The 116,205-nt window shown below is 39.3% G+C and overlaps 1 protein-coding gene and 1 pseudogene across 4 annotated transcripts; one reads left to right on the top strand and one right to left on the bottom strand.

Moving 5' to 3' along the window:
• The first annotated feature begins 639 nt into the window (after positions 1-639).
• On the top strand, positions 640-9,345 carry LOC122747117 (annotated as a pseudogene).
• A 2,643-nt stretch (positions 9,346-11,988) lies between these two features.
• Positions 11,989-69,398, bottom strand: FXR1 (FMR1 autosomal homolog 1). 4 transcript variants are annotated; one of them, XM_043990975.1, is made up of 18 exons: positions 69,263-69,398; positions 46,596-46,648; positions 45,245-45,338; positions 42,376-42,447; positions 39,150-39,298; positions 38,793-38,886; positions 37,266-37,382; positions 36,554-36,724; positions 35,080-35,158; positions 30,986-31,095; positions 28,483-28,569; positions 27,322-27,379; positions 27,172-27,234; positions 21,235-21,438; positions 19,530-19,730; positions 18,785-18,865; positions 14,331-14,422; positions 11,989-13,015 (listed from the first exon to the last, which is right to left on the bottom strand). In XM_043990975.1, the coding sequence occupies exons 1-18, from the start codon at positions 69,311-69,313 to the stop codon at positions 12,839-12,841; spliced, it is 1,953 nt and encodes a 650-aa protein (XP_043846910.1). In that variant the 5' UTR covers positions 69,314-69,398; the 3' UTR covers positions 11,989-12,838. The 4 variants fall into 4 exon arrangements, with proteins under 4 accessions (XP_043846910.1, XP_043846908.1, XP_043846911.1 ...); XM_043990973.1 differs by having other exon boundaries at positions 27,172-27,379; XM_043990976.1 differs by lacking the exon at positions 18,785-18,865 and having other exon boundaries at positions 69,263-69,397.
• Positions 69,399-116,205: the final 46,807 nt, after the last annotated feature.

The raw sequence follows: 116,205 nt of genomic DNA, 5'->3' as shown, positions 1-116,205 counted from the left end.
AGCAAAACCTTAACACACACAAACACACACACAAATTTCTGAAATAAGCAAAATAACAAAGAATGATTGTAACTCATACATTGAAACCTTACACTTTAGCAGTGATTTTTATTTCTTGTCTGTGTTTTAACTTCAATAAATTAGTGCAAACATCAATTAGTTTTTATCTTTTGCTACTATTTTGTTTTATTGATTTACGGATGAGTAAACTAGCATGGAGAAGTTAAATGATTTATATCAGAATAGTATTTCCTCATCAATTTACACCATCAAATACAAATGGTATTTACATCCATCAATCATGGTTGAACACGAGAAAGGTACAACCAGCTTGAATAGAGAGAGCTAATTGTTAAATTTTCAGTGTGAGCATTTACACCTTGGAAATCAGAAAACGCTATGAATCAGGGCTTAATTTATTGTTTTGTTGATTTTCAAGAGAAGAAAGTAATTGAAAAATGTTAATAACTCAGATTCAACTTAAAAGTGTGTTGTACTTTTTTTCCCCAGAGAGTCAATTGTTCAACACTGACTAGCACCCTATTGGATTTACATAAGCTTTGTATAGAAAGGGGTTTTTTGTTTGCTTGTTTTGTCCCCCTGGACACAACCAAAGTCCGGCTGCAGATTCAAGGAGAGATGGGGGTGGGGGGGTGGAATCTGAGCTTCCTCTGCAGGGTGTCATGGGCACCATTCACCATTCTGACCATGGTGAAGACTGAAGGCCCTGGCAGCCTGTCCAATGGGCCGGTGGCTGGCTTGCAGCGCCAGATGCGTTTTGCCTCTGTCTGCATTGGCCTCTATGACTCTGTCGAGCAGTTCTACCTACACCAAGTGATCTGAGCATGCGGGCATTGGGAGCCGCCTCCTGGCAGGCTGTACCACAGGGGCACTGGCAGTGGCCATAGCCCAACCCACAGATGTGGTGAAGGTATGTTTCCAGGCCCAGGCTCGTGCAGGTGGCAGCCAGAGATATCAGGGCACACTGGATGCCTATAAGACTATGACCAGAGAGGAGGGGCTTCAGGGCCTATGGAAAGGAACTTTACCCAATGTTGCCCTCAATGTTATCGTTAACTGTGCTGAGCTGGTGATATAAGATCTCATCAAAGATGCCCTTCTGAAGGCCCACCTCATGACTGATGACCTTCCATGCCACTTCACATCAGCCTTTGGGGCTGGCTTCTGTACCACCATCATTGCCTCCCCTGTTGACATGGTCAAGATAAGATACATGAACTCTGCTGCCGGCCAGTATGCCAGTGCCGGCCACTGTGCCCCCACCAAGGTTAGTTGTAATTTCTGTCCTTGCAAGACTTTCCCATCAATATCCTTTCATAAAAACTAAAAAATGACCAAACAAACAAAAAACTGCATAGTCTCTTTGTCAATGCCACACTGTTCCCTCTTGCAAAAGTGCAAATTCATTATTTTCTTGATGCTGCCCTATTGGGAAACATAGAAAGCCGTTGATCAAAAGAATCACCAAGGAAAAGTTTGTGACGCATGTAAGAGGCTACAGGTGATTAACAAGGTTGACTTGCTTCAGAGAACTGATAGAAAAAACATCAAGGATGTGAGCCTTTATTAACAGAGCCAGGACTAAAAAGTATGGTCCATATATCCCTTTCTGCTATACTAAAGCTGCCTAATTTATAGAAGTCAAAAACAGCAAATGAATGAGTGAAAAAAGCATTTGTAAAATTCTTACAATGTGTCAGGCCCTGTGCTAAGCACCGAGGATACAAGGAAAGGAAAAAAACAAAACAACAAAAAAACACAACCAAAACAACGGTTTCTACTCTCAAGGGGCTCACATTCTTTTGGGAGAGACCACAAGCAAACTATAGATGGGATCAACTGGGAATCATCTCAGAGGGAAGGGAATAAGATTAAGGAGGACTGGGAAAGACCTCTTGTAGAAGGTGGGTCTTCAGCTAAGACTTGAAGGAAACCAGCAAGTAAAGGTGAGGAAGGAGAGATTTCTGGGCACTTAGGGGGATGTCCAATTGCCATGGAAGTGGGCAGGGGGAAAGCCAATGAAAATGCACAGATTGAGTGTTTTGTTTGAGAAACAGTCAGGAAGTTGGTATCACTGAATTTCAGAGTTGGAAAAAAGTGAGGTGTAAGAAGACTGGAAAGGTAGGAAGGGGTCAGGTTGTGAAGAGCTTTGAATGCCAAACAGAGCATTTTGTATTGGATTCTAGAAGTGATGGTGAGCCATTTTTAATGACTAAGAGCTGATAATAGATCTGTACCTTAGGAATACTGGCTCACGGGGGGTGTGGGGGGGCAGCTAGGTAGTACAGTGGATAAAGCACTGGCCTTGGATTCAGGAGGACCTGAGTTCAAATCCGGCCTCAGACACTTGACACTTACTAGCTGTGTGACGTTAGGCAAGTCACTTAACCCCCATTACCCCACCAAAAAAAAAAAAAGTCAAGATTATATCGGAATAGGGGGCAGCTAGGTGGCACAGTAGATAGAGCACTGGCCTTGGATTCAGGAGGACCTGAGTTCAAATCCAGCCTCAGGCACTTGACACTTACTAGCTACGTGACCCTGGGCAAGTCACTTAACCCTCATTGCCCTGCAAAAAAATATTATATAGGAATACCGGCCCACCATGTTGATCATTCAGTTAGCACATCAAGGCGATGCAGAGCCCCAAGGCCATCTTTCTAAACTTTGGCTACCTGTTTGTGGAGAATGTGTCAACCAAACTGGATCTGCACCCACTCTGTGACATGCTCTGAAACTTCCTTTTGGACACAAAGAGCATTGTATCAGCTGTCTTCTGTTACTTATCTCTTAGTCACAAAGGCAGAGGGCAAACTCTGCCCAGAACAAAACCATGATCTTCCAAGTCCAACCTGCCGCATTTGGAAAATAAAGCATGGCATTGTAGGTAGGCTGTCAAACCACTCCAGCTGCTACTTGGAAACCAGCTCTGAGGGACACCTTTGTGAGCCTTAGCATTCTAATTGCTTGACAGAGGTCAGCGCTGGCCTTGACAAGTATCAGGTTCAGTGAAGTCAGCGAACTCCTGGCTGGGCCTCGGGTCCGTTCACCTTTTGTTGCTGCCAACAGTTCAGCAAGCCACAGTGTACTCCTGTCTGTACAACTGATACCAGTTACCTCCAATGCTCTGGTGTACATTTTCTAAAGAAATATAGCAGGACCTCCGTGCCTCTATATAGGCCCTGATGCTTTGAAAAAGGGAATCAGCCCCTCAAAAGAAAGGGCACAATGAAGTCCCAAATCCTTCTCCTTCAAGGACCTGTGATTCCTGGGTGTGGGTAGTTCCTCTCTATTTATGAAGGCATCATGAATGGACTTCTACTCACCTCTCTTTGCACTTCCACATTGTACATTGCATGCCTACATCCTCTGATGTTGGCTTCTTTGCTGGTCCTCCATCTGCTAACTCTAGGCATCTTTAATGGCTGTCTCCCGTGCCTAGAATTCTTTCTCCCTCTTCCTCTCATGCTTCTGGCTTCTCTGTTGTCATTCAGGCATTCAGTTATGGCTGACTCCTGACCCCATGGACCAAATAGCACACCGATGCTGTCCATGGGGGTTTCTTGGCAAGGTTGCTGGAGTGGTCTGCCATCTCCTTCTCCAGTGGATTAAGGCAAACAGAGGTTAAATGACTTGCCGAAGCTCGCATAGTTAGATGTTTACCCCAAGAATATGAAGACTTCCCCTGGTTGAATGGGCAAAGAGAACAATGTGTTCCAATACCACCTTGGCGTCTTTGATGTCTGAACAAGTCACAACACCTATTTCAGTCACTTCCATGGCAGTTGGACATCCCCCTAAGGGACATGTACTGTTTGTGATATTCCAGTGGCTCCTTATTGCCTCTAGAACACAAACTCTTCTATTTGACATGTCTAGGTCTTCACAAACTGGCTCCAGACTTTAATTCCAGATTTACTGAACATAACTCCACTTCACACATTCTGTGGTTCAGCCAAACTGGCCTCTTTGCTGTCCCTCATGAACAACATTCCATTTGTCATCTGGGTGCCCCCCAGACTGGTGGATTGGCTTAGAATCCCTAGCTTCAAGAATCGCTCCCTCAATGGGCCACCGCCAACAAGATCTTTTCTGATTCCTGCTGGTTGTTACAGACCTCCCCTCCCATGTTCCTTTGTATTTATTGGGTATGAATTTTGCATTCCGCATCTACAGGCATGTTATTTCTCCCAGTAGAGTGTGAGCATCTTGAGGGGAGGGCTTTTTTGTTAGGTTTTGTCTTTGCATCTTCAGCACTTAGCACAGTGCTTGGTGTTTAATGCAACATCAATGAATGCTAAATGCTAGAAAAGAGACAATGATGAGCGCCTCCCCTTAAGTAACTTCTGGAGACAATTTAGCTCCTCACCTTAGTGTTTTTCCTTCTTTAAATGTTCCTAGAGCACTTTGGCTCATTTCTTTGAACCCATTCACTTCACATCCCTGCTATGATAACTCCAAGGTCAGGGATGGTTGCGACTGTTTCCATTCTTCCTTTTCAGACCTCCAGAACCTTAGCGTGGATGTGTGATCCATGTGCTCCGGCCCCATAGGAGAGGTGCAGAAGACAGAGAGGTCTTGGTTTCCTGGTTGGAGTGGGTACTTGATTGATCCAAAGAAAAATTCCAGTAATTTCCTAGCATCAAATCTGAAATCCTCTTTGGCTTTCAAAGCTCTCTGTAAACTGGCCTCATTCTTCATTTTCAGTCTTTTTTTTTTTTTTCCATTTTACGCCCCTATATGGATTTCCCTGATCCAGGCATCAGATCCTGGCCTCATTGTTATTCCTCAAGCTTGACAAACTTCCAAATCCATGCATTTTCAATGGTGGCTCCCCATGCCTGCAATGCTATTAATCTCTCTCCTGGTTTTCATAGCTTCCTTCAAAACTTAGCTTAAATTGGGACAGCTAGGTGGCACAGTAGATAGAGCACCAGCCCTGGATTCAGGAGGACCTGAGTTCAAATCCAGCCTCAGTCACTTGACGCTTACTAGCTGTGTGACCCTGGGCAAGTCACTTAACCCCAATTGCCTCACAAAAAAAAAAATTGGAAAAAAAAAGACTTAGCTTAACAGGTCTTTTTTTTTCCCCCTGAGGATAATAAGAATAATGATATTGATAATAACAGCAGCATTTATAGCATGCATTAGAGTTTGCAAAGTGCTTTGCAAGTATCTCACTTTTTCCTCATAACGACTCTGGCACCCATCTAGTTCATAGGAAATGCTGAATAAATGCTTGGGGAGCTATCGTCAGCATTAGAGGAGGTGACAGGGTCAGCACAGTTAAGATGAATTATTGTCACAATTACTTCAAAGTTGAAAGGGACCTGGTGTGATCTGGTCAAACCAGCTCCTGACCAGGAACTTCCAGTGTTTAGCCCAGTGCCTGGTATGGGCAGCATGGAATATTAGTTGACTTGACAAGCGGACATTCAGACTTCATTGAAAGACCTCCGGATGGCTATGGTAATAATCACAGAAGTACTTTCCAAAGTCATCTTGTCCAACCACCCCAGCAAAGGAATACGCTCCCAGAAGAACCATGAGAAGGCCTCATCCCGTTTGGGGCCCCGCTCTCACTGCTAGGTTTTCCTTCCAAAGAACCCAAGTTTCCCTTCCTGTGCCTCCCCATACCTGCCTTCCACGGCTCCTAGTCCTGCCCCCTGGAGCCAAGCAGAAAATAACTGAATGGCTCTTCCACATGAGAGCCCTTCAAAAGCCTAAAGTCAAGGATTCAGGAGGATTCAGGAGGACCTGAGTTCAAATCTGACCTCAGACACTTGACACTTACTAGCTGTGTGACCCTGGGCAAGTCACTTAACCCTCATTGCACTGCCCCGCCCCCCCCCCAAATAAACTTTAAAAAAAGTCTGTACAGTTACCTTGTGCTTACCTGAGTCGTCTGTTTTCTAGATGAGACATGCCGGGTCCTTCAAAAGATGATTTCACAAGGTTTCCACATTTCTTAAGGGGCCTCCCTAAACTATGCCTGGGTGTGCCCTGAGCAATCTCACAGACATGCTTTGAGGATTTGAGGTGCAGTAACTAAAGTGAGGAAAAAAGGTGGGAGCAGAGCAGTATTACAGAGGTAAAATCTCTAGGGTGTGAGAACCATTTTGGTGGGAGGGGGGCAAGGTTCCACACCTGAGTGAGAATGGTAGTGTCAGCCAAGCAGGTTGGGGTGGGGAGATCAGAGTGAAAAGCTGGTTTCCAGGGAGGACATTTTATCTGGGACACATTAAGGGCAGCTAGGTGGTGCAGTGGATAAAGCACTGGCCCTGGATTCAGGAGGACCTGAGTTCAAATCCAGCCTCAGACATTTGACACTGTGTGACCTTGGGCAAGTCACTTAACCATCGTTGCCCCGTTTAAATTAAAAAAAGAGAGAGAGAGAAGATATGGGATACATTAAGTTTCAGGTTCCAGTAGACCATCCAGGGGAGAATGGGGAGTTGGCAGTGCAAGCCTGGTTCTCAAGAAAGTGGGTGAATCTAATGATGGCTTTGTTGGCCATAAGCATGGAAATGAAAGTTGGTTACAGTGAAGCAGGGAAAGAATTAGATGAACTGAAATGAACTGAGCAAAGGCCAAGACAATAACATACACAATAATTATAAACAATGCAAAAGAAAAGAATAATCACCACACAACAATGTGAGCATTGCAAAGTCACCAAGAACAAGCTTGGCCTCCAATGAAGGGATGGGAAAAAATGCTTCCCCCTTGCTCCTTTGAAGAGGCTGGGGGGAGATCCAGAAGTATGGAACACTTCATATGTTGTCCAGTTTTTTGATGTGCTGGTTCTGCTGTCCCCCCCCCCCGCCCCCTCCACTTTAAAAAGAAATTCCATTGTATGAAAGGATAGCTGGAATTATGAGAATGGATGAGACTTCTGGAGGGCATTGGTGAGGTATAGGGAATATCTAGTTTGAGAGAGTATATGAAAAAATGACAGACCATCTCTTCCAGAAACAGAGAGAATTTCTGAGCAAATTTCAGGGATGGCAAGTGCTATGGACAGGATTCAAAATGAAAAATAGTTGGACTTGTCAATCAACTCCCTGGTGACTTACCAAAACCAATATCAGTAGCACTGAGTGGAGAAGCCATGAGAATACAAGGGGTATAATGGATGAGGAAGTAGAGCCCAACTTGGAAGATGTTTATGAATGATCAACATAGAGAAACGTGGCATGACATGACTTATGACTTCACCAGGAAGGAAGGAAGCAGAAGCAGGAAAACTATGGAAAATGACCACATGGTAAAGAATAGCAGCAGCAAACTAAGAGAAACTGAATGTGGCAGAAAAAATGACCAGGCCTAGTCCCCAAGAGACATGAGAAGGCACATCCCTTCTTCACAAGAACGGGGGGACTATGGGTGTGCAACACTGCATCTCAACCTTTTCTAATTCCTTATTACAAAGGGATGGTTCTTGGGAAGGGGAAGACAGTAGTATTATACTGGGAAATGTTAATGGCCATAAAAAACCCTAGTTTTAAAAAAGTTTGGCAGTGAATCAGATGATTCCAGATTGCAAATCAATTTATAAATGCCATTTACTAAGCGCTTACCTGTAACTGTACTAACATCTGGGTGAAAAGGATGTTATTTTCTATTGATGTATTATTTCAGATTTATCCTGTATATAATTTGCTTTGCCTATTTGTTTGCATGTTGTCTTTTCCATTAGATTGTAGGGCAAGGACTTTTTCCTTTCAGTCTCCAGAGCAGTTAGCAGTGCTTGGCACAAAGTAGCACTTAATGCTTACCAACTGACAGACTGATCGGTTTTTTAGGACATGAGAAATCTAAGCATGGTTCTAGGTGAAAAAAATCAGGATTGAGACAAACTGCAGAAGGGTGTGAGGATGTAAATGAACTCAGATGTTAGAGGGGTTGGTCTTCATAGAAACCTTTTCTGGAGACAAGGAAATGTGAAGGCAGCTTTTGAGATGGAGAGTTCACTTCATAACTTATTAAGTGAGGTCGTTGACTCACTGTCTAAGGGCTTAGGAGGTCAAGAATGGGACACAGGGCTGCAACTTGGGTGGGGGAAGAAGAGTAAAATAAACAGAACTCCGCAACAGCTGATCCAATAAGCACTCTATTCCCCAAAGCAATGCCCATCAACCAGGAGTGGGAGTGGTATTGGAGAATACATTGGGAGTTGCACAGGGAAGGGTACAACCCCAAAGTGAAAGACAACAGATAAAAGCAAACATCACCAAAATAAAACTAAAGCTGATCTTGCTGATCAAGGGTTCTCTAACTGGAATGGGTTTGGAAAGCCATTAAAGTGCATCTCCGAGTTTCAAGTCTAGAGCTAAGATCGTTGAAGGCACCTAATCTAAAAGACTGATGTTTCAATGAGGAGACTGAAGGCCTGGAGAGGTTGTGGAATCTGCAATAGGTACCAAGTAGCAGAACCAGGATTTGAATCCAAATTCTTCAAAACCCATTTAGCAAATTTTACAGAAGTGAATGGGAGAAATGGAAAATATTTACTCTCAAGAGAATTTTTGAGGTTGTTCATAGCTTCCAGGGAAGCAGCATGTAAACAAGTCCTCTGAATCAAGCCTCACCTTGACTAGCTTGACGTGAGGCCTAGGGGGAAGCCTCCTATTTTCAATGCCTCATGCGACTGAGTGAGGACTGATGTATATTTATGGAAGAATCTTCAGACAAATGAAATAATAGTACCTCAGAACAAAATAAAACAAAGAATTCAAAGTTACAAGTAAGACAGGCTTCTCTTCTCCCACTGCCAAGCCCTTCCCAGTCCTTAATTTTAGGGATTTCTCTCTGGATTAATCTCCAATTTAGCCTATATTGTTAAAATGTAGTTGTTTGCATTTTATTCCTTTCATTTAACAATGGGTTTTTTGAGTGGGGTTTATTTTTTGCCTTCTTTTTTTTGTATCCCCAGACACTTAGGACTACAATCAGTAACTGAAGTGAATTCCTCAGTGATCTCACAAACAGCATCAAGAGATATTTCATGTGGACCCTGTAGAGGTCCCACCATCTGTTTTTGTGTTATTCTGAGAAGCAGTGGTTGCCACAAGGATCATGGTGTATGTCCCATGCACATTTTTCTGATATAGGATTCCCAGGACCCAACCAAAACTACGTGTGGTTGATTTGCAGAATGATAGGTGGCATTTGATGTTGGACATGAAGGAGACCATTCAGTTACTAGCCAATACCTAATACTAACTGAATTTTTATTCTATTTCAGAACTGAAAAGCTGGGTAAAGAACTCTTATGGAGTGGTAGCCAACCCAGCTTCTCCCCACACCCCATACTGCTTTTAAACGACCACTCTCCCCAAAATACAAAACCAAGGAAATGCAGTCCTCTTTTGCACCATAACAATTTTCATAAGTTTGACTTTCGAGGTTCAGTATTTTAACTCTGATTTCACTGAGTGCTACTGAGGCTTGTCACGCTTTGCTCAGACTGCCACCTGTAGCTGAAGGATCTTTTATGTCTTATGTTCCACTGTCCTAGTTAGGTAATTTTTCAAGAGTTAATAGATTTAAAAGCTTCCCTACAATTTCCTTAATCTGATTTTTCACATTAGATACTTAAAAACCCTCCCAATTCTTCTAGGCTTTATACCCACAAGTTCATAGGATTCATGGCTAGAAGTAAGCCTGGGGATTTTCTAATCCCTTATTTTAGGCCAAGGGGAGGTTTAACCTGGGGTAACACTTCAACAGGATGTTACCTTTGTAATCCGATGTATTTCATATTCTGCATTTAAAAGCACTCTTTGAAAGGATTCATAGGCTTCATCAGACTGACAGGAATATCCCATGACAAAAAAAAAAAGTGGGAGAGGGGCTAAGAACATGTTGAGGCATAGAAGGTGAAGTTCCCTATTTGTGATCAGATTCCAGATGCAGCAGGCTTTGCCTGTAAACCATGAAGAACTAAGGGTGATGATTCACTAATGGCTTCTTTTCAGGTAACTACCCCTACCCATTTTATAGCTCACTTTTAACTTGTGGGGTTGGGGGTGTAAAGGTGGGAGGGTGGCAATAAAAATTAAAAAGTGAAATAAATGAACTTGGCCAAAATTTTGGTGGGAAAACTTAAAGACTGAGATCAAGTATTTGAGGTTTTCCTTTTATCCATAATAGTGAAGAACCTTCTCTCCCTACTCCCCACCCAACCAAGATCAAGCATAGTCTTTGTAATCAGTATTGGATGGCAATAACCCAACTTACTCATCAACTGTTTTTGTTAAGAAAATCTCAACCATTAATTTTTTTTTTTTTTTGCAGGGCAATGAGGGTTAAGTGACTTGCCCTGGGTCACACAGCTAGTAAGTGTCAAGTGTCAGTGTTCAGATTTCCTCCTGCGCAACCTAGCTGCCCCCTCAACCATTTTTTTTGTTTGTTTGTTTGTTTGGGTTTTTTTTGTGGGGCAATGGGGGTTAAGTGACTTGCCCAGGGTCACACAGCTAGTAAGTATCAAGTGTCCCAGGCTTCCCTCAACCATTTTTAATTAGGGTTTTTTTTTTTGAACCAAGTTTGTAGTTTTGGCTTTACATAAGTAATTGAAGTTTTAAAAGCCCAGTTTTAAGCAGTCATAAGGCATTAAAAAAAACACTTCATATTTTCAAAGCATGATCAAAAAGGTGCAAACCACATACCAGAGGCTACATGTTACATGCCAGGAAAAAAGACTAGAGAAAGTGACTTGACCAGTCTAACCACAGTAAGTAGTAAAGCCAGAGGTCAAGCCCTAGTTTGACTGCCAGGGTTGTTTGCACCTTTGCAGCTACGTTATGTGGGCAACCCTTAAATACACAAGGGTTGGCCATGAACCTGGGAAACTGCCTCAATAAAACTCTAACAAATTCCAAGACAAAAAGGAAGACCCATTTCACAAGTGCATTTTCTGACAAGGTTTTAGAAAGGTAATCAAAGTGGCTTAAGGAGTAGAAAAATTTTTATGTCTTTTAGACTAATTTAATCTAAAAGTAAGATATTTGGAAATTGAAAAATTAGTCACAAGTTTTTTTCGTAATAGAAAAATATGGGCCAGTTAAGTACAAAGTTCAGTAAGGTCTCAAAGATGCTCAGAAGTCTGATTAACTTACTCTAAGAAAATTTCTAACTTAAGAGATAGTAATTCAAACATTCATATGAAGAAATCACTGCAAAGGCATTCAAATGTCTACTGGGCAAGCTGCTTATCTTCCTAATATAGGGTGGTGAAGAAAAAAAAAAAAACGATGATTAAGCTATTGATTTGCAGATGGGTCATCTCCCAATCAACTGCTACCTCAAAAATAACTGCTTCACCTGTTACACATCAAATACAACTTTATGCTTCGAGATATATTTCATATACTTCCTAAAAAACGAAATTTCTTTATCCCAATATGAAACTTTTTGGGGGGGAGGGGGGCAGAGGGCGGGAAGAAGGACCACAGGAAGTGACCCAAATCAGGACCAGCCTAACACAAATGAACAATTTTCCAATTTAACCTAAAGGAAATGAAAATAAGGTTTCTTCCATTAGGTCTGCAAAATGAATTTGCTGGATTGCAATGCTACTTTAAAAATAATTTCACCAATGTAAATTATTTTCTGGGACTGGAAGGGAACAGTGCGAGGGAGGAGACAGTCACAATTGCAATAGAAATAGAGTGTCCTTATGGATTTTTCATACTCAAACCTTCAAATTTGCTCGTTAGAACAAAATTTTCAACTCAACTTTTCATGGTACAAATTATATAGGTGTCTTCAGGGCATTTAAAGATACATTTAAAAATTCAACTGGAAATCTAAATTTGTAATTCGCATCCATAATTGTATAAAAGGCATTATATTTTATATCGAATTTAGAAATTAGTTTTTTATGATTAGCAAATGGGAAACTTCTCTAGGCCTATCAGTATCTTTTGATTTTTGAACAACTGGGGTAGAAAGTAAAAGTTAAAATCCAGCAAATGGAAGATCAAAGTTTATTTTTTACTACCTGCATACAAAAACATATTGCACATCAAACAACCAAAACAAAAATAAAAATACTCTACTAAGGACTAACATATGTAGTTTTATACAGAATAAACCTTCTGGAAATTGATCTTTTCAGTAGTTCAGGTTATGTCTGAATGGACATGACTAATTCAGTTTAGTGTTTTAACTAAAGCTATGTTTGATTTTTAAATACTGTACAGTTTAATAAATAAACCAAACAAAGCCTCAATGTAGAACAGTCACTGCCAATATCACCCAGTGTCCCTGCAGTTTGAGAAGTTAACAAATGTATTCCAGTGGTCTGCAGCTTTTCCTCTACATACAGCATTTAAAAAACATGTATTAAAACAGACCAGTTTCCAGACTAAACTAATGGAGAAATTACAATTCAGTGCAAAATATTTTAGACTGCATTTCGTTCTAGTTTTCCTCAGGTGAAGAAGTGGTTGCATATTATTAAAAATGTAACAAAAGCAGCTAATGCTTTCATAAAGAATATTACGTTAGGGATCCCCCCTCCCCCCATCTCTGCCATATTTCGAAAACAAAATAACATTTCCTATAGCCAGCAATTCTTTTTAATGTTACATATACTATCTCAAGGCACATCTGATGATATATTTATAACACAGTAGGTGTCAAAGAATGTTTTAACATATGATTTCTTCAGGATCCCTCCCCTTTCTGTATTCCAAATGGAGGAACTGAAAGTGCGGTGTCAAGACTGGCGATCCATATCCTATCTTTGGCAAGCTGTACGAGCACTATTGTAAAATGTAATGTAAAAGAACTGTAAACTAGCAACTTCAGTTTATGACACGCCGTTGAGCACAGCAGCTTCCTCGGGAGAATTCTCCTCTTCTTTCAAGACGCCCGACTTCTCTTCCTCAGGGCCATGCTGCAGTTTGGATGCTTCATCGCCAGATGCACTCGTGGGACCGTTGACCGCCTTCTCTGAAGGCGCATGCTCTTCAATCACGTCTTTTGCCTGCCAAAGGGAGACAACTTTTTCAACTTTGTTATAATTGTAATCTAGGGCTGAGGAGGAAAAAAGCTACATGAAAACACCCTAGTCACTAGGAAAAGCATGAAGAGCTTTTCTTTCCTGTCCCCACCTAGCATCAAGCTTAATGATGAAAACCAAGAAACCAAGAACACCTCTTGGCTGTCCAAACAAGGTGCTGTTCCTCAAGTGCTTGTGATTTACATCACTTTCTCACAGCCTGTGTAACCTAGGTAGACACTGGGACCACCTCATCACTCAGGAGGCCAGCATGGAAGAACCCCTCTCTGCCCAGCTCAGGCCCAGAGGGGCCTGACCACCAGGGCAGACACACTTGCTCAAAGCCTCAATGGTCCAATGAAACTTCAGTGCCACACGGGTGTGAAGGCATTTTAATCTTTCACAAGATTGGAAATTAAGTGTCCATAACTCATATCCACAGAACATTCTTCAAGACCCCAATTCTCTATGATTAAGAAGAGTTATATCACAATGTATATGGTAAGGAACTCACTGTTAAAAGGAATCACCTTTTGTTAAGTGCATAATCTTCCTCTCTTTCATCTGTTTTGTAAATCCAAACTCTGTTCAAATTTGCTTAATGCAGGGTACACATGTATTTAAGATCTGAAACCTAAGATTTCAAGATTCCTAAGATTCATTATTTAAGAAGGAGTTGCATGGAAATAATTTGAAGCATAGATTATTCAAGCTGGAAGGGAATTTAGAGATGACCTAAGTCCAATGCCCTCACAAATGTGGAAACTGAGGCCCAAAGAGATCAAGTCACTTGTCCTAAGTAAGACCATTAATTAGTGATGCATGAATTGAGCCATGAAGCTCATGCTCCTGAATAGGATCGTTCAGTGCTCTCCTACTCCACTACACTGCCTCCTCTCCTCTTTGAGCTTATTTCCCAAATTAAGGGTGGGATGCTTTATTCCTAAGCTTTTTTTTGGGGGGGTAACTGAGAGTGCTATATTAAATCAGCCTTAAAGTCGATGACAAACACAGTGCTTCAATATAATTTATTGTACTTTTTCTAATCTACACCTAATAAATGATTAGTTACCTGGCATCAAGCACATTAGCAAAGAATCCTCTCCTAAGGGAAAGGAAGTTATATATGCTTGAAATTATTAATGTAAGCTTCACGAGGGCACAAATTTTATCACATTTGGATTTTCTCAGTGCGCAGCACATAATAGGTGCACAGCAATGCTTATCATTTGTAGGTAGCACACAATGGGAATTACAGAGGAAAGGGGGTGGGTGGGGCCACAGATTTAATTCTGCTTACCATTTCTTTCTTGTTTTTAGTCAAAGTTTCCCTTGGCAAGTTTCTTTGTCTGCTCTGAGACTCAGCTCTGGATATATAATCTGCAACTGTGACTGTTAGAGATGAGAGAAAAAAATTACAGGTACTGAAACAGAACAGAACATTCCAAAATGTTCTGGATTTAAAGGGCAGTCCCACTCCCGAAGGAGGACTAATAATAGGTTTCCCATTTCTCTACAGTTAAATATAACGGATCATATCATGCCAACATTAATGGAGTGTGAAATTGTTATCTATATTATCTCGTAGCTGGTGAGTGGAAGAGAATGTGGGCAAGTCATTCTTTGCCAAGCACTCAGCCATGGTGGTTTTGCTGCTGCTGACGGACTGAGGACTGTGGCACAAAACCCTATCTGTACAACCTCAGATCCACAGTGAAAGAAAAATAGTTGACATAAGCATGTGAAAGCAGTAGAAATTGTCAACCTCTCTTTGGACTTCCCCCACTAATTTCAACTGTTGAGCAGAATACAAAAATTAATAAACTAATAATTCACCTCCTACACCCTACAGCAAAATCAAAAGAACAAATTTCTATGAATACTAATTGATGAATTTAAAAAATCAGACATTTTTAAAAGCTGAAAACCTCCATTCAACTTTAAGGAATAAATTACATAGTTAAATCCTGCACAATGTTTTGCAAATTTACACTTGTCAAAAAATAATGATGCAGGAACAATATTCTCGTAAGTGGAGATATTTAATCAGAAAACGCAAACTGTCACAGATATGCAAGTTTTTAAAAAATGGCTTTTTAAAAAGCACAAATGAAACAACATTTGCATGTATATATTACCATTTAATACCAACATATTGCATCCAAATCAGGAAATAGAGGAACACCAATGAAAAGCATCATGGGGAATTATGAAACTACCAAGCAGTTGCAGAGCAACATGCTCATAAACAGGCCAACACTGGGCAAAGGACACATCCTTGATGAGAAAGGAAGGTACAAAAGGGAATCCTGGAGTCACTCTTCTGACCCTGACACTTGTAGCTGGCTTGGGGGTGATGGGACTAAGTGACCTCACGTGGAGCAAACCTGAAACTCTGAAGACCATGAAGGTCACCTTGGTTATGTGGACAGAGGGTAGCCTAGAATTACCAAGATGCTCTGATATAACAAAAATAACTGAGGTAACTCCATAGGCAAATATTTACTATCTTTGACTGTTGACATCAAGGCATAACACTAATCCCAAAGGGGATTGTGCATATGCTGTGTGTATAGGAAACATGAAAAGTATGTATTTATTTTGTTTTATTTTTTTGTTTTGGGTTTTTTTTTTTTTGCAGGGCAATGAGGGTTAAGTGATTTATCCAGGGTCACACAGCTAGTAAGTGTCAAGTGTCTGAGGCCAAATTTGAACTCAGGTCCTCTTGAATCCAAGGCCAGTGTTCGATCCACTGCACCAGCTAACTGCCCCAAAAGTATGTATTTATGATAGCTGTATAAATCTGGGGGGGGGGGGTGGGAGGGTGAAGGGGGGAGCCTCAATTATATATGAAAAATGAAAACTAAAGCTGCACAAAATTTATAAAGGTATAATCCTTTTGAAAGCTATTAAATGTGGGGGCATGTGTCAAATAATCTCAGGTTAATAGACATCTGTCCTGAGGGGGATGATCTATTTGGGGTGGGGTGTTGGGGATGTCTAGAAGTATGAATTCATCACTGTAGGGAATGCCTAGGGCAAAATCTACCTCCACTTCTGTAACTGATTGGCAATTTGTACCCTCTCTAATTTAAACTCAAGGAAGAGATTAGGTGGCATCTCCAGTTACAGAGTTATGTGTTAGAAGTAAAAACTCCAAGTCTTCTGATCTATCAGCTGCCCCTATAAACTATGCCACAATGCCTATCTTTACAACACTAATTGAAAAAATGTTTCCCAATTTCAAGGAAAATTTCCCCAAATAGTTCATTTTCCCCAAGGGTTCATTGTGACTGCTTCAATGCAATTTACAAATTTTAATTGGCTAATTTCAAGTATTTTAAAAATTACTTATATTGGTGTTTTGTCATTTGTTCCAAGTTCTTAAATAGGAATTACAAATTAAAAGGTCCAGGACTTGGACTTTAGACCCCACAGCCTTTTTGCTCACAAATACTTTCAAAATAAAAATTTCTATTTTGAAAGCACCCTGGGCTTTTTCACTGCAAATGTGCTCACCTCAGTACAACTGAAAAGGAGACTTAGGGCTGTGTGTGTCCATTCATGAGAACATGAGAGAGTGCATGCACTTACACACGCATCTCTACAATTGCAGCATCCATTTTTTAATGGTTCTCAGCATTATTTTAACCATGCTTCTGGGTCAAACTAGTAGGTTTAGGAATTTTCATAGTGGCTTCATTCTTAGGCATAAATAAGGAACAGCTGCTCTGACATTACTAGGTTGAACAGGAAATTTTTAGAATATTTTCCCCTCCAAAGGGCAAACGTGACTGATGTTAGATCAGTTAGATAAAAAGCCAGGCGCTTTTCTATTAACCATTCAAGACAGGGAAGAAGCAAGTGCTAAGAAGCTAAGTATACTGTACTGAGTCTTCTCAAAAACAGCTAAAGAAGCTTAAATAGTTATTTGTATTTTCTTCCAATAATCTGTTTGGTCGAGACAATTTGGAAAGGCCTTTGGGATAAGACCTATTCCTTATTCAACCTTTTCCCTAATTTAAAATCCATGCTGAAGGCTGATGAGATAGGGAATTGTGAGTGAGGTGGGGGAAAATGGTTCCATTTTACTGTAAATGAGGGATGCAAACTGCAATGTCATTCTTATTTTATTTTTTAAATGGACTTGTGATTTGGTGAGTTAAAGAAGATGAAGACAGGGAATTCTTTGAAACTTCAGACTCCTAAGACTGCCTAAGTCACTGACAGATGATGAGAACAGCCTAGGGTCACACAGCCAATACATCTGTCCAGGATGACAGACTGATTCAATCTACTATCCCAAGCTGGCTCTTGCAAAACATTTCTCGAATACTTTGAAATAATAAAATGTCTGTTAGAAAGGTCAATGCCAATGGATGTGTACTGATTTACTGAACTTGAACTAGCAGGGATGTTGCATTCTGTGAGTGGAGTTCAGGTCCCCCAGCTCCCCTCCTTTCATTTTTCCTCCATTCCCAGGAGGAGTCTGTGAGTGAGCTGGGGCCCAGAGGATGAATGAGGGCAGGCCCTGCCTGGACCAAAGGGCAGGGCAGATAACAAAGCACGGAGACCAATGAGCATAGACTGAAAGTAAATGGGGGTGGGGTGGAAATGTGCTTTTAATTGTCTTTCCAAATTTGGGAACAGCTATAGAAGAATGGAGGAACTTGGAATACCCTGTGACTGTTAAAAAGGATTTGCTGTAGGAGTGTAGTGTCCAATGCCCTGTAATCTACCAAAACCCAACTGTATCACAAAATTAAAGGGATCAAAAAGACTATATTCCACATAAAACTGGTGATTTCGTGAACAGTATTAGGTCCTTTTGCGGACGTTTCAACTAGTTTTAAAAGCTTGACTCCTTTTGCCATAAATTTTTTTATGTCCACAATATTTAGAATACTAAGGGTACTGGCATCTTCAGATTTTATTTGGAGAGAACCACGAAAGGTTGTGTTATGAAAAACATTCAAAAATTGCTCAATTTAAAAGGGTTTATTTCTGGCTTACACAATTTCTTCACTGGAACCATACATGTGATTTCTCTGAACATAAGAAATAGAAATGTGCTCAAAACAACAGACAGAGCAAATAATTTCCTTTAAAGTACAAATCATGATCATTTCTTTTAAACTAAGTTAGCAGTCTTTAAATAAGGTTAAGTTATTATTATTTTTAAAAAGGTTAGTAAGTATAAAGGAAGGGAATCACACACACCATAATAACAGAACATGCATTTGCCTTGTTAGAAAAAAGGGACACTTCATATTTGGTTAAAAAAAATCATCATAATGGCCCATAAAAATGAGGTGTTGGATCCAGGTCCAATAAACAGGCACCACCATGCAAGCTGCTCACACGTCAGTCCATCTCAATCACAATCTAGAACACACTCCTGGGTACCAGAGCAGACTTCCTTCCATCTCAAATGTGAAGAGTCTGACAATTATGCCAAAATTGGAGGGAAAGGGAGATGGAGTGGGGAGGGTGAGATATTCTTCTTATAAAATTTATTTGTATAGGGCTGGGACACGGAGGAGAACAAGACAAAATATTAGTTCAATTAGACAGGTTATTAAACACTTATTGTGTCTTATTAGTTGAGTCAACAATGTATGCAATGCAAATCTTCAATGTATATGCACACATGTGTGCACAGTTAAGTAGAAAATAGATATTTTTTTAAAAGCAGACATGACATTTTTTCATGCTTGTGACCTGATGTTATCAACAGGTCCACACTCAAGTTACCTGGCTGTCTATCTTCTGCCTGACCCCTGAAGCGACGCCTGCGGCTACGATTGCGTCGCTGGGGTTTTTTTTCACTATCATCTGCAATTGCAAAGTTTACCATGAACTATTCTGACAATAAAAAGTCTTTCCTTCAAAGATTTAAGGGGGAAAGAGAAATTGTTTAAACAAACACCAATGATAAACAATAGACAGTACTTTTATAAATACACTGCTATATCAAACATTCTACAGAGATAAGAGGAATATAATCTACAGATTATGGGATGTACAACATTTAAGAATCACATACATTCCTCAGACTTTTGAGGTTAAGGCCATGTCATCCAGGGGATTACGGGCAAGGACAAGCACACCTGCAAATATGGAGATTGATACACCTCCTCAGGTGAAGCATTGACAGAAATATACGAACTAAAGTTCCCATTCCGAGGTTTTGTTCTCTGACTTGGGGTGGTGTCTGGGGAAGGTATCCTATCAGGGCAATGAAGGCAGGGGTGTCTCATATTACTTTAGTACTTCCAGCCCTGATCAGAGCTCAAGTCATCCCACCCACACTGACAAAGCCATGGTATTTTGGCTACAAAACAGGCTTTAAAGGTTGAGAACTAGTCACACAGGTCTTCCTTACGTCAGACACAAGTTACCAATACTGCTTAGAATGAGTTCTCAACTGAAATTCACCCTGTAAATCCCACTTAAAACTTCACAGATGAATGATATATGTACCTAAGTGTTTACATACCTAGACCATTTTCATTAACAGAAGCAGTGTCTGACTCTGTCATTCCGTCCATGAGGACAGCATCATCATCAGTCCTCCGTCTACGAGACCGCCGGCGGCGGTTAGTGCTGTGGTGGGACTCACTGGCATCAGTGTCTGCAGTCTGGTCAGACTCTGTGTTGTCAAGCAGGCTGTAAGGATTGCTGTCCGGATCTTTAAGCACTACATTTGTTTGAAGAAAAAAAGGATGCCCCAGTTAGGACTTTTATTTGCTATGTCACTAATTTCACCAAAGATTAAGTATTTGATAATAAAAAGATGAAAAAAGTTTACACAAAGGTGCTTTTTAATACAAAATTCTAAGGTTTATAACCTGAAACATCTAAATATTAATTCCATCCTTTCTCTAAAGTTCACTTAATACACCACTGTGTTACTGAAAGAACTTTTTCTATAGCTGATTACAGGCTAATGGCTGCACTGGTTTTTGTTTTTGTTGGTTTTTTTTTTTGGGGGGGGGGGCCACAGGGCAATGAGGGTTAAGTGACTTGCCCAGGGTCACACAGCTAGTAAGTGTCAAGTGTCTGAGTCTGCATTTGAACTCAGGTCCTCCTGAATCCAGCACCACTGATTTATCCACTGCGCCACCTAGCTGCCCCAGCTGCACTGGTTTTTAATGGTCTACTTTTGAGTAGTCATCAACAACTAACTGTACTTCCATGCAATAGCCACAGTGATGTCACTCTAAACAGAAATAATGGCAACAACTCCACACAAAAACAGAAAGAAGGCTAAAGCTTTAATAAATTCACTAGTGATTAGATAACCCAGGAAAAGTTTACTGCTGTTGTAATTGTTAAACTACAACAATCATTGTAACTGTGACCAGTGAAGAAAACACTGATAAGTAATTGAACTATCCTCTCTATGGCCCTTTTACGTTTTCAAAGCAACTTTCCTACAATTAAGGATTGCTGTGCAACCCTATAAAATTGCTACTCTATTGTTACCACTCCCATTTCGGGGATGAGAAAAGGCAGAAGCTCGGGAGTTAAGTGACTGGGTCATTCAGCTTTAAGGCTGAGATTCAAATCTAGGTCCTTCCTAATAGAGAATTCATGTGATGCTGTCTCTTGGGATCACCACAATCATATACCCCAGCAAACTAAAGATAAATAATCCAAGGTTCCAACAATAACCACCACCAGATTAATTTTCTTATAGTAACTGGGAGCATACCAATATAATACTGAGTAGCCAAAGGATACCTCTAAAGCCATTCATAGAAGGTAACAGGGACTAGGGGCTCAAGTATTAACTGCTCTCAATGGTCCTGAATTATCATCTTTTTAATAAACTGTGAATTGGTATCTATGTCCTTGTGATAAAAGCACACAATATAATGAAAAATTTAAAACAGAGGCCTATTGGCCTCCATTCAAACCAGACACATAAGAGTATGTTCTGATTCATGTATGCAATATGTAAATCATTAAACCATAACTTCACTTTTCTGGTTCACATACTTCCAACATAAAAAAAGCTGAAGTGTCACTTATACTACTTAATCAAGCTGGTACATGTACTATTCTGCTAAGTAGGTGATCTGTGGGCATCCCTTGCCCTGTGTAGCTCTCACTTTGTCCACTTACAGCTTTTAAACAGCAAATAAAAAGTGTCAGGCTTGCGTAGCAAGAGAAATGATCATAACAAAACAGTGTATTACCGGAGCTAATTGATGACTTTCCACCACGGGGCCCTCCACGCCCCCGACCCCCTGAAACACTTCGGCCTCTCCCTCCAGGGCGTCTCCGGCTGTCCCGCTGGTGTCTGCTCTCTCGGTCATCTTCTCCGGCCAGTGACCAATCACTCAGCTCGTCTTTACGCTCGGACTCTGTTTCGGAGGGATTAGATAGTTCGGAGTTTGTGCCTGAAGTAAAAAAAGAACATAAACTAATTTAATTGGATCAAACCAACACATCACTATTTGCTTAGATGTCAATAGCTATCACTAAGCAAATTATAATGAAGTTAACTGCCCAACCTTCTGAAAAAGCACTAAATTCTGCCTAATTAGGAAGCCACCATCAGCATGCATTTTTTGAAACTTACATTTTGGGGGTGGCAAGTATGAAAGCAACAGTCATGATGTACACAAAGAGCCACATGACCAGAACATAAGATTTGAGAATTTTATTGATAGATCTGGATCTTCATGAAGATGTTATGTACTGGAAACTAAATAATAATCATTTAAGTTTTATATATAAAAACTCTGGAAATATTAAGCTGAAATTATGGCAATTGATGGCTATCTTCTATGAGTTTGTAACAATGAGAATTGACTTGTGATCTGAAATCATGCACACACAGTACCAAAGTATAGTACAACTGAATGGAACTATAGAAACCTGGTAGGTCAAAATTCAATTTGCTGTCAAAGGCTATTTAGAGTCTTTTATAAAAATGACATTTAGGATTTCTGTCAGATTTTAATGTTTTCTACATGATGTCCTCATTTTCTATGCCCATGGCTTTCCCCAAAGTTCTCACCCTTACAAAGAATACCCTGTCCTCCTTTGTATTCAAATCTTACCCATTCTTTATAGTTCACACCTAGTTGCACTTGCCCCCAGCCCACCACTGTCCACCAGTCCTAAAGTATATACTATATACAATAGGAAAGTTAGCATATAAATATGTACTACTCCCTCTGACAATTTGGGTTTATTTTTTGCGCTAGAAATCCTGTCCCCTAAAATAGACCACAGGCTCCATGAGGATATGAATATCTCTGCATCTTCAAAACTGCTTATGCTCTAAACTACAAAGTGCCAGATAAACTATTTAAAATGGGCCACAGTACACAAAAGGTTAATGAGTCTCTATGAGCTGTGTATATTTTCCAGGCATTTTCTTAGAATAACCCTAAGCCTCTCCAGCCACACAAGAATGGACAACTTGTAAATAATGAAGTTGCTTAGCAACTACTCTCAATTATGTATCCATTATTTAAAGGTTTAACCATTCTAATAGCTTCAGTAAAGATCCAAGAAAATCTCCTTCCCTACCTCATCTTTGTTAAGAGAATTCGTAATACTAACTGCCACCCCCCCACCCCAGAAGCTGTTCGGTGTTTTGAGTAGTGCACAACTACAACTCAGTAGTGACACACAAAGAGAAGGTGACAAGTTCTAAGCACACTAAAAGAAAAACCAGGTGATTATACTCAACTAAGATGAATAGTTTTACCTCTCTGGGAATGAGTGGTATGGACCTCAAAGTCGCAAAATATTCTTGATTCCCAACTGTGAAGTAAACAGCTATATAACCTGAGAACTTTTACCATCAGGCTATGTGGTTGGCAGAGGTAACAGAACATTATTACCATACAGTATATAAAGGTAGCTTTGAATGCATTTTAATCAAGCCATTTTTCTCTGCTGCATCCACTGCTTTTAGTTAAGATCAACAACATGAGGGGAATCTACCCAGTTCTGAAAGGAGTTCAGAAAAAAGTCTTCCAACCAAGAGTGATGTTTGTAGTGGAATGTAAGGGATATATATATACATCCCCACAACTGTGGGGATCACAGCAGAGGGAATCACCCTCAGAAAAGCCTTTAAGTCACAGGGGGGACAAAGGAAAAGCAGGCCACAGAAGAGGCAACAGTGGTAATTTTCAAAAGGCTGTTTGTGGAAAACATAAAACTATAGTGGGAGGTAGAGACTGGGTACACAAGGACTTAGGCCTAGGACTAGAGGACAGTGTACTAGTTGGGAGGAAGCCAAAACAAACTTAAACGTTCATTCAGCCAGTTAAGCTAACTGCAAAGCCCTATCGTTTTAACTACACTTAAAATTCTCATCATAGGTTTGATCCTCATCATTGTGTCTCTATTGCCACTTCAAATTCCTCCTCTCATTTTAAAAAATTCCCAAATAGGAAGATTGTGCCTCCAAATTTAAAACAGGCTAACAACTTTTGTTTTCAGATATTTTAAAGCCTTTTCTCAGGTAGGATAAGCAGAGTATTGATGTTTGCATCAATTAACTCTAAAATTAGACAAATGCTATGAAATTATAATGACCAAAATTTGATATTGTGACAAGTGTGGGGGAGGGAAAAACCTTGGAGGAGAGTATGAAGACATAAGGACATATATATAGTCAAATCTGATCAATGTCTTAGCTGTCTGAACTTGCTTTTATAAAAATCTTTGGCACAAAGCATAGTCTGAGGAGGGGAGGAGTTGCAAGAAGGCCTATTATATAAATGAACCAAAACATTTTTCAAATATTCTAATTTCTGTTAAAATTATGATTTCAAAATTCAAAGGAAGGAGTGCAGCCACAAGAAACAACAAAATGTGAGTAACACGTAATTTTGCTTTCACATTATTAATCCAAAAACACTCTACCACAATAATGATCAGAAAAACAGTAGTATTTTTTTGAAGTTTTAAAAGTTGTTTTTAGTGTGTGTGTATTTATATGTATATATATATTTATTTATTTAACAAGGTTTACCTGCCCATATTTTAAAATTCTGGTAGAGGAGGAGGGAAAGAGAACCAGAAAATACAAGTTTTTAAAAAACCCTTCCCTAAGAGTAACGGTTGTAGAAATGTATGCTTTATAATAGGCACACTCGCAAATAGATTTTATAGACTAAATTCAATGCAAAAGTAACAACCGGCCATGATGGAGTTATGAATTGTTCCAGAAGTGATTCAGATGTAAGAGTGCCACCTACTGAATAATCCCCAAAACTTTCTAGTTGTAGTCATTTCCCCAAATTACATGCTTTTGTTAATACTGGCAAAATCTTTCTCTGTATCGCAGCATTTTTATTCTTTAATAGATGATGGCCAACATATACATATGAATAAAGAGTGTGTGAGAGAAAGAGACAGATATTTTTTAATAATGGAGAGGCACTAGAGGTTGGGGGAGAAAATTAGCATGGTTTCATGCCTAAGGTAGCTCCTCTAAAGGCTACTGAGAAGCTGAATAGGTAAAGGTGGAATGGAGTGCACTCAAGGCCCATGGGGAGATGGAGAAGGACAGAAGCATCTGGGCATTAACATGGATGGAGAAGGGTTGGCTCCCTGTATACAAGGAGGGGCAAAAGCAAGATTATTTGATCGGGACGTAGATAGTGGGTATAAATGATAGTGAGGAACAACCCCCCTGGAAAGGCAAGTAGGAATCAGTTGGGAGTAATATTTATTAGCCACCCAACAAATAAAGAGGCCCCTCAACTGTGCCCAAGGATCCCTGCAGGTTGCCTGTTGACTTTACTTTTTTGGGGGGGAGGGGGGGGGAGAAGAATGAGGGTTAAGTGACTTGCTCACAGTCACACAGTGAGTGTCAAGTGTCTGAGGCTGTATTTGAACTCAGGTCCTCCTGAATCCAGGGCGGGTGCTTGATCCACTCTGTCACATAGCTGCCCCCAACTTAACTCTGATTTTGTACAAGATTTCCAAATTACATTTTGATTTGACTAAGACCTGTGTGGACTCTGCACTAGGGAGTGTTGTGGTCAGCTGGGCAAGGAGGGGAGATACTTGAGGCTGAGGCTCAACCAGATGAGGTTCCAATTTCGGTGATCTATGTACAAGACTGGGGTTCACTTTGAAATTGTTTAGATTTCAGTAATAAAATGGGCAAGAAAACTGGGGGAAAAAAACACCCTTAAATCATAATATAACCATGCCTTCTATTTTTCAATTTATGCCTCAGGTTTAAAACAGATAGTAGACAAAACGTTTCACCAAATAGCAACATATGACAAGGACACTGGCTGGACCCAAAATACAATAAAACAGTCCAAGGAAATTAACTCATTAGTGTTAATACATCTTTTATCACAAAATAATAAATGTTCAGTAATTATTGTTTATGTAATGGCATGGTTCCTGATTTGTCAAATAATGTAACTGGGGGGGGGCCACATGAGGCAGGGAGAAGAGAGGATCAAGTCATTTGTGACAACAGATTTTGCGTCATAATTGAACAGATGGTCAATAAAAGTACTGAAAAGAGGAACAATGCCTGCATATTTTTTTTGTGCAAGAGTATTAAAATACTTTTCTTTATTATCCCATGTCTCTTAGTAGAAAAAAGGATCTAGAGGACAAATTTCTGTTTGAATTTAGTCTTTGGAAACAGTCTCTCTATAGATAGTTCCTTTAATTTTCTTTTTTCAGAAAACAGCTACAAAAATTGGTGTTCTTAAAAAAAAAAATCAGTGTTCTTTTTGCCAAAGTGAACAGGAAAATCAAAAGCTAATTCAGTGCACCAATACAGTAATCAAAGATGCCTAAGCTTTATTAATCCTATTTCCTTAAGGAGAGTTTCCTTTACATGGCTTTATTTTTAATTGTCATAATTAACTATTTTGCATTATTTATTCCTATAACCACCTCAAATCCACCTGAAATGTGTGCTACAAATCTTAATTTCTAAAACAAATAAAAGATAAGTGAGCTAAATTACCTTTAAAACCTAAATTTTAACAATAAAAACTCAGTAAAAACCTGCCTCCTAGGGGGCAGCTAGGTGGCACAGTACATAAAGGACCTGAGTTCAAATCTGAACTCAGACACTTAACACTTACTGGTTGTGTGACCCTGGGCAAGTCATGTAACCCTCACTGTCCTGCCAAAAAACCAACCAACCAAACAACCAACCAACCAAACAAAAGAAAACCAAAAAACAAACCCTGCCTTTTAGGTAACACTTTCAAGTATCTTGTACAAAGGAGAACTTGATGATAAACAGAAGAAACTTTCTGGCTCCTAAACAGAAAAGGCATGGAGAGGATCTGTATCTAGTGCTTAGTTAGCTAGACATGCACAACAAGAGAGCACTGACTGGAAAAGCCTTTCAGCCCATAATCCATAAATGTAGATGAGGTAACATAACAAAGTAGAAAGAAAAGGGAGGGGATGAGTGACATCAGTAGTGATCATAAAGGGCAGAACCAGAAATCACCACCCAAACCCCCAAAACTCTACTGCTTGGAATCCCCATAAGCTCCAGGCACAAGAGATCTTTGTGTGAGGGTCAGAGATCTTACAGGCTTCAGCTGACCACAGTTCCAACAGTAATAGATAAGGTAAGCCCATACAGTAATATACTTCAGCCTAAACAATGTCTACACAAGCAATTAATCCACAGAGCAGATGGCTATCTCATAGAAATCCTGATATTTGCACTATTCATTTCTTCCAACAGCCTTTTGCTTATTATTATCATCAGTTATTGATTCAAGTTAGTTGTTCATATTCATTCTACATTTAAAAAATTTTTTAATTTTATTTATTTATTTTTTTTTAGTGAGGCAATTGGGATTAAGTGACTTGCCCCGAGTCACACAGCTAGTTTAAGTGTTAAGTGTCTGAGGCCGGATTTGAACTCAGGTACTCCTGACTCCAGGGCTGGTGCTCTAGCCACTGCGCCACCTAGCTGCCCTTATTCATTCTACTTTTAAGATCAAATGGCAAATAACTGAATATGAAAATTTAGGCTTAAAGAAGGGAATATTAGGATTTCCTGCCAAATATTCAAAATTTAAGTTTCACAAAATATGCAACATGTACATCTATCCCAAAAAACAAGACTGCATTACATCAATAAATATAATCGTGATTTTTACCATAACCAGACGTATAATTGGGGCCGCGACGACCTCTGCCTCTTCCACTATAAGACCTAGAACCTTGTACAGAAGAAACGGTACTCTCATCAGTGGCATAGCCTTTCTCTTTTTCAGGCCCTCTGGTGGAAGAGGGTCTGAAACCCATACCGATCTGCCGGAGCTGCTCGTCAATTTGAAGTCTCTCCATTCGTAGCTGCTCTACTTCCTGTAATAAAAAGATGGAGCCTTATAAGTCACCTTTCAGAGCCTGCACATTTATTCTATTCTGAACCATCCTAAGAGAACAATATATTCAGCCATCAAAAAACACTCAATCTTATCCATGCTATAATGGATTGGATCAGCTACTAAGGACTGTTATTTAATGAAAAAATAATACCGATACTTCTAAAAACTACTGACATTCAAACTCCCGTTATCAAGAATGGACTTCTAATAAAACATCTCAGAATATCTTTACAGCACTTTTGAACATAGTGATTAGATTAAATGATTTACGTGTAATGAGACTATTTAAAAGTCAGACTAAAAACCTTAAGTCATATTTAAATCTTTTAAAAAATAGATATTCTACTACTAAGTTCCTCAGGTTATGTGTTAATAACCAAGCTGACCTGAACAAAGATATAAGGAATTTAACAGAAATTTTCAAGCAATGTCACCTTGAGTAATAGAGGTGGGAGAGCTTTTCTCTGAGGAGAGCACAAAAGCATCTAGTCTCAGAAGCATCTGTATCTATGTATTTTGTACACTAAAGATAGACATTATTTTTAATGCTTTCTGTTGTATAGAGAAAAGGAGCACAGGATGTGCTGATAGCTAATACAAAGATTAGAATATAGAAACTAAGATTGTTCTTTTCCCTTGTTCTCTCAGTTTAGCAGGACTAACTTCTCCTTTAAGCAGGAAAGCAAATTTAGACTGAAGGCACAAGGATTCCAAAACTTCCAAGTGCCCCAGAGCTACTCTATACAAAGTGCCTGATAGCAAAATAAGGGTTCAAAAGCCTTGAAATAAACATCCTATAAAAGTATGGAGTCAAAAAACCAAGATTAGGAATAAGAGCAGGTAAATGTTCAAGAGAAAAGTACTGAATTACATGAGATTATTTGTGTTCTTTATATCATACTTTTTACATATCAACTCTAAAAACATCCCATCATATACAATTACTGTCAAGAGAGTTGGTGATTTCTCAAATAAAATTCTTAATTAGGAGCTGAATTTCTATTTAACATGAAATAGAGAACATTCAACCTGTCACATTCTCAGCAAAATAAAATCTAGATTTCTATTTAGAATACCTACCTTTAGGTAAGCAATATGATATTCAAGAAGAACTTGCACATTTCCAATGCTTTCTTTAGTGCCAACAAATACAAATGGAACCATTCCCTGGAAAGAGAGGGGATGAAGGAAGTGCGTGGAAAGGCAAAAAGAATCTTCATTATAAAAATTCTAAAGTGAAGCTGGACATAGTATTAGTCAAATAAAATTTGAAACATATTCACCTGTTTTCATGTAATTGATGACAACAAATATAAACAAAGTATTGTAAAGAATCTAAAGCACATAAAATGCTTAGTTCCTCCTTGAGCTTCTTAAAACAGTATTTTAGTGTCCAAAGAGTAAGAACACGAGTTGTTTTCCCCGCTTAAAGTACAACTCTTGCCGTCCCATTTGATTCAATTCTCAGAAGTTTTAATGCCATCTATTATAATGAATGGAACTTAAAAGTTGAAAAACTCTTCCCTATTTCTCCAACAGCAACAATTCATGCAAACAACAAGCATCTCTCCCCTGGCCTCCATGAAAAGTGATCAACCCATTTGGCTGTAATGAGTTAGAGTCCTCCACTCTGGACCAGCTCAAAATGACACTGTCATTCTGTATACAATGAGTGCAGTAAAGATATTTCCTACCTTTCTCCAATTAAAAAACCTAGAAGGACCCAATAATGCAAATTTAGACCACTAGATATACAGATGCTCCAGGGAGGTGGAAGAGAGAAATAAAAGAATAAATTAGTTCAGCATATTGGTAGATGCCTCTGCCCGCCCATTTGTTGAATGGATGGGGTAAAGAAACTGCCACTTTGTTACTGAACCTTTTGATCTAACTGATCTAATTTAAAAGGTAAAAGGTAACCTGCAGTATCCTCCAATAATGGCAGAATTACAAAATATTATGGATGTTTTAATAGCCACCTTTTAAAAATGTCATCTTTAGTTTATAACAATCTGAGAACTAAAATAGTTGCCTAAATCCTATAAAGGCTCAAATAACATTCATCTAAAGAGAATTATAGAGGTAATGATTGAGCAATTTAACTCACCAGTAGCCAATCACTATTTATACAACAATATGATAGGTACTGCACTTCGTGCTTTTATATTTAAAAAAGGGCAAATACACTCACTGTCTGCAGGGAGCTTATAATCTAGTTGAGGAGATAAGACATGATCAGGTAAAACACAAGATGTAAATAATAATTCAATCCAGTTACATGAGCAGTGTCATTAGGTATATCACTGTTTAACTGGAGAACAACAGAAAAGACAACAGCTGTAGGAGTCAGGAGAGGAAGGTTCACTAAACAGAGTAGGACTGTGCAGGCACTTGGGACACATGGTGGGAGAGCCAGGAGGAAGCTGGAGACATGTGAGGTTAGTGTGCTTGTGAAGTGGAAAGTACACAATACAAGTGGAGCTATGTCTGTTTGACTTAACTCCAGTTTGAGGGGAAGTCAGACAGAAGTTGGAGTCAGGAGGGACTTGATGATCAGGCTAAGGAGCCTGTACTTTATCCAATGAGAGAGTCCAGAGTGGACAGGAGGAAGAATAAACTGGATGAAGGAAAAGCAGCAAGGATGTCACTGGGTTCCTGAAAGGTTCACTCCCAAAGCAGAGTCAATGTAAGTTTGGTGACTGGTGTAAAGGGGGTCTGAAGGAGAAAGAGCAGTCAATGATAGAATCATATATTTTAGTCAGTCACTAAAAGACTGGCATCAACAGACAACTGGGGGAAGCAGGGAGGTGTTTGGGGAATAAAGCTGTGTTTAAAATGTTAGGAATATACTGATAGCAGAAGCAATTGGAAATATAGGATAGATGTCTGGGGATAAATGAAAACTTAGGACAATAAACTATGTAGAAAAGAGAGATGAAGCCACAGGAGTACGGGAGGTCTCCAAGGGAAAGTATAGGAGAAAAACAGAAAACTGATGACAACATTAGGGAATATTTATGTATATTATTGAAGGAAGAAAAAAAAGGTAGTGAAAAGCAAAAAAACACCATGCAAAAGCAAATTTCAAAGTAAAACAGGGCAGAAAAATATTCCCAAGTGAGATTCAGAGAGGCAAGTAAATGCCTTTGGCTCAAGGTCAAAAAGTTCATCTAACAGCAGAAAAACAGGACTATGCTGAGCTATCTGTTACTTTACCAATAAAGCATTTTTATTGACAGGTTCACAAAATCTAAGATCTCTCTTACGACATTTTAAGAAAATAAAAAATTCACGTCAATAGACAGACTTAGATCTCCAAACCTAAAACACCAAATTATACAGCCCACCACTCTTATTACATAGGCAATCCCTAAAATATTCTAACATCTCCTCAAGTTTCATCACTGTTCAATTTAAGCAATACCTTGAAGGCTTTATTATAGAGACCAAGAATAGGATATTTATTGAAAAACAACATATGTAACCAGCTAGAATGGAAAATTTTTTAAATTATACACCAAAACATTAATTAGGAGAAACACATGAAAGTTACAAAAAAGGAAAGGCTTAAAAATTAACTTACATCTTCTCTTGGTAGTTTATTTTCATTGTCTCCTTCAATTCTCACCCTAACTACTCCAGATTTGTCCACAATCTCTTGAATCACCTTGCCATTTTTCCCAATAACTTTTCCTTTAATGAGAAAACAAGGACAACACTTATTAAAATGTCACTTTTGTAAGTTTATCAGCAACACGAACAAATTATTTATTACTAGTTCTAAGTTCATGAGCCAAACTAACCCTTGCTTCCTTGCCAATTCACCAGCAGTCAGAAGATTAATGAACAAGAGGCAATCCAAAGATTCCTCCTCTTTGGAAAGGACAGAGCCTCTGAAATACTGTTATCACATGGAAGTCAGTTGTGAGGCCCCATGGACAATCTTTAAAAGTCATGTCTACACCAGACCTCTGTTTTTATTTAAAAAATAAATTCCTGTGGACTTAACATTTTCAGAAAGCTTAAACATTATACTTGGAAGATGAGCAAATGACCACAATTATCCAACTAACAATCTGAAGGATGTATATTCATTTTATTTTGAAGATACCTGTGATTTCATCAATTGTAGAACTCTAGGTAGGTGTGGATACAATGCTACATCAGTCAACAGACCTCCTGGAATTGAGAACTTAAATGGCTTTGCGCATATATCTAGCATGTGAAAGGTAGAACTTGAAACCATGTCCCCCTGACACCAGGGTATAGCCCTCTAATTATTCCAAGTTATGACACAGATGTATTTAAAATGACATTATATAGACATTTCTATTCCCAAGGTATTGGGAAGCCTCCCGTGCCATTAAAGGAATCTGGCTTTTCAAAGATTATACAACTGGAAAGGTAGTTTGGGAAGTATTACAAAAATGGAATCTTCAGAAAAGAGTGTGTCTGCTGTCCATGGATGGAGATGAACAAGGCGGCTGACCCTGTCAGAAGAAGCACCCACACCAATGTCCATGGCTATCCCTCTGAACATCCAAGTGTTCTATTTCCACAATTCTTATACATTACACCATGGAAGCAGCTTTCTACTTAATGTAGTACAGATAATTCAAAAGCCTAATTAATCTTCTAATTCTTTTTCCTTATTCATACATTGGCTGGTGTTGGAATAAACATGTACAAAAATATAATGAATCCATTTCTGTGATTTTTCACATTTTTTATTTATAGTTCAGTTATTTGTTGGAATACCCACTGTGAACAGGGCACTATTCACTATGGGGGAAATATGAAAAGAGTATAGCTCTCTGTCTTAAAGTAACTCAAAATCGAGTTTGCTAACTAAAAATATTCCTATGAAAAAAGATCACTTATAGAACCTCACTGTGGCAGCTTTACAGTATTCAAAGCACTTTCCTCACAACAACCCTGTGAGGTAGGTTGGGCAATGATCACCATTCTGTTCTTCAAAGATGATAAAAAGTCACAAAGGTACTAGGTGAAAGAAATGGAACTCAAGCCAGAACTCTTGTCACAAAGTCCAGAAAGCTCTCTACTGCACTATCCTCCAGGAAATCAAATTCAGATTTAGGAATTGTTTAGTAGATACTTGAAAAGTGTATTACAATGCAAATTCCATGAAACACTCTATTTTCCCATTGATTTACATTCACAACTCATATTCATTCCCTCAGAAGTATCCAGTATTAACCTAGACCGGCATTGCTTTTTGGTAAAGAAGTTGTAAAACCCACATCCTTTGCTACAGCATGCAGGGAAGGTTGGACGCAACACAAAAGGGTAATTAATAAATAGGGCAGTGGCAGCAGTAAGCCAGCCTGCAGCCAAGCAGTGAAAAGTTCCCTCTTCTAGCTTTATTCCCACCAATAGTCAGATAAGGCAACCTGAACCCAAGAGTTAGCAGCAGAAGTGGCAGCAGGGGAGCAGCCAGGCATTGAATCAAGAAGGAGAAATGCTGAAAGGAGGCAGCTCCTCTCAGTCCTAAGGAGCATCCCCAATAGGACATTAGCAGGTTAATCCAATGGTAGCTGTTTGGTCTTTGCCAATTCCATGGAGTCCTACCAGAGATTCCATCCTTAGCTCCAAGACGCAGGCCATTTATTGAGGAGAAAGCAAGCCCCTCTTTTGCAGTCTCCCAGTCCCATCTTCTCCCCAAACCTTAAGGTCTCTGACCCTCCCTCCTTCCCATGTGAGCTAGAGCAGCAGTAGGTGAACTCAAATCACCATTCTTGGGGCCAGTGGCAGGAACCTACCTGCAAGTTTTAATCAGCCCCACCACAGACTGAATGTGTACCTTAATTGATCATTTCCATAGGTATAAATTCCACAGAGCAGACTGACAAAGTGAAGCATACCTGCAGTACAAATTGAGCATAAGTGCTTGGGAGGACACAGAGTGGAGAGGTGAACTGGATGTGGGGAAATTGAGCTTGTCAGGGGAAATATACAACCTAGAAGGTTTGAGCTATGACTTCCCAAACATGGCCTTATTTTCCTGGTATAGTAATGGCCAAGAATGTAAAAGATCCACTTCTCATCCCATTCCCCTGTCTCTTTCTTATATGCCAAGAATATTCTGAACTTAAAGAAAAATGGGCAAGGGCAGTGCTACATGCATGCCATAAAAAAGTCGCTTCTACAAGCTTGGGGGAGCCTCAAAGTTGCATTGCCCAGAGGGGGGTTGACTACTGTTCTCCTGTCCTGCCCAGGATTATTCGAACACCAAGCAATCAAAGACAAAGGTGAGAAGGGGGGGGGGGGGAGGAGAGAGAAAGAGAGAGAGAGAGAGAGAGAGAGAGAGAGAGAGAAGCACTTAAAGAAGCTGTTGAATCAACCTAAGTAAGAGATTCCCAGGCACTTTTCAACCCTAGTCAGAGAGACCAATGAAGGGCAATACAGAATTTGAAAACAGCAAAAACTCACTATAAGGTTACTGAGGCTGAGATGTTTAAATAAATGACAATTAATTCAAGTACTACAGAAATGAGGCCCTAAATCAAAAGCAGCCTGTCAAACAAGCCAGTAGGGGAATAAAAGAGGGAATTCGAAGATGTAAATGTCAATGCAGAAATAATATAGTATTTATATAGCACTGGGTACATTATATAAGAATTTTGCTATAATGGCGTCACAGAATCACGGCTTTCAAACTGGAGAGACCTCAGGTCATGCAGTACAGCCCCTTCTCTTTGCTAGTAAGAAAATGGAACTCCAGAAGTGAAAAATTTTGCTCAAAGTCACATGGTAAAGCCAGGATCTGAAGTCAGCTTATCTGACTCCAAATTCAATGCCCTTTCTACTGCTGCTTTCAGGATTTAGGCAACGGTTCTCTACAGTAAGAAACATAGTTCATCCTTTAGATTCCAATTTAAATTTAGAAGGGCTGCTTTAAATCCAATAAAAAACATTGCATTCAATCAGTCATTTCTATTTCAAACAAGTAAGCAGAAATGGGAGACCATCATGAAGAGAAAAGAAATTGGAACAAAGGAGGGTTGTGCCCAGGAGGAAGTTAGTGTTCCCACAATTCTAATCCTCTTTCTTGACTTCTAAGCCAAAATCATAACCCAAAGGTTCCTCAAAGAAATCAGGGCTGCTCAAATGGTTTCTAACAGGAGCTAGAACAGCCAAGACCCCCCCCCCCCAATATCACACCCACACCATAACTCATCCCTCTGGAACTTCAATTTCTAAGTCTTCTCAGTTTCTCCCCATCTAAGTTAAACAAGGGAACAAACATTTTCACACACAACAAATATGAAAATCTACAATTCTTAGGGCCACATGAATAACATGAGCCCTGAAGGGGTGAGGTGAGTACAGGAGGTAGGAAGTAGTTCATATCCAAAAACTGCCTTCTGCAGTGTTTCATACACAAAACAGAAAACAAAACTGAGTATTTTACTTTTTTTTTTTTTCCACACGAGTAGATAACAAAAATTAGGGACAAAGTAGCAAGATGCAAAATCCAATTATGTAGATATTAAAATTCTCACTACAGATTTAAAGACCATTATGGTTATAATCTGCAAAAGTTTAAGCAGCCTACATATGGGGGAAAAAGTATCATCAAATATAATTCAACATTAAGTCACTATATAATCTATTTAAGTGCTTTCTAATAAATTAAGATTTAGCAGGGTTACATACCAACTAGATTTCTAGGAACCTGAATAAAGTCCTCCACAAATTCCAAGAAACCTCTAGCTTTTTTTACAGCATCAGCACTCTAGAGAAGGGAAAAAACAAAAACAAATTATTAGAGTTATCCAGGTACACTTGAAACACCATGGGAGAAAAAAAAGCTATATTCTAAGTGGCCCAATGACACTCCCCTAAAAGTTCATCTGTCTAAGCACTACAAATGCAATGGGTTGATGATTAAGTACTAAATGATATCTAAGATAACAGAAGACAAAACATGTACCCCAGTCACTGTTACAGGGCTCTGAGAATCAAAGCATTTTAAAGCTAGACATGACATCATCATCTAATCCAAGACCCTAATTTAACACATGAGGTTAAGACAAAGACTTATGTCAAGACAACTAGTACAAAGTGGACTTTGAACCCAGGACTAAAGATCTCATCTAAATCTTTCTTCCAACAATAGTACAAGAAATGGTTTTAAATTTCCATCTATATTGTCCAAATTAGTTTTCAAAGGCAGAGCAGAAATACTTTTTAACCTTTAAGAAACTTTAAGAAAAAGAATTTTTTTTAATGAGCTGATTTTCTAAATTATTTAAGCAGTAAGGGAAATCTAAAGTTTTAGCACAGTTGAGAAGAAAGCTATGACACCTCTTTATCAGAGGGAAGTCAATGATTTTTTTTTAAAGATCAATTAGCTAGCTATATCACTTAAAGGACCCCCCCCCCAACTTCAATAATGGGGGAAAAAAGATCAATTAGTTTATCACTTAAAGGACCTTTTTTTTTTTAATTGACAACATCAACCATTAGGATTTGGAAGAATGGATATAAAATTATAGCTTTTAATTAACATACACTCTCTGGTATACACTTAGAGAATATAAATAAAATAAAGCTAAGTTATAAAAGTTTACCTATCACTTGTGCTTTTCATTGAGACTACAGAATCAGTACTAAGAAGAAACAATTTTGGAGCATGTCACCAAACACAGACAAGCAAGGTATACATTTCTAGCAGGTGAAGTAAAAATTATATATAGTAAAAGCTGCATTTCCAAGTTACTTAAATATAAAGTCCCTCTCCCCAAAATCCTGATGCTTAAAAATTATATCCTATGGGGGGCAGCTAGGGGGCACAGTGGATAAAGCACTGGCCCTGGATTCAGGACAACCTGAGTTCAAATCAGGTCTCAGACACTTGACACTTACTAGTTGTGTGACCCTGGGCAAGTCACTTAACCCCAACTGCCTCCCCCGCCCCCCCCCCACACACACACTAAAAGGTTATGTTTACCTTTTTTATATCCCCTGGAGTTGTGTAAAAATTCCTTAGGCAAAAAGGGGCTGCAAGTGGTTCAGAAGCCCTGATTTAGTCAACACAGTCTAAGCAAAAAGGATTTTTAAAATGCTATGGTAAATTTAATATAATACTTTAAAATGTAACCATTATGGAAAAGCCATCCAATGTTACCTCTCCGTAGATCCTAAATGTTCCAGTATCTTCATCCAATTCAATTGCTGTGACTCCTGGAACCTTTCTAGCCTGCTGGATATTACTACCATGGGTTCCTATTGCAAGACCCATTAAGTCTTCTCTCACAATAAACTCTTCATGAAATGCTGCTGCCAATTGTTTTGTACACTAGGAAGACAGAGGAAATTATTTACTGTACAGCATCATGGAAAAAAGTCAAACAATTAGAATCAGTAATTCCCAAGGTCATCCTATAATTAACAAAAGGGGCATATTCTCCTAGTCTGTGGTATACAGTCCCCCCAAAATCAAATAAGTTGTGTTAGAAGGTTTGATTATCTTAACTGAAATTCAGAACAGATTTTGCCATAGAAACCATATTACAAACAGCATTTGTTAGCAAATTTTAAAAGTGTTTAGCCCGGGAACAAGTGGAGGAAAACCCTGGTCCTATACATCCTTCCTTCATAAACTTAGCATAGCCATCCTGCAAATAAGGCATAGTGACAGAAAACATTAGTTATGTTGTAGTTTCACTAATTCTGTTAAACATTTCCCAGGTTAACATCTTAAGCTGATTGGGAGCTTCTTAGGCAGAATTTCTACAATTTATGCTCTAGGCTCACTACTCAGACAAGTAGTACCCAAAGTCAAGCAAATAATGATTTCATCATACTGAAATAACTGGACTTTAAATAAACCTACTTACTTCTAAATGTTTGGTGGCTTCTTCATTTCTTGACATAAGCATGAGTTTGGTACGAATACTTCGCAAATGCATGTCACTTAAAATATTGACCCTCTTCACAGTTGCTTCACTGGCAGACTACAAAATAAAAATATCCAGGTGGAAAATGTTATGTTTGTAAGAAAATTCACATCATAACTGAGTATAATCAAAAACAAGGCATTCATCTACTTTTTAATTAAGCCTTTACTCTGTGACAATTACTTAGATGTTAGGTATACAAAAAGAAAAAAAAGCTAGCTCAGACCTAGTCATTCACTGTCTCTCAGAAGAGACAATGTACATGAAGAAATATGTAGAAAATACAGAGCTCTGTGAGCCTACCATCAGGGGAATAGAATATAAAATGTGATATATTATGTAACATATAACAGAAAACATTTTTTTTCCCTACTCTTTCTGTAGGTTAGAGAAGGAAAAGGGAAGATGATACTAGGGGAAAATTAGAAAATATAAAATTTTATTTCTTAAGTATAATGTCAATGTCAAAAATTGGAAAAAGGCCAGGGGCAATCAGGTGGATCAGTAGGACTTATGGGAAGTCTAAGAGTCCTTAAGAATGAAAAGGCCTGGCAGGTTAGATAACAACATGTGTATCACTTCAGGCAGTGACCCCATTGATGGAATCCTGCAAAAGCTGCAGAAGCATATAAAAGTATGTTCACCCTTAAGTTATAAGACATCATTATTATCAAGGTTTAAGTTTATCTAGGATTCAATATGTTTTATACACTCAACTGGGTGGAGTAATCTATCTAACCCCGCAGGAAAATAGGAGGGGAAGGGGATAAAGAGGAAGGGGTGAAAGAAGATAGATAATAGAGTAAATATCATGGGGAAGGGAATAGGATGGAGGGAAACAGTTGACTATATTAACTGTGAAAAAGGAAAAAAAAAAACTTTACAAAAAATATTTATAGCAACTCTTTGTGGTGGCTAAGAATTGGAAATCGAAGGAATAACCATCAAATCGGGACTGATTGAACAAGCTGTGGTATGATTGTAATGGAATATTATTGTGCTATAAGAAATGACAAACAGGATGATTTCAGAAAAACCTGGAAAGACTGAACTGATGTATAGTGAAGTGAGCAGAACCAGGAGAACTTTGTGCACAGTGACAGCATTATGAGCAATTGTGAATGACAACTACTCCCGGCAATACAATGATCCAAAATAATCCCAAAGGACTAATGATGAGCATACTATCCACCTCCAGAGAAAGAACTGATAATGAAGCATGCTATTTTGCATTTTCTTTTTCTTTTACCTCAGTCTTTTTAAATATGACTAATATGGTAATGTTTTACATAATTGCACATGTATAACCTGTATCTGATTGCTGGGAGGGGGGAGGGTAAAGAGGGAGCAAGGGAATGAGAGAGGAAAAGAATTTGGAACTCAAAACTTTAAAGAAATAGATTCAGTATGTTTTACAATATTTATGTTGGAAACATTTGTTCTTTTTAAAATGTAGTAACATCTTACCAGTATCATTAACTGCGTGGTTTCAGCATGGTAAAAAATCCGGCATGCTCCCACTGCTTTTTTAAAATCTTTATGTGCATTTTCATTAGCACACCTAGAAAGAAATTAATTGATATGTAGGTTTTTATTAATGGGTAATACTGCAAAGACAGTAAGGAAACATCAATGAATAGGGAAACCATAATGAAAATTATTCCAAGCATTATATTATATTCCTCACCCAATAATTCTGCTTCACAGAAACCTTTTCTCCCTACAGGATTTTAATGGGCATTTAGAGAGAGGAGACTTATATTGCAGGAAGAGATAGTCATTTTAAATATTTAAAATGATTGAATAGTAAACAGAATTACTCACGCCTCCCTTAAATCCTCAGGAACATCTACTGTGCATTTAAAGAAGGTATTTTTTTTGACAGTTTTATTTTGATTGACAGGTCGAAGTCGTTCAAAGGTGACGATTTCATTGTAAGTGGCATCACAAGCAGCATATTCAATGACATAAAACTGGAAGAAAATAAGAGACTAAAATACTCTCATCTGAAAAGGTACAAACATCGAGTACAAAAGCCCCACTAACACCATTCAACTTTTTTATTTGTCCATGTATGACCTAGGTATAGCTCAATTGCTTTTCCTAAGATTAAAGTACCTGCATTTGTATGCCTTAGTGGATTTTCTTATGCTCTTTTTAATCCCTAGAGTCTCAAAACTTGTGGTATTTCAAATTTACTAATGATATATTCTATCTAACTGTATCACATTAGGTGTGGGTGCTGCTAATGCTGCCATATTATATTAATAATAATCTTGTGTTTAAGAGCAATAAACATAGCAATAGCCATTTATGTGTGATGTATGCTAGGATGTCAGACAATTTCCTTGTAACATTTGTGTCTTTATCCCTTTTTCAGGCCCAGGGATGGGTCACGAGGGACCATGGTCATAACAGCAGGTGGCAGAGAGAACTTAACCTAATAGTTTTCATTCTAATTCCAGTGCTCTCTCCACTATTTTGTAATACAATGAACAGTTTTATTTCTATGAAGTTCGAGTGCATTGTACAGTTGAAGAGAAATCCTACTTGCAACTTTTCTTAAATATCTGTCTTTACATATCATATTTTTTAAAAATTGCCCTCCAAATTGGCATATTTAGACATTTGGAACTAATAGGTTAATTCTTAAGATTCTTTTATTTTTAAGCCAAAAAATTATGTCACCATCTAATTCCAGAGGTGACCCAAAAAAGTTTACAAAAAGGAAAAATTTAACTTGAATATAAATGAGAACACTCTGCCAGTCTGGAGAATCAAGTAAGTAACTGAGATAGATACAAGGCCAGAGAACTTTCCTCTCCCCACTCCCCTACAAAAGGCACTGTGTATTTTATTAGAAATGAACAAAATAAACGCTTAGCTAATGGTATGCAATATAGATCTTACAAAAAAACCTGAGACTTAAGAGAAATTAATAACTTGCCCATGGTCACAAAATTTCAAGGGGTCAGAAACAGAATCCTGAAGTTAGTATTCTTCTAACTTCAAAGCAGGAATCTTCCCACACCTCTGCAACATGATGCTAATCATAAAAGGTTTTCACCTTTAATGTATGGGTTTTACAAATTATGAGCTTGCTAAGTATTTATAGAATCAGAAACCTCAAATTTAAGATGATTTAGAGCCTCACATGTTACAAACCAGACCTTTTGGACAAGAAGCCCAATTTTTATTTGATACAATCAAAGAACACCACTAAATTATGTAAGAAATTTCTATGATCCAGGAAAGGAAAAAAAGGTGAGGACTGTGTCCCACCCAAATAGGATGAACAGGATGCTGCTGCCATGCTACATAAATGACACCCACTTTCCCTAATAGCTAGCATTTAGGTAGTACCTACTGTGTGCCTAGCATGGTGCTAAGTGCTTTACTAAAATGACTTCATTTGATCCTCACCAATGCCACTCTGGGAGGTAGATACCACCATGACTCCCCATTTTACATTTGAGAAACCCAAGGCAGACAGATTTCAAGTGACTTGCTCAGGGTCACACAGCTATGTAAGTGGCTGAGGTCAGATTTTAACTCAAAGTCTTCTCGATTTCCAGCCCATCTATCTATCCACACCAAGATGCAAAATTCTGCCAAGTCCATTTAAATCAAAGAGCAACCTGGGGATTGTGATTTTAACATCCTAATAACTGCACTGCATGAAAATTGGTTTCCTTTTTAAGCATGTGCCGCTCTGTGATGATGGGGGTGGGGGCCGCTTAGGATCAATGACCTAATATCCCATGGCAAGCCCAGGATCCTGTGATGTGGTAGCGGCTTCCTTTCTAGCCTGTGCATGCTTGCACAATACACACCAGGAGCCTGTGTGCAGGAACAATCGTCTCCCATTATTGGCAAGGCCTGTAGAGGAGGCAAATCCTTCCCCAATCTACTGCCTATGTTACCCCCATCATTCAGGAAACGATTCACTGATGTCTTATTGCCAAGCTCACCTCCTTTCTTCCCCTGCTCTTAGCTATAGCTAAGAGACCTGCTTTCACCCTTGTAAGCCAGCTACGCCCAATGTGGCTGCTTCAAGATGAACAAAGGTTTCCATGGAGCACAGACAGGTGGGCTGAGCAGGAAAGGAGACCCTGCTGAGTAATAGAGGAGACTGCCCTGTGTAGTGAGGTAGGAGGAACAAAGGTTTGCCTCTCTCCAACCCGGAAAGAAAATTCCTATTCTACTGTCTCAGCTCAACTCTCAAAGAGTAGGCAGCTTTTAACAAGTTTGGCTATGGGACAATACCAGTAACCCATGAAGTCCCTACCAAACCAAAGTAGGAATGTGGTAGGAAGACTGAGGGCAAAGTGGACAAGGGTGGCAGGAGACTGGCTGTTATTGATTCTGAAGGCCACCGTAACACTGGAACTGGTGGTAGAAGATCAACCAATTCAGCAGGGATGAGAGGGATGAGAGGGATGAGAGGGATGAGCACTTTTGCTGTGCCTCTGGCTGATGCAGCAGCCTTTCGGTCAGTTACATCACACTTCTAACAATTGCCCCATTTCATACAGTAAGAACTCCTGCCAAGGATGCTTCTACCTATCCTACATGTGGTCTTACCTTCAGCTCCTGGTTCTACTGTGGGGATACAGGGACGTTTCCATAGTGAGGCTAACACTGATCACACACTACTAGCAGCAGTGCTCACAACTATTCAAGAATTCTCCTGGAGAAACACTCATTTCTATACGTGACACCAAGGGGTGATCTGTGAACACCCCAATGAAACCGTCTTTCTAAAGGTACTTGGTTCTAGGTATACTGTTCCTCACCAACCACAGATTTCAACCATCTGAATGAATTGCCACTGCTTCCCACAAGCAAGCCATTCTATACAAAACAGGATTTCTTAGGCACAGGATTTTGAAATCAAGAAAGATATATAAAGGGTGCTATTGCTGTTATTTTCAGCAATAATCCTTTTCCTAAACAATCACTCAGAAGAGGTTGTTCTTAATTATTTCCTCATTTCCATTCACTAGATGGTGGGGAAAAAAATGCACCCTACTAGGTGTTAATAACTTACTTCTCCTTTCATCATCCGGACTTTTGCAAGCCACCATCCACATGGTTCTTGGTCATTTGCTCTTGAATAAACCTGAAAGGACATAGTTATAAAATTTAAACACTCATATCACATCACAGATTATCCAAATTACCATCCTGAAATGACAGGTTGCTTAGGAGATGTGATTGATTCCATTAGGACAATTAGGAGAATCCAATTTTGTTGTTGTTGAATTCTGCTTCAAGGAAATGTTTCCTAGAAATTTAAGGTTTTATTATTAGAATTAAAATTGCATTCAACAAACAGGGAAAAGGCCCTTGCTTATACTCTAAATACCTGGGTTTGAGCATATGAATAATTACTCTTCAAAGTCTTACCCGACAAGCTTCCACTCAATCTAAGACAACCATCTTATTTCAGTTTTGTCAGTTATGTTCTCGTTGTCGAGTCCTTTCAGACTCTTCAGGAGCCTATATGGAGGTTTTCTTGGCAAAGATACTGGAGTGATCTCATTGTACAGATGAGGAAACTGAGGCAAACAGGGTTAAGTGACTTGTTTAGGATCACACAGCTAAGTGTCTGAGGCCAGATTAGGTCTATCTTCCCGATTCCAGACCTGGCATTTTATCCACTGTGCCACTTAGCTGCCCATTACTACGAATCAGTTGTTTTCAAAGGTTGATGAATCTTTCATAAAAATTCACTCCAGGCCACGAATATAACATTTAGCTTCTCTGACAGGAATATAAATTAAACTGATAAGTGCATTCATGGATATTAAAAAAACCAAACAAGATAACTACTATAAAATGATAAGACTCTTCAGAATACTGTGGCTTTTCTGGTGATGAGGATGGGGGTGAGAAAGAAACCTAGTAAGCTCCTTGGTATAGGATATTTGAGCAGTGTGGATCAGTACCCAAAGCAGCTTTTTTCTTTTTGACCACAGTACCTCTGAGTGTGTTCAGACGAAAAGTTGTCTTATTTATAGAGAATGTAAGCAATAACTAAAGCAATAACTGCAACCAAATCTACAACTTCTCTATTTTAAAAAATCATTTGAAAGAAAATAATTTTCCTTTGCAACATTATAAGCCTACAAAATTTACTTTTTCTTTCCTAAATTGTAAAGTGATCTAGAGGCTCTAAAGTTATTTTATCTTTTAAAAAAACAAATCTTCAGCTTCAAGTCTTAGACCATGTTTCACAATCACTGTCTAAAATAGCAAAATCCATTAAAATATTCCATTTAAATTTAGAATTCAAAACTTACATGTTAAAAAGTTGTTTTAACATGTAATTGGGGAATAAACATTACATATCAGAAAAAATATTCCATTTAATGAGAAAAAATTGGTTATACTATTGTCTTACAATCTTTTTCATATTTTCCAATTGTTAAAATTTCTATGAAGACTGAATTGTGATTTTCCTTCTTAGACTTACCTTAAATTGGTTGTTGCTACTTTCCATGACAACATTTAAAAAATATATTTCGCTAAGTTGAACTGGGTAGGTGGAAGTATATTGATCCATTACAAAATATTTAACAATGTATCTGATGCCTCTGGTTCCACCTTCAAGACCTTGGGTGTGAGACCAGGAAGGATGACTCTATAAAGTGATTTAATGATCAATGGAAGAGAACCAAAAGGTCCTAGAACAGAGTTCACCGCTGACCAGGTGGAAAGGAAAATCCTTAAGAGGGAGTGGAGTTCAAGGGAGAGTGATAGTTTTAGGAAAAGGATTCTCCAGAGGCCCACATTAAGTGGCAGTTACTTCATTAAATAAATTAAGTGACCTTTTACCTGAGAGGTCAGTCACCTCCCTTTTAATCTTATAGCGGAGTATTTCGTGTCTGTCTGGGAAGGAATATACTACATAAAACAGCTTGTGTGACCATCGCTTTAAGGGCAGTTGGCTTAAGACAAGTTTCTGACAAAACAAGGCTCCAAAGGCAGAGCACTGATGGCATTATCCCAGCTTCTCTTTCCCCATTTATTTACTTTTTCATTTAATTTTGTTCCCCAAAATACACTAATTTGTGTGTGAAATGTTCCAATTCTGATCTTCTACCTTCTATTTATGTTGTGTTTACAAAGTTATTTTCTTGTGGGCTTTGTCACTTCTCAATGATCCAATTGTTTTTACCCTGTAGATAAGTCTATTTAAAAGAAATAACCTGAATATGAGAGTTGTAATGATTTACGTTTCCTGTGTTTCTCTTTAGGGTTGGGATCCTCTCTCTGGGATGGAATGGAGGGAAGAAAAGATATAGTGGGAATGCAATAGAAAATGTCAGGAAAGGGAGATTGCAGCTGTGGAAAGCTGCAGTAGCTGGTCCATGCATGCCCAAACTGCCCTTTTCCTATTCTCTGTTACAAAACATAGCTCACGGAAGGAAAGGGAAAAGGAGGAATATATGCAGAAATGTTTTTAACCTGCAAGGGCTTTTCAAAATTTCTAAGAACAATGACAGGAAATCATTTTGGTGAACACAACACAGATGAACAGAGAAATCCCCCCAGCCCCTCTCTTCCCTTCGTCCTCTGGTGTCTCTTCAGTTTCTTGGTTTCCTTTGAACACAGAATTTCAAGTTGTTTGTTTTTTTTAAAGTCCCTCTTGTCTTCTAAACATATTTGTAGGCCTAGTTCTTTCCTAGTGTACAAGCCACCTTTTGATTTCAAAAAGGAAACACATATTCCAGAATGACCAAACAATATACGTATCTCAAAGAATGTGACCGCTGCCTATGTCTTCCACAAGTGGCTTGCTGGTTTCATTCATTTTAGAGTAGTGAATAACAGCAAAGAAAAAACCCCAAGAAATCAACTTATTTGTGCTTTAAATAGATACCAACGTTTGTACAACAAACATAAGCACTCACCTCTACTTCATCTCCTTCACTAATTTCTTTTTTTATATCAGGAGGAGGAGGTAATCTTACTTCATTGAATGGAACTTGGCGTTCAGGCTGCCAGCTGAAAATTAAAGATATTTTATGCATACTTATAAAAATTATTTCTCACATAAAATAGCACATATTACATTTTTGTAATTAACTTCATAGTCACTATCAACCAAAACTAAAAAAACAAACTCTAGATAGCAGTGGGCTACCAGCAGAGAAAAAAATTCAAAATCCAAAGCATCCCATACATTGACGTTTACTATAAAGCTTTATGAACACTAGCTCGACTGTAACGTGCTAGAAATGACGTGTGATTGATCATCTGGAAATATATTACTGCTGTGAGACTTGTTATTTTGGAAATGGCACAGCCACGTAACCCTTTTGTTTGGGAGGAAGGAGTAGGTGGAAGAAAAAATAACTTTGTAAAAATTCTGAACTATTTTCCAGGGAGTTGTAAGCTATTAAAATTGCTATCAAAACACCCAGACAATTCAGAAACTGAATGTGCTCATAGTAGCCAACCTCCACCGTTGCCTGAAATAAAAAAATGGAAAATCTGAGCCTTCTTTTTCTAATATGGATGGAAATCCACCCCCCAGCCCCCAGCCTCTGATTGATCCTATATCTTAAAAAGAGCAGCTCTTGGGCAGTTTTGCTCCAAGAGGAGAGCTTGCTGACTTGATCTGCCTCACCCCCACCTGCATGCTCTGGAGAGGGACCTAGCAGCCCTGGACTGGGTTATGTCATTATGTAATATATTACTCCATCAAGTCTTTCTAGACTAATAACAGCTCAAAATAACCTTTGCTGTTCCTACTTTTCAGCTTCCATGCCACTTATGTTTTGTTATCAGAGGACCTAGCACTTGACAACATATAAAGCCCTGAATGGTTTACTTGTTATACTGAACTGGTCTAAATATAATTGTATAAATTTCAGAATGTGCATGAGTCTCTGCTTTAAAATAGGTCTTATGATGTGGTGGAACGTATTTGGACTAAATGATTTTTTCTTAAAGGGAGGTTTAGAGCCTTCTACCTTTCTTCTACATCCTAAAATATGTTGTATAATTACTATCCCAAGATAATTCTTGATTTCTCCCATCATTGCATCTCCCAGTTTCAAGCTCTGTCCAACTCATTCAGAAACTAACTTAGCCCTTTTATTTGACACTTCATACTTGTTTGTATGCATGACTGTGAGAAAAATATGTTTACAACAGACTGAGGAAAGGCAACTAAGTGGAATTTTTTTCAAACTCGAGGCTTTTAGAAATAAAGATCCAACAAATAGATGATGCATTAATTAAAAAAGAAAAACTTACTTATTTTCAAAAACAACTGTCAAGGAATCCTCATGAACATCTTTGATAAATCCCTATAAAAACAAAAAACAAGAATTGTGAACTACTAACAACCACATTAAGAACTGTTCCAAGTACTAAGAGAAATATAAAAAGAACCCCCCCCCCGTTTCCTAGTATACCCCCAGTAAAATGTCAAGAATGACAAAGGATGAGAATACTTAATGTTAGAGGGGTTTTATGGAAAAGGTTGGCAGTGGGAAATTTTGGTATGTGAATATAATGGAACATTACTATCCTATAAGAAATTATTTTTTGAGGGGCAGCTAGGTGGTGACCCCCCATTTTTTTTTTTTTGGTGAGGCAATTGGGGTTAAGTGACTCGCCCAGGGTCACATAGCTAGTAAGCGCCAAGTGTCTGAGGTCAGATTTGAACTCAGGTCCTCTTGACTCCAGGGCCAGTGCTCTATCCATTGCACCACCTAGCTGCCCCCTATAAGAAATTATTAAAATGAATACAAGGATAGAAAAGGAAGTGGTGGAATGGGGGGGAAATTTTGTATCAACTTTCTCTAATAAGGACTTGGTATCCAAGATATATAGGCAAATTGTGTATGCATATTTAAATGAATAAAGAGATAGAAAAAGTCAAAAACATTTTCAATGTTTTAATTATCCTGGATCTAGTATAGTTCACATAACTTATGATCTTTGCATGTTTCTCTTCAAAATGTCTAATTAAATAGAAGCCAGACTCCTCAGTCCATCATTCAACAAATTCTGACTTCACTTGGTAGGCTCTCTCTCTCCCACAACCACTACCCCCGCTACATTAAGTTATTCTACCATCAAATTGAACTAGTTGGTGTTCCTGAAACATAATATGTCATTTTCTGCACCCCTGACTGGGTTCATAATGTTCTCTTTTCCCCAATGTGTTCTTGTTCTACCACCCCCAGCTTCTGATCCATAAATTCACGGTTAGACAAATGTCCCTTCTTAACTGGTGTAGTACCACCTTCCTGGTCTTTCACATTATAGTTTGAAGTCTAAAATTCTCATGGCTAGACCCATTGCTACTTTCATCTTAGTATCCCTTACAGGTAGTAAGAAGACAGGTTTTAGCTGAAAGATGATCTAATCAGATGATCCAGGAAACATTTATCAAATGTCTACTGTGTCATGAACTAGGAAAAATAAAATAAAATGTCTCAATCTTTAAGGAGCTAACAATCTATGGGAAGAAAAAGTATATACACACGCATACCTCTTTACTTTCTATATATATTTATTCTTCATGATGAAACCCATAGTTTCTGATTCTCCCTTATCTAATCTGTTCCACTGACTTTTCCTTTAACCCCCCCCATAACCCCCAATACCTCAAGGTTTTGATAACTGTGGGACGCTTCAGTTAGTTATGCAAAAACAAAAATACAATGCCTAAGTATAATTTTAAAAATTATATTAGAGAATAAGCTTATGAGTATATGGACAAAATACTGAATCAGTTTATTTGATTAACAATGGCTATTCAAAATATAAGCTTAGACTTAAGACATTTTATTTCAGTGTGCTGCTAAATAATCTTTTGTAATGAATTTAAAGTGCCTAAAAACATCACTTTCAATATTATTTGATATTGAAAATCTAAAATTATTTTAAACAAAATGTTTTCTGATAGAAAATACCAATTTGATGTGCTTGTCTTTTTGTGAATATGTGATATACTATAAACACCAAGGAAACATGGGAAGAGACCCACAAAATAAACTGGGGACATATAGGAATGAGAAAAGTCCTCCTGTAGAAGATCAGACCTGAATACTGAAGGAAACTAGAGACTGGAAATGTATTCTTTGGGGAGGGAGATGTAGGGAGATGGACTGTCAATTCAGACAGACCAAAGAACGTGGAAAGGTAGGTTGGAGCCTGGTTTTGTGAACAGGGATCCCTCTATCAGATCGATACTTTAGAATATCACTGGCAGCTTAGTTCATGGGAAATGGAGATGGAAGATAACGTGAGGCCGAGGCGGCTTATGATGGGACTTATTGCTGTAATTCATGAAAGGTCAAATGGGCCTGAAGTAGGGGAATAGCTTGATTTTGAAGGTGGGAAGCTGGAAAAACAGGCCCCATCGAGAAATCATGGAATAGATTTGAGCTGGAAGGCACTACAGTGGTCACCTAAAACCGTTTCTACACAGCAGAGGTAGAACTAAGGTAGGAAGAGATGTTAAATTACTTTTAAGGACTTAAGGAGTAGCATAAATGGAATTTGAACCCACATAGGTAGCAGAGTTTGAATTTGAACCCAGGTCAAGTTTTCCTTTAAAAATTTGGGACTCTTGTATACAGAAAGGGCAAAAAGAAGCAGTGGAGATTAAGGACTGCCAAAGTCTAAAGAGGAAGAAACAGGAACAAAGAAAACATCCATTTTTAGTTTATTAAAAAAAAAAAAAGCCCAGCACTCATCAAAACCTGAGTATTGGGGTTTTGTGGAGGTTTTTTTTTTTTTGGGGGGGGGAAGAAGTCAATGGAACGGAGCAACAGACTAGATAAGGGAAATCAGAAACAATGGGTTTCATGATAGTAAAGAATTGAAAATAAAATTAATGTCAATGCACCAGGGAAATCGCTAAACAAAGTATGGAAAATCAGCGGTGCTAGAAGAAATGATACTTCTTAGCCTAAAATTCAAGGTCTCCTGCACAAATTAACAATGGCATACCTTTCCATCTAGTCCAATCTCCCTCTACAAGTGTTTGTTTTCATAATGAGATTTTACAAGACATTTTCCATTTGAAAATCCACTGCCACTCTTCCTACTGAAACTAACCATATTTCAAAGATGAGGTTAAATATAGCCCTCAATTTTTTTTTTCCTAAATTTTACTCCTAGACCTTACCAACAAGTCTTTTCCTATTTCCTCTGAACTCAGCAAATTTCTTGTAGCACTTAGCTTATCTACCTCATTATAATTCTTGGTCTACCTGTCTGAAAATTTTTCTGGAAAGAACTGGCTACAAACTAAGTGAAGAAGCTGTTTTATTATGGTACTATTCAAATTTCCCCCTCTTCACCTCTCGATTCTATTTTAACCATCATAATAGAACTACCCATTTGAAGGCCCTTGAAAAAATGTTAGTTTGCACTCACACACAATTTAAAGGGCATCAACTTTTAAATAGAATGGCTAAAATATAGCAAAATCTCTCATTAGAAATCATAGAGTTCTATTTTTTCTAATTGAGAAAGGAGTTTTTGCAATGAAACCAGGTTTCTCTAAGTAAATCAGCATGGCTGATATGGGAGGGGTTGTTTTAAATACTTAAACCAACCCAAGTTCAAATGTGGCCTCAGACAATTAACACATACTAGCTGTGACCCTGGACAAGTCACTTAACCCCAACTGCCCCCCCCCCTCTCTCTCACACACACACACACACACACACACACACACACGAGGAAAAAAACTTTGGGGTCACAATATGAAAGGTATGTAGCATTTGTAAACAGTTGAGATTGACAAGGCAAAGCAATGAACCAGAGAAGTCACACAAACTAGGTTCTATGACTAGGCAAGGAAGTCATTTAACCACTACTACACTGGTTTCTTGGACTGTTGTTGATAACTGTGCTCTTTGCGAACAATCCCTTTCATTTTTGTCTTTGCATCCCTAAACCTAGCAGGAGGTACAAGGTCTGGGACTCAATGTTTACTTACATTTCCCCTAGGTCTAAAATTTATGTTAATGAGGGGTAGTCTCATTCCATGAAAACCTGGCTTATCAATGACTCAATGACCCCTTAGAAATAAACACTTGACTGGCTCACAGCTTTTTTACCTTGTGGACTTTTCTTGATTTCTGCCCTAAGGTTACATGGAAAGACTTAGGAGGAAAGGAAAAAGGAAGCTTTTAAAAACTAAGTTTAATTCTTTCTAGGCCAAACACACATGTCTAAGCCATAAACAGCCCTACCAAGAGCAGGGTTAAGGAGTCAAACAGGTCTTATTAGGACTTTCCCCCTTTCTAACTGTAACAGTATTTCTGCTTGGAGGGCAGGGTAGCAGAGAAAGAATGAGTGAAAATGGGACAAAACAGATGTGCTAGATTTTGCAACACGTTAAAATGACACATTTTTGCTTAAATCTTAATGCTGGTTTTGGTTGAGTTTTGAATTGGTCCAGCTGTTTTTGGAAAACAATTGAGCAAAGTGATTGAACTGCGCCTAAACTTTTGTCCCTGTAATACACTGGGCATATACCCCAAAGAAGTCAAAGGCAATGAAAAGGAGCTCATAAAAAGCAGTATTTATTGGGAAAGAGATGAGCTGGACCTGCAATTTCACTGCTCTAGGGAACTCAAGGGTGAGGAAACTAAACTCCTACCAAAGGAGGTAGCAAACATTTAAGAGTAGTCATAGTGTTCATCATAACTGCATTTGTGGAGAGCTTTAAGTTTTGCAAAGTGCCTTACCTTTATCTCATTTTATTTTCACAACAACCCTGGAATGTAGCTGCTATTATTATCCCTAGTTTTACAGATGAGAAAACTGAAGTAGAGAGGTTATATGACGTGCCAAGGAAATCCACTCCTAGATAGCAATTTGTCCACCCCCCTCCACCCCCCCCCCAAAGCCCACCATGTAAATTCTAGGTCACAAAAATTCCCCGAGTCAATTAACTGAGATGGTGGCCTAAAAAAGTTGAATTGATCTTAGGCTGCTGAATTCATGGTGTTAAATGAAGTCCTGGTCACACCATATGGGGAATATCACTTTCAATTATCAATACCACATTTTAGGAAGGAAGAACACTGACAGACTATGGAGAAATAAAGAAAATGGTGACCACGATGGGAAGGAGACGTAAAGTCATGACATACAAGAATAAGATAATGGAATTAAGTAATTTCATCCTGTAAAATACTTGAAAGTACACTAGCCCTATTCTGTTTAGGTCAAGAAAACAGAATGTAGAAAGAGTTAACCACACAATTTAGTGGGCAGCTTCAGGAGATAGTGTATTTTTCTCTCCCTAGAAACCTTCAAGCCAAAGCTTTATTTAGTAGTCACTCAGGTGTCTTGTAGAACATTTTTGGCCTTAGTGTCAGGAAGATTTGGGTTCAAATTCTGCCTAAGACAGAATAGCTATGTGACCAAGGACAAGTCGCTTAAACACTTCTCAGAAGAGCACAGAATACTCAAGGCTGCAGTCCCCGGAAAAGTGCTAAACAAACTATATTGCTCAAGGAAGTTCCTCACCAAGAGTGCCCCATGAGGGTGAAATCATAGGTCTGGTTTAAAAAATTAAGAGCTATTAACAACCCAATACTGGTGATGTTCCTATGTAAGAATTTCCTGATCTAGCTGAACAGGTTATCTATCTCTGCTTCTGTTTATGGGATAAGGAGATGCATTATATTACAGTGGTCGTTGCATACCAAATTTTTCTATATGTGACTAGGATTACAGAATGGAATTTCAAAGTTTAGGTCTTAGAAGAAGATGGTAAGAGAAGGTATAGTCAAGTGAGTCTATAGGCCTACTAGACTGTGAAAACATGGACCATTAATGTGTCTCTCCTTTTGATGAAAATAACCACACTAAAACATCATTTCTAAGAGAATCTTCTCATAAAACTGGGAGCTTTGAAAAAGCACAGTAATCCTTCCAGTCCAGGTAGGGTGTAATAAAGGAGAGAGGTCTGGGCCAGGAGCCCATGGAGAGGAGTATTCCAATGCAGGAAGAAGCTGTGCACTGGAGCAAAAAAAAGGTCTTCAGATGCAGCATTAGAGAGGCCCAAACTTGTGGAGGGTACAGGAACAAGTGCCTGGTTCTAGGTTGAAGATCTAGGAAGGAACTAGGAAGGACATACATAGAAGTAAAGTAGTCTCAGCTCTAACTTCCATCTCAGTCTGAAGCCTATAGTAGAATAATCAAGGCAGGAATTTCCAGACCAAAAGGAAGCCTACAACTTCCTCAATGTCTAATGGAGGCTGAGATCAAGTGCAGTCTACTGGAACATCCGACAAGGTAAGTCCACAAGTTTTTTGCTCAAAACCCAAAGGGCAGTGATCAGACTTGGACCTGGATCACAAAGTTTGCAGCTCCAGCCTCAGCTGTCCCTGACAACCTGAAATAATTCAACACTTAATACTGCCCTATCTGAAAAAATGAGGAGTGAACAACCTCACAAATATATCCAAAAGTAATTTTGTTGCTAGATATGAATCTTCACTGTAAAGTAATAAATTATAGAGAAAAAAACACTTAACCCAAAGTATTATGTACATTTTAGCGGCTATTTTTCCAAGTTAGCATAGTACTGCTCGGTCCCCAGGACAGCACAAGCCAAATGATAAAATTTATTTTCTGAACTTTCAAAAATTGAAGGCCATAACCTCTTTGCCTGTAGTGACTCAAGAAAGCATGTAAAGAGGATCGACCTGAACAGGAATTTCTATCACTATGATTTTAGTTGCAACCGAGAAGTTTGGGAACAGAGAAATCGAAGTGTATTTTGAAATCAAGGGATGAAATAATTATCTAATTAATGTGGAGTCAACAACTATGCCAAAAGCTGAAGAATCAGAGAGGATAATGTCTGAAAAGGGCTACTGGAGGCTAGAGGAAGAATTCTTAACCAAAACAGGGATAAGAATCACAAAGGATAGTATAGATAGGATTGTTACATGAAATTGCAAAGCTTTTCTGGGGGAAAAAAATACAACAGAGAAAACAGGTGGTGGGAGATGGAGAGGATCTTTTCAAATACCCTGTTGGTGAAGCCATGTGCTATCCCAAATTTTCTGGAAAATAATTGTAATCATGTTTTTAAAAAGTGACAAACATGAAAATTTCAATCTATACCAAAAACAATCAAAGCAGCAATTTTGTGGTAGCAAAAAAATTTTAAGTAGGTTAACCACTGAGAATGGAGTATTACTTGGACAAATATGATGAATTCAGAAAAGCAAGAGAAAGATTATAAGTGATAAAGACTAAGTAGGCAACTACAGGAAAATAAATCACATAATGACTACAGCAATATAAAAGTAAAGAACAATAAAATGACATGGTGATTATAAAGAGTTGTATGGAAATGGGTAAGAACATATTCAGAAAAGAATGTGATGGCAACAACAAAAGGCTCTAGTTAAAATAATAATAGTAATTTGAGAATAGTTGATTTGAAGGTCACTGGTGAACACAAGTTTTAGCAGCATGCCAGGAAGTACTCCTCAGGCAACGGTTACATAAGAAGAGGAGTGAGTAGTGAGGTAATGAAGGAATCACAGGAAAACACCGCCTCCCCCCAAATTTTTCCTTGAAAAGGATAAAGAGATGGGACAGTATTTAAGATGGGCTAAAAAGCAATGTTTGGAGTGATATGACCTCGTTTCTGTAAAAAGAAGGAAACAAGAATTTATGTATTCTGAACCAGAAACTGTGTTCAAGTACTTTATGAATGTGTAATTTGATCCTCACATCAACCCTGAGAGTCAGGTACTATTTTACTATCCCCATTTGATCGCTGAGGAAAGGTCTCACTGTGCAGCCCAGCCACCTCTAAAGAAAGGTCTTAGAGACTAGAGGATATTCCAACAAAGGAGTCTCAGTGACTAGAAATCATTCTAGAGGCTGGGAGGAAGGTTAAAAAAAATTTTTTAAGGAAAAAAACAATATGCTCATGCCTGTTGGTCTCATTCTTCTTGGTGAAATAGGTTTAGGTCACTGTGGGCTAAATGGAGAGGCCCAAGAGAATTAAAGGTACCACATTTTCTCCAGTGAGACTCACTCAGCAGCCCTCATGCAAGCTGAGAAATCAGATAATGGATAATACAGGAGATAAAGATTCCCAGGTCAGGAGGGTTTGAGGCATGGAGAAAACAAGAAAAAGCTCAGACCAGATGGCCTCAATCTTCTTAGTGAAGGACAAAGTTAGATCATCTGCTGGTCAAGGGATTCTAAATAAGCAACTAGTGAAACATTTCTTAAAGAGGCACACAAGACCTTCAATTCAAGGCTAGATATAAAAAAGCAAGCAATATATGGAGGAGGAGATAGATTCAAAGTGATGGTTCAAGGAATCAATAGCCAACAGAGCTTAAGGCTAGTGAATGAAAGGGAGAGAAAAATCTATGTAGCAGTGCCCCAGTCCTAGACATTTTGCAGTTAGTTAAGTGTGGCAAAATTGGTGTAAGGTGTGGAAGTTTAAAAGCCAGGAACTGAGGTCAAAGCTGTTAATCTCTTGAATATGACTAGTAAAATCCCAAATCAAAATTATCTTTATCCAACCCCACCCCCTCACTCTTCGGTTCCTGTCTGGAGCAGATTATTTTACTAGCCTTTATTTGTATCCCTAGCACCTAGCTTCTGGCCAGGATAGAGTAGGTGCTTAATACTTGCTGACTGACCAAAAAACAGGGAAATCAATTTCATTCCAAACATTTTTCAAGTTACTTAGTGCAAGTTAATGGGTACACTAAGACAAAATAAAAACAAACTCAGGCCCTCAGAAGGCTCAAATTTGACTGCAGGGTGAAACCTGCATACAAAGATAAATGAAGTAATCTTTAAGACTGAACCCTGGAGAGAGGAAGAGAGTTAGGCAGCTAGGCGTTATGCACCTGAACTGACCCTTAAACAGGACAGGAATTCTGAAAAGAAATGAAAAGGAAGTAGATAGAAAACAGCTCCAGGGAGAAGAGAGACTGATAGCTCCAGCAAGAGTTCTGGACAACATGTTGATAATTTGCCTAACTATATAGTTATTTGTTATAAGAGGGGGTAGGGAGACTCAGCAGAAAGTAATACTTAAAAATCCTCCTCCCCTCCCCAACCACCAAAACTAAGCTACAGTTCTGAGTTCTGAGGAACTCATATAGCTCCTCAAGAGGAGAAATTTAAAGTAGGCAGGGGAGAGCCAAAAAAATGGCAGTCCTAAACAGACTGTATAAGAGGCGTGAAGTGCTGGGCCTGGACAAAGACCTGAGTTCAAATACAGCCTCAGACACTAGCTGCTGCAAGGCTGGGTGGGTTAGTGACCAGTAGGGAGTAAAGATGTGGTTTCAGTCAGAGAAACTAGGAGGCATCACTAAATATAAATGGTCTTGATTTCTTCAGTTAAGATGAAGTTATCTACTGAGAGAGTAAGGGTGGTGGTGGCGGCACTGGGGCTAAATTAGAAAAATAACTACAAGAGGGTTCTATAGTAACAAGTAGGGAAAAATAAAAGATTGCCATGGAGCACCTAAGAGAGATTAGATAGCATATTTATTTGGAGAGGGGACTGGGGATAGTTTTGAGTTTCCCCCAAAAGGTGCAAAAGATATCAGGGTGGATTCAGGGTTGAGGAAAACAACAAAATTGTAGATGGCAGCTGAGTAGGTGAAAAACTGCAGGGTCAATCTCTGAAAGTTGAAAAGTGAATCTAAGATTCCTTGAGGCTAGGAACTCAGATATTTAATGTGGTTTTTGTGGTGAAAGGGAAGATATTTTATAAAGTGAATCTAGAGCATGGTGGATAGATGGGAGGTTATGGTAAAGAATAGGTTTAAGAGGAGGCATATGAAGAGAGATGAAAATATAGGAGAGGGAGGGATTGGGTGGAGGGAGGGATTGGGTGGAGAGAGAGCCTGCAAGTAAAGCTATTGAACTCATCAAGTTTGGAAGTTCATCAGATGACAAGAGTAGAAGAATGGTCATTGAAGGATGCTGGTAAATGAATTATCTAGAAAGATTGAGGGAAAAGCATATCCTTACTGCTCCCCAACCCTACCCCAACCAGGGTCGAGAAAGTGACAAGAGTAAGCTGATTGTAGGGAGGAAGTCCAATTTTCTCTTAAAGGAAAGAGGTAGAAACAACACAAGATGAATATGCAAGAAATCATAGTAATTCTATACCCAGTGACATACTATACTCTCCAACTATTAGCAGGGATTACCTATGGTTCATTAAAAATAATAATAATAAATGTATAGTGTAACTAGTGTTTTTTTTCCAGTTTCTGGGAATATCCTCCTCTAAATTTGTAGGGGTTCATCAACAGAAAGTACTGTACGAGTTGATATAGTGGAAGTACCTAAATCTACCATCAACAATAGTGGGTAGAGAACCCCACATGTATAAAATCACAGATCCCTTAAGTATTCAAGAAAGAGCAGACAAAACCCAAGGAAGTAAAGAAATTCAACATTTTTATAAAACATGCTTATAAATTAAACATCTTAGCTAAGCTATAAATGAAATGAACAGCTAGCTCTGATCTGGACAAGTGATTAGTCAATTATCAACAGACACTGATTAAACACCTAGTAATGGCCTGATACCTGGAGATACAGACAAAAACGCAAGAAGTCTGGCCTCAAAGTTTCACATTGCATAGAAGAAACAAAATCCTATGTAAAATAGCTACAGAACAGGAAGTAATTTGGGTAAGAGTATCAAAGGCACGGATTAGGGGAGATGCGGGGTCATGTGTGAGGAAGAAAAAGCCTTAGTGTGTGCTTAAACATGTTCAAGTATGGGAATGTAAATTCAGGTTAAAATGGGATGGGACTTTACATAACCATGAGTTTGTATCTGATCCTGGAGAACATTTTCTTTGACTTACTCCATTGGCCTATTTGCCATTCCCAGACATGTAGAAGACAATGGAAAAAAAAAAAGAGTATTTCAATAATACTCTATTCCTACCTCCACACCGAAATATTCTAGTATGGCTAGGATAAAAACAGTGCAAAGAATAAAAAGGATTCCTGCCTGGCCCCATTGGGTTCCAAAAGGTGAGATTGGTCCACCCATTCTGTAAAGCAATTTTGGAACCATGACCCAAAATTATTAAACCATGGATACCTTTTGTCTCAGCCATACCACTATTGGGCTATACTTCAAATAGATCAAAGAAAAATAAAAAAGAAATATACAAAAACTATTTATAACAGTTCTTTTTGTGATGGCAAAGAACTGAATCCTAAGGGAAAGCCTATGATTTGGAATAACTCAAATGGAATACTACTAAATTATAAGAAACAAGAAGTGATGGTTTCAGACAAATTGTCAAGATTTGTATAAACTGATGCTGAGTAAAGTGAGCAGAAGCAGGACAAAAATTTATACAATAACAAGGCAAAGACAAAATTTTGAAAAATTTAAGAACTGCAATGCAATGACCAACTTCAGGATTCCAGAAGACTCCTTGATCAAACAGGCTACTCACTTTCTGGAGAGAAGTAATGGATTTAAGATGAAGAATGAGCCATAAAAAATAAAAAATAAGTAAACAAAGTTTGGCTCTGTTATTTTCTTCGCTGAATTCTTAATTAGCATTAGGAGGAAATAGCCATACCATGCCAACAAAAGATGTTAGAGGAATCACTTGATGGATATAACTGTAACTTGTATTCTTGGCCCTTCTTTCGGTAAGGATAATGTTTTACATCCTTATCTATAGTATTGTCACCATGAAAATGTTCAGAACGCCTTCCAATAGTAATAATCACAGAGTTAGACTCAAACTTGAGCTGACTGAATATTAAGTTCTCTAAGCACAAACTTTTATTTTCTCCTAAGATAGAAGGCAGATTATCCAAAGCAAGAACACAGGACACTGGGGGAAAACTAATCCTTTACTCTATATCAGAAATCTAAAAGAACACATGCTTGCAAATAAAGATCATTTTCTCACACTGGAATCAAAGCAATAGGCAGCTTTCCTTAAAATGCTATGTAGCATCTATCTAAAACCAAAAGCCAACATCATTTGTAATGAGGATAAGCTTAGAGGCCTTTCTAGTAAGATAAGGCAGCTAAAGCAAGGATTTCCATCACTAAAGGAAAGATCACCATTACCATTAGCTATGATATAAAATAAAAGCCTGGCTGTATAGCAATAAGAAAGAAATTGAAGGAATAAGAACAGGCAAAGAGGAAACAAAATGATCACTATTTGCAGATGATATAGTTAACTTGGAGAACCCTAGAATAATTTTTTTTAAACCCTGAAACTTCAGCAAAGTTGCAGGATATAAAATAAACCCACATAAATCATTATTATTTCTATATATTATGCAAAAAAATTCAACAGGAAGAGGCGAAAAAATGCCATTTTAAGAAATGTGTGTGTTTGTAAGTATGTATATAAAATTGGGAGTCTACCTGGGCTCTCAAAGACACCCATTAGTAACTATGTGAACAAAATTAAAAAACATCCTTTATGTAAAGACGGAACTAAATAACTGGAGAAATATTAATTGCTCGTAGGTAGGCTGAACCAACATTTTCTTTACAAATTATAATAGTACCTAAATTACTTTATTTACTCAGTGCTATTATCAAACTATCAATAATTACTTCATAAAACTAGAAACAAATAAAAAAATTCATCTCAAGGGACAAAAAGGCCAAGAATACCAAGGGATTATTGGTTAAGAAATATATTGGTCAGTAGAACAGATTAGGTACACAATACACAGAAGCAAACAATCATAGTACCCTGCTGTCTGATAAACCCAAAGACCCCAGCTATCCTGGCAAGAACTATACCCTTTGATGCAGTGACACTGCTCCTACTTCTATATCCCAAAGAGAGAAAAGAGGAAAGGCCTCATTCACAGACATATTTGTAGCAGCAAAACAATATGGTATGTGGAGGAGATGGAATGTTACTGTGCTGCAAGAAGTGATGGGCAGGATGGTTTATAAAAACCTAGGAAGACTTGTATGAACTGATGCCAAGTAAAGGTAACAGAATCATTTGAACAATTTACATAGCAACAGCAATATTATAATCAACCTTGACAGACACACCACAATTACAGGACTCACTATCAAACCTGTACCCACCCCCAGATAGAGTAAGATGAATGAAGTGCAGATGGGGGGAATGGCCAATGTGAGAATGTGTTTTGCTTTACTAACAATATATATAATGGGTTTATTTTGTGGCTGTATCAATTTGGGGCAGGGTGGGCTGACTAGGAGAGTGAAAATTCAGAACTGAAAATAAAATTGAATTTTAAAAATAAATTGAAGCAATTAAATTAATAGAGTTGCATAAGCTTCCAAATCCAGAATCAATAGTTGCCTTAATTTAAATATTACAAGATTTAATGTTTAAACATTTAAAACTATCCTTTAGCATATACTGCATAACTCTTAATCGGTATTACAGAATGAGCAGTAATATTTTAAATTTTAGAAAATAGTCCGAGGTGACTCAAAAACTTTTATCTCAACAATTCTTTGGTGCTGTAAGTAAAATCTTTTGTTGGATAAATGAAAATGAAAAGTTGTTTAAAATGAGTTGTCCAGGGGGCGGCTAGATAGCACAGTGGATAAAGCACCAGCCCTGGATTCAAATCCGGCCTCAGACACTCGTCACTTAACTAGCTGTGTGACCCTGGGCAAGTCACTTAACCCCCATTGCCCCGCAAAACAAAACAAAAACAAACAAAAAAAATGAGTTGTCCATAAACGTCAAAATTATCTCTGTGGCAAATTTTTACAAACTGCTTAAGGAAAAAACACTATCTTGTCCATGTGTCAATAGCATTACATACAACTTAATCTAACAATATATACCTATGGTTAATCATTTTATTGCCACTCAGGCAATGATCAAAGTGCTGACAATCACAAAAAAGTGAAAGTCCCCATGCCACCCTCAAGGAGTGTATACTATGGGGGAAAACAATATAAAACAGCTGTGGAAAATCAAGAAAAGCCAACACTGATTTCATGTAACTCTGTAAATGAACTACCACATAACTACTTATTCAGTCAACATTAGGCAAACCAGTCATCAGTCAACAATAAGCCCTAACTTTCAGGTAAACCTTGTTATTAAAGCACTGGGGATTCAAAAAAGTCTAAAAAGAGTCCCTGCCCTCATGGAGTCCACAGTCTAATAAGGAAGACAAGTGAACAGTGTACAAACAGAATATACACTGGGTAAACTGGAGGTAATCTCAAAGAGAAAGCGCTAGTGATTAAAAGTCTTTGGAGAAAGGCTCCTTGCAGGTGACATTTAGCAGAGATTTGAAGGAAGCTGTAGAAAGCATTCCAGGCATGAGGGACAACAGAGAGTTGGGCATATCTAGTGAAGAAAACAAATCCCTGAGTAGGCTCATGAGATTATGGTATAGAAGACTGAAAAGGTAGGAGGGAGTCAGGTTTTAAAGGACTATAAAAGCTGGAGATGATTAAGAGCCACAGGAGGTTAATGGAGTATGTGGGGGGTATGGTCAGACTTGCAATTTTAGGAAGATCACTGTGGCAAACTGAGTGGAAAATGAAAGGTAGCAAGGGCTAGAGGTGGCTGGAAGACCAACCTGGAGGCTATTAGGCTGATACAGGTTTGAGATGATAAGGAACTACAGCAGAGTGGTAAATGTTCTGAAAATACAAACACGACTTGGCAAAGAGGCCAAACAGCTAGGCTGCAAGCCTAAGTGACTGGGAGAATGGCGGTGGTAGTAGGAAATTTTGGAAGACAAGGTTGTTTTTGCTTGTTTTGGGGGAGGGGGAAATGAGTTCAGTGTTGGACATGTTGCATTTTAACTATCTACAGGACTATTTGTTCAGTCTTGCAGAACCTAGGTGTATGTACAGACCAACGTCTCACACCACGTACCAAGACAGCTCCAAAGGAGCAAAGGGCTGGGACATTAAAAGTGACGCCCTAAACAATTAGGGGAAGGAAGAAATTATCTGCTAGATCTACGGGCAGGAAAATTGTTTATAACCGAGAGGGGATTCAAGTAAGGTGGAATGGCTAAGTCTGATCACATAAAATTAAAAAGGTTTTGCATAAAAGCTAATTCAGCTAAAATTAGAAGACAAACCGGTAAAAGTCTGCAGGCTACCCTGATAAAGGTCTCATTCTAAGAGAATGTAGACAAATGTCTATGTATAACATCTATTACATGTAGGTATTTGTTATACAAATCTAGCTAGCTGAGATCTACAACTGTATCTGCAACTGAATGAAACACAAGAATAAGAGCCAGTCCCACAATTGGGACTATCAAAAATATGAACAGCAAGTTCAGGAGGAAGAAATCCAGGCTGTCAGAAGCCATTAAAAACAAACAACCCTTTACATCATTATTAGAGAAATAAAAATTAAAAATAACTCAGGGGTTCTCCCACGTGGCTGGCTAAGCAAACAAAAAAGGAAAATGGCATGTTAGAAGGACTATGGAAAAACCGGTGCATGAATGTACTGTAGGCAGAGCTGCCAGCTGGTCTGGCCATTCTGGAGAGCAAATTATCTGTGTCTATCATTATTAGACTATACGACAAGCATCTTCTGACCCAGCCAGACCACCACCAGGTCTATATCCTGAAGAGATCAAAGAAAGAAGAAACGGAAAACACATTCAAAAATATCGAGAACAGCTTTTTGTATGGTAGCAAAAAAAAATGGACCCATCAGCTGGGGAAAAGCTCGCCAAAGTAACAGTATGTGCTTTAATGTAACCTAATTATGCTGTAAGAAAAAAGGGGCAGGGGCAGCTAGGTAGCGCAGTGGATAAAGCACTGGCCTTGGATTCAGGAGTACCTGAGTTCAAATCCGGCCTCAGACACTTGACACTTACTAGCTGTGTGATCCTGGGCAAGTCACTTAACCCCCATGGCCCTGCAAAAAAAAAAAAAAAAAAAAAAAAAAAAAAAAAAAAGAAGAAGAAGAAATAAGGGGCAGCTAGGTGGTGCAGTGGATAGAGCACCGGCCCTGTATTCAGGAGGACCTGAGTTCAAATCTGACCTCAGACATTTGACATTTACCAGCTGTGTGACACTGGGCAAGTCACTTAACCCTCACTGCCCCCCCCAATAAAAATAAGGAATAGAATCAGTTTCAGAGAAACTTGGGAAAACTTGGATGAACTGATACAGAGTAAAGTGAGCAAAAACAGGAAGCCAACTTATACAATAACAATGTTAAGACAAAACTGTGAAAGATCTAAGAATACAGATCAATGCAGTAACCAGAAGACTCAGGCAACTATTGCCTATCATGCAGCTAAGGTTGGACCTGGAAAGACCAAGGATTACTGAAGCTAAGGGTCATTGAGGGAGCCTCTGCATGAGTAGACTGATGGAATCTACTGTTCACATAGAAAGGGGGAGCAGTCTTAGGAAAGAAAACAGTGCCACTGTCACTTTCACCTCTTCCTATGAGACCAAATAAAGGAGGAGATAAGAGGGGAAGGAACCCAGTATTTAGAAATGAGGAGGGGTGAAGATGGAGGCATGGTTCTCAGCTGAGTGGGGGACAGGGAGCCATGGGAGGAATAGGATAAAAATCCTTGGAAAAACTGTGATTGAATGGGATAGGGAATGGATATCGAGATATAAGAGCATTACTTTGCTGCAAGGAGGGCCCAGTTGAAATTATTAACAAATTTGTAGTGGACTTAGTAAGTAGCATGTGAGTACAAAGGCAGTGTATATTAGGAGTAATCCAATGCTAAGGACCATTAACAAAACCCGCTATCCATTTCCTGACAAAATGGTAATTGGCTCAGCATGCAGACTGAGACATATATTTTCTAGATATGGTCAATATGGCAATTTGTTTTGTATAACTATACATTTTTATTAAGAGAACTGTTTTTCTTTTTTAATGGGGGAGAAAGCATTTTGGGTCACTTGGAACATTTTTTAAAATTTAGTAAGTATCTGCAGGGCAGTTAATTGCAGATGCCCAATACACAGCTGGAGATTCTAGATTAGAGGTCCAGAAATATAGGATGTATAAAGAGAGGAGCATCATCAGTCTAGATAACTGAATTCATGGGAACTGATGACCATGAAGTTAAAATAATATAGAAAAGAGGGCCAAGGATAAATCTTTGGGGGAACCAACCAGTTAATAGGAATGACCTGAATAAAGATCCAGGAAAGGTAACTGAAGGAGTGGTTAAACAGGTAGGAGAACCAAGATATCTGGTATCTAAAAAAACAGTGAAGAAAGTATCCCGGAAAAGATGTCAGAACAGCATCAAAGCTTGTAGAGAAGACCAGAAGGTTGAAGACTGAGAAAATGCCACTAGACTGGCACTTGAGAAACAATTAATAACCTTGGAGAGCCTTTTCAGTTGAATGATGACTCAGAAGCCATACAGCAGAGTTAAAAGAAGGAAAGGAAAAGGAAGCACTAATTGTAGATGGTTTTTAAGGAATTTAGTCACTCCCCCCCAAAAAAAGGACAGCTAGCAGGGGTGGAAGGATGAAGCGAAGGTTTTATGAGGATGGGAGGCTTAAGGAGATGAAAAAAGGTTTGGAAAAAAAAATGCTTTAGGGAGGTACAAAAAGAATTGCCTCAGTGCAGTGAGAGCCCAGCTGAGGTTACATAACAAAAATGTGTAGCAAACAGAGTCAGCACCTCCTAACCCATTAAATTGATCATGCTGACCAGCTACACCACAGAGTAAAATTTCTTGGGGACAGAGCCTCTTAATTTTTTGTGTCCCCACAAGAAACCCCTTCCCTAGACCCCCACTTGGCAGGAAGCCCTGCCAACATAAGAGGTACACTCCCCCCTTCCCTTTCCTTCACCCTAGAGTCAAATTGACCAGATCCCATGTGGACAATCAACTTGGATGAGATAAATCACCAACTATTCCTGGTGGTAAGATGGAGGACCTGAAGGTCTAAACATGTTCCCCTACATCTCTACCTTCCCTTAAGGTTCTTGATGCTCGCCAGAAAGAAAGGCACCATTACCATGGGCCTTGCCACCCTGGCTCCTAGCAGCTGAACTTTCTTTTTATGTTGTTTTTCCCCATTACAATGTGACTTCCTGAAGAGCATCTATCTAGGTTTTTTTTCCTATTTGTTATTGTCAACCTTTAGCATATCTTAAAACAATATAAATGGTTAACAGTTTATCCCTTCATTCACACACAGTTGGTACTAAGTAAAATGGCCTTCTTCTGGTGCTTTACAAGATAACTATTAACGTCTCTGAACACAGGAGTAAGTAAGACAGACAATTCTTTATCTCAAACTTAATTTCCAGAGATAGAAATAACATTAGAAGCATAGAGATATATTTCAGGACAGCAAATGAAACCAAGGCACCAAAATATTATTAAATGTTAAATAAATTAAACACAAAATGCACCAGAGGAAAATTATGTATTTTAGAAGTGGTCAATTTGTTTTGTTTGACCATACTGATTTGTTTTAAGGATGGATTCTGGGGGGAAAAAAAGGGATGGATTCTATGGGGGGAAGGAGATATCACTGGTAAGAGACTCGCTTTAAAAAAAAATCAATGTACCATCTATAATGAAGAAAATGTAGCATGAAGATATGCAATAAGTAGCCATATAGCAAGTATTCAGGGCCTCATTTTCAAAATATGGCCCAATAATCCTTAAACTGAATTCTTAAACTTCCTTATGGGCTTATCAAGCCATCACTGTACAATTCCATTCATGTTAGCTTGACCTTAGATGAAACAGTATCTTATTTATTAAGCATTTAGTATTTATTAATACCTTCTAAAAGAAGGATGTAATCTTTTTTTTTTTAATTATGGATTCCCTTTGGCAGTCTGAAAACTATAGCCCCCCTTCTCAAAATGTTTTTTAATTCATAAAAATGCACAGAAATACAAAGGAAACTAATTATGTTGAAAGAGTTATCAATTTAAAAAAATTAACACAAATGTGTATGATCCTTTGTTTAGAAGTCCTGTTCTAGATAACAAGGTGGAGAGGAAATTCCTATGATAAACAGGTGACCAGCCTCCTCAATAGCAAACTTTTCTGCTTCTTCACTCAGTTTCCCAAGTAAAAATGGTCATCTTAAAACCTGTAAATATATGCCCAGTAACTACAAGGTGCATTAAAGTGCAGAAGATACTTTAAAAAACTCATTTAATCCATACAACAATCTTGTTAAGTACATAAAGCAGTACTGCTTATCCCCATTTCACAGATGAGGAAACAGGTTCAGAAGAGACAGCTATTAAACATTTGGAGGAAAGAAATGTTAGTACATAAAGCAACTTCAATTAGGACTTATTGAAAAGGCAGCATTAACATACCAAATTAAATTGCAACTTACAAGTTTTTACTTAAAAAGATCATCTCATTTACAGTCTCTAAGTTACAAATCTTAACTATGAACAAATCTGTTAGAATCATTTAATGAGGCAATTAAAAATGCAAATGTTTATCATTTAAGATGACTACCTATAAGACACTAGATTGATGTGCAACACTAATTATTAGGAAGCTATTCACTCCTTTATGACAGCTGCATAAACAAAGATTGATGAGACTTTAGTGATAGCTCCTAAATACAATACCCAAAAGGTATTCAATTAAAAAACTAGCATTAGTCTTTTATGATCAGAAGCTATTCATTTAAGTTCTCTGGGGCCTCAATTTGTAAAATTAATACTTGTACTACCCACCTCATAGGTAGGTGGTGAGAAATAAAAATATTAGGAATAATAAAAGGTAGTGCAAATAGATTAACATATTTTACACTTTAATTTCATAGAATTTAATAGTACATTTAAATGTGGCACTGTGTAGCAGAAAAAGCACAGGACAGAAGACTTGGTTTAAATACTAGTTCTCTTGTATAAGTTGCTTAAGATTTTCAACATTTCAAAATTACTTTTATTGCCTATTTTTTGGAGAGTTAGAAATAAAGTTAAAATGTAATGCAAAAGGGGCAGCTAGATGGCGCAGTGGATAGAGCACCAGCCCTGGAGTCAGGAGTACCTGAGTTCAAATCTGGCCTCAGACACTTAACACTTACTAGCTGTGTGACCCTAGGCAAGTCACTTAACCCCAATTGCCTCACTAAAAAAAAAAAAAAATGTAATGCAAAAATTTATAAATAACATGACTAGGGAACCTAAGTTTAATGCTGCTTCAGCGGTTTGGCAAAAGCATTAAGGTGGGTACATAGTGTTTTATTAATATTGACATCTTTCTCCATCATGCCTAATTTTTGATGCTGAATGTACTGAAGGTGATGAATACAAACAAAATCTTAAAAAATACATAGAATCTTTACCATTGCTATCTAGGTTATCACAATGATCTGCAGAACTATTTCAATTTTTACTTTAAATTTTCTGAATAGTAAATTAAGCTATAATTTAATATTTTAAAACTAATTTACCCAAGTAATCATGTATTCTGGATTTCTGATCTCAATGACCAATAACTGGAATCCCAAGCCTGTATATGTATACATGTATAAATATACATGTGTACGTGTACATATTAAAAAAAAACAAATGGAGGTAATTAACAGAGAGAGCTTCACATTTCATGCTACCAACCTGACATTATTTTCCTTAGAAAGGACACCATGGAAACTTTTTCCTACATAAGCACAAGTATAGTATGACCTAACTTTCAACCTCTCCCTAAGCAAAGTGTATCCTTTGGCAATAGTTATATGTTAAAAATCCTCAAAGCTTAAAAAAAAAGGTACTTCTATCTTTAAAAATAATAATAATAATAATTATCAGGGTTAAGTTCTCTGGTTATTTCCTAGAGTTTCTCCAGATATTAAGAACAGTAAGTAATACTCAGGTCCAAATTATCCCACTGACACTTATTCTTAGTTTTTTAAAGCCCTCTCGCCTTACAATTCAGTCAGGTTGGTAGTGTAATTATCATTCCCATTTTGCAGACAAGTAAAAGTAAATAAAGAGAGGTCAACTGACCAAGTGGAGATTATGGAAGAGCTGGAGTTGGGATTTAAAGTCCAGTATTTCTTTCTAGTACAGATAGCTAAACTTTTTTTGTGAAAACATGAATGAAAAGTTCCATCTCTTCTAAAATATCTTACAGAGGTTTCTGAAAATGATATTCTCTACCTGCAAATTAAGACCCCTAAAAACAACTTATAAAACGACCCTGGAGAAGGAAATAACATCAGCAATTTGGTCCAAATAATAACACTGCACTTTTCTTTCCAGCTGCCACCACAATATAGTGAAGTGTGCTTAAAGTTAAATAAGATGTAGTCCCCTTCACCATTGCCCACGTGGTGGTCTCAAGATGCAGTAAATGTATTAAAAAAAATGCACACTATAGTTTCCTATAGAAAAAGAGTATTTCCTAGATTCACTTTAAGAACACTGAACTTTCACAGTTAAAATATTTAACTACATGTGGTATTTCATTTAAACAGAAAAATAATTAAAAATCCTGGCACCTGCCCCAAATTCTGACTGATAAGGAAAATCGAGATCCTTCAATTTACAAGTTTTGTTCTCACCAGGCTTTTTTATTAAGCATTACCTCCTATTTTGTAAACACTAACTCCACGCCCACGGGCAATCCACGCCTAAAGTCGCAAAGTATACACAATTATCTGTGGGCCTCTAATTCTTCAGAAATTTCCCTCATTCCAAATGACCCCAGCAGGACCTGTCCGTTCCCTGGATCAGTACAAAGCTTTCAAAAACACAAAAGGCCAGATGGAGAGGAGAGTCCTCGGTTTCAGAGTTACAACCGGCCATGCCCAGCACCCACCATCCACGAGCCCCCCCCCCCCCCCCCGGCTCTAGCCCACCCTCGGCCTAATTTAGACTCATCTTTTAAGGGGGTGAAAATCCCAGCCCTCAAACCCGAAGGATCCCCGGGGCCCGAGCCCAAGCTAGGATCCCGTCTAATCAAGACCCGCCCCCCTCAAGGTGGGGGGAGGGCACTGAGGGCACGCCAGAGAGGCCCCCTCCCCGGGCCCGCACGGATGGACAGCGAAGGCCTCCACAAAAATAGCCCAGACACTGAAACATCTGAGACCAGGCTTAGGCCGGATGACGGACGGGCGACAGCTGGGGGGAGGGGAAAAGATGGGGGAGTTGGGGGGAAGGTTCGTATCGATCTTACAACATCCCGACCTAGGTGACGGCGGGGCGGGAATGCAAAACTTTGGGGGGGAGGTGTTAGAAAAAGTGGGGCGGGGAGAAGGAGAGATACAGGAGAGTGGGAAGATTGTTTTTTTTTTCAGGGAGGGAGGGAGGGAGGGGGGATTCCTGTACTTCCAAGCCTGCCCGGATCTCCTCTCCTTTCTTCTCGTTCCCCCCCAATTAAGCCCCCCATCCCACAAATAGGGCCCTGGATGCTGGAGGCGGCAAAACGCCCGAAAACAAGGGCCGCCGCCCCCCGCCCCCCGCCTCCCGGGAGACATTCCGGACATTTCCAAGCCCTGGCAAACGCCTCCGGGCGGGTCCCGGGCCCTACACCCCCACTTCTCGGAGCGGTAGAGCGAGGCCCCGCGCGGGGTCCGAGGCCGGCCCAAGGTCACCGGGCCGCGGGCGCCGCCGCCAGGGTCTCCCCGCCCCCTCGGCGGGCCTATGAACGCACAATCCCCGGGTAGCCCGGGCCCGCCCCACCCCGACCTGGCGCAGCGCGGCGCCCGGAGGCCCCCGGCCGACCCCGGGCGGCTTCAGAGCCTAACGGAGCCGGCGCCCGAGACCGTTAAACCGCGGCCGCCGGCGGCGCCAGGAGGCAGGGCCCGGCCCGGGCCGCCCGCCTGGCCGCCCGCGCCCTAGCCTGGGCCGCCCGCCCCCGGGGCCGCCCCTTCCAACCCTGGCCCCGATCCCGGACCTGGTCTCGCGTCCACCCCAGCCGCCGCCCCTTTCCCCGCCCAGCCCCGGCCTCGGCCCCAGCCCCTGCCCGGCTACCTTGTAGAAAGCCCCGTTGGAGCCGCGAACCTCCACCGTCAGCTCCGCCATGTTGGAACCGCAAGGGCCGCCGGGAAGGGGTTCTAGAAACTTTCCAACCAGAGGGGAGGAGGGGGGAGGGGCGTGGAGGAGGTGGGGTGAGGGGCGGGGGGGAAAAACAGGGCGGGGACTGGGGATCCCCCGCCCCGCACCCCGGGGTCTCGCCGCGCCGCTGCGCCGCCGCGCCGCCGCCCCCCCGGACGCGCCCGCCCTCCCGCCGCCCAGCCGGATCCCTCCGCCCGCCGGGCCTCAGCACGCGGCGGCCGCAGCGTGACCCGCCGGCTGCCTCCGCCCGCCCGCTGCAGCCTGCGAGCCTGCGAGCCAGCCAGCCGGGAAGCGCCGCGGGGGCCTGAGGGCGGGGCCAGCCCGGGACGGGTGGGGGAGGGGGAGAGGGGAGGGGCGCCCCCTGCTTCGCCCCGCCCCCCGCCGCCGCCGCTGCATCTCCGCCCTCCCCTCCCGCGACTCTGCCCCGCCTGGGTCATTCATTGGCTAACTCCCCCATCCCGACTTGGCCGAGAACCTGACCCCCTCCCCTGGGGGTTCGGATCTTCCGCTTCCCCTCCCCCACCCCGTGGGTGGGGCCCACCTTTACTCCCCTGCCCCGGAGGGGGTTCCATGGCTGGGGGGGGGGGGGGTAAGGCCATTCACGTATGTTGACGAACTTGTACAATTACCTTGGGGGAAGCTAGGCTCATCTTTGATAAGGGGGTCTTGCCTCGGGGACTCACCACCCCCAAGATGGAGGTAGAGCTCGGGGCATCCGAGAACGTTTTTAATGCCCATTTTCATCACATTTCAATATAATTGGTTTCCTCCATAAAATTATATGTTCTTTGCACGGTTCCGAGAAGGAGTCCTTCAGCCAAAAGGCGCAGGGATCCGCCGATAGGGCAAGACCCCCGAGTGAAAAGGGTCAGGAAGGGAAGGGTTGTGGGGGGACTGAGGCTACCCCCCGGCCGCCCCAAGGAGGCTCATCCCCAGTGCTCCGGGTGCCTCGTTTGTTTGCGCTCTCCCCCTCCATCACCTCTACCCCTAGGGCCTTGAGGGCAGGCCTCCGAAAGAGATTAGGATCCCTTAGCTCCTAAAAGCTGTATCTTTCAGTCACTCTGCAAACCAGCGTTTATTAAGAACCTACTGTGTGCTAGACCTTGCAGGTGCAAAGACATAACTAAGTAGGATGTAGTTTACAGATGCAGAGCAATCCCAGCTCCCCAACTTCCAATCTTTGGGGCGTTTCCTGGGAACACCAAAGGTTAGGTGAATTACATTTCATAGCTGGTGTCCCCTGGAACAATAGGCCTCATCCCCCACCTTCCCACACCAACTGGCATTTCAGGTGTTTAAAGGGCACCCGGAAGAGTTGGAGAAACAGCCTCGGTGGATCTTCCCTTGACCTAATAGAAAATATCTCTTCCCTTCTTTCAGTAATCAGTGTGCACTCAACAGAAAGCCTTCTATGTTAAAGGCATGAGGGGCACGAAAATGATACAACCTTAGGCTTCATCTAAGCAGACATCTTTGAGACTTGTAAGGTCTCAGAGATGTCTGCTTAGATGAAGACAATGGGGGGAAAATCCGTGTTTCCATCTCAACTTTTTTTTACTGTGGACAAAGGAAAAGGATCATTTCCATCACCCCTGCAACTGTGATCCCAAAAGTTTCTCAATGGGCCTGGGGCACATATTGATTAACTTTAATTTTAATGGGTAAACAGATAAACAAAATAATAAACAAATCTTAGGAAGGAAAACTTGAGGTCAAGGTAGTGAAAATCCTCATCTAGAAAAAAGCAAAACTCCAAAAATACGAACCGAGTGGCTTAATAAAAGTGGCAGTTGGGGCTCATTTTGTGTAAAGAAATATTTACTTTGGAAATTAAACCTCCTGACACAGGATATCTCAATTTAGAACGACCTAAAGGTGACAAAGATTCTGTTCCATTTCTGTTGTTTTGTTGAAGATTATGTTGTTCTTGTCTTAATAAGTGAGATGATAAGGTTTTTTTGAAGTCATATTTTTTCCCTTTATATCTGCATTTTAAAAAATCTCTCAGTTAACCTAACTATTTATATTGAATAAGGGATTCTCTCACTGAATAAATACTCATCTCATTTTATAAGTAAGGAATCCAAAATGAGGTAGTCAGAGACAGAGCTAGGAAACTGCAGAGCTAGTGTTAGGTAAGTGGTTCTACCTCTGGGCTTCGAATCTCTCATTTCTAAAAGAATAGGGATGGAGCCCAAGCATTTAAATATTTGACTTCATTTCATTCTGGCCAGAGCCTGGTGAGGGAGATGCTATGGCTTTCAAAAGTGTCAGAGGCTGGGACAGCTAGGCGGCGAAGTGGATAAAGCACCAGCCCTGGAGTCAGGAGGACCTGAATTCAAATTCGACCTCAGACACTTGATGCTTGCAAGCTATGTGACCCTGGGCAAGTTATTTAATCCTCATTGCCCTGAAAAAAAAAAAGTGTGAAAGGCAGGCTGGAGAAGTCCTCTCCATTCTAGACAGTAGAAAACCTTGATGACCCCTCCCATCTCTTAACTAAAGTCTATTATTCTAAACCCCAAGGCCTTTCAAATGCCCATTCCCTATACTACTACTCCTTTTAAAATTATATTTTTCAGCCAAGAATTCTCTCCCACACCGTAGTGACAGATCTTGATTTTATAAATGACTCAGCAAGCAGAAGGAAGGATGTTTCAACTGTTTCTCCAATGGCTGTTTGGACATCTTTTATTTTTATCACAACCTATTAGTTTGTTACCATACTAGAAAAGTAGCTGGAATGTAGGCACAGATATTAAAGAAAATAACATTGGGCCTAATGAGTGAAGCCAGTTGAACTGAGATTGAACAATATTGTCTAACAGCTTTGGAAAAGTCATCTCCTTTAGTCTCCTATGGTGAGTAGTGATTTATGACAGCTTAAAGGGGGTGGATTGGAACTGCTGATTTTAACAAGCCTTCTCTTCTCCAGAGTCCTTCAGCCCCCTCAGGCTCAGGGTATGGTTTTGTGTTTCCTAAATCTCATGTAAACTTCCCAAATGCCACCCCTGTCACTTATAAGCCTTGGAATCTCAACGAAATCAGTCACATAACTTTCCTGGGACTCTTTTTTTTTTTTTTTTGTCATCAATTAAATGTGAAGGTTCTATCTCTAGACTGAGCAGGGTAAGGATTAATGGCAAAGCTGAGAACCTAGGAAGTCTAGCTCCTTGTTTGACATGAGTGTTTGTGTCAACTTTGTTGAATTTCAGTCTAGTTCCTATAGGTTACTAATTTAGCTGTTTGACCCAGTACAAATTCCTTGACCTTTCTGTTCTCCAGTTTTCAAAGGTGCAAGATAGGGATGATGCCAACTGCCAATGAATGTCTCCTCCCTGGGTGCTTTTAAGGGTTAAAATGAGATGGTTATACCTTTGAAAGATTTTTATATAAGATTTTTACATATGATTTTTTACACACACATTTAATGTCATTAAAGTTGTGTTATATTCAACTCTACGTGTGTGTATGTGTAGATTAAAAAAAATTAATACCTTTATTTAATCACGCCATGAAAGTAAAAAGAGGAACAAGAAAAAGAATTTATTATTTTTTATATCATGACTAATGAATAATGAGTAAGAGATTGAAAAGTATGTAATACTAAAGCAAGATTCCTATTTAGGAAAGGGAGAGTGGTCAAGAAAATTGAAACTGTTATAAAATGAATAAAGGTAATTGTAAATGACTGTGTGGGCAATGACTGGGATTGAACTGATATGATAGACAAAGATTTAACGCATAACTTTGAAAATAAATGGATTGAATTCCCCTGTGAAGTAGAACAATTACAAACATGGGTAAAATGATAAGACCCAACAAAATGTTTAATAAAGGATATGTACCTAAAATATTCATTGATTTAATATGAAAAGTTAGAATAACATATACTATTTTAATTCAGCAAGCATTTATTGAGCCTCTACCATGTGCTGATACAAAAATGAAATGTTCCTGCCCTCAGGGAACTTACATTGTAGTTGGGAAAACAACATAAACACAGGAAAAAAAGTAAATACAACATATACAAATGATTTTGAGGGGTAGGGCACTAGTAACCAGTGTGATTAGGGAAGATTTCCTATAGAAAATGGCACTTGAATGAAAATTGGAAAGAATCTGGAGTTTCTATGTTAAAGCTGACTTCAGAAACTCAGATGTTATAGTTACATCAGATAAAAGTAAATAAATTCAAAGTAGAAAGCTTTGAGAGCAATAAACAGCACAACAATATTAATGCTCAAAAGTTGCATTGTCAAGGAAAATATATCATTGTTAAATATATACACATACATACTGGTATAGCAACTTGATTTTTTAAAAGAAAACTAACTGAATTGGAAAAAAAGAAGTCGACAGAAAATCATTAATATTGTAAGATTTCAACATTCTACTAATAGAACCTAAAAAATTAAACATGATTATAAAGAAGAAAGTTATAAACTTAAACAAGATGCTCAAAAAATTAGATTTGATAATTGCTGGTTTATTTGATGTTTTAAGATTTGTAAAATGCTTTGCATATATTAGCTTATTGAATCTCATGACAATTTTTATTTTATCCTCACAAAAATCCTATGAGCTAGCTAATTTTATTTTCTCTGATTTACAGTCAAGGAAACTAAAGATCTGAGAAGCCAAATGACTTTGAAGTCACACAGCTAGTAAATATCCAAGTCACAATTCAAAAGGCAGGTCTTCCTCACTCTATGTCCATAACTCTTTTATACTATATTGCCATCTTTTATGCCTCTTGACAATCTGGAGAATTTTGAAGGGATTATTAAGGAATTTACTTAAATACTCGTGAAAATTGACAAATGCAGAAAATCAGAAATTTTGCAGGTTGTAATGCAATAAAATATCAAAGGAAATATTGTCAAAAACTAAAAATCTAAGCAAATTTTTAAAAGGTTTTGCTTAGACATAATTGAATCTAAAATTAAATTATGAAAACATTATAAAATTAAGTATTCCTGTAGTAACAATGCCAGTACAATAGATCATAATTTATGAGAAGAAGCAAAACAATTTCCAGAAGAAAAATCATCTTTATGATCACATATTAACAAAAGAGAACATTAATAACTTGAGTTTACAGTTTGAAATAGTCAATAAATAAATATATCCCAAATAAACACTAAGAAATTAATTGTTAAAATCAAAAGAGAAATTTCAAGATTAAAACTTAAAAAAATAAGTAAAATCAAGAAGTCCTTAACTAATTTAAACATAACAAAGAGAAGGGTGAACCAAACTACCAAAATCTAAAATGGGAGAAAAGGAGAATCACAGAAATTGGAACAGAAATAAAGAAAATTGTCACACCATTCTTGATAATGATATGAGCAAAAACGAGAACTCAGAGCAAATATATATGTTTAATAGCCCCAATTAACACAATGTAAAAAATGTAAGATCCTTAAGGGCAGAGATAATGAACACCAAAATGTTTGTTGATGATAACTTAAATAAACCAACATCAGGAAGAAAAAATTAAACAGAACATTCATGAGTTTCTCTGTAAATACATAGATATATACCAGGACCAGATGAATTCACAAGTGAATCCTCACAACATTTTTTAAAAAATCACTCTGTGACATAAAATGGTTTTGAAAATAGAGAAGGATGAAAAAGAGACACCAGATCCAATTTGTACAATGACCTTAAACATGGTTCTGAACCCACAAACCAGGAAAAGATAAGACAGAAAAAGAAAATTAGAAACCAATATTATGAATGGCAATTGATGCAAAAACAGTAAATAGAATGCAGCAACATATTCATAATGGTTGAATAGCATTTATGCCAGATGTAGAAGGAAAGTTTGATTTTGGAACAAATCAGAATAATAAATCATATCAGTAATACAAAATATAGGATCATATAAATAGATACAAGGGAGAAAAGTTTTTCATATAATAAAGTACTATTCTGTTATAAACTAAAAAGCATAGTAATGGAAAAACTTTTCCTTAGTATAATAAATAGCATTTATCTGAATCTAAAAGTCACCTTTACATGTATCATGGAGAAACTTAACAATTTTTAGCAAAATGCCTACCACATTCTTGTTCAGTCATGTCTAACTCTTCATGACCCCTTTTGGGATTTTCTTAGCAAAGATGCTGGAGTACTTTGCCATTTCCTCCTCCAGCTCATTTTAGATGTGAAGAAACTGAGGCAAATGGGGATAAGTGACTTGCCCAGGATCACTCAGCTAGTAAGTATCTGAAGCCAGATTTCAAGGCCCACCAATCTCACTACTACTATATGCTTACTCCCCGAAAGGTCAATATAGGCTGATATATATATATGTGTGTGTGTGCCATATAACTGTCCCAGCTTGCCCCATAGGTACTTGTGACCTTGAGCAAGTAGCTTCCCCGCTCTGGGCCTCTATTTCCTCTTTTGTAAAAATGAAAAGATTGCACTAGATGGCTTCTGAATTCCCAAGTAAGTATATAGTAGTAGTGAGATTGGTGGGCCCAAGAGTAGGAAGTTATTAGGTACTTTTCTCTCATCAATCTAAATTGTTTTCCAGGATAGTTGGAACAATTTACACCTACATCTGACTTCCTACAGCTCTTCCCACATTGACTATTTCTGGGTTGCTTTAAAAAAATTATCTTTGTCAATTTTCTTGTGTGGGGGTGAAAGAAACTTCACAGTTGTTTTAATTTACACATCTCTTAATAGTTATTTGAAAAATGTTTTGTTGTTTCAAAAGAAGAAAATGTCTGAGAATTATTCATATCCTTATCTATTTTGCTGTACTCTTGGTATTAATACATGTTGGATGTCAGATTTTATCCATAATAGTTGATATAAGTATTTTCTCCTACTCAATGGTTTCTCTTCTTTCTGTATCGATTCTGTTGGAGTAAGACATTTTTAATTTTAGGTAATTATAATTACCTGTTTGATATTTTGTTATCACTTCTATCCTGTTTGGTTAAGAATTCTTCATTAGCCAACTGCTAGAGTTTTACCTCCTTCCATATGATAATTTGTTTTTTAAGTGAGGCTATTGGGGTTAAGTGACTTGCCCAGGATCACACAGCTAGTTTAAGTGTTAAGTGTCTGAGGCCGGATTTGAACTCAGGTACTCCTGACTCCAGGGCCGGTGCTCTATCCACTGTGCCACCTAGCTGCCCCCATATGATAATATTTTAATCATATGACCTTTGATATTCAAATCAGAGATTCTTTTGAATTTTATTGTAGTTATGGCATAAAATACTGGTCTAAACTTAATTTCCATCAAACTGCTTTGTATTTTCAAATGGATACATAATACTCAACCTAATAACCTAATAATTGATGGTTTGGAGTTTATCAAACACTTGGCCACTGTGCTTTCTTGCTTCTCATTCGGGCTTATCTAGACTTTTCTATTAATTTACTTTTCTGTTTTGATGATTACTGGTTTATAATGTAGTAGGTGATCTATTAATGCTATGCCACCTTCATTCATTATTTCCCTTAAGATTCTAGAATTTTGTTTCCTTAAGTAAATTTTGTTATTATTTCCCTAGCTCTATAAACTATCTCCTTGATAATTTAACTGGATAGCTCTAAAGCAGTAAACGAATTTAGGTACTACCACTTTTATTATTTATTTATTAACATAATATTAACATTGCTCTAGCCCAACCATGGGTGTTGACTATCTTTCCAATTGTTTATCTTCCTTTAATTCTATAAAGAACTCAATGTATTTTCACTTATGTATCTCTAAGTTCTATGTGTGTTTTGGTAGGTTAACTATCAAATATTTTTAGTTGTTTTGAATAGAATTTTCCTTATTAATGTTTCCTTTTGGTCTTTGTTATTGTGGAATAAGAATGCTAATTATTTTTGTAAATTTGTTTTGTATCCTGCTGTTTTATTGAAACTGTTATTCATCTAAATTAATTTAATAACTAATTCTTTGGGGGTCTCCTAGTATATCATCATTGGAATTTTTTTGGTAGATGTTGATAATTTGAGTTTCATTTTCTTATACTATTTTAATAGCACTCCTAGACCCATGTCAATTAATAGTGATGAAAGAGGGATCCTTGCTTTTCTCTTCCTTATACTGGGAGAGCTTCCAATATTTGTCTATTACAAGCAATTGGAGCTATACAAAAGTAGGATGGGCCACCTCAGGAGGTAGTGGGTTCGTCTCATTTCAAAGAAGAGAACAAGGTAGATGGCTGCTTGTTTGGGATGGCATAGAAAGGAATCTTTTATTCATGGTAGGTTGCACTTAATGACCATAATCCTATCTTCCAATTTTTATGAACTGATGAAAAGTGAAACAAGCAAAACCAGGAGAACATTGTACTCAGTAACAACAGTATTACAATGAAAATTAACTGTGAGAGGCTTAGCTACTCTGATTAATAAAATGATCCTTGACCATTCCAAAGGACTCATGATAAAAAAAAATGCTGTGCACCTCCAGAAAGAGGACCGATGAACTGTGAGTGCATATTTTATTTTTATTTTTTATTTAATTTAATTTTTTTTGGTGGGGCCATGAGAGTTAAGTGACTTGGTCAGGGTCACACAGGTAGTAAGTGTCAAGTGCCTGAGGCCGGATTTGAACTCAGGTACTCCTGAATCCAGGGCCGGTGCTTTATCCACTGTGCCACCTAGCTGCCCCTTGAGTGCATATTGAAGTACATATTTTTAACTTGATTTTTCTTGCCTTTTTTTCCACATGATTAATATAGAAATATGTTTACATGACTTCACATGTATAATGGGTATTGTATTACTTGCCTTTTCAATGGACAAGAGAGGAACTGGAGGGAGAGAGAGAATTTGGAACTGAAAATTTTAAAGTGAATCTTAAAATATATATTTTGAATTAAAAAAAATCTTCTAACTCTTGAGACTCTATGTTCTTTTAAAACTAAATTCAAGGGGCAGCTAGGTGGCGCAGTGGATAGAGCACCGGCCCTGGAGTCAGGAGTACCTGAGTTCAAATCCGGCCTCAGACACTTAACACTTACTAGCTGTGTGACCCTGGGCAAGTCACTTAACCCCAATTACCTCACTAAAAAAAAAAAAAACAACAACAAAACCAATCTAAATTCAAGAACTACCTTCTGCAAAAAGACTTTCCTGTCTCTACCCCCACTTCCATCTAGCTACTAGTGTCCTTCTCTTCCCAGGTTCTAGATATCATTTTCTCCACAATTAGAATGTTCAGTTTCTTATGCTTAGTTTTTGTGATTGTATCATCAGTGCTTAGTTCAGTGCTACCTCATGGTAAAGTCCTTAATAAAGACTTGTTGGTTGGTTCACAAGTGGTCACAGGGGTAAAGAATTAATTGTTATTTGAGGTTTTTATGACCCCGTCTTTTGGCTAGAATTTAAAAAAACCTTGGCACGTTCACCGGCCTGGAGTCTCCGCAAACCCACTGGTTGTAGCCGTTGCCATGGCGCTGGTACCTCACGTCATCACCGCTCGCTGATGCCTACATGGGCCTGGCAAAATTATAATGATTGGAAGCCTAGTGAGGGCAGTCATGTGACTGTCAGAGAGGCCAGCCCATTGGCTGGGGGCTGTGTGTGGTCAGCCTGGGGTCTGCTGGGAAGAAGGGAGGTTTTTCACCATTATAGCGTGAAGCTGGAAGGGGACAGGACCCTGCTGTGTGTTCTCAGCTGATTCCTGAGCGGTGGTGTTGTTCAGGTTGTATCATTTCCCTTTCCCCATTTTATTTCCTTTCCCTTGATCCTACCGATCCTGTTTGTGTTCTTTTAAGTTCGTTCTTGTTAAATAAATCCTGCTCTGTTTTGAGGGAGGCTGTCGGTCTCCTTCCTTGCCCCAATATTGCAGCGAGCTGCCTAGCTAACACTCCCCAATTAAAAATTGGTCCCTACACAGGAATGAGAGATTCTTAAGAAAAAGAACACAAATTATTAGTATAGGAACTCAGAAAGTTAAGTCAAGGATTTGGCTTTACCATGTGTCCCTCATGATGGATAGGTCCATAAGCAATCAGACCATCACAAAAATAACTATAACTTATGTAACAACATTCACGATGAGGATAAAGTAAAGGAATTCTATGAAGAATCTGACAGGATACTCCAAACCAAGTCAACATATAGCCTGTTTAGCATCCCCTCTGGAGTATTCTCCCAAATTTTTATTCATTTGTAGGTTTGGTTGTCATAGGGGCAGCTACTACTTTCATTGTCTTAGGGGTAACCCTATCATAGTTTTCTCCTGCTACTGTAATTCATGAGCCCCCACCAGTGTGTTTCCTACTAACAAGACAGAACAAATTAGCCTTTACCATATGTATCTTTTATGGTGCCAATTGAAAACAGATTTTTTTTTTCTAGGACAAGAATTGCATCTCTACTTGTTTACAGCACTGACAAAATTCAATGTTGTTCACTCATTTACCTCTGTACACATTCAAATATTTAAAATGTTCAGATTTGACAGCGGCACCAATGGTTTAAAACTGCCACAGTACCCTACCTTAACTGAAAATTTAAGTCCTTGAATTTTTGATGTAGGATGCTCTCTTTTCCAGGGCATTTAGTTGATTTCCTCAATATTGGGTACAGAAGAGGCACCTCTAGATGGGGCTGTGCTATTATTACCTTGGAAGCTGCCAGTCATGGTGGTGTAGCTTAGTAATGTTGGGATTACAGGACTCCAATTTTTTTCTGTTGATTCTCAAATTTTTCCTTCTCATCAAACTAAGACCTTTTGTTTTTTAAAAATAATATTTTATTTTTCTTAGTTACATGCAAAAACAATTTTAAACATTTTTTAAAAATTTTGAGTTCCAAATGCTATCCCTCTATCTCTCCCTCCTTCCTGAGATGGTAAGCAATATGATATAGGTTATATATGTTCAATCATGTAAAACATTTCTATATTAGTCATTTTGTGGAAGAAAAAGAAAGGAAACAAGGAAGGATGCTTTGGTCTATATTCAGACACCATCAGTTCTTTCTCTGGAGGTGAATAGCATTTTTCATCATGAGTCCTTTGGAGTTGTCTTGGATCATTGTATTGCTGAGAAGAGCTAAGTCTATCACAATTGTTCATTATACAACATAGCTGTTACTGTGTACAATGTTCTTCTGGTTCTGCTCACTTCACTCTACATTGTTCATGTAAGACGTTCCTTCTAGGTTTTTCTGAAATCATCCTGCTCATCATTTCTTATAGCACAATAATATTCCATTACAACCATATACCATAATTTGTCCAGCTGTTACCTTGCTAAGAATAGGGATGCCCTGATCTGTTGAATCAATGAATCTTTATTCCTTTAGCCATAAGTTTAGAGGTAGGTAGGTGGCAAAGTGAATAAATTTCTAGACCCAGCTGGGTCTGGAATCAGGAAGAACTGGGTTCAGATCCTACCTCTGATACTTACTGCATGTGTAATCATGAGCAAGTCACTTAATTTCTCTGAACCTGTTTCTTCATCTGTAAAGTGAGGATGATAATACCCTTTGTATTTACCTCATAGGGCTGTTATAAAGATCAAATGAGATCATATATGTGAAGCACTTAAGAAAAATAGACCAAAAAAAAAAAAAAAGGGCAGCTAGATGGCACAGTGGTGAAGCACCGGCCCTGGATTCAGGAGTACCTGAGTTCAAATCCGGCCTCAGGCACTTGACACTTATTAGCTGTGTGACCCTGGGCAAGTCACTTAACCCTCATTGCCCTGCAAAAAAAAAAAAAAGAAAGAAAAATAGACCAGGTCTTCCTATCTCACCCATGACATTCATGAACTGATCCCACCACCACTTTGACCTTCCAACCTTTCCAAGCTTGACTGGTTTGCCCCTCCTTAGAAGACTTGGTGCACATGGCCCCAGGTGTTCACTATATTGATGTCTGACTTGGCTTGGGCACCCAATCAACTTAGCCCCTGCAGCCCGAAGCTCCTGAGATCAAGAGATCCATCTACCACTGCAGTCTCTCCAACAGCAGGTATGATGGGTGTGCTCTTTCATGTCTGGGTTGTAATGCACTTTGCAAACGCTAAAGGGAGATGTGAATGTCAGGTATTATTTTTAACAATAATTGTAGTCCACAATTGGGATACTCCCAGGTCTCTGGGCAGATTTCCTGGGAACAGCCAGCCCAGCTTCAAAGTATTCTATGGGCCCATATTCCTAATCTATAGCTCTCAGGCCCCTAAGGATGAATTTACTTTCAGTAGTCATCCAGAGGTCACAATTAGCTCAAAGTAAAAGCATTTAATGATATAGTATAATATGATGATTTACATTAGAAAATTCCATAGTTGAAAATAAGTTCGGGGCAGCTAGATGGCACAGTGGATAGAGCACCAGCCCTGGAGTCAGGAGGACCTGAGTTCAAATGCGGCCTCAGACACTTAACACTTACTAGCTGTGTGACCCTGGGCAAGTCACTTAACCCCAATTGCCTCACTTAAAAAAAAAAAGTTGGATATACTCTACTGCAAACATATCCACCATAAATGGGGAAAGTGAACAAGTACTGATATTGCGCATGATGGATCCAAGCAAAGGAGCGTAATTCAGCATGTGAGGATCCTGTTGTCCTTTCTTGCTACTTGTCACGAGGTGAGACAACTTACTTACTGGGTGTGTTTTTCAGGCTTACAGGGCCTCTTTTCTGCAGGGCAAATTGCTCCATTGGGATCACAGGCCTAGGTCTCTGCTGGGTACATTGCTCTACTAGATTTTGTCTAAGCTTAATTCCTTGGCTTGAGCTCTTTGAAAAGGAGCCAGAATATTTACCCTATGACCACCGGAAAGCCTCCCCAATTATGGTCCCTCACAGTATCAGCTCTGAGGCATAACATTGCCTTTGTGCTAGGAACTGTACTATTCTAATAGGGGAAGATAACATGTAAACAAATATGTATTGACAGGCCATGTACAAAATAGAAAGAAAAAAAGTAGAAGGAAGATAACTTTAGAAGGAAAGGTTTTAGCAGCTAGGTTCTTGCACAGGTGGGTGGGTGGGGGAACATCTGGGGCGACTTTTGCAGAAGACAGCATTTGAGCTGAATCATGAAGGAATGCAGTGATTCCAAAGGTCATCCCTTAGAGAGGAGGGAAAGTATTCCATGTATGTGCAGTGGGACCCCAAGGAACCCAAAGATTCCACCCCCCAAGGAATTCTTAAACTTTCCCAAAGGAAAAACAGCTCTGCCTCACACCTCAGGAATATAGTGGGACCTAGAACCAGGTGGACTGATAAGTAATACCAGGGGTCTGCAAGATGATATGTAAAGATATTGATGGGTGCTGCATAACTTACTGATACCCCACTATTCAAAAATACCCCCCCAATTGTTTTGTTCTTCCCAGTTTTGCATTTCCTTCCAGTTGCTCTGTAATTCCCTCCCTTTTCTTTGTTTTGTAAACATATAAAAAGATCAGATCTTCTCTTACTCAAGGAGACAATCTCCACTGTGATTCTGTCTCCCAGCCCTATATTCTTCTCTCCTAATAAATCTCTTTTTATTTTTCAAGATTTTAAAAGCCTCTAATTCTTTGGGTGAGCTAGTCCTCCAATCCAGGTCACAAGCCCTTCCTGCTAACACATTGGTGACATTCAATGGAGAGGCATGGAGACCATCATATGACAAGAACAAGTAGGACAGTCTACCAAGAATGTAAAGTGTGTACAGGTGAGTAAAGTGAGAAGCTTAGAAAGGTAAATGCCAGGTGATGAGCTTTTTTCTTTTTATATTTTCATTTATTTTTCAGTTAACAAGCATTTATTTTCTCTGTTATCTGCTCCACCTCCACCTATTTAAAAGTAAAAAATAAAAACAGAATCCTTGTAACAAAAATTCATACTCCAAACAAATTTCTTCCTGCATCAGTTCATAGAGTTCATCCCAGTTTTCTCAGAAAACACCCTTTCACCATTTTTATGGCACAAATGATGGGCACCCCACCTTAGTTTCCAGTTCCTTGTCACTACCTGTGGGGTGGCTTAAATGCCAAGCAAAGCATTTTATATTTGATCTTCAGAGTAATAGAAACCACAGGGTCTTATTGAATAATGTGGATGCATAGTAAGACCTACTTTTTAGTGAAAAGGCCCTTAGGAATTATACTCACTGTTTGTCACAACAAAAATACCCCACCAAAATCTCTCTCTCTCTCTCCTCCCTCCCCCTCCCCCTTTGGAGATGCAAATAAACAGTGTGAACAGCTTGCCCCTAAAAAAAAAAGACCTACTTTTTAGAAAAATAACTTTGGCAGTTAGGTAGATTTGGATTGGAGTGGGAAAGATGAGTCAGGGAAATAAATGGCTGGAAAGTGTTGTTGAGGCATGATTCTCAGAATGATAATGTGAAAGCTGCCCTATTAGAGCCCAGAATTTCAGGAACAAAATCCATAATTTTTTTTTTTTTTGACGGGGCCATGAGGGTTAAGTGACTTCCAAGGGTCACATAGCTAGTAAGTGTCAAGTGTCTGAGGTAAGATTTGAACTCAGGTCCTCCTGAATCCAGGGCCTGTGCTTTATCCACTGTGCGACCTAGAGCTGCCCATGAATCAACCCTTTTTGCATGTTCTTTGAAAGCAAGCTGGTGAATTGTTCAGACTGTACAACATTTGTCTAATAAATGTGATCAAGGAAAGGAAACTATCTCAAAATAAACATGCAAACCAGTAATCACTTTCTCTTTTGTCTGAGATGACTGAATTTTAAAAAGCAAATAGTGTAAAAGTTGGAAAAACACATAAAAATTCTGAATCTCTCTTTCCTACTCCATCAAATACTCCCAAGTGTTAATAAGAAGACAGGAAAGCGGTTTACTTTTAGGAGAAAAAAATGTTTTTTTTTTCCTAAACAAACTGTAACATTTCATAAAGATATGAAATGTGCACCAAAGAAAATCATTCTAAAACTGTGTATAAAACCCAGGAATGTTACAGTTCTGGTCAATTATGATAAGAGCAGTTGGCTAGCTCCCACATAATCTGCATGTGAATTTGATCAAAATTGTTTTTCTTTAGAGGTGTTTAGAGGAAGAGGCTTCTGTTTAAAAGAAGCAGCATCTTCTCTGAGGAACATCAGGGCAGATGGAAGCCCCTGGGTAAAAATTGTATGGGAGGCATCTATCCAGGTAGACAGCCCAGAGACAGGATTTGCAGAAAATTTAGAGAGATAATTTGATCTTTTTCTTTACTTTTCTTTTCTTTTCTTTTCCTTTCTTTTCTTTTCTTTTTTTCTCTTCTCTTCTTTTCTTTCTCTCTCTCTATGGCTCTGTCTCTCTGTCTCTGTCTCTGTCTCTGTCTCTGTGTCTGTCTGTCTCTCTCTTTCCCTCTTAGAAATCTGAAAACCTAGAGGTTCTCTTGCCCCTTGCATAAACCCACACTCATGCAGATCAGTGAGTTGATGAAGAGAGGGAATAGAGTGTAGTATTAAAAATACTAGACTTTGGGGGCTGCTAGGTGGCACAGTGGATAGAGCACTGGCCCTGGAATCAGGAGGACCTGAGTTCAAACCCGACCTCAGACACTTGACACTTACTAGCTGTGTGACCCTGGGCAAGTCACTTAACCTTCATTACTCCGCAAAACCAAAACCAAACAAAATGCTAGATTTGGAGTGGGGAGGGAGCCAGGATCAAATCCTGCCTCCAAAGTTTTTTATGCCTTAGGAAAGTCATTTAACTACTCTGTGACTCAGAGAAATGGTGTTTATATCTGTATAGTGAGGGTTCTGGTCTCAATCTCTAAACCAAAGCCAGGAACATATTCTCAGGATTCTAGGGGCAACTTTGAGGGACTGGCTCTTAAGTCAAGCTCCCACTCAGGTGTGGTATCCTTCATTGTCAGCCACGAGTAGCAAGTCCCCCAAGTTCCATTTAACTAATTAACCTTGGTTAGCTTTTAGTCTTCCCAACCCTTCTTTACTCTGTTAATTATTTTCTATTTATACCATATAGAGCTTGCTTTGTATATATTTGAATGTTGTGTTCCCCATTAGATTATAAGGTCCTTCAGGGTAGGGACTGTCTTTTGCTTCATTTTGTATCTCTACCTCTTGGCACAGCACCAAGTACATAGTAGATATTTAATCAATTTTTATTGATTGATTGAAAGCTATAGCAAAGCCAATAACCCTTTGGGGTCATATTCTCCTCTATATTGTTACAGTATATAGAAAGAGTGGGTTCAATTTATTATTTTTTTTGGTAGGGCAATTGGGATTAAGTGACTTGCCCAGGGTCACACAGCTAGTAAGTGTCAAGTGTCTGAGGCTGGATTTGAACTCAGGTCCTCCTGAATCCAGAGCCGGTACTCTATCCACTGTGCCACCTAGCTGCCCTGAGTGGGTTCAAATTTAACAGTTTCTACTTGGTATTAGGGCAGCTAGGTGGCTCAGTGGATAGAGCACCAGGCTTTAAGTCAGAAAGACTCATCTTTCTGAGTTCATATCTGGCTTCAGACACTTTCTAGTTGTGTGACCCTGGGCAAGTCACTTAACCCTGTTTTCCTCAGTTTCCTCATACGTAAAATGAGCTGGAGAAGGAAATGACAAACCAGTCCAGTGTCTGCCAAGAAAACCCAAAGGGGGTCACAAAGAGTTGGACATAACTGATAGGACTGAACAACAACACTTAGTATTGGTTCCAAGTTCATATCCAAATGCAACAATGTTGCTGGATGAGCCCCAGTCATAGCTACCACTGGGCTGGGTCTCAAAGGTTGCTGCTCTCTCCTCTGGGCTTCAAAACTGGACCATCTTGCTGCAAATAGCAGTGCAGACTCTACTCCTAGATCTTTTCCAGGAGCTCCTTCATCATTCTGGATGTACCTGGCTCATCCATCTAATTTTTTGAGGCTCACAGATCATAACCTCCAATATCTTCACCTAAAACAAAAACAAAACAAATGTCAATGCTGTTTTGTTTTTTGTTTTTGTTTTGGATTTTTGCGGGGGCAATGAAGGTTAAGTGACTTGCCCAGGGTCACACAGCTAGTAAATGTCAAATGTCTGAGATCACATTTGAACTCAGATCCTCCTGAATCCAGGATCGGTGCTTTATCCACTGTACCACCTATCTGCCCCCAACAAATGTCAATGCAAAGAAGTGAGCCCTATATTCACATGGATGCTTCAGATGAGGAAGGTCCAAGACTTTTCCCCTTAAAGTATTGTGGGGGTTTTTCTAGGATGCTATCAGACCTGAAGATGTCAGCTAAAGAGAAGAGTTTCTAGCTAACCAGTGGCTTTTTAAATGGATCAATATTTCTAGCTATACAGCCAATCAAAGAGACTCATTTCTACCACATGATTAGCAAGCCAGAATGAATTAGAGAATGTCCACACATTTTCCAGGACAGCTAAGTGGGCTCAGTGGACAGACTGCTGGGCCTGGAGTCAGGAAGACCTGAGTCCAAATCTGGCTTCAGACACAAATCACTTTACCCTGTTTGTCTCAGTTTCCTCGTCTGTAAAATGAGCTGGAGGAGGAAATGACAAACCACTCCAGTATCTGCCAAGAAAACCCCAAAATGGGGTCAACATGACTAAAATATCAGCAACAACATATTCTCCAAAGTCCGGGTGGGATTTGCATAAATCGAATACACTCCACATGTTCATAAGGACTGGGCTCATCGACCAATCCCAGGTTATATCTGTAATGCTTTCCTTGGCAGCTGGGTTGTTATGAGAATCAATTGAGATCATGTATGTAAAGCAGATTGCCAACCATGAAACGCCTTATGAATGTCACTTGCTATTATTTCTTTGGTAATTATTAGGCAAAATCATAATGTATTTACTATGACTCTCAATTCAGTCTCCTCTCCATCTTTAGTTCTGCCTAGTTTCCAGAAACAAAATTTCCCCGTCCTGCCTCTTCATTTTGTGTGTTGTTTTTCCCATTAGATTGTAAGCTACTTAAAGGCAGGTAATGTCTATCCTATTTATTTGTATCTCCAGGGCCTAGCAGAATTCCTTACACATTGCACACCCTTAATATATATTTATTGAATTGATTTTTGTTTTTGTTTTCATTTTTTTTAAATGGGGCAATGAGGGTTAAGTGACTTGCCCAAGGTCACACAGCTAGTTAAGTGTCAAGTGTCTGAGGCCAGATTTGAACTCAGATCCTCCTGAATCCAAGGCCAGTCCTTTATCCACTGCACCACCTAGCTGCCCCTATTGAATTGAATAATGATATTCTTTCTCTACCTGCTACTGCACAATGCAGTTCTTATCTCATACAGGGGATTTCTCCTCATCTTCACCAACACCCACTCTCCCCTGTTGTTAATGCTGTTTCTTGAAATAATGTTTTCCCTTAACTATGTCTGTGTTGTTTCCCTCCTTCCCTAGAATAGAATATTAGCTCCTGGAGGCCAGGGACAGTTTTGTGTTTATCTGTGTATCCCCTGTACCTTGCACATAGTAGGTACTAGGTAAATGTTAATTGAATTGAATTCTTTGTGCACAAACACATTTCCAGATAGTGACTAAAAGAAGAAAAATTGATTGGCCTATTTATAGATTTTTGAAAAATATAATTGTATGCCTTATTATTTAAGAATATAAAAGAATCTGGGGGCACCTAGGTGGTACAGTAGATAAAGCACCTGCCCTGGATTCAGGAGGACCTGAGTTCAAATCCAGCCTCAGACATCTGACACTTACTAGCTGTGTGACTCTGGGCAAGTCACTTATCCCTCATTACCCTGCAAAAAAAAGATTATAAAAGAATCCTCTTCCTTTCTTATTTTAGGTGCATTGATTTTATTTGGGCAATAGCTTTTTAATTTTGTGTTGTCAAAATCATCTATTTTATCTTTTGCAATTTGCCCTTGTCCCTCATTTGGTTAAGAATACATCTTCTACATGTAGCTATGAAAGATATATGATCTGCTTCTTTTCTAATTTTTTTAATTAGTTAAATCTCTAATATTCAGGTTGCAAATCTATTTTGGATTTGTTGTCAAGTATTGTGTAAAATGCTGGTCTAAGTCTACTTTGCCAGACTGCTCTCTAGTTTTCCCAGCAGTTCCATTATTTCTGATTCTCCCTTTTCTAGTCTGTTTCATTGGTCTACTTTTCTATTATTTTTGTACTAAATAGTACCAATTTTTTTTACCAATTACTGCTTTATAATAAAGTCTGAGGTCTGGAAGTACAATTCCCCTTATTTCCTATCCTTTTTCTTTATTTCCCTTGGTAATCTAGATCTTTTGTTCTTCCAAATGAATTTTGTTATTATTTTATTGAGTTCTATGAATTATATCTTTGGTAGTTGGATTGGCATAGCAATAAAACTGTAAATTAATTTTGGTAGTATTGTCATTTTAATTTTTTTGACCCAGTCCAGTCATAAGCACTGAATATTCCTCCAGGAAGGTCATTGACCTGCCAGAGAGCTTCCAGAAAAGAGTGACCAAAATGGTAAAAGGATTGAGACTACATTATACAAGTCCTATTTGGAGAAAGTAGTGAAAAGATGGAGACAGAGAAGGGCTGTCTTGGGCGATAATAGCTCTCTTTTGTTATGAGGAAGACAGATTCTGGAAAGTATTCTACAACTTTTCTTAGGAATCTGAGTTGTAGGATGATAGATCTAGATATGGAGAGAACTCAGAGGTCATCTAGTCCAAGGCTTCTTAAACTTTTTCCACTCACGACCCCTTTTCACCTGAGAAATTTTTGTGCAACCCCACGTATATAGGTATATAAAGTAGGTATTCATAACCTTTTACTGCTGCCAAATTTTTTGCAACCCCCACATTCAGTTATTCGATCCCATATGGGGTCGAGACTCACAGTTTAAGAAGTTTTTATCTAGTCCAAATTTCTCATTTTACTGTGGCAGAAACTGAAGCCTCAGGTTGGTTAGTGACTTTCCAAGGTCACTAGGGTGTTATGTGCCAGAACAGGTATTTGAATAGAGGTCCTTTGACTTGAAAGTCTGTACTTTTTTTTTTACTGCATCATGTTGATTTCTTGTATACACTTTTTTAGGGCAATAGTACATAGTATCACTGTACCTCATTTTATTTAATAAATAAGAGTTATAGATATTATATATAATTTTACATATATAATATTGTATATGTAATAATATAGATATTGTACTGAGATAGAAGATTTTAATTAGACTCCTATCTTACTCTAACAAGTATTAATCAGTTTAGTGTGATTCAATAGGGGTGATTATTAGTGTTATACTTTTCTAGTCATAATAATATATATTTAATCAGTTTAGTCAACTAATATTAGTATAGGAATTATATATGAATATATATTTTACACACACATTTTATATATATATTATATATTTATTATATTTATTATACATTATATATATATATTTTTTTTGTGGGGCAGTGAGGGTTAAGTGACTTGCCCAGGGTCACACAGCTAGTAAGTGTCAAGTATCTGAGGCCGGATTTGAACTTAGGTCCTCCTGAATCCAGGGCCGGCGCTTTATCCACTGCGCCACCTAGCTGCCCCCCACATATTATATTTAGACACAATTAGACAAGATAGATTCTTTCTTATAATAGTCCCCAAACTTTAAAGTACAAGCTATAAGCTCACTAGCTTGTTATTTTAAAGTTCCCGTGCCTAACCACAAGAATGCTGAGTAAAGAACCTCTACCCTCTTGAGTGATGAGTATGTGACCAAACCCAGCATGGATGGGATGTCTTGATATGATATCGAAAGTCCCCCAACTTATTTTTGTACCTCTGGACCACCCTCTCTTGCCCACCATGAGGAGGGGACCAGCTTATGACCACTTAGTCAGTGGACATGACCCTTGCCTTGCTCATCCTGTGACCAACCATGCTGATGCATCATTTCTGGCCCTCCTAGATAGTCGAAATTAAGGTCTATTAATTAGTGAGACTGTATTTGACTTTGCCCCTTCTGTGCATCTGGGTATCAAGTACTATAAAAGTAAGGCACTATGGAAAGGGGGCATCTTACCTCATAAGGAAAATCTGAGGTCCCATTCATTGAAGGGGAGATCTGTTCCCTTTAATAAATGGTTATTGTCTCAGCTCTGCCTCAGTTTCTTTTATTGTAGATTGGGTAATTTTGGACCCCACACTATGTAATGTGACAATTAAATCTAAAGGGAAAATGGCTATGCACCTCAATCACAAAGGATTCTTAGCTGCCCATAGTTATAAATTCCCCTTTAACCTCTAAATGATTAGACAGAGCCTTCTATATCTAAAGGCTGATGATTACCAGAGTAGTCAACACTGGCTGTGTAAAGTCAGGATGAACAGGAAACGGCAGCTTGAATGAAATAAGAAACATCAGCACCGTGAGGCAATGTTTTCTACTGGATTGCCCTTTTAATATTTACACAATTACTGGAATCCAAGATTAATAGTGCAGACAGCTCTGATGCATGACACAGAAACCTTCTTCCTGGACAGAAAATAAAGATACAACCTGGACAGTTGGCATGACATTTATATCCATGGCCTCATTTATTAATTCAGTAGTACACCTAGAATGGTCGTGGATGAGCACCCACAAATGAGTGATTACTGCAGCATGACTGACAAAATACACCATCTATAGTGCTTCTGAAAAATGTTAGGCGTCTAAAAGAGAAACTCATCTACAGCGAGTCCCGTCGGGCTGAAGAGTCTCAAGAGCAAGTGTTAGAATGCTGGGAAATGATACTTGACAGAAAGTACATCACGGCTATGGTGTTCATGTAGATAGCCAAATGTATTTACAGACGTGCCTGTCTTCCTAAAAAAGAAAAAAAAAGATGTCAAGGTTCTCGAGCGATCGTGTGCCAAAGGATACGCTCAAGGATTTTTAAAATGCCAAATGTAATGAGCCTTTACGCAATTTCTACGCGGCAGGTGTCGGGTTTGCTATGGTCTGCCCTGCTCCTGTTGGTGCAGCTTTCATAAAAATGATGCCCCAGCCTAAGTCAAATACCTCCGCAGCTGTGAATTTTAATTCCTCTTGAACCTGTTGCCAAATTGTTGTGTGAGTGTGGTCAGGTTTCTCAGCTCCTCCATGCCTCAGATTCCTACTTTGTACAACGCAGCCGAGGGATTGGGTTGGTATATCTGGGGAACCTTCGCTGCAGGAATAGAATAGCAAGTGGAATTTCCTTTTCTTATCCTTGCATGGTTGCAGAGGAGCCGGAATCAAATCATTTCCAGAGCTGAGCACTGAGGAGGACTAAGTTATTTTTGCTGTGATGACAGGCACATTCATTGCAAGGTCACATTTCAAAGATATGAATATTCAGGTCTGGAATTTCAGTTCATGATCTGTTGAAAACAAATGCAAACTGACTATACCCTAGGAGTTTTAGAAGCATTTACAATTTTAAAAATGAGGCTGAATAAAACACTTGTACTGGTTACTGCAGGATACTTGGATGTCTTACTGGAATAGATCCAAAGCATAACTTTGGGTTCTGTTCATTCGCTTTGTGTTCTCCCTCATTTTTCTAGTGACTCTGAAGTTGTTGGATCAAACCTGGCTCTATCATTCAAATGGCCAGAGATCCTTCAATCATCAGATTATAGACTTAGAGCCTGAAGGGACTATTGGGGCAGCTACTCTAGCTTACTCATTTTACACACGAGGAAATTGGGGTTCACAGAGCTCTAATGACTTGCCCAATGTCACACAAGAAGTGAGTGACAGAGCTGGGGTTTGAACCTGAATCTTTGAACTCCAAATTTAGCCTTTTTTTCCAATGTAACCTGTTGCTGTTAGAGTTGCTCTAGACATCAATGACAAGTAGTCTTGACAGTTAATTAGAAATGTTAAAGATGAAGGCAGTCAATCATATACTATATCTGGGAAATCCATTTATTTCTAAATTCCCCAATAATTCTTGATTCCTAGCAGTTAATGACTCCAATTTGATAGCAAGTTTTATAGTAAATAGCGTGACAGACACATACCAGGAATGGTGTCCAGTTGTCACAGCTGACACCCAACTTGGCTCTTTTACTTCTTAAAAAAAAAGCACAATTCAGTCTTCATTCCTTAACCTGCCCAGATGATACCAATTCATAGATTTTTTTTTTCCTAGCCACCTGCTAAGAAAGCATCAAGACACCACTGAAACAGGTTATCCCAAGCATTTCTGAAAGCACATTTTATGATTAAAATAAAGCCTTGTTCTTTATCACAGAAAAGAAACCCTGGGGTTGTACATGCAGGATTTGGAAAAGACAGTTGCTGAATTTCATGCATGAAATTCATACCTAGGAAGAACAGATCATGATTACATATCTGTCTAAAAATATTTTCTGATGCCTCTGAAGGTTGGTTTTGTTACAACATTCTTCAATGTGTGCTGAGCCAAGAGCAACTGGCATTATGAAGGTTGATGGTCAAAAGAGCCTGCACCTAAGTTGTCACTGGTTTTGTTGACTCATGAAAACCCAAGAATATTCCCATGTGTAAGCCTTATCTGAAGGCTATTTCCTTTTCAATGAATGAGAAAGTCTATTTATAAAGCTAGGTGATACCACCAAAAGGCATGGCCCTATCTGGCTTCATGGTATAAAAATGAAAGTATGGCTTGAGAATGAAAAATGAACATCTTGTCTTTTACTTCAAAGTATACTAATTTTGAAAATACTTTAGGCTTATCCTAATAGGTCCTGACATATAGGAATATTTTCTCAGTGAAGCTTAAAGTTTGTAGTAATTATGCAAAAACGGACAGTATGTTCACTTGTAGGTAATATAAGGACCGGGCTTGAGATCTGGATTCTGAGATGATAATCCGCGGCTAATGGCACCCACAGGTGTTATGATCGAAATAAGTCACGCTCACGAAAGAGAGATCAGGGTCAACAGCATATTCAGGCCTTGTGCCTGCATTTCCATTCTGATTCGTCAGCTGGTATACTCGGTATATCGCTGTTCCATTTTGAGATGGGAAGGCAAATGATTTCAAACATACCATTTTAGGTAAAAGTCTGCACACACATCGGAGGGTTCTATTTCAACAGGCATCGACAGCTCCTAACAGCTGGCATCTTCAACCTCAGCTAGCTTTCATTTCCCCGTGTTTAAGAAGGGGGCTTGAATTAATTGAAATTGGAGTTTGGTTCAGAGCATACTTTGATGTTTTGGTGGAATCATTCAAAAGAAAAGCTATAGATGTTCAGTTTTAGTTCAGAGTGTTGATGGGGCCTTTGAAAGATGGATATTGTTTGGTTTGCTGTTGAGTGCAAAAATGGGCATTTGAATGCCATTAGGTTCAGGATTTGGCAAACAAATGTGATTTCCAGTTTGGGACTCATGGTTTAGTGGGTTTCCAGTCCCTAATTTTTTTTTTTTAACATGAAAGATTATAGAAGCAATCTGCCTAGCTTTGGAAGCACAATGAAAATGTAATCTGGTAATATCATCTGAATTCAGGCATCCTTTTTTATGACTCTCTGGAGAAAGAGCTTTTAAATGTGTCCTTGGCATAGGGAAAGAATTCTGGAACTGGACTCAGGAGAGACCTATATAAACTGTGGCCCAGGGCATCCTCACCCCCAGTTTTACTGGACCAGGTTCAGGCCCAGGGACTTCACTAACCTATCAACTCCTCTGATCAGTCAGTCCTTGACAGCCAGGTTGGAATTCTGGCTCTAACATATACGAGATGTGCGACACTGGGCAAATTACTTAACTTCTCTGAGAGTCAGCTTCCTCATTTATGAAATGAAAATAACAATATTGGTGGTTTGCACCTTTCTAATAGGGTTGTTGTAAAGATCAAATGAAATAATTTACGTAAAATCAAAGCACTGTATAAATGTCAGCAATTCTTATTTTTATTTTTTAAATTATTTTTTTTTTGTGGGGCAATGAGGATTAAGTGACTTGCCCAGGGTCACACAGCTAGTAAGTGTCAAGTGTCTGAGGCTGGATTTGAACTCAGGTCCTCCTGAATCCAGGGCCAGTACTTTATCCACTATGCCACCTAGCTGCCCCCAAATGTCAGCAATTCTTGCAATCTCTATGCTTTAAAAAAATCACTTGTTAGTTTACAAAAAAACCCAAATAATCTTTCTCGTATATGTTTGTAGTATCTCTCCTCCAAGAATTTCAAGGCATTAAGTATAAAGTACTCAATGACCACTTAATGTTTCTCAAACAGAAAGATCACCCCTTCTTCAGCTTTCCCCTCAAAATTCACCCATAAAAATGCCTACAAGGAGAACAGAAGAAATAGTAGTGAGCTCAGAAAAGGAAAACAAAGGAAGAGTCAAATATAGAAATGGAAGGGAGGAGAGAAGTGAATGAGTTTAGCTTGAAACATCAAGACAATGTCAGCTTGCTCAATCCATCCTCCTGCCATTCAAAGTCACCTCATTTTGTGGGGGAGGAAAGGAAGGATGCTCAAGTGAAATCTAATTTTTCTAGCCACCCTCTGTCTCATAGTCTTGTACTTTATTGTGTGTGTGTTTGCCTTTTTTTTTTCTTTCCCATTTTGAGTTCCAATGATGGAAGAACAATAGGGAGAAATGTTCAGGATTTTTTTTTGGGGGGGGCGGTGTAGGAATTACTTGGTCTTGTTTTTCCTTCTTTGTTTCCTTTTAGGATGTAATGAAATGTAGAGAATAATGTTTGTTTCCCCTAGAGAAGGCAGTCTAGTACTGTGGAAAGAACATCTGCTTTGGAGGCAGAGGAGCTGGGTTTCAGATCTCACCTGGGGTGCTTACTACCTGGGAAACCTTAATCAGGTAACTTCTCTCAGTTTCCTCTTCTGCAAAATGACAGGGTAGGACTGAGTGGCCTCAGAAGGTCCTCTCAGCTCTAGAACTTTGCTCTTATGAGTGGGACTTAAGTGAAAGGTGGGAAAGAGAATAAGAAGCTGCCATTATTCACTAGCTGTTGAGAGCCTTTAACGTATGAAAAAATCCCACAGTTGGCGAATTACCCAACTACCGCCCTCTTTATGTAGAAGGACCAATTGTCAGTTAAGATGAGTGCGTATTAGCTTTTACTCTTCATTTACCCTCTGTCAGGACAGCTAATGTTCTCTGTCTCTGTCTCTGTCTCTGTCTCTGTCTCTCTCTCTCTGTGTGTCTCTCTGTCTCTGTCTCTGGAGCCCCAAGAAATTTTGTAGGCTGTGTATGGAACCCCCCCATCTATTTATTGATTGAAGTACAATTTATTAAAAATGTATGTAGCGGGGCAGCTAGATGCCACAGTGGATAGAGCACCAGCCCTGGAGTCAGGAGTACCTGAGTTCAAATCTGGCCTCAGACATTTGACAATTACTAGCTGTGTGACCCTGGGCAAGTCACTTAACCCTAATTGCCTCACCCCCCCCAAAAAAAATGTATGTAGCCCCTACTATGTACCAGGCTATGTGCACTAGAAATGTGAAGAAAGGCAAGAAAGCAAAACAAACCAACCCCAGTGCCTAGCTCTTAAAGAGCTTACAAGTCTAATGAGAGACAACAGGGAAATAACTATGTATGAACAAAATGTATACAGGATGAATTGGAGATAATAATCTCAGAGGGAAGGCACTATTGTTAGAGAAAAAGACATAATTCAAGTCAATAAACAAGAAGCATTTGCATTTTTGGAGATGCAATTAAGGTGAAAAAACAGCCTGATAATCTAATGGAGGAGACAATGAATAAACAACTGTGTACAAATAAGTTGTACGCAGCATAAATTGTAGACAATCTTAACAATGAAAACAGTCCCTACCCTCGAAGGGCTTACAATCTACAAACATTGCATTAAATATCTGTGAACTATCTTTCCTTTCATGCTTTTATATCAGTTCTTTATTTCTTTCTTAATTTTTTTTTTTTTTGGCGGGGCAATGAGGGTTAAGTGACCTACCCAGGCTCACACAGCTAGTAAGTGCCAGGTGTTTGAGGTCAGATTTGAACTCAGGTCCTCCTGAATCCAGGGTGGGTGCTTTATCCCCTACACCACCTAGCTGCCCCCATGTCAGTTTTTTCAAAGAAAAAACTCACTTTTTCGAAATTCATTTTTATTGTGGCTAAGAAATGTATATTGTATTTAAGAAATGTCATATTGCAAACTGAACAACATTCATAACTGAATTTAGGACTCCTTCCAATCCTTCTTTCTATCTCAAACCTTAAAAGTGTACATTGGTGGGGGCAGCTGGGTGGCACAGTAGATAAAGCACCAGCCCTGGATTCAGGAGGACCTGAGTTCAAATCCTCCCTCAGACACTTGACACAAACTAGTTGTGTGACCCTGGGCAAGTCACTTAACCCTCACTGCTCCGCTCCCCACCCCCCCCCAAAAAAAGTGTACATTGGGATGTTAAGGGCAGGAAGAAAAATCCCCATATACTCCAATATAGTCTTAGCGGCCCTTTTTGTGGCAGCAAAGAACTGGAAACAAAGTAGACTCTTGTCAACAGGGATATGGCAAAAATGCTGGTACAAGAATGCAGTGTGCTGTAAGATGAGACGAATACTGCAAAACTTGGGAAGAATTATAGGAAATGATGGAAATGAAAGGAAGTTAGCAGAGCCAGGAAAACAGTATACCTAATTACAATAATATAAATAAAAAGAACAACAAAACATGAAACAACACTGTGGAAGTAGGACCAAGCTTGTCCTCAAAGGGGAGTTAGAAAAGGCACCCCCCATACATACACCTTTTTCAGACAGTTGGAGAGAGGATTCTGAGTGTAGAATAATGCATATACTGTCAAACGGTAGATATTTTGGGTGGTTTTGATTACTTTTTTCTTCAATTTCATTCTTTCTATATTTCTTTCTTTTTTTTATAATTTGTTACCATGGATAGCCCTCTGGGTAAGGGAGGGTATCAGGTTAAATTAGGAAACAGAAGTGAAGGCAAAAACTATCAACAACAATTACATTTTCTAAAAAGAAAAAAAATGTACCTTGGATTGTGAATTAGATTAGTCTGCAGTGATTACATGCTCCTATAAATTCCATTTCATAAACTCTGCAAGCATGGTACAGTATATGTGTGAGGGGCTTTCTCTGGGAACTCTGGGAATTCGGAGGTAGCTTAGGGATGCTGTCTCACATGTTAACAAGGGGAAATTTCATGATTTGCGATTCATTTCAGCCATGACTCACATAAACCTTTCCAGCAGTGACAGATTTGATTGAAATGATACCTGAGTATATTATATTGTATAAGTAACCTGGGACAGGGCAGGTCTTGACCAGGGATTTCACAGATTCATAAATGTAGAAGCTGGAGACAATCCGGTACAATATCTTCAGTTTACAGATGTGGAAACTGAGATTCAGAGAGTTTAAGCTCCATTAGACTGTAAGAGTGAGTACTGTTTTTGTCTTTGTATTCCCAGCTCTTAGCAGTGTCTGGCAAAAAGCAAGCTTTTAATTTATAACATGACATAACATAACGTGATGTAATAGAATATAATTCCTTAATTGGGGCAGCTAAGCAATGAAGTTCATAGAACAATGGGTCATGGAGTCAGAAAGTTGTTGCTCAGTTATGTCCCACTCTTTGTGACTGACCGACCCCATTTGAGATTTTCTTGGCAAAGATAATGCAGTAGTTTGCCATTTCCTTTGCCAACTCTCTCTCTCTCTCTTTTTTTTTTCTTTTTACAAATGAGGAATCGAGGCAAGCAATGTTAAGTGACTTGCCTGGTATCACACAGCCAGTGTCTGAGGCCAGATTTGAACCCAGGAAGATGAGTTTTCTTGGCTCCATGCCTAGCACTTTATCCACTGCAGCACCTAGCTGCACCTAGTAAAGAAGACCCAAGTTCAAATCCTGCCTCAGAAACTTACTAGCTATGTGATCCTGGGCACATCATTTTACCTCTATTTGTCTCTGTTTCCTCATCTATAAAAGACCGATAGAATTAGCATCTACCTCCTGGATTGTTGTGAGGATAAAATAAGTAAATATTTGTAAAAACCCTTTGTAAACCTTAAAGAGCTAAATAAATAGTGGTGGTTATTATTGTTATTATTATTAATAACTGCTTATTAACTGACTTATCTGGATACTCTTCAGCATATTGTCATTTCAAAAACAAACTTTCTGGTTTTGTTTAACTTTAAAAGACACCCTGTGAATCAGCTCGATTTAGAGCCAGACCTACATATTTTATAAACTTACTGAACTATGACAAAAAAAAACATCAAAATAATTGACTTAGAGTCTACTGAATTATTTGTCCTGAAGCATTTGTTGTAAAAATGTATTAAATGAACTTGGAGGCCAAGAGTAGCCCTTGCGATGTTGCTATTTTATTATCCCCTTATGTGGCTCTGTGTTAGCTTCAGAGCTTGCTCAGTCTATTATAATGAATGTGACTTTGGGTAAGTCACTTGACTCTTTTTTTCTTTTTCTTTTTCTTTTTCTTTTTTTTTTGCGGGGCAGTGAGGGTTAAGTGACTCACCTAGGGTCACACAGCTAGTAAGTGTCAAGTGTCTGAGGCTGGATTTGAACTCAGGTCCTCCTGAATCCAGGGCTGGTACTTTATCCAACATGCCACCTAGCTGCCTCCTCGACTCTTCTTAAGAGCCTTCCTCTTCTCTCCTGTAAAACGAGAAAGTTCAAGTACACGAGCTCTACATTTTTTTTCCACCTATAAATCTCTGATCCTATACATTTATAATGCGTGAGAACACATGAGGATGGGGCAGCTAGGTGGCGCAGTGGATAGAGCACTGGCCCTGGATTCAGGAGGACCTGAGTTCAAATCCAGCCTCCGACCCTTGACACTTACTAGCTGTGTGATCCTGGGCAAGTCACTTAACCCCAATTGCCTCACCCAAAAAAAAAAAAAAAAAAAAAAAGAGAACACATGAGGAAATAGTGTAGTGGAATGAAATGTGCCCTGGCTCTGAAGTCAGTCGAGGTTATGTGTTATGAGTGGAAAGAATCCTTAATAAGGAATCAGGGGACCTGGGTTAAAATTTTGCCTCTGCTATGTGTGTGGTCTGAGATGAATCGCTTAACCTCTCTGAGCTACAGATGCCTTTCCTGGTAAGGGTTTGGGTAAAATGACTTTTAAAAGTTTCTTCCAGCTTTAAATTGAATGTCCTGTGATCATACGAGTTCTCAGGGCCTTCATTTCTTCATCTGTAAAATGAGAAATTTGGGATTCAGGGAAATGTTAGAATGCTGCAGGGTCTCTAGAAAGAAGTGTTAATTTTTCAGTGTGAGCATTTACACCTTGGAAGTTGGCAAATGGGGGCTTGATTGTTTTGTTAATAGCCTAGACTTAAGAATATGAAAAAAATGTTCGTAACGTGTTTAAGAGTGTGTCATGAATACATTTTTTTCTTGAGCAACAGCTGTTAAACATTTATCATCACATGCCTTGTTGGACTGGACCTCCCCCTTTCCCAGGTCATTTTCAGACTCTGTCTATATCTTATTAATTTTATGTTTGTCTCTTGTTTAATTGATGAGATTCGAATTGATATAACTTACAATTCACTGGCGCCATATCGATATTGCTAAAACATAGATCTGACTAGTTACTACCCTTCTCAAGAAGTTTCAGTGGCTCCCTACTACCTCGAGGAAAAAATACAAACTCTCATTTGGCATTTAAAAGCTCTTCCCCGTCAGTCAGTAAACAACCACTAATTGAACTCTTGCTGTGTGCCTGACACTGTGCTAAGCATTGGGGATTCAAAGAAAAAGTAGAAAACAATCCCTGTCCACAAGGAGCTCACAATCTAGTATGTAATAATATTAAACAGATTGCAGAGGAAGGTTCCAGCAGCTGGAGGGACCTGTGAAGGCATAAGCTGGTACTTAAACATTAATAAAAATAGCCAACACTTATAGAGTGCTTTAAACTTTATAAAGCATTTTACAAATATCTCATTTGATCCTCACAACAACTTTGGGAGGGAGATGCTATTATTACTTCCATTTTACAGAGGAAGAAACTGAGACAAACAGGAGGTGAAATGACTTGCCCAGGGTCACACAGCTAGTAAGTGTCTGAGGTAAGATTTGAACTTAGGTCTTCCTAACTACAGGTCCACCTCTTCTGTGTACTCTATCTACCTAGCACACACGGTGCCTGGTGCATAGTAGGTCCTTAATAAAGCTTTCTGAATGGAATAATAAAACAATTTGTAAAACTACAGCAAATCCCTACTCACCCACCCACCAAATATAATGGAAGAACACTCTCTGGCTCTGGGATCAGAGACTCTGGATTCGAATCCTTCCTCTAAAGCCACTTAGCCTTTCTGCTTTCCCCATCTGTAAATTGGGGCTCAATGACCTCTGAGGTCTATGATCCCATGTCCAACTCTGATGTTCTGTGTTCTAACATTCTCTGATTGGAGACCTCCCCGGACTTCACTTTCCTTGTACAAACTGGTCATTGAGGTTCCTTCCAGCTCTGATCTATGACCCTGGCACTTGAAATCTTTCATGTCATTAAAATTCTACACTTTGGGCTTGGAACATCTGCCTCCCCAAAGACAGGCTCCCCTAACCGGGTTTTGTTTCTTTCAGCCACTTGGAAACATCCAAAATTGCATTTTCTGGTTCCCTAAATGCTGGGCTGCTATAGGACAACCTTGTTGACAGGGTTACTATAGGAGACCTCAAAAATTGTGGGTGATAAAAAGGGCCACTTTGACCATAGTCCCTCATTTTCCACACTAGGCTCCGGACTGTCTCGATTGCATATTAGCACATCTTCCCCCCGCTGAGCAGAATTGGCACTTGCAGAGGGATGCCCTCCTCTAAGATTGTGAAATAGGAGTTCAAACAGTGGGAGACAGATGGTCTGGTTTCTGAGACATAGTAATCAGGGTCCATTTAACTGCTAGGAGGTGGGGGGATGGGGGCAGGAGGCACAAAGACAGGGAAGGAAAAAAACAACAACCTGAGATGGAGACTTGGGAGGAAGAAAACACGAGCAACAGGGAGATCTGAGGATCCTACCTAAGCTAGAAGATTTGTCAGAGTCCAACCCCCATGTTTTACAGACAAGGAATCTGAGGCACAGAGCCGTGAAGGGATCAAGCTATCAAGTGTCTGAGTCTGCATTTGAACCCATATATTCCTGACTTCAGGACCTCTGCCTCTCTGCTGTATCTTGATGCCTCTCAAGAGAAGATGAGTACATGTATAACCCATATCTGATTGCTTACTGTCTCAGGGAGCAGGTATGGGGGAGAGAGTGGGGATAGAACTTGTGACTTAAAACTTTAAATAAAATGTGAAAAAATTGAAAAAAACCTGAGAAGATTAAATAGGGGGAAAGTAAATAGAGTTGGAAGACTTGGGTTCAGATTCTCTCTGATACTTACTGGGCATGTGTGACTCTGGAGAAAGAGGTATACATAAACTCACACACACATATGTGTGTGTGTATATACATTCATATAGATATAGATGGTATATTATCACTGGGAAAGCATTGGAATTGGACTGTGAGGTCATGGATTTAAGTCTTAACTTTGCCATTTACTACCTGTGGGATCTTGGGTAAGTCACAACCTCTTTGGGCCTCAGTTTTCTCAAATGTAGAATGAAGGGGCTGGTCTCAATAGTCTTCAGAGTCCCCCTCTTAGTTTCAATTTACAATGTGAAGTCATTTAACCTCTTAGTGCTCCTAGACAACTCTGTAAATTGCAGTTTTCTAATTGGCATCTGTGGAAAGAATTTCCACACTGGGAGGTCCCTACATAGATGCTATTGAAATTCAGAATAAGGTCTCCCAAAGTAGCTAAAATGTCCCCACCCTGACCCAGAGACCCTGCTCCTATGTCTATTCTCCTAAGAAGGTCAATAGCAAAGAAAAAGTAGAAAACAATCCCTGTCCACAAGGAGCTCACAATCTAGTATGTAAGAATATTAAGTGCCTTTGGTGCCTAAGACACCTAAGTACTTTTTGATATATCAAAGAATTGGGAATTAGGTAGATGCCCACCAGTTGGATAATAGCCAAAAAAAATTATGGTAGATTTCTAGGTTTGGAGTCAGAAAGACCTGGGTTCAAATCTCAGTTGGACACACTTATTGGTTGGGTGACACTTGGCAAATCATATTACCTTTGTCAGTTTCTGCCATTTATGTATGTGATATTCACCTCTCTTTGTCTCAGTTTCTTCAAATATAAAAGGAAAGGGTTGTACTGCATGACCTTGTTGGTGTCAATCTGAAATAAAGAGGACTCCAAAAATAGCAATGACAGGGGTCTTTAATCAAGGCAAAGGAATTGCAATTTGGGACACTAACAACCATGGAAGTATTAGAGTGCTGGGAGGGGCAGAAGTGGAAGAGTTTAAATACACTTCAACAGGGAGAGAGTCTCATGGAAGGCACAGCCTCTCGAAGCTGTTATGTAAGTTGTTTTGCAAAATACCCGAAAGTCCAAAGAGAAGGCTGGGGAGGCTTTGGGGGAATGGTGATGTCTGGTGAGAATAGCAGGCTCCAGGTGAAGCAATGGGGAACCTCCAGAGAAACCACAAGACCAACTCCAACTGGTTCAAACATGCTCTGACCATAAGAGCAGGAATAGATAGCCCTTCTGATGACTGCATCCAACAACGATCCCTCACAGCCCTAGATCTATGAGTTTATGACCTTGAAGAGGCTTTCATTTGAACCTTTTATCAGGATCTCACACCCAGCTTCCAAAAGCATTCGCATCTTCAGCTTGAGGAAGGCTGAAAAGAGGGGACAAATGGCTGATTTACCTGGCATATTCACAGGCTTTTCCCACTCTGAAGATGCTGGGGAGCCAGCATCTAGTTGAGTTGTGATGGCAAGTAAGAGAGAGACTGCAGAGCATGAGTAGGGATTCTGTAACTGGTTTGAGTTGGCTAACTCCTTTGTTAATGGGAGACTCTTTGTGGACTCGGATGTGGACTTCGAGTACATCTGTTGTAGCTGTTGATCTCAGAACTTTTGCATTACATGGAACATAGTAGGTACTTCATACATGTTTCATCTAATCCTATTTATCTAATATTAAAAGTGTATAGGGGCGGGGCAGCTAGATGGCTCAGTGGATAGAGCACTGGCCCTGGAGTCAGGAGTATCTGAGTTCAAATCTGGCCTGGGACACTTGATACCTACTAGCTGTGTGACCCTGGGCAAGTCACTTGACCCCATTTGCCTCACTTAAAAAAAAAAAAGTATATGGGGCAGCTAGATGGCGCAGTGGATAGAGCACCGGCCCTGGAGTCAGGAGGACCTGAGTTGAAATCCGACCTCAGACACTTAACACTTACTAGCTGTGTGACCCTGGGCAAGTCACTTAACCCCAATTGCCTCACCAAAAAAAACCCCCCAAAAAGTATATAGGGGAAGCTAGGTGGTGCAGTGGATAAAGTACCAGCCCTGGATTCAGAAGGACCTGAGTTCAAATTCGACCTCAGATACTTGACACTTACTGGCTGTGTGTGACCTTGGACAAGTCACATAACCCTCATTGCCCCACAAAAAAAGAAAGAAAAACCTTGTCTTTATGGGGCCAGCTAGGTGACGCAGTGGATAAAGCACTCACCCTGGATTCAGGAGGACCTGAGTTCAAGTCTGGTCTTAGACACTTGACACCAGCTGTGTGACCCTAGACAAGTCACTTAACCCTCATTGCCCTGCAGAAACCAAAACCAAAACCAAAACCAAACAAAAGTGTATACAAGGCAATTTTGGAGGAAGGGAACCCCCAACAGGGCAATCATGTAGGTAAGGCAGCTAGATGGTGCTGTAGTTCATAGGAGTGCTGGACCTGGAGTGTAGGAGAAGGCTTGAAAGGGTCCCAGGCTTCCAAGAAACAGGGAGTTCGCAGCCATTAGTGCAAGGGAGTGACAAGGATGAAATTGGAATCACAACCAGGAGGTTCTCATCTTGTCTTTTGGTCCTCTGGCCTGGCACCATGGGGAAGCCTTTTTCAGGCTCATTTTTATAATTCCATCAGCTCAACTGTTTTTTGTCAGTAGAACAAAAGAAAACTTTCCCAAATGACCATTTCTCAAGTCAATGCCATTGTTGACACTCTAAGCAAAGAAGCATCAGGTTAGTCTTCAGCAAACTTCCCCTATCCCCTTTAGCACTCTGGTGCCACCCATCTTTTGACTGCCCAAGGGTAAGTTATGGGGTGGGGAGCCCTGGTCACACTGAAGACAGGATCATACCAGTGCCAAAATGATCTTCCTAAAGTTCAGCTCTGACCATATTACTCCCCTACCCAATTCCAGTGGCTCATTAATACCTCCAGAATCAAATATAAAGCCCCTCTTTGATGTATCTGATGCCAACCTGTCTTTTTCCCCCAACCTCACAATACATCACTTCCAGACAAATCCGCCTTTTATTTGTACTTCACACAGGACACTCCATTTACCGGCTCTGGGATTTATGTCTGGAATTCTCTCTCTCCTTACTTCCATCTTTCAGAATCTCCAAGTGTCCATTAGGGCTGAACTTTAGGGCCACCCTCTACAAAAGGCTTTTCCAGATCCTTCCCATTGATAGTATTTCCCTTCCCTATGACAAATTATCAAGTATACATTGTATCATTAGGGCCTGGATTGTAAACTCCTTGAGGGCAAGGATTTCTTCACTTTTGTCTTTGTATCTATCCCTACAGTTTAGTATAGGGTATAGCACATAGTAAGCACTTGATAAATGTTTATCTAATTAAATGTACCGGTCCTCTTCACTCCCACTCCACAATCCTCCTTATTATAAGACAATGTGTTTTTTGGGAAGTGAATTGGATTTTGGAGTTCAAGGATCTGTTTTCAAATCCTGTCTCAGCTACTTACTGCTAATCTAATTTTGGATAGATCCTTTCGTTGCCCTGGGCCTCAGTTTCCTTCTCCATGAAATGAGTGGATTATTTTTGTCAAATGTCTGATTCTGAAGAGGGTATTTTGTGAAAGGTCCAAGTCCTTAGTGCCACCTGCTGGTAAAAATGTGGGTAGAAGGATGACTTGGGGGACTGTAGCTTCCAAATTGGGTATGATAGAAAAAAAATTCCCGGTTCTACTGTTTGTTTTAATTAGTTTAAGGAAAGATGTTTGTAAATGTGCTGATTTCCGAGTTTGGACTTTTCAATGGTGCTGTGCTTGGGATAAATGTGTTAATTGAAAATCAGTCAGCATTCTGTGCTGAGCCCTCCGAAAAGAGAATGTAACATAAACTAATCTCCTTTAGCATATGGTAGAAGGGTTTAGGTAATTGGACTGATGTTCTTAAAAAGAATGTGGGCCCTTCAGTAGAGAATATTGTGGGTGAAGTAAGCCTAGGCCAGAAACAGCCTACATGTATCACCCAGATCTTAGAACATGGTGGGCATCACAGGTTCGAGAAAACAATCTAGGAAGGAGAGATCCTAGATTTAGTCTACACATAGTGCCTTGGACATAGCAAGTTTTTAATCAGTGCTTTTTGATTGGGAGATTGATAAGGACGGAGGGATTCTGAGCAGGGGATCAGGTATGACAATGTATTTACATGTACAAAAGCAAAAGATGGAAGAAAGATTTTCATGTCCCATTTTGGCTGGGACTCCAGAGTGACAAAGGTGAATAATGTGAAATCAGACTGTGGAAGGTGGGTATCTTGAGTTTGGGACTTTTTCTATTTAGATGAAAGAAAGTCATGAGTAAGATAAATGCCTCATGATGAAGCTGAAAGTTGGGATTTTAACTGCTCTCCAAAAGATGACTGAGCAACCTGCCTTCCCCAAAGAATCTCAGATCAGCAACAATATAAGCCCTCTGAAAAGGAGACTGGGTTCCCCAGTGTAACCAGGCCTGCAATCTGCTGGAACACCAACATAGCCCTGGATGCCTTGCCTTTGGATCTTGGTAATTTTTCCCCGTTAGATCACAACTTATTCATTTGGGAGGCCATAAAGAAATTCCAATTTAAACTGCCTTGCATCCTTTTCATCCACATTTTTTTCTCCCAGAGCCCAGATACGAGAATGTAAAACTTTGCCCTGTTTCATTACTTTTGTTCTTTTTGGTTGCCTCCACCCTGAAAGCTCTGTGTGAAATTATTAGAAGACCTCATTTTTTTCAGATAGTTGTAAAAGTAGATGCATATATGGGGACTCACTCAAAGGACATTATTTAAAAAAGCCATTTGCTGGGTACCCAGCCCTCAGGATGCTGATGCCCATTCAAGGATGGGGGAGCCATTCTCTGTATGATTATTTTTACATCTGAACTTTTTTTTTAAATACACTGGATAGACTTGAAATTTTCAGGGTCACAGGCCCAGCATGCCTCCCAACGGCCTATGCAAGGGATTCCAATTAACCAGACTAGGTTCAAGGGCGCTACACCACCAAGGCTGTTCACCTGCTTTCCACCTGGCTTTGTGTGGTGCTGCTTTGTTAAAGCGGCAACCAGGTCTCTCCACCCTTTGATAAAAATTTCAGTTACCCCAGGGAGAAGCTTTCAACTTTATTAAGCATTGAAGCCTGACCATTTGTTCTCCTTTTGGAAGAGCAGTTCAAAAGCATGTTTTCTAAGGAAGTAGTTGGATAAATTAGGATAAGACTTATGGACTTTGGTTGCTGGTGTGTGTGTGTGTGTGTGTGTGTGTGTGTGTGTGTGTGTGTGTTTCTGTAACTGAAACTGGAGAGCCCGTGTCAACCATTAGGCTATTGTGAATTTCTTAATAAAAGTTCTCTCTCTCTCCTCCCTCCCTCCCTCCCCCCCCTCTCTCCATCTCTGTCCTTTTGTCTCTCAATTTTTCTTCCTTTCTTTCTTTTTCATTTTTTCTCTCCCCCTTTCCATCTCAGTTCTCTTCTCTCTTTCTCCTTTTCTCTCTTCATCTCTTCCCTCTGTTTTTTCTGTCCTCTCTTTCCATCTCTGTCCTTTTCTCTCTCCATCTCTCTCCTCTTCTCTTTTACTTTCTCCTTCCTTCTCCTCACTCAACTCCTTTATTTTCTTTCAACCTCTCTCTTTCTTCTCCTTCTCTCTCTCCCTTTCTTTTCTCATCAAGTAAACATATTTTTTCTATTTCTTTTTGAGCAGGTTTTGAGATTCCTGGGTCTCTGGATGTTGTTGTTGTTGTGAGAAAGGTCTCAATCTAGATTTGGAGATTGAGAATTAGTAACCAAGGTTATGTAGATAATTCTCAGATCTATTTTTTTAATCCTTGTCTGTCTCCTGACCTCCCATCTTATATCCCCAACTACCTAGTGGACATCTCAAACTGGATGTCCCATAGGCATTTCCCCCCCTCCCCCATACCTTCTCTTCTTCTGAATTTTTCTATTACTGCTGAGGCCACCACCATCCTTCCAGTCATTCAAAGTTTGCATCCTGGGTATCATCCTTTAATGTTCCCTCTCACCACATTTAACCCTAATCTTGTCATTTCTTTCTCTATAACATCTCTTACATAAGACCTCCCTTCTTTCCATTCATACAACTACAACCCTCATTCAGGTCCTTACCACTTCTCTCCTAGACTGTTAAAATAGCCTCCTAAGTGGACTTTCTGCCTCAAGTCTTCCCCTTTCCAATGCATCTACATGTTTGCCAAAGTGTTTATTTTAAAGCATAGGTATGATCATGTAATAAACTCTGGCAACTTCCTATTAATTCTAGGACCAAATATAAACACTGGCATTTAAAGTTCTTTACAACTTTGTCCCTTCTTCTCTTACTAGTCTCCTTATACTTTTGTCCCACTCCATGCAGTCTATGGTCTAACTGTACTGACCTACTTGTTCCTCATATATAGCTCTCCATTTCCTTTTTCCATGCCTTTCTATTATGCCCCTCACATCTAGAATGTTATTCCTCCTAATCTCTAATGGGAATCCCTGGCCTTCTTTAAGACTCAGTGCAAATGCCAGTTGCTATAGAAGTCCTCTCCTGGCCACTTACAGAGGCCAAAGATGTAATTCTTAACCATTTTTTTCATCATGGTCCTCTTTGGCAATCTGATGAAGCCTATTTTTTAAAAAAAATCATAATCGAGGGGGCAGCTAGGTGGCACAGTGGATAAAGCACCGGCCCTGGATTCAGGAGTACCTGAGTTCAAATCCAGCCTCAGACACTTGACACTTACCAACTGTGTGACCCTGGGCAAGTCACTTAATCCCCATTACCTCCCCACAAACAAAATAAAACAAAAAAATCATAATTGAAAGAAATGCTAAATTTCAATTAGAGGATTAGTGAAAGTAAATATGGGGTTCCCCCCCCCCAATCAAGTTCACAGGAGCCTCTGAAACCTATTCAAAGAGAGGGTAAGATCCTCTGGGCTAGAGCTTTTTTATAATGTTGTCTCCTCAATTACAAAGGAAGCTCTTTGAAGCTGGGGACTATTTTTACTTTGTCTTTTTATCTCTAGCACTTAATCAGAAGCACTTGATAAATGCTTATTGACTGTTTTATTGGAATCATTGTGTAGGGGCAGAGAAGTGAACTAGACAGTCTAGGCAGCTGCTTTCTAGCAGCTTTGAGATCTCAGACAAATCACTCCACCTCTCTAGGCCTCAGTGCCCAGAGTGTAGTGAGAGCTTTGTTTGGATGAATTGATCCCAAAGGTCCCTTTCAGTTTCAAATCCTATGATCCTAAGCCATGGACAGATGGATTCTAAAGTATGGACTGAAGAAACCTTATGTGAGCTGTGCCAGGGTAGAAGTAATAGGCTATGGAGAATGGACTTTTGCCAAAGGCTTAGCTCTGGTCCTTGGGGAAAATGGGTCTTAGGAGCTTAAGCAGTGAGTTGTGCCATGGGTTAGCAAGACAGCTCTATCAGGCTCAGAAATGCTTAGACAAAGGGCCACCCATCTCAGTTCACTTCCCACACTTGCTCACCATATGTTCCTCCATGTACATGGGCAACTTTTGAGGAGCTTTTTCTAGAAGATATATTGAGAACTTAAATGAACATGGATAAGAACCAGCCTCTTAACTGATCTGTCTCTCCTCTCTCCTCTCTCCAATTCACCTTCTACATATCACTTCCCTGCTCAAGAAGTTCCCTTGATTCTGTTTTGTCTCTAAAATCAAGTACATTTGCCTCACCCGGGCATTTTAATACCTTCCTAATGTGGCTAGAGCCTACCTTTTCAAGTTTACATTGGATTCTTCCTTTTGGCACATTCCACATTCTAGCCAAATCAGCTTGCCTGCTGTTCCCTTGGGTATGACATTCTGTTGCCAACCTTTTCTCAGGCCATCCCCACAGTCGCTCCTCATGTCTGCCTCTTAAAAACCATAGCTTCCATCAAGGCTTAGCTCAAATGTTCCCTCTTATTTGAAGCCAATTCTCATCTTCCCAGTGGTTAATTCTTCTCCCCTCTGCACCCCATTACCAAAACTACTTTGTGTTCACTTTGTTACTTTGGTATTTACTTAAATATGCTTATGCTATAATTTCCCTAGTAGACTATAAATTCCTCAAGGAAAAGAATTGTTTCATTTTTTTTTTTACTTCATATCCCTAGTGCTTAGCACTATACCTGACTCATTATAGGTAACTAAGAAATGATTGCTAAATGAATGAATGAACATAGATATCTGTAACACCCAGTTACAATAATTAGCTAATTTTAAGCCTAGGAACAATATAATCGCCCCTAAAATCCACTTGACTCATTGCTCTTTGGCTTTCAAGAGTTTATTTTAGATGAAAAGTTCAGTTACAAAGGCTCCAAGTTTGACAAAATTCTTACATCTAAGCAGAAGTTGAGCCCTCTGCTTAACCATACATCTTTTATATCTATCTGTAGCTCACCTCAGGCCTCTGTGTGGTTCAGGCAAAATTCAGTTTACTGAAAATAGAAAACAGCAGATTATATTATAGCATCTGTGCCTAGACAGGCATTAGCAAGGGAACTTGGGTAAGGACCTGTTTTTGTCTTAGCACTTCCCTCAACCTGGATCCTCTTCTTTGAGATGCCTGTAGAGCAAGTGATTCTCCTCCACATCTCTGTGTCTGTTCCAGCTCAGCCCTCTCCCTTTGCTCCTTAGAGGTGTGCTGCAAACGTTATGCTTGCTCCAAACTCTCAAATAGAACAGTTCAGACTCTGTATCTCCCATTTCTGAGTTGGTATTTCCTTTTTTTTTTTTTGTGAGGCAATTGGGGTTAAGTGACGTGCCCAGAGTCACACAGCTAGTAAATGTGAAGAGTCTTTATCCACTGTGCCATCTAGCTGCCCCAGGTATTTCCTTTTGTACAGATTGCTCAGGGAGTGACCTAGATTCTCATATGATGGCTTTGGTTGATTCAAGAAGGTCTATAGACCTTGTTCACACTCAGTTTTGTGATTGTCTCATTCAATCAAAAAAGTACTCTTACCCATTCAAGTCACCAGGAACCATCCTACCTTATACATCCTTGGAGATAAAGGAAGAGTCAAAGTTTTCTCACTTGCTACATTTTGTTGAGTATAGATCTCACATGGATATAGTGATCCTTCCATCAAAACCAACAAGCAAACAAACAAAAAACCAATGATCGAAGGGATGGCTAGATGGCACAGTGGGTAAAGCACCAGCCCTGGATTCAGGAGGACCTGAGTTCAAATCTGGCCTCAGACACTTGACACTAGCTGTGTGACCCTGGGCAAGTCACTTAACCCTCATTGCCCTGCAAAAGCAAAACAAAACAAAACAAAAAAAACAATGATTGAAAAAGAAGATGGACTGGTCGAATGATAGGAAGGAGGGATGACTGGTGGGCAGTCTTTGTATTCTACTGGTATCTTGATATCTATCAATCAGTAGGCATTTATTGTGTACTGTGTGCCAGGCACTGTGTTAAGCTCTTGGGATACAAAAAGAGGCCAAAGGCAGTCTCTGCCCTCAAGGATCTTACAGTGTAATAGGGGAAACAACATGCAAACAAATATATACAGAGCAAGCTATATACAGAATAAATAGGAAATAATTAAAAGAGAGGAAGCATTGGAATTAAGAGGGGTTGAGGAAGGCTTCCTCTTGAAGGTGGGACTTTAGTTGGAACTTAATGGAAGCCAGGGAGGTCAGGAGATGGAATAGAAGAAGGAGAATAGTCCGGGCATGGGGAACAGCTAGAGAAAATGGCTGGATTTGAGAGATGGAGTGTCTTGTACATGGAATCACTGGATAGAAGAGGACACATTGGGGAGGAAGATGTAAGAAGACAGCAGAAGTAGGAGGGGACATTGAATGCCAAATAGAACATTTTCTATTTGCTTCTGAAGATGACAGGGAGCCACTAGAGTTTATTGAATAGGGGGTTGATGTGAAATAAACTAATATTACATTTCTCTTGTGATGTAGACCCATATTAAGAATTCTGTTTCCAGATTTACATTCTCACCTACGAGGCAGCAAGACATAAGGGAAATAGCATTGTACTTGGAGATAGTAAATCTAGGTTCAAAAGCCTCCAGAACCATGGAAAAAGTAAGTCATTGAATGTCTCAGAACCTCAGTTGCTTCATCTGTAAAATGGAGTGAATGATACATGCATTGACTCTCTTGATGGTGGTCGGTGCTTTGCCAACATCTTAGTGAACTACAGAAACACAAACCATTGGTATAGATGCATCCCTGATATATTTGCAAGTCCTATCAAAGTCACCCATCTGCAGATTAGGAGAGAACACATTAGAACATGAAGTCATCATGGTCTCTGCCTTACAAATTAATTTCTTACTGACTATGAAGCCTCTAATGCTCCTTGAGAAGAGACTGCATCAATGCTCACAGTTTATTCCCTGACATTGAACAGGAGGAGTTCCTATGGTAAAGTCGATAATCTGGGAGTAGTCAGAAAATCCTCTCATTCTGACTTAAGGAGGGCTTGTTAAGCCTCATAAAGCTTTTCATTCTTATGGAAGTTTAAATTCCTCCTAATTCATCCCCTTTGGAGCCAAGCAAAAGTCATTTTATTTCCTTAGACTTTGGTTTCCTCTTTTTATAAAATCAGAGCATTGGGACTTGATGTACTTGACCTCTCAGGTTCTTTATAGTTTTATAGTTAATATTTTTCTATTTTCCTGTGCCTGGTACACAGTAGGCACTTAATAAATGTCAGCATTAGGGGCAGCTAGATGGAGCAGTGGATAGAGCACCGGCCCTGGATTCAGGAGTACCTGAGTTCAAATCCAGCCTCAGACACTTAACACTTACTAGCCGTGTGACCCTGGGCAAGTCACTTAACCCCAATTGCCCTACCAAAAAAAAATGTCAGCATGGAGAATGAAGGACTATAGGGTTTGTTTCTCTTCAATAGAGTATAAATTCCTTGAAGGCAGGGAATGTTTTCATTTGGTCTTTCAATCCCCAGCACCTAGCAAGTCCCTGGGACAAAGTAGGGGCTTATTAACACATTATTATCCACAGGATCATAGATTTAGAGCTAGAAGGAGCCTTAGAGGTAAGACAGTCTTAACACCTCCCATCCTCAAAAACTTCCTTGTTACTGTCCAAGGTACCACCAGGCTCCCAGTCACCAGGCTTGCAAACCAGGTGTCATCCTTGATGTCTCAATCTTTCTCACCTCAATATCCAATCTATTGCCAAATCCTGTCCATGCTACCTTTGTGATATCTCTCATTTTTGTCGTCCCTTCTCTCTTTGGACACTGTAAAACCCCGGTGCGGTCCCTCATCACCTCTTGCAGGGACTATTGCAATATCCTGCTGGTTGGTCTGCCTGCCTCAATAAGTCTATCCTCATTCCAGTCCATTCTCTGATCAGCCACCAAATTAACTTTCCTAAAGCATAGGTCTGACCATGTCACTGCCCCCTCCCTATCCCCATTCAATAATTCACTCAGCTCCCTATTATCTCCAGGATCAAATATAAAATCTTCTTGTTGAGTCCTCCACAGTCCGACTTGATGGTAGCCCCTCCCTTAGATTACATCCAATTTATCCTGCATATATCTTGCTTGTACATAGTTGTTTGCATGTGGTCACCATTAGATTGGGGACAGTCAGCTCCTAGAAGACAGAAACTCTTTTCCTTTTTTTTGTATTTCTAGGGTTTATCATATTGCCTGGCACAAAGTAGGTCTTTAATAAATGCTTCTTGACTTGACTTAACTTGCCTTTTTTTTTTAACAGATAAGAAAACTGAGTCCCTAGAAAGTCAAGCAATTTGTCCAAGTTCCTGCAGGTAGTAAGTGGCTGTTATTCAACCAATCTCCTCTTAATCAATTCTTCTCATTAAATTATTCTGCGGAATTTTTAAAAACTCTTCAGTTTTTGTTATCTGTGAAATAGAGTGATAAGGATTAGCTGACAGGTTACCTTCCTTGAATATTGCAGAGGTGACCTTTTTGTATTTCATTGGTATAGCATGATCCTAGTTAGGAAACCTCTCTAATAGTGCAGGTCAACACCTCCTCTGTAATTTACAATCTTAGACAGCCTCTGGGGAAACTGAGAAGGTTAAGTAAAGGGTCTCCTAGTGGAGAGAGTTCTTAACTTAGAGTCAGGAAGAACTGAATTCAAATCTTGCCCAGCTACTTGCTTAGTAGCTGCTTGAGGTTGGACAAGTCTCTCAGCCTCAGTTTCCTCATCTTGTAAAATGGGAATAATAATCTCCCTTGTGTTGAGGCTCAAATGACATAATATATAAAGCCTTCTGCAAACCTTAAAGCTATTGTGAAAACAGGTACCTTGATTTGCTTGAGTCTTCCCTATTATCCAGGTAACCAGAACAACTTCACCCAGCTGTAAACCCAGCTGGACATGCAGGGAATCAGTAACTCTGAAGCCAATCAAAGACTTCTCTCACTGCAGGATATGTGACTATGGATATGGACCTTATCCTCAGTTATTCACCAACTTGGGAATAATCTTTTTTCTTTTTGAAGAGATCTCATAAAGACCTTGAATTGAACTGCCATTCACCAAGAATGCCTTCTGATTTCTGTATCAAAGGCCACATCCTCCACCCCTGAAATTCCTCACACACTCCCTCCTGCCTTTGGGATTGGGCCTTTCTAAACCCACCTTTCCTCCAAATTCCTTACCTGTCTGTTTAAACAGTATACAAACACTTGCAATCTATTGCATGGAATCCTATTTGGCAATAATAGGCTGAATAGCACCCATGATGATACTAGATTTTCTTCCTTGCTTAATAAAACCTTTCTTTTAATTTTTACAGGCATTGTCTTTCTCTGGCTTTCTTCCTTTTTAGGAAGAAAAGGATTTAAATCTCAAGAACTGGCCTTTGTGTTCTCTGGAGAACTGGCCATTGCTTTCTCCACTCTTCCCCTTTGGGGAAAGAGAATCTAAGTTCCATTAAGAGAACGTTTGCTCCAGTTTACACTATCAGTGCTAGAAAGAAAAAAAGAAATTATGAAGGGCCATATACCTTATGAGGATGAGATGAAGGACTTCATGGAGATGTTTGGTCTGGAGAAGATCATACTGGACTGGGTGGAGGGGCTAATGAGTAGTAATGAGAGATGGGTTCAAGTACTTGAAACATCTTATGAAAGAGTTTTGAAATTAATGGGTAGAAATGATAGACAAGAGGGCAGCTAGGTTGCATGGTGGATAAAGCACCAGCCTGGATTCAGGAGGACCTGAGTTCGAATTCAGTCTCAGACACTTGACAACTTACTAGTTGTGTGATCCTAGGCAAGTCACTTAAGCTCCATTGCCCTGCCCCCCCCCAAAAAAAAAAGAAACTACAAAGTTAGACTTTGTAATAATAATGTCTAGAGTTTATGTGACACTTTGAGGTTTGCAAAGCACTTTACAAACATTATCTCATTTTCTCCTCAACAATTGTGGTTGGGCAGTATTATCATCCATGATTTGCTCAAAGTTAAACAGTTAACAAGTGTCTGAGGCTGGATTTGAATTCAGGGATTCCTGTCTCCAAGTCTACTATGCTAATCTGGCTACTGATATGATGTCAAGAAAAACTTGCTAAAAAGACAGAATAAGACATACATTTTTGGATAAGGTCAATGTGGGATTTTTTGTTTGTTTCACTGTATGCATGTTTGTTACAAGGTGTTTTTTAATTTTTTTTTCATTTTTGGGGATAGGAAGGAAATAAATTCTTGTTAATTGAAAAATAAAGTTCAAAAGAAAAAAAATACACTGAGAACTGTTAAGACCAGCAAAAAATTCTTTTAAAATGCTTATTGGCTTACCTAATGACTATTTCTTTTGTGTTTATTCTGTCCTAATTTTAGGTGAATGAGAATTCCAAGGGGGGAGAGCCCAAGTGCCCTAGTAGATCAGAATATTTTGGGTACCATTAGGAGGTTACACAGGTGACCTGAGTATGAGGGGGTGATGGCCCATATATGGCCTCTTCTCAAAGCCACGCCTGCAGGAAGTAAATCAAATTGGATAGTATATGCAAACAAGGCATTAGAAGGGAAGTAAGGGATTGGCTACCATTACACATAAATGAAGGACTGAAGTAGAATATGATTGGATGGGAATTACCTGAAGTGTGCTAATGTCTGGCATTGTGTTTGTGTAATCTGATTGTGAATAGTCTATTCAAATGGGGCATTGAAGGGACCAAATGGGGCGTTGAAGGGATTAGTTAAAACAGGTAGTGACATATTGGGAAGATTGTGAACTTGGAGTACTTAACCAATGAGGAAAAGAGGGAGGGACCCTTTGTGTGTTAGGAGTATGATATACCTGGGTGAAACTTTGCTTTGGTTCACTTCTCCACTATCAAGGAGAGGTGTCCGTCCTCATGAAAATGCAGTAAAGAAGCCTTCATCAACATCCTACTATACACTTGTTTTCTTGAGCTGCAACACTCAACCAATTGGGAGTACTTCTAATAATGGTGATCAGGAAATAATGCATGTAGGTTATGGTGCTTGTGCTGAGTCTTGAAGGAAACCTAATTTGGTTCTTGCATCTAGAATATTCCCTAACTGGGCTTCTTAAACCTGCCATC

Source organism: Dromiciops gliroides, chromosome 3, assembly GCF_019393635.1.
Source record: "Dromiciops gliroides isolate mDroGli1 chromosome 3, mDroGli1.pri, whole genome shotgun sequence".
NCBI classification, from domain to species: Eukaryota; Metazoa; Chordata; class Mammalia; order Microbiotheria; family Microbiotheriidae; genus Dromiciops; species Dromiciops gliroides.
This window is presented reverse-complemented; position numbering and strand designations above follow the sequence as displayed.

Excerpts from the sequence above, each read along its gene's own strand:
- FXR1 (XM_043990973.1), bottom strand. The coding sequence starts at position 69,313 with ATGGCGGAGCTGACGGTGGAGGTTCGCGGCTCCAACGGGGCTTTCTAC. Across the intron at positions 28,570-30,985 it reads ATAAACTACCAAGAGAAGAT|GGAATGGTTCCATTTGTATT; the intron begins GTAAGTTAATTT and ends CTCTCTTTCCAG. Across the intron at positions 18,866-19,529 it reads TGTTAATGAAAATGGTCTAG|ATGATAGTGAAAAAAAACCC; the intron begins GTATGTAAACAC and ends TTGCAATTGCAG.